This window comes from Bombina bombina, chromosome 4, assembly GCF_027579735.1.
Source record: "Bombina bombina isolate aBomBom1 chromosome 4, aBomBom1.pri, whole genome shotgun sequence".
Taxonomy (NCBI): Eukaryota; Metazoa; Chordata; class Amphibia; order Anura; family Bombinatoridae; genus Bombina; species Bombina bombina.
The window spans coordinates 635,189,579-635,333,757 of record NC_069502.1 but is presented as its reverse complement, the minus strand read 5'-3'; the positions used below and the strand labels follow the sequence as shown (position 1 = coordinate 635,333,757).

The 144,179-nt window shown below is 38.7% G+C and overlaps 1 protein-coding gene across 1 annotated transcript; it reads left to right on the top strand.

The window, feature by feature from the left end:
* Positions 1-67,907: 67,907 nt before the first annotated feature.
* ABRACL (ABRA C-terminal like) lies at positions 67,908-128,667 on the top strand. The gene is made up of 3 exons (XM_053710661.1): positions 67,908-68,060; positions 116,269-116,339; positions 128,198-128,667. The coding sequence occupies exons 2-3, from the start codon at positions 116,279-116,281 to the stop codon at positions 128,380-128,382; spliced, it is 246 nt and encodes an 81-aa protein (XP_053566636.1). The 5' UTR covers positions 67,908-68,060; positions 116,269-116,278; the 3' UTR covers positions 128,383-128,667.
* The last annotated feature ends 15,512 nt before the right edge of the window (positions 128,668-144,179 follow it).

Sequence of the window (144,179 nt, the reverse complement as noted above, 5' to 3'; positions counted from 1 at the left end):
TGTAGAGTTTTCAGTAAATGGACACTTTCGCCATCACAATACTTTTAGCTCAAGAAAGCACGTTATGTGCCTACATCAGGCTAAAGTATATTGTGTGACCATAGTGTCACTTAAAGAACACATTTTCTCCATCACTGACATGTACACAGAACTATTATATGAAACGCATACGTGTATACTTTGCATATTAAAACCCCTCATATCACAAATCACAATGTGCACATGCATGTTATAGAGTTTGACATGAGAATGAGTATAGGCCCTAGCATGTATCAATGTACATTGTATGCCCACATGGACATATATATGATTGTACTAATCACTCTCATCATTTGACTCCTCCACAGAACCTCCAGTCACCAGGGTGCAAACGGGCATGCATCCACCACAACCACCTGTACAGAGAATGCCTCCACCTCAACCACCGGTACAGAGAATGCCTCCACCTCAACCACCGGTATAGAGAAAACATCAAGAGTATGCTCCCAGGCATGAGCTGGGTTGGACTGCCTCTGTTGAGGACCCAGATGTCATGCCACCAGCATTGCAAGACGATCCCTGGCAGAATCCCTGGCCGGAGGACTATTCCTTTGGCTTTGAGGGGGAGCCAAGTCAGCCCCGAAGGGTAGATGTCTTTACCCCCCCACACCAATATCAGGCCAGTCAGGGCTTTTACCAACAGGCTGAGTGGTCGCACACCAGTCGGCAATGGGACTACCAGTCCACACGGAGAGCTCCACCATCTGAGGAGGAGCATATAGCTGTTGTAGTTCCTCATGCAGCACCTGCTGTCCTAGTTCCCCAAGAAGCACCAGCTGTCCTAGTTCCCCAAGAAGCACCAGCTGTCCTAGTTCCCCAAGAAGCACCAGCTGTCCTAGTTCAAGAGGAAGCAGAAGCTGAGGATGTTCCAGATCCAACAGCAGCTAGAGGTGAACCTGCACCTAGAATCCCTGCTGGTCAAGAGCCTGTAGATCCTTTGTATTCTGAGATGGGCGATGAATACATTTCCATCCATAGGAAACTCCTAGCAAGCTGTGAGAGAAGACAGAGAGATCAACGCAGGTTTTTCAGGAGTTAACAGACCTTACTCCAGTGTTCAATTGAGCTGCAACGGGACATGGCAGCATCTTTAAATGGTATAGTACAAAAACCAATCTCAGATGATGAGGGTTATATCGGATATGCAGATGCAGACTGACAACAGACGGCGAGAACAAAACCAACTGTTGGGTGTGTTGGTGGAGCATTTCACACACCAGCAGGACATTGCCTCCAGCCTCTCATCTGTGGCCAGCACTCCAGATGAATCATTGGAATCCGCACAACCCAGAAGAACCACTCCAGGCACCTCAGAACCCTCATCCAAGAAGGCCAAAAAAAAAAAAATATTCTTATAGTTGACCATAAATCTTGTCCTCTGTTATTAACCATATAATTGTCATCCACATCCATGTGAGGTGTGTTTTAGTACAGTAATATTGTTAAAACATATAATAATACCTGTGTTGAAATGGCCAAAAGAGGTATTATTATCATGTTTATGACATATTCATGTTCTATAAACCACATCACATAGTTGTGTATGAAGGGTACATATAGTAATATTCACTTATAAAATGTAAATCAAGGTTTCTCACATCCAATATAAATTGACACATGGGTATATCTAACTAATAATGTATTTACAGAAGGTGTGAACATAAGGTATAAACATCCATTATCATCATTCTTAATGATAGTCAATAAATCATAGTGAACTAAACATGAATTAAACAAATGAGAAATATACAGTAATTAGGGTGGTTAAGGGAAGGGGGTTGGGATGTAGTAGTTTCACTTACATGCAGTGGAAATCCGCAGTATGTAATTCTGCAAGACATGATATATACACATGCAATGGTTGGTGAGGTACTGTCAAATATCATAATACATGTGAATGTTATGGTTTACTGTACTTATGAACAAGTAACTTACAGGTGAAGTATTCCCGGGTGACATAATCCCTCACTTCATTCCCCCTCAGTGTCCCCCTGTCCACATACTCAGGTACAGGAACCAGCTGCTGCTGCTGCTCTGGGTCAATGTCCCCCAACAAACGTGTGTCCACAGCAATGTTGTGTAGAATACAACAAGCATTGACAATGGAACATACTTTGTTGGGGTTTTACTGTAGGTTTTACTGTAGAGCTCTGCCTGTAAAAAGACACCTGAACCTGGTTTTTAATAGGCCAAAGATCCTTTCGATTACATTCCTTGTGGGCCTCCTGGTACCTGAGTTGTGGCTCTGTAAGGGGGTGCACCAAGGGGGTTAATAGCCATGGTCTGCAGCCGTACCCTGCGTCACCTGTCATGTAACATATGTATTCTGATTACTACAGGTACATCATGTGCTTAAAGGGACATAACATGGATTTCATTTAAAAGATATATTTAACCAAAACATTAAATTTGTGCATTGTAAGCAATCTACTTTTATGCCAGGATTAGTCTAGACCAAAAATCTATTTTAAAGGACCAGTCAACACAGTAGATTTTCATAATCAACAAATGCAAGATAACAAGACAATGCAATAGCACTTAGTCTAAAATTCTAATTTTTTTTTTTTTATGACAATTTAAAAAGTTATGTATTTTTCAACTCCCCCTGTACCATATGACAGCCATCAGCCATTCACAAATGCATACACACTTATTCTTGCACATGCTCAGTAGGGGCTGGTGACTCAAAAAGTTAAAATATAAAAAGACTGTGCACATTTTGTTAATGGAAATAAATTGGAGAGTTGATTAAAATTAAAAGTCCTATCTGAATAATGAAAGTGTAATTTATACTAGACTGTCCGTTTAAAAAGAACCTGCAATTTTCAGCAACTTTATAATTTACTTCTATTATGTCATTTGCTCCATTCTCTTGATAACATTTGCTGACAAGCATATTAGGAAAGTGTAATTTATACAAGACTGTCCCTTTAAAAAGAACCTGCAATTTTCAGCAACTTTATAATTTACTTCTATTATGTCATTTGCTCCACTCGCTTGATAACATTTGCTGACAAGCAGATTAGATATGCTCATTAGCTGCTGATTGGTGGCTGCACATAGAAGCCTCATATGATTGGCTCATCTATGTGCATTGCTATTTTTTCAACAAAGGATATGTAAAGAATAAATCAAATGAGATAATAGAAGTGAATTGTAATGTTGTTTAACATTGTATTCTCTATCTTAAAGATGAGATAATTAATTTGTGTTCAGTGTCCCTTTAGTAGAAATATACAGACAGAATGAAGGTACTCACCAAGCAGCCATCCTCCCGAGAGTGTTCCATTTTCAAACAGCTGGAATAAGGAGGTCTGGCGCAGGATGTAGGAATCATGTGCACTCCCTGGAAAGCCTGCATACACATGTGTGAATTTCAGAGTGGTATTGCAGACCATCTGGCAATTCAATGAGTAAAACCCTTTCCTGTTAATATAGAGGAGTGGCTCCTCATGTGGGGCCACGATACGCACATGTGTGCAATCAATTACCCCCATGACATTGGGAATTCCCCCCAGTCGATAGAAGCCTTGTTTAAGACGGTTCCATTCCTGGGGGGTACGGGGGAAATGAATGTATCGTTGTGTCTGGTTATCTAGAGCAGTCAAAACCTTCCCTAGAATCCTGGACAAGGTAGACTGCGCTAGGCCGGACACAAGCCCCTCTGTTGACTGGTATGAGCCGGTTACCAGGAAGTGTACAACACACAACAGCTTCTGCATACCAGTCAGAGCTCGGTTCCGATTCGCTTGAGGGTCAATATCATCCTTCAAGACCTCATATAGGTTAATGAGGCTTGCAGATGTCAAGCGATAATTTTCCTTGACCTCCACTTCTGTCATCCCAAACAGGGTGACCCTAACCCTGTGTATCCTTGGTGCTCTTCCCCTCTGCTGATGCCTTCGTCTTATAGGCCCTGCTGGCCTATGGCCAGCTGCAGCAACAGCAGCATGGGGAGCAACAGGGACAACAGCAGGAGGAGCAGGGAGGGCAGGAGCAGGGACAGCTACAGCATCATGACCAGGGACCTCAGCAGCAGGAATACTATCCAAAAAAGGGGCTTGTAGGGGTTCCAGCACCCCTTGTGCCCCAGAACGCTGTCTCACTCTGAATGAAATATATTGAAAGGGAAACAACATGGTGGCTAATGAGGGTGTGCATTGGCAGGTGTTTTAAGGCTGCAGGTGAGAGGTTGAGCTGTTTGTGATTGGTTTGACACACTTGCAGGGGCAGGAATAATAAATGGTTTTAAGAGGTTAACTATTTGTGATCAAGCTGATGGTATGTATATTGTTAAGCATCCATTTGTAAGGCCTTCAGAGAGTTACGTTGGTTTATAAGTCAGTGCAAGGGTTCCTGTGGCTGAAATTTGTGGTGAGATGAGAATGGAGTAGATTTTCTGAAATCTGCACGCATAAGTCCTTACGCCATATATTGGATACCAAACTGCGCGTGTTTTGTATGTCAGTCTATGGGCCAAAAAACAACGGGTGAAGGCAGAAATATACGCGCGTAACTTCTAAGTTACGCCGTATATAGGATACCAAACCCACGCAAATATTGGCATCGCCGGCTTTTGCGGGCAACGATTTATATTGGATCGAGGCCCTAATATATAACTTGTAGGTAAGTAGCTCTGCAGCTGTTATAAAATATACAACTAGAAGTAATAGGTAAGTAGTTTTGCGGTTGTTATCTAATATATAACTTGTAGCAGGGGCGAAACTACAGGGGGTGATTTATAAAAAACGTTAACCTACCACTGCCTGCACTGATATCATGTGAGTGTGACATGACTACAGGGGTTAGTGTTTCTGTTTTACCCATTGGTGTTTATGTTGTGTGTATGTGTGTATGTATGTATGTGACATTGGGGGGTAGTTATCAACGTGTCTACTTTTCCTGCCTTCGCCGGCCCAATACGCCCGCCTAAGCTCGCCTCACATCGCCGCCGCGGACCTGCAAAAATTCGCCTAAGTTATCAAAAAAGCTGTCAAAAAGCTGCGCACCAAGTACGGGGCGATGAGCAGTGGACTGTGAGAGTTATCACTCATCCGATCTCGCTGCTCTTCGGCTTTTTCACAGCTTTCTTGCTAGCCTGTCACTAAGCACCCACACTAAACTACACTGTTCTACCCCCTATACCGGAGCCCCCCGCAACTAAATAAAGTTACTAACCCTAGCGCTGCGGAATCTGTTGGCGCTCTACAAATAACCGATGATAATAATAATAATAATAACCCCTAAACCGCCACTCCTAGGCCCCGCCACAACTCTTATAAATGTATTAACCCTTAAACCGCCGCTCCCGGAGCCCACCGCCACCTACATTATACCTATAAACCCCTATCCTGCCCCCCCTATACCGTCGCCCTCTATAATAAAGTTATTAACCCCTATCCTGCTGATCCCGCACCTCGCCGCAACAAAATAAATAGTTTAACCCCTAAACCGCCGCAACCTATATTAAATTTATTAACCCCTATCCTGCCCCCCACTACACCGTCGCCACTGTAATAAAATTATTAACCCCTAAACCTAAGTCTAACACTAACCCTAACACCCCCCTAACTTAAATATTAATTAAATAAATCTAAATAATATTTCTATTATGAACTAAATTAATCCTATTTAAAACTAAATACTTACCTTTAAAATAAACCCTAATATAGCTACAATATAAATAATAATTATATTGTAGCTATCTTAGGATTTATTTTTATTTTACAGGCAAATTTCAATTTATTTTAACTAGGTACAATAGCTATTAAATAGTTATTAACTATTTAATAGCTTACCTAGCTAAAATAAAGAGAAATTAACCTGTAAAATAAAAACTAACCTAAGTTACAATTAAACCTAACACTACACTATCATTAAATTAATTAAATAAATTACCTACAAATAACTACAATTAAATATAATTACATAAACTAACTAAAGTACAAAAAATAAAAAAAGCTAAGTTACAAAAAATAAAAAAAATAAGTTACAAACATTTTAAAAATATTACAACAATTTTAAGCTACTTACACCAAATCTAAGCCCCCTAATAAAATAACAAACCCCCCCAAAATAAAAAAAATGCCCTACCCTATTCTAAATTAAAAAAGTTCAAAGCTCTTTTACCTTAACAGCCCTTAAAAGGGCATTTTGTGGGGCATGCCCCAAAGAATTCAGCTCTTTTGCCTGTAAAAGAAAAATACAACCCCCCAACATTAAAACCCACCACCCACATACCCCTAATCTAACCCAAACCCCCCTTAAAATAACCTAACACTAATCCCCTGAAGATCATCCTACCTTGAGTCGTCTTCACTCAGCCGAGCAGCGATGGAACCGAAGAGGAGACCCGGAGCGGCAGAAGTTATCTTCCAAGCGGCGCTGAAGAAATCTTCCATCCGATGAAGTGATCCTCCAAGCGGCGCTGAAGAAGTCTTCCATCCGGGCGATGTCATCTTCCAAGAGGCGCTGAAGAAGTCTTCTATCCGGGCGATGTCATCTTCCAAGCGGGGTCTTCAATCTTCATCGCGCCGACGCGGAACATTCTTCTTTACCGACGGACTACCGACGAATGAAGGCTCCTTTAAGGGACGTCATCCAAGATGGCGTCCCTTCAATTCCGATTGGCTGATAGGATTCTATCAGCCAATCGGAATTAAGGTAGGAAAAATCTGATTGGCTGATTGAATCAGCCAATCAGATTCAAGTTCAATCCGATTGGCTGATCCAATCAGCCAATCAGATTGAGCTCGCATTCTATTGGCTGTTCCGATCAGCCAATAGAATGCGAGCTCAATTATTTTAAGGGGGGTTTGGGTTAGATTAGGGGTATGTGGGTGGTGGGTTTTAATGTTGGGAGGGGGTTGTATTTTTCTTTTACAGGCAAAAGAGCTGAATTCTTTGGGGCATGCCCCACAAAATGCCCTTTTAAGGGCTGGTAAGGTAAAAGAGCTTTGAACTTTTTTAATTTAGAATAGGGTAGGGCATTTTTTTATTTTTGGGGGGTTTGTTATTTTATTAGGGGGCTTAGATTAGGTGTAAGTAGCTTAAAATTGTTGTAATATTTTTAAAATGTTTGTAACTTATTTTTTTTATTTTTTGTAACTTAGCTTTTTTTATTTTTTGTACTTTAGTTAGTTTATTTAATTGTAGCTATTTGTAGGTAATTTATTTAATTAATTTAATGATAGTGTAGTGTTAGGTTTAATTGTAACTTAGGTTAGGATTTATTTTACAGGTAATTTTGTATTTCTTTTAGCTAGGTAGTTATTAAATAGTTAATAACTATTTAATAACTATTCTAAATAGCTAAAATAAATACAAAGTTACCTGTAAAATAAATATAAATCCTAAGATAGCTACAATGTAATTATTAATTATATTGTAGCTATCTTAGGGTTTATTTTACAGGTAAGTATTTAGTTTTAAATAGGAATAATTTATTAAAGTATAGTGTAGTGTAACTATTTAATAGCTATTGTACCTAGTTCAAATAAATTGAAAGTTGCCTGTAAAATAAAAATAAATCCTAAGGTAGCTACAATATAATTATTATTTATATTGTAGCTATATTAGGGTTTATTTTAAAGGTAAGTATTTAGTTTTAAATAGGATTAATTTAGTTCATAATAGAAATATTATTTAGATTTATTTAATTAATATTTAAGTTAGGGGGGTGTTAGGGTTAGTGTTAGACTTAGGTTTAGGGGTTAATAAATTTATTACAGTGGCGGCGGTGTAGTGGGGGGCAGGATAGAGGTTAATAAATGTATTATAGGTGGCAACGGTGTAGGGGGGCAGATTAGGGGTTAATAAATTTAATATAGGTTGCGGCAGGGTCCGGGAGCAGCGGTTTAGGGGTTAATACATTTATTATAGTTGCGGTGGGCTCCGGGAGCGGCGGTTTAGGGGTTAATACATATATTATAGTTGCAGTGGGCTCCGGGAGCGGCGGTTTAGGGGTTAATACATATATTATAGTTGCGGTGGGCTCCGGGAGCGGCGGTTTAGGGGTTAATACATATATAATAGTTGCGGTGGGCTCCGGGAGCGGCGGTTTAGGGGTTAATATGTATAGAGTAGCTTGCGGTGGGCTCCGGGAGCGGCGGTTTAGGGGGTAATAACTTTATTTAGTTGCGGCGGTGTAGGGGGCACAGATTAGTGGTGTTTAGACTCGGGGTACATGTTAGGGTGTTAGGTGTAGACAGCTCCCATAGGAATCAATGGGATGTCTGGCAGCAGCGAACATGTACTTTCGCTATGGTCAGACTCCCATTGATTCCTATGGGATCCGCCGCCTCCAGGGTGGCGGTTTGAAGACCAGGTACGCTGGGCCGGAAAAGTGCCGAGCGTAACTGCTAGTTTTTTAATAACTAGCAAAAGTAGTCAGATTGTGCCGCACTTGTGTGCGGAACATCTGGAGTGACGTAAGAATTGATCTGTGTCGGACTGAGTCCGGCGGATCGAAGTTTACGTCGCACAATTCTACTTTTGCCGGTATCTAGGGCTTGATAACTAAGGCGAATCAGCCTCGCCACAAATACGCTGCGGAATTCCAGCGTATTTGAGGTTGACGGCTTGATAACTAGGCCCCTGTGTGTGTATTTATGCATGCATGTGTGTGTGTGTATGTTTGTGGAACCAGCAAATTACAGACCTTGTAACTACAGAATGGGGGGGGGGCAGGGGGTAAACAGTGTCACTATACAGTACCACTATATACAGTATGGGGGGGTGGACCATGTCACTGACTACTGTGGTCACTTTATAAAGTACTGGGCGGGTAAGGTCAGGCCAGCTCTCTTACCGGCAGATTACAGACTGTGTCACTAACTTACTATATACAGTACTGGGGGGTTAAATAGTGTCACTATATATATATATATATATATATATACAGTAATAGGGGGTCAGACCATCTCACAGACTGTGGGCACAGGGTACCTCCTTTTGCAGACATGTAATCTGATTCACATTTTTTTTCTGTGTTAAATGTAAAAAAATAAATAAATAAATTATATGTATTAAATTCACATTTTTTTGGAGGGGGGAGGGGCGGTGGGGGGTCCCCTTCTTAGATTCTTGCACCTGGGCCCTGTGGTTTCTAGTTACGCCTCTGACTTGTAGGTAAGTAGCTCTGCAGCTGTTACGGTTGTTATCTAATATATAACTTGTAGGTAAGTAGCTCTGCAGCTGTTAGAAAATATACAACTAGTAGGCAAGTAGTTTTGCGGTGCCGGTTGTTATAAAATATATTGCACTATAAGATATTACCTATTAGTTCTAGTTGATATTTTCTAATAATTATAATAATATAGCTCACTAGAGATAAAATATAAAATGGTAAATATGCAGGTTTACTGCCTAATTTTAGTATCAGCAGCAGCACAGCAGTTAACTGCTTTTTTAAATATAAAAAAATTACATTTTTTGCCCAAAACTTCTAATTGCAATCTGCTAATTAATTAATCTGCTAAAATACTTAAATTTTTAAATAGTAAGCAGCCGTGACAGCCGTCAACGGACTGCTGGCCCAGGCCTGCTGTTCAGGCAGCCTCTCTGTCAGAAAGAATCAGAAATTAATAAAGCAAATTGTTTTACATTTTTTTTTTATTTTTTATTATTCCCAAATTACTCCACTTAAAGCAAATTGTTTTAAAAGAACTCCCTAGTCCAGTAGTCCTACCTAAGTACTCCTAATCTCAGACTGTATCTGTTAATTTAAAGTAGAAAAATAAAAAAAAAATTTACACACTGGGCCCAATTTATCAAAGGTCTTGCGGACTTGATCCGACACTGCGGATCAGGTCCGCAAGACCTCGCTAAATGCAAAGAGCAATACGCTCTCCGCATTTAACATTGCACCAGCAGCTCACAAGAGCTGCTGGTGCATCGCCGCCCCCTGCTGACTCGCGGCCAATCAGCAGGGAGGTGTCAATCAACCCGATCGTATTCGATCGCGTTGATTTCCGGCGATTCCTGTCCGCCTGCTCAGAACAGGCGGACAGGGTTATGGAGCAGCAGTCTTTAGACCGCTGCTTCATAAGTTGTGTTTCTTGCGAGTCTGAAGACTAGCCAGAAACACGGCCCTTCAAGCTCCATACGGAGCTTGATAAATGGGCCTGACTGTCTAGTCTACTGACTGTTCTAGACTCTAACTACTAAGTTCTTGTCTCAACTGTCAACTAATATAAGCTGCCGGCCTGCAGCAAAAAAAATATCTGCCCTGGCTGCCCACAACAAGTTACAACAACAAGTCAGATCTTCCTCCCCGCCCTAGCTCTGATCTGCAGTATAGATTGCTAAGTTGCACTGCAGCAGCAATATATTGAGATTCGAATCGGAATTCAATAAATATATATTTTTTACAACATTAGAACACAGTTGAACAACACAGAGCTCTCTGTAAAGGCTCCTCTCAGCTCAACGGCTATCTCCACAATGAGATTTTCCATTGAGGGGGCGGAGCCTTGTGGGGGCCATCACATGCAGCCTGCAGCATATCACAGAGGATCACAGAGGCTGGGGGAGGAGACAGAGCACAGGCTAAAACCAACTTGCACAGTTCAGCCTGTGCAATTAAGTCTCTATAGGCATGGAGGCTGGGGAGGAGCTATGCCTGCACAGTCAGGGCCGTCTTTAACACAGGGCAAAAGGGGCAGCTGCCCAGGGCCCAGTCTATGTTGAGGGGCCCAAGAGTCCTTTAAAAAAAAATATTTTTTTTTTATGGTTCATACCAGACTGCTGATGTGACATGGGGAACACACACATTCAGTCATAATACTGTCACAGTCAAAAGTACTCTGCTTATATATATATATTTTAAAAACTGTGCCAGACCGTGCCGGTGTCATGTGACATGCCAAGCTATTGCCATATGCTGTTTTAGATGTGCACTGTGCAGCACTGAATGCAAATCCCTAACTCGGCATCCAGCCATTCCCACTGCATCAGAAAAGTCCTACTGGGGTTACCACTGTTACCAGGTAACTGCTCTGGTGGTGGGGATAGTTTCTGGGTAGGGCTGACTGTAGGCGCATGCAGCAGAAAGCTGGAGCGGCAGGCACATGAGGATTTGAGCATCTGTGCAGCTGCATACACTGCTCTCTTCAGTCTTGAGGCTGTATGACACATCTCACACTGTATCCATGCAGCCTTGGGCAGACAGCATCCAGTCTGCTGGTCCCCTTAGTCCTGCTCTTTCTGCTGTGGCCCTAAGATCAACTAACTGAAGTTTGTTAGGGGAACAGTGCTTTGTAAAAATGTGTCAGTGGGAAGAATGTGTGCACACACGCCCCTCCCCATGCAGTATTGTCTAGTGCAGGGTGAGAGGGAACTTGTTCCTAGCAAAGAAGTGATGTGTGCTGCTGTGGCTGATGTATAGTGTCATGCTGATACTTCACACATTAATGTAAGGTTTATTTTTATAGTTTTTGTTTTCTCTCTGTATCAGATTTTACAGCTTCCCATAGCAGTTCTTCTGTTCCAGTCAGTAAACTTATATTTGTCTGCACCTCCATGCTTGCTCCTCAGTCTTTAACTTGCTTTGCTCCTGTTTGCTGCCCTAAATCTCTTTAACCAGCTAACCTCACACCAGAATCACATTCAAAATAATATTAAATGAATCCACAGTGGAAGAATTTAAATATTTATTTACTTATTAATACTGCTTAGGTCCAGTTTCACAAATTGCAATTTATTTCATTTTTTTTAAATGATTAGCCCAGCAGTGGATGATCCACTGCTGGGCTAATAATTTTGAAAACAATTATAAAATAAATTGATTTAGTTGATTTTTGGGATGTTGGGGTGGAGAGCAAAATTGCATGGGGTGGGGGGCAAGAAAATTTTTGCCCAGGGTCCAGTCAATATTAAAGACGGCCCTGTGCACAGTGAATGCATAGAGATCACTGTGCAGGCATAGCACTCTCTTACCGCACATGCGATCGGATCACTCCGAGTGGGGGGTGGCAGACAGTGCACAGGCAGCCCTGATGTCGGAGAGGAGTGGCTACTAGTGAAGCCGCAAGCGTGGTGTGACTGTAACGTCAGCTGTCAGTGACTCAGCCGAGAAAAATACTGTGTGCTCACTCTGTCTGTCATCCACCCGGTCCTAGCTCCTGCTTCCTGCATCCTACTCCTAGGCTAGCTTGTTGCCTTGTTTATTTGTACAGTACAGACACAGCAGTCACAGTATAATTAATATTATAAGTGTCTGAATTAATTTTCTTGGGGATAATATAATAAAATATAAATTTCTTCTACTAGATACGACGAGTCCATGGATTCATCCTTACTTGTGGGATATTATCCTCCTGCTAACAGGAAGTGGCAAAGAGCACCACAGCAGAGCTGTATATATAGCTCCTCCCTTCTCTCCACCCCCAGTCATTCTCTTTGCCTATACTAGTAATAGGAAGAGGTAAAGTGAAAGAGGTGATAAAATGATAGTTTTTATTTTCTTCAAGCAAGACTTTTTTATTTTAAATGGTACCGGTGAGTACTATTTTTCCTCAGGCAGCAGATGGAAGAAGATTTCTGCCGGGAGGTTGATGATCTTAGCAGTTGTCACTAAGATCCAGATGAGTTCCCACAGAATGGCTGAGGAGTACTAGAGAAGCTTCAGTGTGGGGAACGTTTTTCATGCTACAAGCATTGAGGTATGTTCAGTCATTTATTTCTGGAGAGACTGTGATATTTCAGAACAGGCTGACATAGTTCCCATGAGGGAAGGGGTAAGCAGTAATCCTATAAATAAGAAGAGGCATTACTGGAGACCTGTGTATGAATGATTATGGGCTAAATGCAGAAAATGATGGCAGCATTGTTAGACACTGGGGCAGCATATCGTTTTTTTGCACAAACGTTTTTATGTTCACGATTACTGAGCATTGTACTGGAGGGGTTTCACATGGCTTTATTTGTTATTTGGGATGCAAAAACCCACATGGCTAGTTTATTTGTTATTTGGGATGCAAAAAACCCACATGGCTAGTTCCTATACCGCTTCATAGCGTTTTTTTAGGCTGAGAGACGTCGCATATGATGGGCGGGGCCTAATTTTCAAGCCTCAGATGCACAGTTGATCTTCATAAGAAGGCAGCAAACTTCAGCTTCGGTTGGGCCCAAACTGAGACATAGGCTAACGGAGTCATAGTGAGACTTGTCAGACCCCTGAGGGCAGGTAGGCGCCACAGCAGAGCTGTGGCGAGGTGCAGGGGGTTGTTAATCTATTTTTTTATAACGTTTTGGGAATAACGTTTTTCTTATAGAGAGTTAATTTGTCTCTTACTTGTGGTGCAATCTTAGGCTACAATATAAGAAAGATATATGCTAAAATTGTGAGCGTTATAGCATTTTAAAGCAGATTTGGAATAATTGTGTGCTTTTTTACTTCTTAAAGGCGCAGTACCGTTTTTCAAAATTGGTGTTTTTTTCATTAAATAAAGTGTTTTCAAGTCTTTTTGTGGTTATTACTAGCCTGTTCAACATGTCTGACATTGAGGAAAGTCAGTGCTCTATGTGTTTAGAAGCCATTGTGGAACCCCCACTTACATTATGTCCCTCATGTACTGAAAGGGCCTTACATTGCAAAGAACATATTTTAGGTGATAAAAGTATGTCTAAGGATGATTCTCAGTCTGAAGAAAATCAGGTTATGCCATCCAATTCTCCCCAAGTGTCACAACCTTTAACACCCACTCAAGCGACGCCAAGTACTTCTAGTGCGTCTAATTCTTTTACTCTGCAAGATATGGCTGCAGTTATGTCTACTACCCTTACAGAGGTATTCTCTAAACTGCCAGGTTTACAAGGTAAGCACAGTAGGTCCGGTATTAAGGTAAATGCTGAGCCCTCTGATGCTTTATTGGCCATTTCCGATGTACCCTCACAGTGTTCTGAGTTGGGGGTCAGGGAATTGCTGTCTGAGGGAGAGCTTTCAGATTCAGGAAATGTGTTGCCTCAGACAGATTCGGACGTGATGTCCTTTAAATTTAAGCTTGAACACCTCCGCCTGTTACTCCGGGAGGTTTTAGCGACTCTGGATGATTGTGACCCTATTGTAATACCACCAGAGAAATTGTGTAAGATGGATAAATATCTAGAGTTACCTACTAACACTGATGTTTTTCCAGTCCCTAAAAGAATTTCGGACATTGTTACTAAGGAATGGGATAGACCAGGCATTCCCTTCTCTCCCCCTCCTACTTTTAAGAAAATGTTTCCCATATCTGACACAATTCGGGATTCTTGGCAAACGGTCCCTAAGTTGGAGGGAGCTATTTCTACCCTAGCTAAGCGTACAACTATACCTATTGAGGACAGTTGTGCTTTCAAAGATCCTATGGATGAAAAATTAGAAAAAAAATTAGGAAGAAATTGTTTATTCATCAGGGTTTTCTTCTACAACCTATAGCGTGCATTGTTCCAGTTACTACTGCAGCAGCTTTTTGGTTTGAGGCTCTAGAAGAGTCTCTTAAGGTTGAGACCCCATTAGATGATATTTTGGATAGAATTAAGGCTCTCAAGCTAGCTAATTCTTTTATTACCGATGCCGCTTTTCAAATGGCTAAATTAGCAGCGAAAAATGCAGGTTTTGCCATTTTAGCGCGTAGAGCGTTATGGCTTAAATCTTGGTCTGCTGATGTGTCATCAAAATCTAAGCTTTTAGCTATTCCTTTTAAAGGTAAGACCCTATTCGGGCCTGAACTGAAGGAAATCATTTCTGACATTACTGGAGGTAAAGGTCATGCCCTGCCTCAGGATAAGACTGTTACGATGAGGGCTAAACAAAATAATTTTCGTTCCTTTCCAAACTTTCCAAACTTTAAAGGTGGACCCTCTACTTCCTCTTCCGTCACAAAGCAGGAGGGGAATTTTGCGCAATCCAAGTCAGTCTGGAGACCTAACCAGGCCTGGAATAAAGGTAAACAAGCCAAGAAGCCCGCTACTGCTACCAAGACAGCATGAAGGGGCAGCCCCCTATCTGGGACCGGATTTAGTAGGGGGCAGACTTTCTCTCTTCGCTCAGGCTTGGGCAAGGGATGTTCAGGATCCCTGGGCATTAGAAATTGTGACCCAGGGGTATCAGCTGGAATTCAAGGATTTTCTTCCTAGAGGGAGATTTCATCGTTCACGTTTGTCTGTAGACCAGACAAAACGAGAGGCGTTCTTATGCTGTGTAAAAGACCTCTATACCATGGGTGTAATTTGTCCAATTCCAAAACTGGAACAGGGACAGGGGTTTTACTCAAATCTATTTTCTGGTTCCCAAAAAAGAGGGAACCTTCAGACCGATTTTAGATCTCAAATGCCTAAACAAATTTCTCAGAGTCCCATCGTTCAAGATGGAGACTATACGAACAATTTTACCAATGATCCAGGAGGGTCAATATATGACCACCGTGGACCTGAAGGATGCGTATCTTCACATTCCTATCCACAAGGATCATCATCAGTTTCTAAGGTTCGCCTTTCTGGAAGAACACTATCAATTCGTGGCCCTTCCCTTCGGGTTGGCCACAGCTCCCAGAATTTTCACAAAAGTGCTAGGGTCCCTTCTGGCGGTTCTCAGGCCATGGGGCATAGCAGTGGCGCCCTATCTGGACGATTCTTGGGAACTCTGATAGACTCGGTAGACATGAAAATATTTCTGACGGGGGTCAGAAAGTCAAAGATTCTAAATACTTGCCGAGCACTTCAGTCCATTCCTCGGCCATCAGTGGCTCAGTGTATGCAGGCGATTAGATTAATGGAATCGGCAATGGACATCGTTCCGTTTGCTCGCTTTCATCTCAGACCACTGCAGCTGTGCATGCTCAGACAGTGGAATGTGGATTATGTGAATTTATCTCCTCAGATAAATCTGGATCGAGACCAGAGACTCTCTTCTTTGGTGGTTGTCACAGGATCATCTGTCCCAGGGAATGTGCTTCCGCAGGCCAGAATGGGTAATAGTGACGACGGACGCCAGCCTCTTGGGCTGGGGTGCAGTCTGGAATTCCCTGAAGGCTAAGGATGTTTGGACTCAGGAGGAGTGTCTACTACCAATCAATATTCTGGAACTGAGAGCAATATTCAACGCGCTTCAGGCGTGGCCTCAGTTGGCCAAATTCATAAGGTTTCAGTCGGACAATATCACGACTGTAGCATATATCAATCATCAAGGGGGAACAAGTTCTCTAGTGATGATAGAGGTTTCAAAGATAATCCGATGGGCGGAGGCTCACTCTTGCCATCTATCAGCAATCTATATCCCAGGAGTAGAAAACTGGGAAGCGGATTTTCTAAGTTGTCAGACTTTTCATCCGGGGGAGTGGGAACTCCATCCGGAGGTGTTTGCATCATTGATTCGTCAATGGGGCACACCGGAATTGGATCTGATGGCATTTCGTCAGAATGCCAAACTTCCTCGTTACGGCTCCAGGTCATGGGATCCCTAAGCTGTACTGATAGATGCTCTAGCAGTACCTTGGTTGTTCAACCTGGCTTATGTGTTTCCACCATTTCCTCTCCTGCCTCGGGTGATCGCAAGAATCAAACAGGAGAGAGCTTTGGTCATCCTAATAGCGCCTGCATGGCCACGCAGGACTTGGTATGCGGATCTAGTGGACATGTCCTCTCTGCTACTGTGGAAACTTCCGTTGAGACAGGACCTTCTCATTCAAGGTCCGTTCCAACATCCAAATCTAAATTCTCTGCAGTTGACTGCCTGGAGATTGAACGCTTGATCTTATCTAAGCGGGGTTTCTCTGAGTTGGTCATTGATACTTTGATTTAGGCTCGCAAGCCTGTCACTAGAAAGATTTACCATAAGATATGGCGTAAATATCTTTATTGGTGCGAATCCAAGGGCTACTCATAGAGTAGGGTTAGGATTCCTAGGATTTTGTCCTTTCTCCAAGAAGGATTGGAGAAGGGATTATCAGCTAGCTCCTTGAAGGGACAAATTTCTGCTTTGTCAATTCTACTACACAAGCGTCTGGCGGATGTCCCAGATGTTCAGTCTTTTTGTCAGACTTTAATCAGAATCAAGCCTGTATTTAAACCTATTGCTCCGCCGTGGAGTTTGAATTTAGTTCTCAATGTTCTTCAAGGGGTTCCGTTTGAACCTATGCATTCCATATATATTAAGCTTTTATCTTGGAAAGTTTTGTTTTTAGTTGCTATCTCTTCTGCTCGAAGAGTTTCTGAGTTTTCTGCGTTACAATGTGATTCGCCTTATCTTATATTCCATTCTGATAAGGTGGTTTTGCGTACTAAACCTGGATTCCTTCCTAAGGTTGTTTCAAATAAGAATATTAATCAGGAAATTGTTGTTCCTTCTTTGTGTCCTAATCCTTCTTCTAAGAAGGAGCGTCTGTTACATAACTTGGACGTGGTTCAGGCCTTGAAGTCTTACTTACAAGCGACCAAGGATTTCCGTCAAACATCTTCCTTATTTGTTGTTTATTCAGGAAGACGTAGGGGTCAAAAAGCTACGGCTACCTCTCTTTCTTTTTGGCTGAAAAGCATTATCTGCCTGGCATACGAGACTGCTGGACAGCAGCCTCCTGAAAGGGTTATGGCTCATTCTACTAGAGCTATGGCTTCCACATGGGCTTTTAAAAACGATGCTTCTGTTGAACAGATTTGTAAGGCTGCGACTTGGTCCTCCCTTCATACTTTTTCCAAATTTTACAAATTTTATACTTTTGCTTCTTCTGAGGCTATTTTTGGGAGAAAAGTTCTTCAAGCAGTGGTGCCTTCCGTTTAGGCATCTGTCTTGTCCCTCCCGTTCATCCTTGTCCTGTTTCTTTGGTATTGTATCCCACAAGTAAGGATGAATCCGTGGACTTGTCGTATCTAGTAGAAGAAAAGGAAATTTATGCTTACCTGATAAATTGATTTTTTCTACAATACGACGAGTCCACGGCCCTCCCTGTCATTTTAGACGGATTATATTTTTGTTTTCAAAACTTCAGTCACCTCTGCACCTTTTAGCTTTTCTTTTCTCTTCCTATACCTTCGGTCGAATGACTGAGGGTGGAGAGAAGGGAGGAGCTATATATACAGCTGTGGTGCTCTTTGCCACTTCCTGTTAGCAGGAGGATAATATCCCACAAGTAAACAAAGATTATTCAGCACCTCTAGTTGAGACCAAAAAGAACCCAATAATGGAAAGAGCAGTAAGGCTGTTGATATGCGTTTAAAATTTCACCTTTATTAGACTCCATGAGTAAAAAGACAAAAGCACAGTACACAGACCTGACTACCGCTGACGCATTTCCTGCCCTATTGGGCACTTCATCAATATCCCACAAGTAAAGATGAATCCGTGGACTTGTCGTATCGTAGAAGAAATCAATTTATCAGGTAAGCATAAATTTCCTTTTTTTCAGAAAAATATATTTTATTCAACCAATTTTTTTAACAATTTTTTTTTCTTATTTTTTTTTTTTGCTCCTTGCCCCTGGGGGTTCATGTGCGAAAGTGCACAAATCGAGGAGCCTCCACTGATACTGTGTGCATCACAGTGTGAGGCTGTGAGACAGTTTGCATGATAGAGAGAGTGAGACAGAGTATGTGTGAGAGTGTGCAAGAGTGTGTGTGACAGTGTGCAAGAGTGTGTGTAACAGTGTGCAAGAGAGAGTGAGACAGAGTGTGTGTGAGACTGAGTGTAAGCTCACTCGTATCATGTCCGCTCTCACTATAATAAATTGACCCCCTTGAATGTATGTGTGACCGTTTGAGACTGTAAGAGTGTATGTGTGTAAGCGAGTGGTTGGGTGTGTGTGTGACAGTGTGAGACACAGAGTGTGTGCAAGAGAGAGTTTGATGACTGTTTAGATGGCCACACTGCATATAGAAATTAGATCCATCATTTTACTTAGCTTTCTGCTTTCTCTCACAATTATTTACTCTACAGATTTTTTAATACCTCTGTTATAGCTTGTTCCTTCTATCAGCTGTGAGTGAAAGTGACTGCCCATTCTCAGGTGTACTTCCATTGACCTCAGTTAAACTGACAGCTCTGATTTTTGAGTTTTATTAAGTGTTGTTTTCAATAAAATGTTATTATAAAAAGCTTTTCCTATCATTTCCTATGCGTTATATTTCCCCTTTGTTAGTAAATATTAAATATTACAATTAAAAGGGGGCATAGTTGCTGTACATATGCCACTGGGTTAAATTGGCCCTGTATGCTGCCATCCAGATGTCGTCTTGTCCAGGGACGTCCCTGCATTTTCCAGCAGGACAATGCCAAACCACATTCTGCCTGGATTACAAGCGCATGGTTGCGTAAGCAGAGAGTGTGTATGCTAGCTTGGCCTGCATGCAGTTCTCACCTGTTTCCGATTGAGATGTGTAGCACATTATGAAGTGCAAAATAAGGCAACGAAGTCCCCGTACAGTTGCGCAACTGAAGACATGCATAATGGATGAATGGGGGAAAATTTTGCTTGCTAAACTTAACCAACTGGTATCTTCAACATTGCCCAAACACTTAATAAGTATTATTAAATGAAAAGGTGATGTTACCCAGTGGTAAACAGTCGACTGTCCCAACTTTTTTTGAGTGTGTTACAGATTGGAAATGAGTATATATTTTCAAAACTACATTAAATTCACAAAGTAAAAACTTAATTTATACTTACCTGATAAATTCTTTTCTGGCATGGAGAGTCCACAAATTTATTGAATTACTAGTGGGAATTCAACTCCTGGCCACCAGGTGGAGGCAAAGAACACCCCAGCAAAGCTTCAAGTATCCTCCCATTACCCACAATCCCTAGTCATTCAGCCGAGGAATTATGGAAAGAGAAGAAGACACAAAGGGTATATAGGTGCCTGAGGTTTAGAAAAATTACAAAAAGCCGTCTTAAAAATAAAACAAAAAAAATTGCCAGACCCTTCTGCAGAAGAATCGACAGTGCCGAAATCTCACCCTTTAGGGTACTGACTGATAAACCCTTCTCCAGGCCCTCCTGAAGAAAGGATAGAATACGTAGAATTCTCACCTGTTCAATAAAAACACCTAGAGCTGCACCAATGAAGGTATTTATGCCATACCTTATAATAAATCTTGCGAGTAACACTAACCCCCAAAGATCCACTCAGTTTCTGAAGTCCCGCTTAAAGGATCTTCATCTCGGTGGCTCCATTTTCATCCCGGCGGTTCCATCTTTATTCAGGCGGCAAAGTCTTTATCCAGGTGACAGACGGCTCCATCTTCATCCAGGCGGCGCATGCGGGACAATTCTGGGAGAATCCTCTTCATACGTTCGCCGCCGTATACTGAATCTTTAATGCAAGGTACGCGATTCAAAATGTCGTCCCTAGCATTCCTATTGGCTGATTTGATTTTGCAAATTCAAATCAGCCAATAAGGATGAGAGCTTCTGAAATCCTATTGGCTGTTCAAATCAGCCAATAGGATGAGAGCTACTGAAATTCTATTAGATATTCGAATCCGCCAATAGAATTTCAGTAGCTCTTTTCCTATTGGCTGTTTTGAACAGCCAATAGGATTTCAGTAGATCTCATCCTATTGGCTGATTTGAATTAGCAAAATCAAATCAGCCAATAGGAATGCAAGGGATGCCATTTTGAATTGTGTACCTTGCATTGAAGATTCAGTATACGGCAGCGACCATATGAAGAGGATGCTCCACCCCGGATGTCTTCAGGATGGACCCGCTCCTTGCCGCCTGGATGAAGATGGAGCCGCCGGGATGAAGATCCTTCAAGCGGGACTTCAGAAACTGAGTGGATCTTCGGGGGTTAGTGTTAGGATTTTTTAAACTTTTTTGGGTGTTTTTTTTTTTTTAGTTTAGGCATTTCATAAAAGAGCTAAATGCCCTTTTAAGGGCAATGCAAAAGAGCTAAATGCCCTTTTACGGGCAATGCCCATCCAAATGCCCTTTAAGGGCAATGGGTAGCTTAGTTTTTATTAGATAGGTTTTTTTTATTTTGGGGGGTTGTAATGTTAGTGGGTCTTTGTATTTTTTTTCAGGTAAAAGAGTTGTTAATTTAGGGCAATGCCCTACAAAAGGCCCTTTTGTGTAATGTATTTTTTCATTTTGGGTGGGTTTTTAATTAATCAATCTCTTTAAAAGGGACAATGTAGACCCAATACTTATTCTTTAATACTTATTGTTACAATCCAGACAAGCATCTTGTAACGAGTTCCACATCTATAAGCTTGTAAGAAGTACATGACATTTTTAAATAATCGTTGTTTGTTTGCAGCTGAAAATGGCTGCCAAACTCCGCCCACAGCTTTCTTCTTGTACAGTTAGCTGTAAACTTGTATGCAAGTTTAGCAGTGAATGTTAACTATTTCAAATTGCTCATGCACAAATCAGCATGTGAGAGTAGGAAACATATTTAAGAGTTGATCGTGATTGGAGAAATTTAACATACTAAAATATACATGCAATATGTGGGAAGAGCTTGACAGCCATTTTCAGCTCCTAACAAATGATTTATGTAGCTAAAGAACAAGCTACTGAGCCATTGTTCATTCCTGGTTGAGTGCTTCTCCCTCTGTGTATCCAAGCAAATGTCATTAACCAATAAATCAGTCAAGCACATGAGGACACCAGAAGACTACTCTAAAACACAGATCCAAGGGTCAGTATTCAGATAATAAGTCAGGAACAGATGACACAACAATGGGGCAGGAAAGAAGGTCCAGAAAACAGACCAAGGTAAGACCAGAAAAGGGAGGTTCATTCTGAAAAGTTTCTCTGTACTGACTGAGAAAAAATGAATTTATACAGTTTACATGTCTATTTGTTCCGTTTGGTTTGAAAGTTAAATTAGCTGGTTTATAGATTAAAGGGACAGTCAACATCAGATTTGTTGTTGTTTAAAAAGATAGATAATCCCTTTATTACCCATTCCCCAGTTTTGCATAATCAACAAAGTTATAATAATACACTTTTTACCTCTGTGATTACCTTGTATATAAGCCTCTGCAAACTGCCCCCTTATTTCAGTTCTTTTGACAGACTTGCATTTTAGCCAATCAGTGCTTAATCCTAGGTAACTTCACGTGCGTGAGGTCAATGTTATCTATATGACACACATGAACTAACACCCTCTAGTGGTGAAAAACTGTCAAAATGTATTCACATAAGAGGCAGCCTTTAAGGTCTAAGAAATTAGAATATGAGCCTACCTAGGTTTAGTTTTCAACTAAGAATACCAAGAGAACAAAGCAAAATTGGTGATAAGTCATTTGGACACCTCCTCACTCCCACAAACTAAAATCTCATTGAAAGACTTACCCTGTTAAAAGACAATAAGACTGTGAAACATGTAACCATAAATGAGTTGTCTTTATCAGTAGATTTCATTAGAAATGTTTAGATTTCCAAGGACATACAGCTGAGGCATTAATCAAGCAATAATGACATTTCTTGACCAGACTTTCTAACAACTATATTCCAAAGGAAATACACCATGGGGAACGCTGGACTTGAACTTTGGAAACCCCAAAACGAGCTATGTTCATGAACATATTTGAATAAAGAAAAGGCGGGAGCCACAGCCATGTATTATGTTTAATCAATTATTTGAATATATTGCAACACTGTCATATTTTGATCTCGTATTACCATTTAACATATGTATGTTATATCTTAACCATCAATAAAGAAAATTTAAAACAAAAAAAACAACAACAAAAAAACAAAACACCATTATAGTCTAAAGGGATTTTTGGAATGAAATAATTTGTTATATTTTTCTTCAGGGTTGTGATCGACCCCATAATTGTAAAAATAAATCTTCCTAAGGCAATAATTACATGCCCTATTTGAATCATAAAAGTTTATTTTGGACTTGACTGCCCCTTTAAGAAGAGACATACACTATATGATTTAATATACTAGCTGCCAGAAAGTTCTTTAAACTGATACACCCCGAGGTGGGGCTAGTTTAAAAGTCTCTAGTAGCCGCCAAGCCCTCACTCTAATATTGACCCTCTTTATTGTTATTATTATTACTATTTTTTAAAAAAAAAAAAAATATATTGCAAAACTGTTTTATTATCCATAACCAAACATCTTATATACAATTTTCAAGTTGTCTGTTGTCTCTTTAAGTGTTTGTAGCCATCTACTTTCATTACTTATTTTGCCTACTTCTTTTTTTTTTTCTTTTCTTCAAAAGCTTTATTAAACATTCCAGATAAGTTACAAAGAAGTAATATGTAACAAAAAGGGAAGAAAAAAAACATCATCAGATCCCAGAGTATATATAACATAGAAGTTGAGGATAAAGTCGATCAGGTACTGTGCATACAAGTCGACTTTTTTTTTTTAGGAGAAAGCAATAAGGTTAAAGACATTTAAACATAGTGCAAAAAGAGGACGAGTCAGTCCTCAAAGTTTCTTAAATTAGTGGTTCGTGAGAAAGAGGGGCTGAAGGGGAGAGGAGGAGGGAAAGGATCACGGCCTGCGTTGAGTCCTGGAATTAGGGCTCACCAACCTCAAGCTCCACTAAACTCAGTCAGTAGTCGTAACATTAGGTCTCCAGTCTGTGTCGTGGACGTCTTTCCAGTCGGCCCACACAAAGTTCAAAGAGATCTGAATTGTCAAGTTTGTAAAATATATCCTTTTCCATCGTATAGATATAGGCCATCATGTTACAAATTTTAGTCCAGCTGGGGGGGCCCTCCTTTTTTCATGTGCAGGCTATGGCGTTTTTAATAGTCGTGAGCAGGTATATGCATATGTATGAGTGGTGCTTCGGTAAGGTATGTACACCTATGTGTAATAGGGCCGTGGATGGCGTTTTGGGGAAGGGTATTCCGAAACTGGAAAGGGTCTGGAAGCCTATGTTCCATAAAGACTGGATCTTAGGGCACTCCCACCAAATATGCATTGTAGTGCCCTTCTGACCACAATTCCTCCAGCAGCAGGGAGATGCGCCCGGGAACATCCTTGCTAACCTCGTGGGGACGTAGTACCAGTGGGATAGGAGTTTGTAAAAGGTTTCTTATAGTGTAATGCAGTGGACAGCTTTCTGGGTAAGTTCTAAGGTATGTTCCCAGGTATGAGGGGGTACTGAGGTGTCCAGAAGGGACTCCCAGCACTGCAGGTGGGCCGGGGTTTCAGAGGGTGAGGAGTCCGCAAGCAACAAATAGTGCAGGGATAGTGGTCTACAAAGTAGGTTGCCCTGAGCCCACACGGATTCCCAGGGGGTCAGCGGACGAGCCAAGCCCGGTTTAAATCCCCATCTTAAGAGGAAGCTTCTAATTCTATGGAATTCGAAAGGTAAATATGGGTGGGTTGGAGGTCCGGGGGCGAGCTGAGTGAGAGTTTTGAAGGAGCCCTGGGGGGAAGAGGACCACAGGTCCGAGACCTGAGTGACTCTAAGTTGAGCCCACTTAAGTGGATGGGTATCCTGTAATCCTGAAAGGAGGCCAGCCATGGAAGTTATAGGAGAGGGGTGCGGGGCTATATGGGGGTTATGCTGCAGCTTATCCCACATGTCTAAGCATTTGTTAACCACAGGATTAATCAAATTTTATTCTCTTCGGCAGTGCGGTGGGGTCCATATTAGATCACGAAGATGGACATTATGGGTCAGGGAAGCCTGCTCGATTGATCTCCATTTGGACTGGGAAAGTTTGACTCCCCACTGCGCAATATGGGTGAGCATCGCCCCATCATAATAGCGAAGTACAGAGGGGGGCGAAATATTACTATTATTTTAATTTATTTATAAAGTGCCAACATATTACAGAGAGTTAAAACATTAAAATGATAGGTCAAAAATTAAATGTGCATGGTGCATTTCAATTTTAAATAAAAGTATATATGTATACTGCTGAAAAACAGTAATAACTTTTATTAGAAGCATTTTTTCTAATAGACGAATATTGCAAAAATGCAGACTTAACGCAATTGCAGAGTACCATTAACAAAAAACATTTATATACATCTTAAAGGGTAGAGTCACTGTTAGCTGTCCTAGGTTTAGGGTTCAACTAAGAATACCAAGAGAACAAAGCAAAATTGGTGATAAAAGTAAATTGGAAAGTTGTTCAAAATTACATGCCCTATTTGAATTATGATTTTTTTTTTTTTTTGGACTTGACTAGGATTAAAGGGACACTGATCACAAAAAATGTCTTTCGTGATTCAGGTAGCGCATGCAATCATGCAATTTTAAGCAACTTTCTACTTTACTCCTATTATCAAATCTTCTTCATTCTCTTGGTATATTTATTTGAAAAGCAAGAATGTAAGTTTAGATGCCAGACCATTTTTGGTGAACAACCTTGGTTGTTCTTGCTGATTGGTGGATAAATTCACCCACCAATAAACAAGTGTTGTCCAGGGTACTGAACCAAAAATTGTCTGGCTCCTTAGATTAGTTGCCTTCTTTTTTTAAAAAAAGATAGCAAGAGAACAAAGAAAAATTGATTATAGGAGTAAATTTGCATGCTCTATCTGAATCATGAAATAAATAATTTGGGATCAGTGTCCCTTTAATCCTAGTCAAGTGCAAAAAAAGAAAACTTTCATGATTCAAATAGGGTAATGTAATTTTTAATAACTTTCCAATTTACTTTTAGCACCAATTTTGCTTTGTTCTCTTGGTATTCTTAGTTGAAAGCTAAAGCTAGGAGGTTTGTATGCTAATTTCTTAGAATTTAAAGGCTGCCTCTAATCTGAATGCATTTTAACAGTTTTTCACCATTAGAGGGCGTTAGTTCATGTGTTTCACATAGATAACATTGAGCTCACACACCTGAAGTTACCTAGGAGTGAACACTGATAAAAAGCAAGTCTGTCAAAAGAACTGAAATAAGGGGGCAGTTTGCAGAGGCTTAGATACAAGGTAATTACAGAGGTAAAAGGTGTATTATTATAACTGTGCTGGTTATGCAAAACTGGGGAATGGGTAATAAAGGGATTATCTATCTTTTTAAACAACACTAATTCTGGTGTATATATCTTCTAATTCATTTTGAGCATTACATGTTAAATAGGCTGACCATATTGCCGCTTGAAGAAGGAACACATATGAAAAATACATATGTGAGGGTTCTTATACAAAACCATTTCTTTAAACAGCCCTGACATATGTATTTTTCATGTGTCCCTTTTTAAAGCAGCAATATGGTCAGCCTAATGTTAAAGTAATAGTCTAGTCAAAATTAAACTCATGATTCAGATAAAGCATGCCATTTTAAGCAACTTTCTAATTTACTCCTATTAAATTTTCTTCGTTATCTTGTTATATTTATTTGAAAAAGCAATAATGTAAGCATAGGAGCCGGCCCAATTTTGTTTCAGCACCTAGGTAGCACTTTCTGATTGGTGTCTAAATGAAGCCACCAATAAGCAAGCTGTACCCAGGTGCTGAACCAAAAATGGGCCGGCTTCTAAGCTTACATTCAAATAAAGATAGCAAGAGAATGAAGAAAAAATTATAATAGGAGTAAATTAGAAAGTTGCTTAAAATTGCATGGTCTGAATCATGAAAGTTTAATCATAAAAGTTGCTTTTGCTTTATTTCACCTTTGATGTATATTAATTCAGCAGAGGTTTATATAGAAGATATTTACAACTATATATATATATATATATAAATACACAAGTAATATGAAAACATCTCAGCAGTTGTGTTCCACAACAATAATTTAAAGCTACAGAGTGACAGAATAAACAAGCACAATAATGGAGCCAGCTGAAATGGCTTCTCATATAATAGATATGTCTCAAATAATTGATTTTCTCTCTCAGGGTTTTTAGGACTTACAAAATGAAAACCAAAATTTAAAAGCTGTTATAGCAAAGCAAACTACTAGTACACTGGTATCACATGACACTCCTGAGCCAATCGTCAGTCCTCCTGAAAAATTTTTTTGGTGATAGATACCTTTAAAGGGAATTTAAAAATACATGCTATTTAATTTTAACTTTTAAACCCAAGACTTATAATTCTGACAAAATTAAAGTATATACTGTTTTTTCCTATCTCCGTGGAGAACCTAGAATTTGGGCTAATACATTTCTATAGACTTAAAGGGACTCTGAACCAACATTTTTTCCTTCGTGATTCAGATAGCGCATTAAATTTTAAGCAACTTTCTAATTTACTCCTATTATCAAATTTTCTTCATTCTCTTGGTATCTTTATTTGAAATGCAAGAATGTAAGTCTAGATGCTGGCCCATTTTTGGGGAACAACCTGGGTTGTTCTTGCTGATTGGTGGATAAATTCATCCACCAATAAAAAAAAGTGCTGTCCAGAGGTCTGAACAAAAAACAAAACGCTTAGATGCATTCTTTTTCAATTAAAGATAGCAAGAGAACGAAGAAAAATTGATAATAGGAGTAAATTAGAAAGCTGCTTAAAATCACATGCTCTATCTGAATCACAAAAGAAAACATTTGGGTTCAGTGTTTCTTTAAATAAAAAGAGAGAAGCGCTCAACCTGAGAACGAACAATAGCATAATAGCTTGTTCTATCGCTAGTTACCCCCCAAGAAGCGGACTCTTTTTGCTCAACATGTGACTTTCACAGAAAACTTTCCTGTAGCATATCAGTCTGATCCTGACTTAACAGTACAGTCCAGCCCCGAAATACCAGGCAATCCCTCTCTGAACGAGAAAAATGGCAAAACCCCAGAAATATGTTTCGGCCTTGTGTGGGCCTCGTCAGTGAGGTACAGCCAATTACCTCTAGGCACACTGAGCAATGGCTCCACGTCTGGATTCCCGCATCATACTATTGTTCGTTTCCAGGTTGAGCGCTTCTCTCTTTTTATTTCTAGAGACTGAAGATCCCATAATAAATTCTCTTGATCAATTATTTTCCAATATGTCTTCTGTTTATGCTGACACTAACACCCAGCTAACACCTGATACTCCTTAATGCAGTTTCTGCAAAGGGAAAATACCTGTTGAAGACTTTATAGTAGAGTTTAAAAGGTGGTCATTAGAATAAGATCAGTCTCAGAAATCAATTTTGCCTAGGATTATCTGAAGCTCTAAAAGATGAGCTATCGTTTCGAGTTACCTGCTACACTGGAACTATTAATGAAGCTTAGTATTTCTATAGAGAGAAGATTAAGGGAAAGAAGAGCAAAGTGTGCCCCCCCCCCGAAAATCCTTTCAAGAAATTACTAAGTAGCGATTCTGTTCCCATTCTGTTCTACCACCCACTCTGAACCTATGGAAATATGGTTCATTAGGGGACCTTTAAGTCAACAAGAGAAAAATAGAGGAACTTTAAACTTATGTTTATATTGCGCTGGTAAAGATCATGCTGTGAAAAATTGCCCTTCCTTAATGAAACCTGCTTCTGGTAAGTTATATACCTCAACTGATTGTTTATCTCTTCAAATTCAATCATCTTCTTATTGCATTTTATCTCTAACTCTACAGTGGGACCAAGTTCACTTACAAGCTGATGCCATTATAGACTCTGGTGCTTGTGGTAACTTCATTGACTCCTCTTTGGTCCTAAAGAATAAAATACCTTGTATAGCAAAACGTGCTGTAAGAGTCATAGATGGAACCCCTATTATTTCCAATTGTCTTGGGTATTCCATGGTTGCAATGACATTCACCTACTGTCGGTATATATCAGGTTTAAAATATCATTTATAATTATAGCAGCAGTAATCTTCAGTAAAATGTTACTGGAGAACTTAGCAGTTGCCAACCAATAAAATGTATATACGTAACAATATAGTTATTAAAATCAATATTATTATACACGCTTATTACAATACCACAAATGGTTCTATATAATTCCAATTAAACCACCAAAAATTGTGTATTGTTAATGCAATAGCCAATTTATATGCTAATTAATCTGAGCGGAAATAACCTCTTATTTAGCCACAATAAAAAAAAATTAAAATATATCACAATAGCTACAAATAACTTAACACCATAGAAATGTAACTACAATAACCAATTTATATGAAATTTCACAATAGTAAAACAGACTTATAAATATAAAGTACAAATTCTTTTCTAGCAAATAAAATTATTTAGCGTTAATGTGATTAGTTTTAAACTACACAGGACTATGAATATAAACTTAAAATACTGGATATGCTCTTTAAATTACCAGCTTCAATTAAACTCTAGCTTTAGAATACCTTTGTTAAAATCTATTAAATATAAAATATAGATCAACCGTATACATCACCAGACTGGTTACAGTATGAGAATTCAGCTTTCAGAGTTTCTTGTGGGTCATATAAGAAGTATTTAGTCCACTATTGCAAGGATACATGCCTAAAATCGTTATCTTTCTTCTGCTAAGAAAGTGTCCAAAAAGTTGAAGATACTTGGCACAAACTTGTGTGTTTCTCTCTCAGTCAAAAAGGTATGCTTCTTTGAGTCTGTCCCTTTGTCTAAGGTGTGGGTGTTTTATCAAAGATATAACCCCTCCTCCTTTTCTTTAACCATTCCCACAAGAATTTGATAGGCCCTTACCGAAGCTTGTCTCCCATTGGCCCTCGGAGCTGAACATATCATTGGCCCTGGAAACATATGGTAATTTGATACTATAATTCCCTTTGGTTGTAATTCTTGCATATACCATCAGAGGGCAGCAGACAACAAGAAATGCATTTTCATTTTCAATACTGCCAATAATCTAATATCTAACCTTTAAAATGTTTATTTAATACACTTTAATTTATATGTTTAATATATATGGGATTATTTTATATTATTTACCCTGAGTATTGTCATACTAAACATGATATATTTCACTTATAATATTTTAAAAGATGCATTTTAAAGTCACATTTTCTATGAAAGGATTTAAAAGGATTATAATACCTTCAGCATGGACCCAATTACTTTCACAGTTATCAATTTAATATCACTTACATACCTTGTGAATAGCAGTGAGATGTAATTTCATATAGCTATATTTACATTGGATTATCATCCCATAGTAATATAAATATTGCATATCTGTATATCTCTTGCTGAGTGTATAAAAACATATGGTATAATTTACATATGTACTTATTAGATGTCTGAAAAATATAAGAATATGTTATCCATTTTGAAACAATTTGGTTTTTAAATTGAACATATAGTTACTTATTCAATACAGCAGACATTTATCCAATATAGTATAAGTTTCAGATCAATATATTTATATATATATATATATATATATATACACACACACATACATATGTTGTCAATAATATCTGGTATGGAGAATATTAATTTATATGAAGATTAAGCCACAACATTTCCACATGTCTGTAAGTAACTTTCTTTGTTCCCATATGTTAGCTGTAACATGAGTCCAGGCGCCTATGTGTATTCAACTCAGCATAGGGTAATTAACTCTTGCATATAATTGTGCTTCAAAGGATTAGCTCTAGACCGAGCAACTGTATTTCCTGCATGGCGTCATCATCTATCTGGATTTTTATTAGGGCAATTATTTAAGTCATAGATTTTTATCTGAGCCAAAGTATGGAACACAGACTCTTTGTAAATTGGGAAAAATATTTGCAATGCGCCCTTGACAAACGAGAAAGGGGGTTGTGTTACAAACAGCTTCACAAAAAAATGAATTATTTGGTGTGTATATATATATATATATATATATATATATATATTATTTAATAACACTCACAGATATCTTGACGCTACCATTTCTTGGAGAGATATGCATCTAGAATTTAAATCCAACTACCGTTCTAACACGTGTTTTCAACACAACATACTATTACAGCTCAGTACTCCTGTTATTCCACTTCTGTATGATGAATTCCATGATGACTTTAGCAAAAAAGAAGCAGAGACTTTACCTCCACCCAGACCCTATGATTGTCTAATTGATCTTTTACCTGGAGCCACAGTATCATTTGGATATATTTACCCACTGTCTGAACCAGAACTACTCCATCTTAAGAACTACATTGAAGAGAATCCCAAAAAGGCTTCATCAGACCCTCTGTTTTTTGTACGGAATAAAGACAACTCACTGCGTCCTATAATTGACTACCGCCAATTGAATAAAATGACTATAAAAAATAAAATAAAAATCGCTATCCTCTTCCTTTAATACCCGAATTAGTGGACAGGTTACAAAAGGCTCCTATATTCACAAAATTGGATCTCAGAGGTGCATATAACCTTGTGCGCATAAAGTAAGGTGATGAATGGAAGACTGCTTTCCGTACTAGATATGGTTTATACGAATATTTGGTTATGCCTTTAGGCCTGTGTAATGCGCCAGCTACTTTTCAGTTTTTTATCAATTATATTTTTTGAGATTTATTGGATGTATGCGTGGTCATATACTTAGATGATATTTTGATCTACTTCTCTTACATTCAAGAACATCACAAACATGTACGTTGGGTTCTTTCAAGACTTTGCACACATTTATATGCAAAATTTGAAAACTTTATCTTTGAGACTCACAATATAATTTTTTGAGGTTATCACATAACACCTGGTGGTATTCAGATGGAAAAATTTAAATTATTCTTAACTGGCCTGTACCTCAGAATAAGAAAGCCTTACAAACTTCTAGGCTTTGCAAACTTCTATAGGAAATTTATTAAAAATTATTCAGCAATTGTAAAACCACTCACTACTCTCACTGGAATAAATCCAAAAACTAGCTTTAAACCATCTAAAAGAGAAATTCACTAAGAAACCCATCCTCCAAATGCCTGAAACATCTTTGCAATATATTCTGGAGGCTGATGTCTCAGACTTCGCCCTTGGAGCAGTTCTTTCCCAAAGAAAATCATTGAATGATCCCATACATCCTGTCGCTTACCATTCCAGGGTACTTACTTCAGCCGAGACTCACTACCCAGTTAGTGAAAAGGAACTTTTAGCTATAAAAGTGGCTTTTGAAACAAAGACATTTATTGGAATCAACGTCACTACCTATTATTATTTATTCTGATCAGCGAAATTTGGAATATTTAAAAATAATAAAACTTTATCTGCCAGACAAGTACGTTGGAGAATATATTTTGAAAGATTCAATTATACTATCATCTACCGACCCGGATCAAGGAATGGTAAAGCCGATTCTCTTTCAAGGATGTTCTCTTCACCTGCACCACAAGCTCCCAATACCATAATATCTCCTGAGCATCTAATTGGTATTCTTGACAACTTCAGCTCTAAAATAAAGTTCTCTACTAGATGATGTTTCAATGCCTCATCATCTGTTGTATACAGAGAATAATGGACTATTATATAAAAAAGAGAAATTATACATTCCCACTTCTTTACGTACCTTTGTATGAAAACATGTTCATGACACTCCCCTGATTGGGCACCTAGATATACAGAAGACCCTAGAACTACTACAACAATATGTTTGGTGGCCTAAGATGCAACAATCTACCATAGATTTTGTCATCACTTCTACCACTTGTGCTTGCTGCAAATCAGAGAGAAACCCTCCCTATGGATTACTCAAATCATTACCTCTTCCTGAAAAACCTTGGCAATTCCTTTCTATGGATTTTTTTAATTGAACTGCCTCCTTCACAGAAACATGATACCATCTTGTCGGTTGTCGATCAACTAACCAAGATGGCTCACTTAATCCCTTCAAAGGGGACTCCATCTGCTCCAAACACAGGTGAGTTGTTTATAAACAACATTGTCAGACTACATGGCCTACCTACAAGTCTCATAACTGATAGAGGAGAACAATTTACTTCCAACTTCTGGAAAGAATTGTGCAAAACTCTGTTGAAATGAAAATTCAGAAGTGCTTATCACCCAAAAACCAATGGTTTATCAGAAAGAACAAACCAGTGGTTGGAGCAATACTTTCGCTGATTTGCGACCCATCTACAGGATAACTGGCTAAACCTTTTACTACTCACATAATTCGCCTTCAACAACATCATCAGTTCAACAACCAATAGAACCCCATTCTATGCTAACTATGAATTTCATCCAACTTTCCAATTTCTTGCTCCCTCATCCTCTAACTGTCCAGCTGTTACTGATACATTGACTACTATTAAAGATGGCTTAAATATTCTATGCTCTAATATCAAATCGAACATATACATGTGATGATATTACTATTGTTTTAATCTACTCTTATTATGTAAGATTTATGGGTGAGTAAATATGTTGTTCTATCACCTACTATCTTGTGTGTGTGTGTATATATATATATATATAGTGTGTTAGTACCTTTTAAGTTTAATATATTGAAGTGGTTTTGTATAGGCTCTGCAACTGGTTTCTAACTACTATAAAACATTGTAAAGTATTTTCGATTAAGTACAAAATATCGTATAAACATATAACATTATAATGTGTTCCAAGATGAAAGTATTTCCCAATATATTTCCTTACTACAGATAAAGTGAAAGCAAATTTTGCAGCGTTACAACACATCATTGTATTGTATATTAACATATTGAGATCGCTATATTTTTTATTTATTTTTTTTAATTTGACATTTTTTAACATCTAAATTTCATACCATGATCATGCATGCTCTGCCAATCCTCAACTTCCTATCTTTGTGTGTGTTTATGTATAGAGAGGTCCCACCATCTCTATACGTAGCCCAAATGCGCGTTCACAAGCACCGAGCGCATTGCGCATGCGCGAATCGTCGATCGTTCCATCAATGCGCGTGCGATTATCTGATCACCCGTTCTTCAACACGCATGTTGCGAGTTGGAAACATAGTACTGAATGACTAACAATAATGTATTCATTCAGTACTATGCTATTTGCGAATCAGAGATAGTAATGCGATGTGCTTCTGTGTTGCGGAGCCACAGTCTCAACAGATGATGTTCTCGGCTCAGTTACTAAAAAAAAGGTATGCGCATGCGCGAATCGGGAACACGCATCCAACATGATGACGCCTAAAAAATATTTGCTGCATGTGCAATTCAATACATTGACGGATGACGCCGCTTCACGGCCACCAATCGGCCAGAAAGTCAATTGGTAGATAAAAAAAACTTGATCAGGATGTAAAATTACATTACAAAAACGGGTTGAATTGTAAGTCGAAAAAAATATACTTTAATTGCGGCGAAAAATGTATTTACATATAACTTAATGAAAGTTTTATTAAATTTTAAATAAACTATGTAACTGAGGATAGCAAAGCAGCTAACTTTACATTCACTTTAAGTATAGATATAACATTACAGGGAAAAGCAATACCTGCCCTTTCTCTTAAAAATAACTATTCATACATGAGGATTAAAAGATTTGGGACTTTGCTCTTTTCAAAGATGGAGGATGGAACTCTTAATCACAGAGGACAATTTACCCATTCACAGAGGGATGACATCGACACCCAGGACCAATAAGAAGATCACTCACCCTACATTAACTCCAGGAAATCAGACGCACAGCATCCCACTCTCCTTTGAAAAAGCCTTACGCTTACAGCGAAACGTACATCAGGAACGCAAGCTGAACACCAATATACGCTCTCAGGAGCAAAGTCGCCAGGACAGGTATCGAGAGATTATCACATACCCAGGGGAGGCTAGCATAGCCTTTAAGGCACGCTATTCCACCAAAGCAAGGGATACGATATCTCTCCCACTTATAAGCTTTGTTAGTGGACAGATACCCGAGTGACTATATACACTAGCAGACATTCGGTGGCTTTTATACATTTAATGTGTTTTAATACATATCTTTTTTACTTGAAGCAGCAGTTTGTGGTTGGTATATACTGGAGACCTGACAGTATAAAACCAGGTGTGCGCTTGTGCCTAAAGCCTGGCTGGCTCAAAAAAGTTTGAGTAATGCCTTGGCGGAACCATTATTGTGAAGAAAATTTTTCTTTTTCACCAATTGTATTGCACTATATTTTTTCTTTTTTGTTTTTGAGGCAAGAAATCACTTGTATCATTGGAACCGAGGAGGACACCCACCGATCACATATATTCTTATACACCATATTTTTAGATATTACATTATTTTTGTTTATTATTTAATTTATCACTTTTTATTTTTTCACCTTTATTTTCACTAAGTGTTCATTGTACTTTTTATAACTTTTAATATCAAAGCAGCCCAGCTCCAGCAGAAACATTACTATGATTTACTCAAACGTGCTCCACCTAACTACAAGGTTGGAGATCAAGTATGGCTATCCACAAAGAACTTTTAATGGAATACACCCTCAAATAAATTAATTCTCTGTACATTGGACCTTTCAAGATTATAAAGATCATTAATGCTAATGCAGTTAAACTCCAACTGCCACCAACTTATTGTATACATTCTACCTTTCATGCCTCAATGCTTAAGCCAATTAAAGAAAATCCTTTCCCAGATCGTTTATCTCTTCCATCTCCTCCAGAACTTATTGATGGACGGGAACAATTTGAAGTAGCACAAATTCTTGATTCAAGAATTCGCCGTTGTCAACTCCAATACCTTGTCAGATGGAAGGGTTATGAGGAAGACAATGACTCTTGGATTGCTGCTTCAGATATCAATGCTCTTCGTCTGTTAAAGAAGATTCATTTGGCTCATCCTAGTAAGCCCAGAGGGCCTCCTTGAGAGGGGTACTGTCATATATTTTACTCTGCCCCTTTAACATCCACTATTCTTTTGCCCCATTAACCTGGATTCGTCTTACCTTTAGCAAACCACCTCTCCAATCAATAAATAGCAGCTGCACCATTCATCATTGCTTGGTTATTGACTAGCTCTCTGACACACCTTCAGAATGTCTCTGTGACATTTTTGCTTTTAAATCTTGGAAAGGACCTTGACATGGTACCTGTGCTTGTCCCATTTAGCCAGATGCGGTAACTAACCTTTCCATTTTTGCTTTTAAATCTTAGCTGTGAGCTTGCTAGTGAGTGCAGGGTTTTCTCTGTGTGTTGTATTAATTTGTTTTGTAATTTCCCCTATGGTTATTGCACCTAAACCTGTCTGGGGTCAACTGCCTGTGACTCTGGTGACAGCACAGCTTCTTGTGAGTGCCACTGAGCACCCAGGTCTGAGCATGTTGCAGGGTCATGGGATGTGTACCCAGTCCAGTCTAGGAGTGCAGTCCCCTTCCATGTTTTGTATATTACTGGGGTGATTACATAAGCCTGTGCACCCTTCCCTTGTTCCCAGTTTGTTTGGATTTGAGAGCTTGCATTGTGTGGCTGTTTTAGGGTCCCAGGTATTGGAAAGGACCTTGATGTGGTACCTGGGCTTGTCCCATTTGGCCAGATGTGGTAACTAACCTTTCCATTTTTGCTTTTAAATCTTAGCTGTGAGCCTGCTAGTGAGTGCAGGGTTTTCTCTGTGTTGTGTATGTATATATAAATATATATATATATATATATATATATATATATATATATATATATATATATATACACACACTATAGAAACCTCTGTAAACATAAATAGGCAGTTTAGGTATATAGAGTTATTTATATGAGTATATTACTGATAAATGCGGTATTTATCGAGAGAAACCGCAAGTTAAGTCTCTGGTCTGAATCATAAAGAACCAGAGTACTATATGGGTGGGGGGTGGTAAGAGACCAGCCGGTTGACATAGCAAAAATAATCTTATAAGGCCTATTAACAAGGATGAAGAAAAAAAGAAGAGGCGCCACATGGTGTGGTACAAACAAAAAAGGTGTTCCCACAGGAGATAAGAGACCCAGAGCCCTAGGTAGTGGAGACTCACAAACAAGGCGGCACAACTGGAGTGCCAGACAAGGCGGCACGGGACACTCAGATTCGCCCGTATGACTTGCAGCTTCCACTGGAGCGTGCAACGTAAGGTCAGGATACAAACGATAGCCAATCAGAAGACGCCGACCGTCCGACAGCTCGTATCAAACAACTGACGCCAGACGGGCTCGAAGGTGCCGACCCAGCAAGCGGGGAGTAGCCAGAGAGGGGGTGTGTGTGTGGCAGGAGACACTGAGATAGGCACGCTTAGCCCAGATATGGAGATATTAAAAAAAATTATAAGTCAAGAGTAAAGTGAACAAGCTGGTGGATATTAAAAAGTGTATAATTATTATATACACTGATAAATAGCAACACGTTTCTCAGCAGAACATGCTGTTTCATCAGGCTGTATAATTCCACAACAGCTTGCTCCCCATATATATCCTGAACTAACCAATCAGAAACTAACACAATACCACACCTTCTCTTGTGTCAGATTACACGCTGTCAGGTGTACTTATAAGGTAGAATGTCAGTCGGTGAGAGGTAAATAGACAGGAGATATAAATTATATAAAAAATAGACATATAAAACAATTAAATAGGAGACATACCAACATTTGATATTACATAAAAATGTATAAATGTATATATATGTATAATATAAAAGTATAACAAGATATAAAATATATATAATCACATTTAAAGGACTAATGCCGACATTTGATATAAACTTGGTTAAAAGCACAGTCATAATATTACCATCTGAGTCTCTAACTCATAATAGAGATAACACAATCAAATATGCTAGTAGATTGTGTGATTACTGATATAAAACCAAATATTATAAAAAAGGTTTTGGCACATAGACAATAAACCAATTCAGATAAGTAGCTACAGATAAAAACATATATGTGAATATATAGGGTAGTAGATAGTGATTCTAAATACTGTATTATTAAATGATATATATATATTAACTATTAGCAGGGATAACTTGCCGCCACTAGGGAAGCCAGAATATAGATATTGGTAAGTGTATATTATTGATTTGAGATAATCTAAAACGATATAACTAAATTCACCCTTATAGCGAAATCACTGGATTATTTCGGAGGGATAGAGATGTTTAAGACAAATCTATATAACTCTATAATATACTTAAGTAAATGTAAATGGAGGTATAACTAATACTACATAAGACTAAGAGGCAATCTATACGTGACAATGTCACAGAAGACGATCCATCACCATAATAGATATCCAGTTGATATTGGCTACTTGGCTATAACAGTATATTATGTCAGTATATTTATAAGAATCTTAGTAGTGCTATCCAAATAATAAATCAGTTTATGGCAGGGTTACAAACACAATATAAAAAAAAAATAGAAACCCTAATTAACCATGCATCTACTAGACCATACAATTAATATAAATACCTGAATTCTTTTATTTAGTTAATATCCATGAACATATTGAACTATATTTGCAATAAAAGGAAACTAAATAATATTATAGGCGCTTGAAAACTATTTAAATATGCTATGCAAAATTCCTACACGCTTATCTTAAGAAACCAGCCTTATATACAAGTCTTTTAACATCCAAGCAATACAATTCTAAACAGTGTTTATAAAACAATAGGATAATATATATATTCTGCTATTTAACTGCAATTTATCCTAATACAAAATTAACTGACAATATCAGAACTTGCATAGATGAGTTACTTGGTCAATCAGACGCAGATTTAAACAATATATATATAGGCTGTGAAATGCTAACTTTAAAAAAAAAAAAAAAAACACACTGCTTCTTTAAATCTATTAAATACAAATTAACTATGCATATAACTTATCTTACAAAAAAAAAAAAACTTGTATACATCACCCAAATAAACAGCAATCCAGTTCCCAATTTTCGCAACGGATCCAATTTCACACCTCATATAAAATAAGTGTAATTGCAATGGAATAGGAGAAATATGGCCCACTTTGTTTTTGTAGTTTGACTGTGTCCCACGCAAAACAGTTTCAGTCAGTTACCAAAACTTTTCAGACCAGTGTGTCCCCTTCCTTCTGCATCAACTTATTAGTCTAATCATAGGTGTGAAATATGGGTGGCCCTTCGAAACCTTGTCCCTCTATTGGATAATCTGAATATCCCATTTCCAACAGCCAAAAAGCTTTCTGGCTGTAGTTCTCTCATGGCAACACTGGGTGGCATCATTACAAACATACATAGCAACATTTGAATCAACTTAAATCAGTATTTCTATCAAATGGTTATTCATTTTATCATAATTTATTGCAACAACTATTCACAATATTTGTTTTGGATAAGTTATATCTTAATGAATTTTCTGATTATTCTGATACCAAATATGTTATATTATTAACATTTTATTATATTAAGGCAATTTAATACTGTTAATTATTAGCTTAAAATGCATTACAATTTTATCGGTATCCTGGCATTTATATGTGAATAATAGCTTATTTTTAATTCAGTATTGTACTGTATTCCAAGTGAATCCTGTCTATGTAGATCTGAAATAAAAATAAATGTTAATAATCACTTCTCTTCAGGTCCATAAACATCTATTCATGTTCTTAAACACACAGAGGCTAAGTAAGATCTTTTATGTTTTCAAAACATATATATATATATATATATATATATATATATATATATATATATATATATATATATATATATATATATATATATATATATATACACTTCAAATAAGGGATTACCAAAATGGTCATTCAATCTATACTAATTCTGAATTTATTTCCTATATAAATATCCCCTGCAGCAATCATCCACCTAATACAATGTGCTTAATTTTAATATATATATATCATGAATCATTCCAAACATACATGGAAAACTGGCATTGTTCCCCTTGCAAAATGCATCCAACTCTATCTGTGTCACCTTCCCCCTAGCTGTGTATTTGCAACACATCTTACTTTGAAATCACAAAACTTAGGTGAGAAATTCCAGAGGGGTCCTTGAACACATTCTTTTCTCTCACCAAATGTTTTGGGAGTTATAAAACTCTGCATATATAGTCAAATGAGTAGGAAAAAAAAATGTTTGTGTGTTTTACACCATAGGAGGTGGTACTTCAAAAGCTATGCTGATTTTCAATCCTAATAAACGTGTATTCATCCAGCTAACCCATCTGGTAAGGGGGTTGGGACCCCCTGTGGTGTTAAACAACTCATGTTCAATTAATCCTGAGGTCTCATCTAACATATACAGTGTATAAAATATACATATATATATACATATATATGTACACATATGTAATATTCATCATAATATTCATATACTCTGACATAAATCCCCCTTCCAACTTCAAATAGATGTAGGACACATGTATTTGAATTGGCTTAAAGTCAGTGGTATTTGATGAGGATCAACCGTATACCTCATAGACAGTCTCTTATGAAGAAAGTTTGTTATTTTGAGCTTTCATGTTTATCAGTTAGGCATCTTTAAATTACAGTATGTCTTTAGTGCATTTGGGGATATGACACTTCATTCTCCCTCTATGACTTGTAGTTGGGATCTGGGATGACATGCCCGCAATTGATTGATATGTACCCATTTATCTATGAAACTTTCATTTTTGGGGATCCGTATTTTATAGGCCACTGGAGATATTTTGTCAGTAATGACGAAAGGACCTTTCCATGAGGGAAGAAATTTCTTCTCCCTAACCTGATCTCTTCCAAAGTTATAAAGATAAACTTTATCATTTATTTCATATTCCTTTTTGGATGTTTTGAGATCATAATAGGTTTTAGTGGCAGTTGCGGCTCTTTCTAAATTCCTTTGAGCAAATGCAAAGGCATATTGCAGGTGTTTTCTTAAGTTCTCCACATATTGATGTGTATTAGCAGCGTTTATCAAGTTTTGGTCTGATGTACGGTATAGCAGATGCTGAGGTAGAACCATTCTTCTACCAGTCATCAGTTCAAAAGGTGACATCTTGGTAGCACTACTTGGAGTTGCTCTTAATGCCATTAAGACAAGAGGTAGTTTTACATCCTAGTCTTTACCTGTTTCACTCACAAACTTTTTGAGGATTTTAACAATGGACTGGTTGTAACGCTCTACACCACCACTTGAGGCAGCTCTATAAGCAATATGGAGCTTTCTTTTAACCCCTAGTATTTTCCACATTTTTGTCATCACTTCGCTAGTGAAGTGGGTCCCCCGATCTGACTCGATTCTTTGGGGCAGACCAAATCTGGAAAATACATGGTTGATGAGCAATGCTGCATATGTTTCCGCACTATTGTTAGGTGCACTAATGCACTCTACCCATTTAGTGAACAGGCATGTCACGGTTAACATGTATTTGTTACCTCTTGATGACCTTGTTACCGGACCAATAAAATCAATTTGTATATCTGACCATGGCATTACCATCCCCCTTTTCTGCAATGGCGCTCTATGCGTTGGTGCAGTGGGTTGGAACTGTGGGCAGATTAAACACCCTTGACAGTAGGTTTGAACATCTTTCAACATGTGTGGCCAAAAAGCATAATCACGCAATATTTCATACGTGAGTTTGGCACCGCGATGACCAGATGTGGGAGCATCATGGGCATGTTGAAGCATTAGACCTCTGAACTTGGTGGGTACTACCCACTGCTGGATGCCAGTTTTGGAGGTTCTAATTAACAAACCATCCTGTAACTTGAATTGTGATCTAGATTTTATTAAGATTCTCAGATCTTCTTTGCCAATACAATCATCTTTTGAGATGGGGTTGCTTTCAGGATCTTCTATGTGTTTATAGAAGATGCCTACAATGGGGTCTTCTTTTTGACTAGTGATCAGGTCCTCACTAGGAGAATCCTGACTCCATTGTACCAAGTTAGGCTCACTCTGTTGTTTTGCCTGGTTTCTGGTAATGGCTTCTACCTGAATTGCACCCATTAAATGGTCAATATTAAGGAGTTCTCCAGTTATGGCTCCTTGTTTGGCTAATGAATCCGCAAGGTCATTGCCTTCCTTATCAGGACCTAAAACTCTGGAATGACCCTTGGTCTTTTTCCAGTGTATGGTTAAATCATTGGATACTACCAGATTATCAATCTCGCAGAACAACTTGCCATGCTTGACTGGTTTGTTATTGCTTTTCTGCATGCCATTTCTTTTCCAAGTTGGCAGGTATTCAACAAAACTGTCACGCACGTAATTTGAGTCAGTTATGATCACAAATTCATGAATACCATGTTCAATAGCCATTCCAATGGTTTTGAAAACAGCAGTTAGTTCAGCAACTTGACTGGATCTTGGTCCAATGTTGAAACCTATAGATATATTTGGGAATCCATTTGCCCCCGTTATACCAATGCCAGCGACTAATCTGCGCTCATTATCAATAGTGGCATGGTAAGAACAACCATCAACATATACCCAAGATAATGTTTGACAATGGTCCTCATTGTACATTTTATATGGGGAAAGCAATTGTTCTTCCAGAAAATCATCTTCTGATAATTCTTCCCCAGGATCTCTAGCAGTACAGTCGTGGAGCTCAGCAAGCCCTTGTGCGACTGGATTCTTTTTATTCTGCTTGTAGCGAATTTCTAAGGGCCAGCCTTGTAAGGAAAGAGTCCACGCTGTTATGCGGCTATTAGACAAATTCCCATCTCTTATTCTCTCACTTTGCAAATATAGCAAAGGCTGGTGGGCCGTTTCCACAATAATTTTCTCGCCCTGTATATAGCTGCGGAAATTTTGTAGAGCCCATACAGTAGATAAGAGGGCTTTTTCGCAATCGCTAAATTTTATTTCTACTGGGGATAGATTTTTGCTCGCATAAGCAATGGCTTTGTTCAAATTATCATGCTTTTGGTATAACACAGCACTCATGCTTATATCTGTGTAACCTGTCTCTAAGAAGAAAGGTTTGCCACCTTCAGGGTACGCTAAGCAAGGTGCTTGAGTGAGTTTTCTCTTCAGCTCTCTGATGGCTGTCTCTTGAGACTCACTCCAGTGCCATTTCACATCTTTCTTCAGAAGAAGCAGTAGTGGTTTAGCTAATTCCGCATAATTATCAATGAATTTGCGAGAATAATTTGTCATACCCAGGAATGATCTCAATTCCTTTAAGTTAGTTGGGTTTTTAGAATTCACTATCGCTTCCACCTTTTTCTTCTGGGGATTTAATCCGTCAGAGGTAACTTCATGTCCCAAGAAGTTTACACGAGTGCGGCACCATTGAGCTTTTTGTAGGGATAATTTGACACCTGCCCTTTTAAGTTGGCTGAGGACATGTTTAAGCTCTGCGATGTGTTTTTCAAAGTCTGTGCTTTTGATTAAAACATCATCAACATAAGATAAGGTCCCCCTTTCCAGTGCATCAGGCATAGCCTTATGCATGAATACAGCAAATTCATGTCCAGAATTTATGTATCCAAATGGAAGTCTCTGGAATGCATACTGAACCTTTTGGAAGGAGAATGCTAGCTTATATTGGTCCTCTTCATGTACCTTTATGGTCCAATATCCCTGTGCTCAATCAATGGCAGTGAATATTTTGGATCCCTGCATTTGTGCTAGGCACTGGTCAATGTATGGTACAGGCCAGCCAGACATGTATACTCGTTTGTTTAGCTGTCTTAAGTCAGCACACAAACGCCATTGTCCATTGGGTTTAAGGGCACCTAGAATAGGGTTATTATAAGAGCTGTGCACCTGTCTGATAATACCTCTTTCTTCCAAATTCCTTATGATCTCTGCAAGAGAATCATATGAGGCTAAGGGAAGTCTGTATTGTTTGACAAATACAGGTGGCGCATCGGGATCTGTTTGTATTCTTGCAATGTGCAAGTCTGTAGTACCACAGTCATAAGAATCCTTAGCGAAAATATCCTTGTATTCCATTAGGAGTTCTCGCAGCTGTTGGCGTTCGTCATCGCTGGAACAGCCATTAGCTAAGGATATTTGCTCTTCGACTATTTGCTGAAATCCTGGAAAGATTTCAGGCTGTCCTATTTCATAGGCTTCTTCCAACCTAGAGGTGAGATCCCCTTGATTATAATTTACATTGCTCCCATGACTCTGGGTATTGGGGTAATCTTGCTGTTTGATTGGCTGATCAAACACTAGAGAGGCTTCTTCAATTTTACAGATGCCTTCCTCTGAGCTGAAGGGATAAATAGATTGAACATTAAATAGACCCTCTGGCATAGATGCAAAGGATTGTTCTATTAATTGTTCTTCAGTTAGGTATCCTTCAGGTATTAGCCCAATTACATTATTCTGGAATCCAAAAGTGTAATAACTTGATTCCAGTGCATATCCTATGGTAGTTCCCTTGGATAAGGTTATATCCTGTGGGGTCATGTTATGCACAATAATATGTATTGGAATAGTTCCAATATTCACCATAGGAGTGTAGGTTACTGTGACACCCAGATTTTGTATTCTATGGGAGAGGCAAATCAGTGTTTCAGAAGTTTTTAATTTCTGACCTCTCTTTACCTGTAAGGGTAACAGAAATTTATCAGCCCCAGCAGGAATTATAACATCGCTAGATACCTGCATATTCACAGCATATGGCAATTGCTGGTTTGATTTCAGGGCTGCATTTTCATCCTGAAATACTTCAGGGTCCCCCTTTAACCTGCTCCAGAGGCAAGAATTAATCAAATCTATTTGTATGGCACATCTATGTAAGATATCATTGCCAATGTATATTTGATTATGGGGAGTATTTAAAACTAAAAACAGGTGCTTCACTGACTTATTACCGATAGAGATAGATAATAAGCACTTAGCTGTGATGTTATAGCTTTCAGACCTGTCATCCAGGCCGTTGACACTGTGGTCTTGGGGAGAAAGATATTTAATCACTTTAGGTTCAGCTATTTGCGCTAATAAACCTTCGCTTATATAGCTAGCTTCCTGTTTTAAGTTTATTTTAGCATACTTGGTTTTACCAAGGTCATGCACTTGTATAGGGATAAATAGATCCTCTTTAACTCTCTCAATCCCTGTGAGGTATTGAGCGTGGCCTCCCCCCTTAGGGATTTTATGATCCCCCTTGTGGAGTGATATGGTTAATACATCGCCATCTAGGGAAATATTCGCTATCTTTCCAGGCGAAATTTTAAAAGTATTACCATCAGAGCCACTAAAAGGAGTCTGATCATCTATTTGTAGAATAGTGATTTCAGGTACAGAGTGATTTCTGAAATGAATCTCCACAGCATCTGGTTTCTCTTCCACCACGTGACAGCTATGTCGGGCGTGAGATATACCAGATTTTTCATAATTGATAGGCCGTTTAACTTGTGACCAAATTACATTATTTATGCAATCAATTATGGTGCTTAATCGTTTCAGGAGATCACTACCAATAATTAAACGATCAGTAGGCAGATCCACTATAATGACAGGGTGTCTTATGACCCTGTTCCCCAATTTAAATTTTAACCATGCAGTACCGTAAACTTTTAGGGAGTCACCCCCAACACCTATTAGAGAACCGTCAAATTCTTTTATTTTAGGTTTGTGGGGTGTTAGCTCATTTAGCTGTGTGTAGTACCTGTGGGATAAGATAGTTGCCTGTGACCCAGTGTCAATTAATCCCCTGATAGGGTTGGAGACTGAATCTTGCAGCTCAACTAGTACATAATATCTTCCTGCAGTTTCTATCATTTCACACATCAAATTTGCATTCTTGTACATCTGTGGGCTTCGCCACGTTTTACCTGGATCCGCTGTGTCATTCGATGTAGAGGAAATTTCATACCTACCTGTTTCCCCTATGACAAGGTCAGCTGGGTTCTTGTGTACTGCATCTGTGGAAATAATGTTAAGAGAACACTGCAGAGGAAAAGTTTGGTTAATTTTTCCCGGCTGATGTCGCTCATTGTCACAGCTAATTTGTCCGTTTCCGGTCTGTGGGGAGATAACATGATTAGTATCATTGATATTTATTACTACATTTTGTATATCTCTCCCCTCCCCTTCAGGTGATACTGCAGTATTTATGACTGTGCCTGTGGTCCACTGCTGACCACTGGCTGTACCCCTAAAAAAGTATTGTTCGGTTGCTGAGCCGTAGATTTTTGACTCATATTAGCGATTTGTTCGCTCAACCGATTTAATTGGGTAAACAGCATATCTACCTGATTGTACAAGTTACCTCTACCCCTGGGCCTATCTCTTGGTGCCCCATTGTACTGATTCCTGGACCATTGGGTTCCCTCAGAATCAGGGCCGCTATTTCTATTCTGGCGTGGTTGCCCCTGGGGTTCAGCTTGTTCAACATTAGTACTTTGGGGAGCATTATATACCTGGGGTGTCTGGTTATCCTGAGAATATCTTCGCCTCCTATTGTATCTACCCTTGCGCGGATACCAATTATTTGGTGAGTATTCTCTTTGTGAGTAATTATTCACCTGATTATGTCCCCCACTTTGGTTATAGTCTCCCTGCGCCTCAACCTGTGTAGGGGGAGGGGCAGAATTAAACCTCTGTGGAAATGGCCTGTTTTGACTGGCCACCTCTGCATAAGTCCTCTTGTTAGACTCCAAATTGAGGGGGCTAGGTGACACCCTAGTTTCTGCCACAATTTTGGGTTTTGACTCCTTTTTAACCCCCTGCTCACTGGACTGCTGAATAGAGTATAACTTCATACTCTCTTTGATCAGCCATTCCAATGAGCAGTCCTCATCAAAATCTCTAGCTAAGTTGATTTTGATGGGTGTAGGCAATGCTTCAAAAAATAAATTTACAAATTCTGAGCCATCAAATCTGGGATTATCTTCAGCCATACTGTACGCATTTTTCAATACAGAAAGGAATTCGACTGGACTCTGATTTGCACGACACTTTAAACCATATACCGCTATTTTCGCGGCAGTTTTAGTGCGATATTGCCCGAATTCTTTTCTGCATTGTTATTTTACCCCATTCCAGGAATGAATATTCATATCCTTTAGTGAAACAAAGAATTTGTGATGCTTACTGTCAAATACCCAAGGCAGAAATTCAATTTTCAATTTCTCACTTGTAACATTCATTATAGCTAACGCATTTTCAAAAGCCTGTAAATGATCAATTACAGATGTTGTTCCCTTATTGGAGAATATAGGTACTGCGCGTTGTACGAAGGTGATTATTTTATGGGAATCATAGACTTTATCAGACTTATTTTGGGATTCTCTGTTAGAGTTTCCCTCCCCCGCATCAGCTGCGCTACAGCTGTCCTCTGGATTTACATCCTGAGGGGATTGTCTATTTGGGAAATCTACTTCTGACCCGTTAGGGGTCATTTGTCTATGTTGTTCTATATATTTTCGTACCTCGTCCCTAACACGTTCGCTAAAGGAGTTAGCATTATCTGTATTATTCTCATTGCTAATATAGGGGTTTTCATTATGGCGATATGACCTTTTTACATCGCTTAATTCTCTCTGGCTTTGCGCAAGCTGTTTATTTAAATCTTGTATCTGCGCGATTAAGTCTGTATTATGCTTATCTAAGGCGGCTAGGTTTTGGGCAAATTCATCCATTTTATTTTTAGCTATTTTTAAACCCTCTTCGCGTCTGCGCGAGGAACGAATACTATTTTCTAGCTCCTGTATTTGCAATCGTTTGTCTGTGACACAAAACGACATTTCGTCAATTATGCATATAAAAAGGGGCCAAGATTTTAGTATTAGTTCTTCTCGCTTTTTGGGATCTTTGCATTGATTAATCATTAATAATTCCTGGAAGAATTCATTCTCCTCATTCCACATATTATTATTAACGGTAATATTTTTAGCCCTAGTTTCAAGCATATCCACAAAATCATTTAATTCACCAGCAATATTTAACTTCCCTTTAATGTAACTTAAGATATCTTTCTTAAGGACCTGACCTTTAGTAATGGGTATTGTAATGGGACCAATTTCATTGCTATGTATAGAATTAAGTGAGTCACTTCTGGCTACAGACATTATTATATTGGTTTAGTACTTAGTTAAACTAAAACGCTAATACAATTTTTGCCAATAAAAAGAGAGAAGGAAAAATTTTATATTTCAAAAAAATATTATTAATTTTGAAATATGAAAAATTAATATTCCGAAATATGAAAAATTAATATTTTTGATTAATTTTGAAATATGAAAAATTAATATTTTTATTAATTTTTCAAAATTAATCTTTAATAATATTTCAATATATTAATGTCAATCTCGAAATATGAAAATTAATATTTCAACCCTTCAAAAAAAATTATATCTTCAAAATATTAATATCGAAATATGAATTTTTTTTTTTATTTTTTTTTAACTTTTATAATAATTTCTATTTACTTACAAATATATTATATCAATTATGATGGATATTATTAAATCTCATGCAAAGTGCCTCCAATTATTATGTCAGTATATTTATAAGAATCTTAGTAGTGCTATCCAAATAATAAATCAGTTTATGGCAGGGTTACAAACACAATATAAAAAAAAAATAGAAACCCTAATTAACCATGCATCTACTAGACCATACAATTAATATAAATACCTGAATTCTTTTATTTAGTTAATATCCATGAACATATTGAACTATATTTGCAATAAAAGGAAACTAAATAATATTATAGGCGCTTGAAAACTAATTAAATATGCTATGCAAAATTCCTACACGCTTATCTTAAGAAACCAGCCTTATATACAAGTCTTTTAACATCCAAGCAATACAATTCTAAACAGTGTTTATAAAACAATAGGATAATATATATATTCTGCTATTTAACTGCAATTTATCCTAATACAAAATTAACTGACAATATCAGAACTTGCATAGATGAGTTACTTGGTCAATCAGACGCAGATTTAAACAATATATATATAGGCTGTGAAATGCTAACTTTAAAAAAAAAAAAAAAACACACTGCTTCTTTAAATCTATTAAATACAAATTAACTATGCATATAACTTATCTTACAAAAAAAAAAAACTTGTATACATCACCCAAATAAACAGCAATCCAGTTCCCAATTTTCGCAACGGATCCAATTTCACACCTCATATAAAATAAGTGTAATTGCAATGGAATAGGAGAAATATGGCCCACTTTGTTTTTGTAGTTTGACTGTGTCCCACGCAAAACAGTTTCAGTCAGTTACCAAAACTTTTCAGACCAGTGTGTCCCCTTCCTTCTGCATCAACTTATTAGTCTAATCATAGGTGTGAAATATGGGTGGCCCTTCGAAACCTTGTCCCTCTATTGGATAATCTGAATATCCCATTTCCAACAGCCAAAAAGCTTTCTGGCTGTAGTTCTCTCATGGCAACACTGGGTGGCATCATTACAAACATACATAGCAACATTTGAATCAACTTAAATCAGTATTTCTATCAAATGGTTATTCATTTTATCATAATTTATTGCAACAACTATTCACAATATTTGTTTTGGATAAGTTATATCTTAATGAATTCTCTGATTATTCTGATACCAAATATGTTATATTATTAACATTTTATTATATTAAGGCAATTTAATACTGTTAATTATTAGCTTAAAATGCATTACAATTTTATCGGTATCCTGGCATTTATATGTGAATAATAGCTTATTTTTAATTCAGTATTGTACTGTATTCCAAGTGAATCCTGTCTATGTAGATCTGAAATAAAAATAAATGTTAATAATCACTTCTCTTCAGGTCCATAAACATCTATTCATGTTCTTAAACACACAGAGGCTAAGTAAGATCTTTTATGTTTTCAAAACATATATATATATATATATATATATATATATATATATATATATATATATATATATATATATATATATATATATATATATATATATATATATATACTTCAAATAAGGGATTACCAAAATGGTCATTCAATCTATACTAATTCTGAATTTATTTCCTATATAAATATCCCCTGCAGCAATCATCCACCTAATACAATGTGCTTAATTTTAATATATATATATCATGAATCATTCCAAACATACATGGAAAATTGGCATTGTTCCCCTTGCAAAATGCATCCAACTCTATCTGTGTCACCTTCCCCCTAGCTGTGTATTTGCAACACATCTTACTTTGAAATCACAAAACTTAGGTGAGAAATTCCAGAGGGGTCCTTGAACACATTCTTTTCTCTCACCAAATGTTTTGGGAGTTATAAAACTCTGCATATATAGTCAAATGAGTAGGAAAAAAAAATGTTTGTGTGTTTTACACCATAGGAGGTGGTACTTCAAAAGCTATGCTGATTTTCAATCCTAATAAACGTGTATTCATCCAGCTAACCCATCTGGTAAGGGGGTTGGGACCCCCTGTGGTGTTAAACAACTCATGTTCAATTAATCCTGAGGTCTCATCTAACATATACAGTGTATAAAATATACATATATATATATACATATACATATATATGTACACATATGTAATATTCATCATAATATTCATATACTCTGACAATATAGTAAATACACGCCAAATCAGAGTCATAATGGTATCAGGAGAAGGCTATAGTTATTGGTCAGGAACTGATGCAATATTAATGGCCTATGGTTTGGTTAGAAATCAATTGGCATATATAATCAACCAAAAAGATCTGATAAGATACAATAAAATTAGTAGGTAATAGGATATAGCTAAACAGTCTAAATCTAACAGATATCCAAATGAGGAACTTTAAATAAAAGCTGCTAGATCTATGTTAAGATTAAGCCCAGTGGGGTGCAGGCTCTTGAGAACATGAATCCAATAGGTCTCCCTCTGTCTCAACCTAAAAAAATGATTATAGAGATGAGAGGGAGGAATATACTCTGTTGGAGTAATGGAATAGCCGTTGTTATTACCTTACCAGGATGTTTAAGATTGCAGTGTCTTGGGACACTGTGATTTTTGAGATTGTTCTTGATGTTACGTTGATGTTCAGACCATCTAATGCTTAATCGTCTACAGGTGCGCCCCATATATTGTATCCCACATATACAAGTGAGGAGGTAAACAACATATTTGGAAAAACATGATATGTGGCCTATGATAGAATAATGTCTGCCAGTCACATTGGATTTGAAAGACTTGTTCGTATGAGAGATCTTAATACATAGTTTACATTTCCTGTTATAACATTTATAGCTACCTGAAGAGCTTGCTAATGACTTCCTATTCATATTACAGGAAATAACATTCCTTTTGTTTTTTTACAATCTTACTAGGAGTTTTTAAATTTTATTTTATTTATTTTTTAATTTTTTTAATTTTTATTCTTTAAAGGGATTATTACCCTACAAATAAGGGGTTAAATGTCTTTAAACATACACTTTCCCAAATATAGAGATATATATCTTGGAATATAACTCTCTTTCTTTATAGTTGAATTTCACTAATAAGCAATACTCCTGAATACCCTATTTCATCTATATTTATATCTCACTCTTATATCTTTGACATTTTAAATAAAAAATAAAAAAAAAAATATATCTTTGACATGTTAAATTAAAAAAAAAAAAAAAACTCACATGCTAAAGTATTTGTCAAAAAAATCGATTAACAACAACTTTAAAATCACTCACACTATCCCAAATACATTTTAACCTTTATATTTGAACTTTTAGGCGTATATGTATTAAAATTGTCTGTTTGTTATTTAGCAAAATATTAACTTTTGATTTTATATTGTGTTTTAGGCAAATATAAACTAGATTGTTAGTTTGTTATTTAGCTATGTATTAACTTTTCATCATACTAACAAAGATACACTCAAATGATAGTTTCAATACCCCACAATACAATGCCTGATATAAAATGTTGTCAGTATCCAAAATGGAGTATCTAACTTCAATTCCATTCCAGCTGAAGTCAATTTGAAATATGACCATATAATCCCTTTATATAGAGCAAAGTTTGGTTTGATATCATATGTCTTGATAAAGCCCTACAGTGGCGAAACGCGTTGACCAGGACTAATCCTAACTTTGCTCTGAACTACTGATTGCATCACAGTCAGCTTTTACTACTGATTTTGGAATCCAAATTTTCAGCTGTTTGCTAAACAGCCTCACTACCACGAACTGAGCATCCAGCTCTCCAAGTATTGTTCAGGAATTGCTGTATGAACAATCACACCACTACTAGTGGTATACACCTTTGATCTGAAGACCACCATTCACAGAGTGCTACATTTGAACATACAGTTGTTACACTGTCGCCTGTTGCTTCCATTACCAAGGACTGTGAAATAGAACGCCTAGAAGGTATATTCACAATTGCATCCATTTGAATGAGGTTCATATTTCTGTGAAGGTAAATCTTTAATCTTTGCACCACTGGGAGCTAGCTGATATACACTTCAAATAGATCGCTGCTTGGAAGCAGGAAACAAATATCATCTCAGTTGAAGGTATACCATCTTTGTCTTTTTGTTAAAAGCTTAACACAACGCTGTTTAAAGGAAACACTGCATAAATAAGGCAAATCTTCCATCTCTGCACCACTGGGAGCTAGCTGATATACGCTACAAACAGATCGCTGTTTGGAAGCAGAGAAGAAATATCACCCTAGCTGAAGGTATACCATCTCTTTTTTTTTCTTTAAAAGCTTAACGCAACATTGCTTAAAGGAAACACTGCATCAATAAGGTATCTTATTAACTATATTTACACTGTACCCAAAAATGTTCTTTCATGATTCAGATTGAGCATGAAATTTTAAGCAACTTTCTAATTTACTCCTATTATCAAATTTTCTTCATTCTCTTGGTATCTTTATTTGAAATGCAAGAATGTAAGTTTAGATTTTGGCCTATTTTTGGTGAACAACCTGGGTTGTCCTTGCTGATTGGTGGATAAATTCATCCACCAATAAAAAAGTGCTGTCCAGAGTACTGAAACCAAAAAAAAGCTTAGATGCCTTCTTTTTCAAATAATGATAGCAAGAGAACGAATAAAAATTGATAATAGGAGTAAATTAGAAAGTTGCTTAAAATTGCATGCTCTTTCTGAATTACAAAAGAAAAAATGTGGGTTCACTGTCCCTTTAATAAATCAGTTCCCCACATTATTTGGAAACCGCTGGGACTCATATCCTATTTTTCTGTTGTTAAAAAACATTTTTGAGATAAGAGTCTTAAAGTATTAAAGGAGCGCAGATCATGGCCCACTTTCCCTGATAATAGGCATTTTAGCTACATTGTTTTAATTGAAGGGAGACGTCCCTTATGTATGTTTGTGAAAATATGTGTTTTTAAATATATGCTATTTTTATCTGATCACACTTGAGTGTTATATACTAATTTTCTTTTTGCCAGCATACACATATTTGCTTTTATATATCACAGATTTGTATCTACCTAATATATATGCTATTTGGATAAACATTTTCTATTTGACCGCACTAGTGTGCTCTACATTTTTTAATTTTTTAATTTTCTTTACTGCCAGCAAACACATATTTGCTTTCGTATATAATCACAGATTTACATCTACCATATATTACAAATAACTCACTGAATATATAAGAAACTTTTTGACCTAAACTTTTTGACCTATGCTTTTTAGCGTTGTCACTCGCTAACATTTTGCATTTAATTAAAGTTCCTCATTTGGATATCTTTTAGATTTCGACTGTTTAGCTATATCCTATTACCTACTAATTTTATCGTATCTTATCAGATCTTTTTGGTTGATTATATATGCCAATTGATTTCTAACCAAACCATAGGCAATTAATATTGCATCAGTTCCTGACCAATAACTATAGCCTTCTCCTGATACCATTATGACTCTGATTTGGCGTGTATTTACTATATATACTGTTATAGCCAAGTATCCAATATCAACTGACACAAGAGAAGGTGTGGTATTGTGTTAGTTTCTGATTGGTTAGTTCAGGATATATATGTGGAGCAAGCTGTTGTGGAATTATACAGCCTGATGAAACAGCATGTTCTGCTGAGAAACGTGTTGCTATTTATCAGTGTATTTAATAAATATACACTTTTTGATTACTTTACTCTTGACTTATAAGAGTTTTTAATATCTCCATATCTGGGCTAAGCGTGCCTATCTCAGTGTCTTCTGCCACACACACACACCCCTCTCTGGCTACTCCCCGCTTCCTGGGTCGGCACCTTCGAGCCCGTCTGGCGTCAGCTGTTTGGTACGAGCTGTCGGACGGTCGGCGTCTTCTGATTGGCTATCGTTGGTATCCTGACCTTACGCTGCACGCTCCAGTGGAAGCTGCGAGTCATACGGGCGACTCTGAGTGTCCCGTGCCGCCTTGTCTGGCACTCCGGTTGTGCCGCCTTGTTTGTGAGTCTCCACTACCTAGGGCTCTGGGTCTCTTATCTCCTGTGGGAACACCTTTTTTGTTTGTACCACACCATGTGGCGCCTCTTCTTTTTTTCTTCATTTTAGATTGACATTGTTGGATCCCTTCCATACAAGAGTGCGGCCGTTTCCTGTCTCCTTACGTCACCTTTTTGCACGAGCGCACCTCCTGGGACTTTCTGGCGTCCTTTTTCACCTATTAAAAAGGATGGAACTAGTGGGATTAATATAATATGTCTGGTTAGACACTGATATGTAGAGGGTTGTGATTAAACATGAGTTGTTATCTATTTTTTTAAACAATAACAATTTTAGTGTAGACTGTCCCTTTAAACCACTGGTAACTATTTACAGACGTTCTATTAAAGGCATTACTTGCTGACTGTTTGCAATCATATCCTACAATTGCTATATTGTCATACAACCTTTGCAACCTTGTGCTGTGCAGCTGCTATAACAATTAGTAATCACCTGTCTCCTAGCAAGCTCTGTGTTTCTCCATCCTGCAATATTACTGTTCTCCACTTGGGACATTAATCCTACTCTGTCAATACTTAGGGGTCAATTTTTTTTTGTGCGGGCGGACATGATATGATGTAGCGTATCATGTCCGCCACACATCAATAAATGCAGACAGCATACTTTGTCTGCATTTATCATTGCACCAGCAGTTCTTGTGAACTGCTGGTGCAATTATGCCCCCTGCAGATTTGCGGCCGCAAGCAGGGGGTGTCAATCAACAGGATCGTATTCAATCGGGTTGATTTCTGTCAGTTGCCTCAGAGCAGGTGGACAAGGTTATGGAGCAGCGATCTTTAGACCGCTGTTTCATAACTTATAACACGGGGCATCAAGCTCCATAGGAAGCTTGATAAATTGACCCCATAAAGTGAAAGTCAATTCTAGCATTTTTGAAATGCTAGGATTGACCTTTGAAACAAATAAAGGTAACTTTCATTCCTGAAGTATAAGATACTTTATGTAGAAAGCGCCTTTATTTGTTTCAACCGATCGCCGTTCTGAGCTGCTAAGGAAGCCCAAGGCAGATTGCTGTTTTGCTTGAGAGGTGAAGTTTTCACCTCTTAGCCAATAGCTGTGCAGTAAATCCGGCTTGGTGCCCTTGGAAACGTCACCTCTTAGCAAAACATTTTTTGCCATGGGCTTCGTTAGCAGCTAAGAACAGCGATCGGTTGAAACAAATAAAGGAGCTTTATACATGAAGTATCACATTTCATGAATTAAAGTCCCCTTTATTTGTTTCAATAGTCAATTCAAGCGTTTCAAAAACCCTAGGATTGACTTTCACCTTTCCTGTTTGGTGTATATATATTCTAATTCATTTAGTGCATTACATGTTAAGTTCTTCTTGCTTTATTTCACCTTTGATGTATATTAATTCATCAGAGGTTTATATAGAAGGCACTGACAACTATATATTCCTTTCTCTAAACCTCTGCTTACAAAACCCATATATATATATATACATAAGTTATATGAAAACAATCTCAGCAGTTGTGTTCCACAACTCTAATTTAAATCTAGAGAGTGACAGCAGTGATTTAAACCTTGGATTACCCATAACACATTTACAGCAATGATTTAACCTCTCCATCAGCTTCTTGGGTTAGATCCAATGCCCTGTCACCCAAGCTACGTTCCTGCTTGACGCAGAAATGTGTACAGGAAATTGAAGGGAAGGAAATGAGACAGAAATGACAAGTGTCCTTTACAAACATGGAATGAGTCTTTCCAAGATCTCCAAAAACATGGTAGAATATACACGGCATTTTAAACATGTGTAGTGTCACCTCTTTCTGGCGACTCCTATATTGGAAAGGACCATTTTTGTAATGGAAAGACTTTGGTCAGAGTGTGCATTGGAATGAAGATTAAAGACAGCACTGAACAACAGGTAACTACAACCACTGCTTACATAAATTGCTATTTAATTGCAAAAAAATAGTAATGCCCCAAAATATCTAAAAGGGTAAATTAACTTATCCATGACTCTACAACCACAAAGTAGAATCACTTCTCTGTTGTTGTGTGTTACAGGCTGCCAAGGGGAGTAGGGTTTAAAGTTATAACTCCATATGGTGTTGGCACAAAAGGATTATATCAATGGTGGCGAACCTTTCTGAGAGTTTGTTCCCAAACTGGTGAAAATCTAAAAAATGAGCTTAAAATGACATTTGTACCTTTTTCTTTTTTTTAAATGTAAAGGAACATTAACCCCTTAATGACCGCAGCACTTTTCCATTTTCTGTCCGTTTGGGACCAAGGCTATTTTTACATTTTTGTGGTGTTTGTGTTTAGCTGTAATTTTCCTCTTGCTCATTTATTGTACCCACACATATTATATACCGTTTTTCTCGCCATTAAATGGACTTTCCAAAGATACCATTATTTTCATCATATCTTATAATTTATTATAATTTTTTTTATAAAATATGAGAAAAAAATAGAAAAAAAACACTTTTTCTAACTTTGACCCCCAAAATCTGTTACACATCTACAATCACCAAAAAACACCCATGCTAAATATTTTCTAAATTTTGTCCTGAGTTTAGAAATACCCAATGTTTACATGTTCTTTGCTTTTTTTTGCAAGTTATAGGGCCATAAATACAAGTAGCACTTTGCTATTTCCAAACCATTTTATTCAAGACTAGCGCTAGTTACATTGGGACACTGATATCTTTCAGGAATCCCTGAATATCCCTTGACATGTATATATATTTTTTTAGAAGACATCCCAAAGTATTGATCTAGGCCAATTTTGGTATATTTCATGCCACCATTTCACCGCCAAATGCGATCAAATACAAAAAATCGTTCACTTTTTCACAAACTTTCGGTTTCTCACTGAAATTATTTACAAACAGCTTGTGCAATTATGGCATAAATGGTTGTAAATTTTTCTCTGGGATCCCCTTTGTTCAGAAATAGCAGACATATATGGCTTTGGCATTGCTTTTTGGTAATTAGAAGGCCGCTAAATGCCGCTGCGCACCACACGTGTATTATGCCCAGTAGTGCAGGGGTTAATTAGGGAGCTTGTAGGGAGCTTGTAGGGTTAATTTTAGCTTTAGTGTAGTGTAGCAGACAACCCAAAGTATTGATCAAGGCCCATTTTGGTATATTGCATGCCACCATTTTACCGCTAAATGCGATCAAATTAAAAAAAACGTTGAATTTTTCACAATTTTAGGTTTCTCACTGAAATTATTTACAAATAGCTTGTGCAATTATGGCACAAATGGTTGTAAATTCTTCTCTGGGATCCCCTTTGTTCAGAAATAGCAGACATATATGACTTTGGCGTTGCTTTCTGGTAATTAGAAGGCCGCTAAATGCTGCTGCGCATCACACGTGTATTATGGCTAGCAGTGAAGGGGTTAATTAGGTAGTTTGTAGGGAGCTTGCAGGGTTAATTTTAGCTTTAGTGTAGAGATCAGCCTCCCACCTGACACATCAGACCCCCTGATCCCTCCCAAACAGCTCCCTTCCCTCCCCCACCCCACAATTGTCTCCGCCATCTTAAGTACTGGCAGAAAGTCTGCCAGTACTAAAATAAAAGGTTTTTTTATTTTTATTTTTATTTTTTTTAAGCATATTTACATATGCTGGGGGTATAGCATCCCCCCTTAGCCCCCAACCTCCCTGATCCCCCCAAACAGCTCTCTAATCCTCCCCATCTGCCTTATTGGGGGCCATCTTGGGTACTGGCAGCTGTCTGCCAGTACCCATTTTGCAAAATAAAAAGTTTTTTTTTTGTTTTTATTTTTAGTTTCTGTAGTGTAGCTTCCCCCCCCCACAGACCAACCCCCACCACCTGCCTGATCTTTTTACTGCCAACTTTATTTCCCCTTTTTAGTAAATTTTAATGCTACTTTTTCTGTAGTGCAGCGGTTCCCACCCGCTCCCTCCCGTGCACGCGCCCGCCCCCACCTCCCGTGCACGCGCGCGCGCCCGTGCGCGCCACCCGGGCATTCCCGCCCCCGATCCCGCCCCCCTCAGCATCATCCGGGGCCATCGATGGCCGCCACCCGCCTCCCACACCGGCTCCTATCCACCCACAAACGTAGCCGTTAATGTCCGGTGCAGAGAGGGCCACAGAGTGGCTCTCTCTGCATCGGATGGCTACAAATGGTTATTGCAGGATGCCTCGATATCGAGGCATCACTGCAATAACCGGAAAGCAGCTGGAAGCGAGCAGGATCGCTTCCAGCTGCTTTCCACACCGAGGACGTGCAGGGTACGTCCTCAGGCATTAACTGCCTTTTTTTTGAGGACGTACCCTGCACGTCCTCGGTCGTTAAGGGGTTAAAGAAATAGTAAAATTAGTTTTTCTTTTAAATCTGTGATATGTATCAACAATTAAATGCTAAATTGCTGGAAAAACAGCATAAATTACATAAGAAAATAATAATTTATTAAAGTGATGGTAAACTCCGCTATTGCTAAGTTCCATAATTGTATTCGTTATTACTAAATATATAAAAACGCATTACCCATTTTAAAAGTTTATATGTAATATTAGCAAAATTTAGCTTTTTATTCAATCCGTTGTTGCACTGCCTTGCTCCGCCCCTCTCATTTACTGTCTGTAATAAACTCCAGTCTTACCTATTCTCCACCCTCTTTACATGTCCGACAATTTGCGCGCTCCCGACTCTGTGATTTAAAACGCATGTGCATTGGAGAAAATTACGTATTCCAAGTAAACATTGAGTCACGAGATTCAATGTTTACTTGTGTTAGTCTGAAGTAAAATTTAAAATTAAATGCAGCTACATACTTACTTGCACTGTTCCAAATAAACAATGAATCGTTTGACAATATTACACGATTCAATGTTTACTTTGGAGTGCCGTGTGTAAAATTAGAGCCAAAGTGCATGCGCTGAATAAACATGAACGCGCAAATTCATCATCGCTTTTTGACGCTCCTGATTGGTTGACCGTATGCTGCGAGGAATGCAATACTGGCTTACTGATTGGTTAAATATTATAAACAATCAATGTGACGTCACAGGGGGAAGGATAAAGATGGCATTAGACGGAGCTATTAGACTAAGATTTGTAAGTGTTTTTACATAGATACGATTACATGAGTTTGAGTGTGTAAATTGAATGTAATGCAACAATAGCAAAATTAAATTCAATATATACAGAGTTTACCATCCCTTTAAGCATTACAACTACAGCTATTGAAACCAATCAGTATAATGTAGTTGAGAGGCAGAGTGGCAACACCATAGATTCTCCACTCCTGGGCTTTATCACCATTCTATATTTCTATATTTCTATATTTCCACTTTGAAGTGGAGTAAATCAAACATCTCTCTGGAAGTGTGATGACCCAGAATAAAAAAATAAATAAATTGAGAGGGAGAGATGGAGACTCAGGGAGCTACACTACAGAAAACAGGAGGGGTGGGTGGTCTCTAAGTATCGCAGGAGGGGGGACCACTACATTACAGAAAATTGAAGGAAAAATTTTTTTACAAACAAACTGTGTTTTATAGGTACTGACAGACAGCTGCCAGTACCTAAGATGGTGGGCACTAGTTAAAGGGGGAGGGGTCAGGGAGGTTGGTGGCTAAGCGGAATCCTATATTACAGAATTTATATATATATAAATATATATATATATATAAAATTAATAATAAAAAGGCCTTAAATTTTCACTTTGGCAGACTGTCTGCCAGTACCTAAAATGGGGATGATCAGTGGGTGGTGAGGGCAATTTCTACACTAAAGATAAAATTAATCTTAAAAGATACCCAATTAACCCCTCACTGTCGGGTATAATAGAAGTGTGGTGTGCAGGTGCAATTAGCAGCCTTCTAATTAACCAAAAGCAATTGCAAAGCCAAATATATCTGCAGTACGTCACTAGGGGGGTGCAGGGGGTACGGGCCACACCTTCCAGGGGGTGACACCACCAGAATTTTTTTTTTTTTTAACATTTTATTGAAATTCAAACAAATACAATGTAGAGATGCATAGATTTTTTTATTAGAGGGGCCAGCATTTGTGTACATTAGTGGGACTGGGGAAGTTGTAGACACTTCATTTTTTTTGCCCCTTGAGCCAGCGCTGCAATTTCCACAAATAGTTTTCCCGGCTGCTTTTGCTTGTTTGTACTTTGCTCCTCCCCTGCCCAATTTCACTATGAATGTTATGGGCGTGTCGTGGGGCTTGCGAAGTTGCGCTGCTAGCCTAAACCTGCCTATCTGTGCTCACTGCTCAGTGACGTGTGGAGCAGTGGAGTCACTCACTGCTATGCTGTCTCTCTAAACGGGAACCGGGAAATCATGAGGGGGATGCCTGGCACCTGACCGCATGACTGTCTAACACTGTCTCTAAAGTGAAGGAGCCATGTATGATGCCCGCCAGACCGGTACGGTTACGGTACACTAAGTGCACACTGAAGAGGTAGGAGGGGAGGGCGGGCGTCTGGGGTATGCAGAGTGCAGAGGTGATTGGCCATAAGAAGGGGTAGGCACGCGGCCCAGGGCTGTGCACTGACAGACTTGGAACAGAGTCAGAGAGCAGAATTTTCATAGTTTGCGTGCCTAAATGTTTTCTTTAGTGATTTATTTTTAGAGTGCTCTGTTAATCTTTCATTTGATGCTTTGCTGAGCCAGGGGGCAGCTCTAGACATGAACTTTATAATTAATGCAGTGCAGTTTACAGTTAAGACACCATAACTTACCGCACGGGGTGACACCAACCCTAGTGAAGCCACTGTATGTTTGCTATTTCTGAACAAAGAGGATCCAAGAGAAGCTTTTATAACCATTTGTGCCATGATTGCACAAGCAGTATGTAAATCATTTCAGTAAGAAAACCAAAGTTTTTAAAAAAAGTTAACATTTATTTATTCGCATTTGGCGGTGAAATGGTGGCATGAAACATACCAAAATGGGTCAGTACCTTGGGTTGTCTACTTAAATATATATATATATTTCTTTCATGTAATTGGCAAGAGTCCATGAGCTAGTGACGTATGGGATATACAATCCTACCAGGAGGGGCAAAGTTTCCCAAACTTCAAAATGCCTATAAATACACCCCCCACCACGCCCACAATTCAGTTTTACAAACTTTGCCTCCTATGGAGGTGGTGAAGTAAGTTTGTGCTAGATTTCTACGTTGATATGCGCTTCTCAGCTTTTTTGAAGCCCGGTTTCCTCTCAGAGTGCAGTGAATGACAGAGGGATGTGAAGGGAGTATTACCTATTGAATACAATGGTCATCCTAACGGGGATCTATTTCATAGGTTCTCTGTTATTGGTCGTAGAGATTCATCTCCTACCTCCCTTTTCAGATCGACGATATACTCTTATATACCATTACCTCTGCTGATTCTCGTTTCAGTACTGGTTTGGCTATCTACTTTATGTAGATGAGTGTCTTGGTAAGTATGTTTCCTTTATTTAAGACACTCTCAGCTATGGTTTGGCACTTTATATTTAAAGTTCTAAATATATGTTTGTACTTATATTTGCCATGATTCAGGTTTATCAGTATATTTCCTTTTTGCAGACTGTCAGCTTCATATTTGGGAAATGCATAAAAAAAAAAAAAAAAAAAAAAAGATTTTTTTTCTTACCTGAAATTTTCAAATTGACTCGCTTTTCTAAATTGCAGGCTATTAGGCTTGCGGGAGAGCAAAATGCTATAATTTATTGCGTCATTCTTGGCGCGAGACTTTTTTGGCACGAGAATTACGTTTGTTGACGTAATGTCGTCATTTCCGGCGTCTTAGTTGGCGTCAAGTTTTTTCACGTAGTTGCGTCATCTATTTTGCTCGTGTTGCAGACGTTCTTGGCGCCAAAAAATATTTTGTCAGTTGGGCGTCATACTTGGCGCCAAACTTTTTGACATTATTTAAATCTTCATTTCTTTTTGCTTCTGGTTTCCAGGGGCTTATTTTGTTGCATTTCTTTCCCATTCCTGAAACTGTAATATAAGGAAATTGATCATTTTGCTTTATATGTTATTTTTTCTCTTACATATTGCAAGATGTCTCAAACTGACCCTGTCTCAGAATCTACTACTGGAATCCTGCTGCCTGATGTCGGTTCTACCAAAGCTAAGTGCATTTGTTGTAAACTTGTGGTAACTGTTCCTCCGGCTGTAGTTTGTGATAGTTGTCATGACAAACTTTTACATGCAGACAATATTTCCATTAGTAGTAGTCCATTACATGTTGCTGGTCCTTCAACATCTAATGCTCAGGATATTCCTGTTAATGTGAGAGAATTTGTTTCTAATTCCATTCAGAAAGCTTTGTCTGTCATACCACCTTCTAATAAACGTAAAAGGTCTTTTAAAACTTCTCATAAAGTTGATGAATTTTTAAATGACCGACAACATTCTGATTTATCTATCTCTGATGAGGATCTATCTGGTTCAGAAGATTCTGCCTCAGATATTGACACTGACAAATCTTCATATTTTTTTAAAATGGAGTATATTTGTTTCTTATTAAAGGAGGTGTTGATTGCATTAGATATGGAGGAGACTAGTCCTCTTGATATTAAAACTAATAAACGTTTAAATTCGGTTTTTAAACCTCATTTAGTTATTCCTGAGGTTTTTCCCGTTCCTGATGCTATTTCAGATGTGATTTCTAGGGAATGGAATAGACTGGGTACTTATTTTACTCCTTCTTCAAGGTTTAAGAAACTGTATCCTTTGCCGACTGATAGATTGGAGTTTTGGGAAAAGATCCCCAAAGTTGATGGGGCCATTTCTACTCTTGCTAAACGTACTACTATTCCTACGACAGATAGTACTAGTTTTAAAGATCCTTTATATAGGAAACTTGAATCTTATCTAAGGAAGGCTTATTTATGTTCAGGTCATCTTCTTAGGCCTGCTATTTCTTTGGCTGATGTTGCAGCTGCTTCAAATTTTTGGTTGGAAACCTTAGCGCAACAAGTACCAGATCATAATGTGTATAGCATTGTTAAGTTAATTCAACATCCTAATAATTTCATTTGTGATGCCATTTTTGATATCATTAGAATTGATGTTAGATATATGTCTTTAGCTATTTTAGCTAGAAGAGTTTTATGGCTTAAATCTTGGAATGCTGATAGGACTTCTAAATCAACGTTGCTTTCTCTCTCTTTCCAAGGTAATAAATTATTTGGTTCTCAGTTGGATTCGATTATTTCAACTGTCAATGGGGGGAAGGGAGCTTTTTTGCCTCAGGATAAAAAATCTAAGGGTAAATTTAAGGCTGCTAACCATTTTAGTTCCTTTCGACAAAATAAGGAACAGAAACCTGATCCTTTCCCTAAAGGAACAGTTTCCAATTGGAAGCCTTCTTCAGTTTGGAATAAATCCAAGTAATTTAAAAGATCAAAATCAGCCCCCAAGTCCGCATGAAGGTGCGGCCCTCATTCCAGCCCAGCTGGTAGGGGGCAGACTAAGATTTTTCAAGGATATTTGGATCAATTCAGTCCAAAATCATTTGATTCAGAACATTGTCTCTCAAGGGTACAGAATAGGTTTCAAAGTAAGACTGCCTGTGAGAAATGTCTTTCTCTCATGCATTCCAGTGAACCCAGAGAAAGCTCAGGCTTTCCTGAAGTGTGTTTCAGACCTGGAGTTGTCTGGGGTAATTGTGCCAGTTCCTTTTCAGGAACGAGGTCTGGGGTTTTACTCAAATCTGTTCATTGTCCCAAAGAAGGAGAATTCTTTCAGACCAGTTCTGGATCTAAAAATTTTGAATCGTTATGTAAGAATACCAACATTCAAGATGGTGACTATAAGGACTATTCTGCCTTTTGTTCAGCAAGGGCATTATATGTCCACAATAGACTTACAGGATGCATATCTTCATATTCCGATTCATCCAGATCACTATCAGTTCCTGAGATTCTCTTTTCTAGACAAGCATTACCAATTTGTTGCTCTTCCTTTTGGCCTAGCAACAGCTCCAAGGATCTTTTCAAAGGTTCTTGGTGCCCTACTCTCTGTAATCAGAGAGCGGGGTATTGCAGTGTTTCCTTATTTGGACGATATCTTGGTACTTGCTCAGTCTTTACGTTCTGCAGAATCTCACACGAATCAACTAGTGTTGTTTCTTCAAAGACATGGTTGGAGGATCAATTTACCAAAGAGTTCTTTGATTCCTCAGACAAGGGTAACCTTTTTAGGATTCCAAATAGATTCAGTATCCATGACTTTGTCTCTAACGGACAAGAGACGTCTGAAATTGGTTGCAGCTTGTCGCAACCTTCAGTTTCAGTCATTCCCTTCAGTAGCTATGTGCATGGAGGTTTTAGGTCTCATGACTGCAGCATCGGACGTGATCCCCTTTGCTCGTTTTCATATGAGACCTCTTCAGCTTTGTATGCTGAACCAATGGTGCAGGGATTATACAAAGATATCACATTTAATATCCTTAAATCCCAATGTTCGACTATCTCTGACTTGGTGGTTAGATCACCATTGTTTAGTTCAAGGGGCCTCTTTTGTTCATCCAACCTGGACTGTGATCACAACAGATGCGAGTCTTTCAGGTTGGGGAGCTGTCTGGGGATCTCTGACAGCGCAGGGGGTTTGGAAATCTCAAGAGGCGTGGTTTACCAATCAATATTTTGGAACTCCGTGCGATTCTCAGAGCTCTTCAAATGTGGCCTCTACTGAAGAGAGAACCGTTTATTTGTTTTCAGACAGACAATGTCACAACCGTGGCGTATGTCAATCATCAAGGTGGGACTCACAGTCCTCAAGTTATGAAAGAAGTATCTCGGATACTTGCTTGGGCGGAATCCAGCTCCTGTCTAATTTCTGCGGTCCATATTCCAGGTATATACAATTGGGAAGCGGATTATCTCAGTCGTCAGGCTTTACATCCGGGAGAGTGGTCTCTTCACCCAGATGTGTTTTTTCAGATTGTTCAGATGTGGGGGCTTCCAGAAATAGATCTGATGGCTTCTCATCTAAACAGGAAACTTCCCAGGTATCTGTCCAGGTCCAGGGATCCTCAGGCGGACGCAGTGGATGCGTTGACACTTCCTTGAAATTATCAACCTGCTTATATTTTTCCGCCTCTAGTTCTTCTTCCAAGAGTGATTTCCAAGATCATAATGGAACGTTCGTTTGCACTGCTGGTGGCTCCAGCATGGCCACACAGGTTTTGGTATGCAGATCTTATTTGGATGTCCAGTTGCCAACCTTGGCCACTTCCGTTAAGGCCAGACCTTCTATCTTAAGGCCCGTTTTTCCATCAGGATCTCAAATTATTAAATTTGAAGGTATGGAAATTGAACGCTTAGTTCTTAGTCATAGAGGTTTCTCTGACTCAGTGATTAATACTATGTTGCAGGCTCGTAAATCTGTGTCTACAAAGATTTATTATCGAGTTTGGAAGACTTACATTTCATGGCGCTCTTCTCATAAATTCTCTTGGCATTCCTCTAGAATTCCTAGAATTTTACAGTTTCTTCAGGATGGTTTATATAAGGGTTTGTCTGCAAGTTCCTTGAAAGGACAAATCTCTGCTCTTTCTGTTCTGTTCCACAGAAGAATTGCTATTCTTCCTGATATTCATTGTTTTGTTCAGGCTTTGGTTCGTATCAGGCCTGTCATTAAATCAATCTCTCCTCCTTGGAGTCTTAATTTGGTTTTGAAGGCTTTACAGGCTCCTCCGTTTGAGCCTATGCATTCTCTGGACATTAAATTACTTTCTTGGAAAGTATTGTTCCTTTTGGCCATCTCTTCTGCTAGAAGAGTTTCTGAATTATCTGCTCTTTCTTGTGAGTCTCCTTTTCTGATTTTTCATCAGGATAAGGCGGTTTTGCGGACTTCGTTTAAATTTTTATCTAAAGTTGTGAACTCCAACAACATTAGTAGAGAAATTGTTGTCCCCTCTTTGTGTCCTAATCCTAAGAATTCTCTGGAGAGATCTTTACATTCTTTGGATGTGGTAAGAGCTTTGAAATATTATGTTGAAGCTAATAAAGATTTCAGGAAGACTCCTAGTCTATTCGTTATCTTTTCTAGTTCTAGGAAAGGTCAGAAGGCTTCTGCCATTTCTTTGGCATCTTGGTTAAAGCTTTTGATTCATCATGCTTATTTGGAGTCGGGTTAATCCCCGCCTCAGAGGATTACGGCTCATTCTACTAGGTCAGTTTCCACTTCCTGGGCTTTTAAGAATGAAGCTTCTGTTGATCAGATTTGCAAAGCAGCAACTTGGTCTTCTTTGCATACTTTTACTAAATTCTACCATTTTGATGTTTTCTCTTCTTCAGAAGCAGTTTTTGGTAGAAAAGTACTTCAGGCAGCTGTTTCAGTTTGATTCTTCTGCTTATAATTTCAGGGTTTTTTTCATTATAAAGATTAAAACTTTTGATTTGGGTTGTGGATTAATTTTTCAGCGGAATTGGCTGTCTTTATTTTTATCCCTCCCTCTCTAGTGACTCTTGCGTGGAGTTCCACATCTTGGGTATTTGCTATCCCATACGTCACTAGCTCATGGACTCTTGCCAATTACATGAAAGAAAACATAATTTATGTAAGAATTTACCTGATAACTTATTTTTTTAATAGTGGCAAGAGTCCATGAGACCCACCCTTTTTATGGTGGTTATGATTTTTTTGTATAAAGCACAATTATTCCTTGTTGATGTTTTCGCTCCTTTCTTATCACCCCACTTCTTGGCTATTCGTTAAACTGAATTGTAGGTGTGGTGGGGGGTGTATTTATAGGCATTTTGAGGTTTGGGAAACTTTGCCCCTCCTGGTAGGATTGTATATCCCATACGTCACTAGCTCATGGACTCTTGCCAATATGAAAGAAATTAATTTATCATGTAAATTCTTACATACATTATGTTATTTGTTTATTTTTTGAGAGGTAAATTAAAAAAAACAAGACACTATTACTGTTTAAATTGAGTGATAGCAAAACTGCTAAAAAAAAATCTGGTAGTGCGGTAGTGAAGAGGAAGAGAATATATGAAGGGAATATATATATATATATATATATATATATATATATATATATATATATATATATATATATATATATATATATATATATATATATATATATATATATATATATATATATTAGTATTATTTTATTTGTACACTCTATCTGAATCTTGAAAGACACAGTTTTGCTTCATCATGTCCCTTTAAATAACATATCTATGCTATTTGACTAGCAAGTAAAAGCTCTATATTGACAGCCACCGCGGGAAAATTGCGTTCACTTGGGTTGCTGGCACCCATTTGGTAAACACATTTCGGGTGAAATATACATGATGGTGGACAGGGGAGAAACCAAGGAAATATTTGGGAAATACTGTTCGAGTGGGTAAAGGGGTCTTTGAAAGTACTCATGGGATAAAGCCCTGCTTCATACTACGGTAAGTTGGCAACAGTGATCTAACCCTATCTAGGTAACCACTGCTGCCTTTGATACTAGAACAATACTGCTAGGGGCGCTCTTATAGCTGTGCACGCTGCAGGATGCACACACCCAGTTAGCTACAAAGGCAATGAACTAGGTTGGAAGTCCCGACAGTTCACAGTGGCGGAAGCGTAAATTGAATGAATTTGTTTAATCTAGATGTGCATCATAAACCACTCGTTACACCAACACGCCATTTTCAAGAAAAAAAACACCTATCAATACAGCAGTATTCCGTAACACAGCATACACTGCAAATGACCATATATATACAGTCTGAAACCGAGAAACTCAATACCTAATTTCCCTTACATTTTCTTACACCATTTCCCCGTTGCAAGCTTGTGATATATATCCCTCCCATTCAACACAATGCTTTTATTTAATAGGCTTCTGCACATTCTTGTGGGCGGTCCTTTTACATATATTTAACTCCATCCTACACAAAGAATCATTTTCTCTCTTCCTGGTTTTGATCCTTTCTACAATCGATCTTGTGCTGGGTAGCGCCTCTCTTGTCCTCCAGCTGCTGAGCATACTACCACACTGAGGAGACAAAGTTAATAGGTGAGTTTATATAAGCGGGAGTTAAAATCTTAGCAATACATTAAACAGCATAAATGCGTGGGTTTGTATAAATTGCAGTACTACGGGAAATGCAAGCACACGCGTGTCACGAGAAAAGTGTCATGCAGATTTATGCTTATTATAATGTATTGATTAGGCAACAGAAAAGTGTCGCTCAAGGGAATCATTCGGTCTCCAGTTACGCCCCGTGAAACTGTACTTCTACAATCTTCTGAAACTTGATTAGCAGCACTTTTAGAAAAATTGCTCAATTAACAAATAACGTGTAACCTGCCTATATATGGGTATTGACTATCCAGGGATGGGCACTTTTGGATTTTTTTTTGAGCAAGGGTCGAGGGTCTTTAATAGATACACAAGATGTACAAATTTAATGAGCTCTGACACTTAGACTTTTTTTGCTACTGCATGATTATTATTTTTTTTTTTAAATTGAATTAAAATAATGCTATTACAAATGTCTAGGCTGTGTAATATAAGAAATAAAATGTAAACTTCCTTCCTGATGATTATGCGCTCATTTCATAATTAAATTCTGTGTGTGTATGTATATACATACACACACACACACACACACACACATTTTTAAGATGAAACAGTCTAACTTTCTGTCTCAAAGAAAGTTTGTATTTTTAAAATTAAAGGGATATTCCAGCCAAAATTGGAAACCACATGGGTGCATTTCTGTATTGAACAAAAGCTATTTAGTATTATACATGTATTAGCAAAAATGCTTCTAATAAAAGCTATAGCTGTTTCAAAAGTGTATTTAAGTATGAACCGTGCACCAGCATTTTAAACCCAGCCGTTGCTCAGAGAGCCTAAAGTGCTTGTACCATCTGGTAATGACTTCATTTGTTAATTGCGTACATGATACAAGCCCCACTGATTATCTGAGCAGCTGCAGTATTTAAAATGTGGGTGCAGTGACAATATCTAGCTATGCTTCACGTGCAGAGAAAAATACTAACACTAAAACAGTGATAACTTTTACTAGAAGCATTTTTGCCAATACAGGTGGCCCTCGTTTTACAACGGTTCAATTTACACCGTTTCAGAATAACAACCTTTTTTTCCAGTCATGTGACTGCTATTGAGAAGCAGTGCATTTATTAAAATAGCCAGTAGGTGGAGCTGTCCGCTTGTGTTGCAGCAAAGCCAAGCAAGCCGAAATTAATCAGTTTAACCAGACCTGAGCTATCGAGCAGATTTCAAAGGAACAAGATCTTCCTGTCTATAAATCAGTCCAGATTGGAATGCATAGAAAGAACTGTTTGCAGAAAAATGCAAGTGAAGTCTGTGTTGTGTGATTATTTTATTAGGTTTATAATGCTGTATAGCAAATGGTTTTTGTTAATTTAACTTAGTTTAATTATATTTTCTGTGTTGTGATTATTTTATTAGGGTTATAATGCTGTTTAGCATTTAAAGTCTTCATTTTCAAAGCTTTAAAAATAATGTATTAGGTGCTACTTATGACAATTTTGAGAGGGGCCTGGAACCTATCTCCCTCACTTCCCATTGACTTACATTATAAACTGGGTTTCAATTTACAACGGTTTTGATTTACGACCATTCCTTCTGGAACCTAACCCCGGCGTAAACTGAGGGCTACTTGTACATGTATATTGCAAATATGTTTCTATTCAAAGATGTAACTGGAATGTCCCTTTTTAATTTTCCATCCAATAAAATGCATTACTACTTACTGCAATACTTTTTTTGTTTTGGCATGGTTTGTAATCACCTTTTGAGATTCATACCTCTGATATATTTAGGCATATATACAGCTACTGTATATATGTAAATGTGGGCTTTGCTGCCTTTTATTAATACATCTGTTACTGTATATCAACAAGTTATATTCAAATATTTCAGTATGGAGGCAAGGCAGATGTTTAAAAAGACATTCAAAACAGATGTTAGCAAACTCATAACCAAGATTTGTCCCGAGGCATAAGAATCAATGAATATTACATGTTTTTTGTAAATGTTTTTAATCTTATACATGTGTGGATATTTGTGATGGTGAACTTAAAATGTTTTAAAATCAGGTCCTGAATCTAAGCAATATTTTACAGGGACTTTAACTGATCACTACTAATAAGAATGCACTGTAACTTAATTTTTCAGTTACCGTGTGTCTTCATAAGAAGTGATCAATTAAAGTCTCTGCAAAATATCACTCCGATTCAGTTATATATATATATATATATATATATATATATATACAGTATATGTGCAGAATTATTAGGCAAGTTGTATTTTTGAGGATTAATTTTATTATTGAACAACAACCATGTTCTCAATGAACCCAAAAAACTCATTAATATCAAAGCTGAATAGTTTTGGAAGTAGTTTTTAGTTTGTTTTTAGTTATAGCTATTTTAGGGGGATATCTGTGTGTGCAGGTGACTATTACTGTGCATAATTATTAGGCAACTTAACAAAAAACAAATATATACCCATTTCAATTATTTATTTTTACCAGTGAAACCAATATAACATCTCAACATTCACAAATATACATTTCTGACATTCAAAAAACAAACAAAAACAAATCAGTGACCAATATAGCCACCTTTCTTTGCAAGAACACTCAAAAGCCTGCCATCCATGGATTCTGTCAGTGTTTTGATCTGTTCACCATCAACATTGCGTGCAGCAGCAACCACAGCCTCCCAGACACTGTTCAGAGAGGTGTACTGTTTTCCCTCCTTGTAAATCTCACATTTGATGATGGACCACAGGTTCTCAATGGGGTTTAGATCAGGTGAACAAGGAGGCCATGTCATTAGATTTTCTTTTATACCCTTTATTGCCAGCCACGCTGTGGAGTACTTGGATGCGTGTGATGGAGCATTGTCCTGCATGAAAATCATGTTTTTCTTGAAGGATGCAGACTTCTTCCTGTACCACTGCTTGAAGGTGTCTTCCAGAAACTGGCAGTAGGACTGGGAGTTGAGCTTGACTCCATCCTCAACCCGAAAAGGCCCCACAAGCTCATTTTTGATGATACCAGCCCAAACCAGTACTCCACCTCCACCTTGCTGGCGTCTGAGTCGGACTGGAGCTCTCTGCCCTTTACCAATCCAGCCACGGGCCCATCAAGACTTACTCTCATTTCATCAGTCCATAAAACCTTAGAAAAATCAGTCTTGAGATATTTCTTGGCCCAGTCTTGACGTTTCAGCTTGTGTGTCTTGTTCAGTGGTGGTCGTCTTTCAGCCTTTCTTACCTTGGCCATGTCTCTGAGTATTGCACACCTTGTGCTTTTGGGCACTCCAGTGATGTTGCAGCTCTGAAATATGGCCAAACTGGTGGCATCTTGGCAGCTGCACGCTTGACTTTTCTCAGTTCATGGGCAGTTATTTTGCGCCTTGGTTTTTCCACACGCTTCTTGCGACCCTGTTGACTATTTTGAATGAAACGCTTGATTGTTCGATGATCACGCTTCAGAAGCTTTGCAATTTTAAGAGTGATGCATCCCTCTGCAAGATATCTCACTATTTTTGACTTTTCTGAGCCTGTCAAGTCCTTCTTTTGAGCCATTTTGCCAAAGGAAAGGAAGTTGCCTAATAATTATGCACACCTGATATAGGGTGTTGATGTCATTAGACCACACCCTTTCTCATTACAGAGATGCACATCACCTAATATGCTTAATTGGTAGTAGGCTTTCGAGCCTATACAGCTTGGAGTAAGACAACATGCATAAAGAGGATGATGTGGTCAAAATTCTCATTTGCCTAATAATTCTGCACTCCCTGTGTGTGTGTATGTGTGTATATATATATATATATATTAGCCATAGGTGTGGCCCTCCCAGCTGTGATTATTCCTTTCACTATATGTATTTTTGCTACAATTAGGGTCCCCTATACTTTTGGCTGTGTGCCTTACTGTAAAATATAGTTTCCTGAGTTGCATTGGTTCATAACAAAGTAAACATTTTATGGTTAATGTCAAAATTTTCTTAACAGTTTCTTCAGGGGACATAGTTTCAAATCTAGTTATCTGTTTGATGTATCACTTTCAGGCATAAATACATGTTTGCAGTTTATATAATACTCTGTAAAACTTGCAGATTTTTTTCATTAAAATGTCATGCTACTTGTTCTAAAACTATCAAACTGACAATGAAAAAGAAGCTATTTTGATTAAATAAATTCAAGAACAAGATGCTCTGCTGGAAAGGGACAGTGACAATCTGAGATATATCGTGCAGTGAGGTCAGAGGCTGGTGAGGCACTAGATATGATACGATGGAGAAACACATGTACAGAGGGCGGAAAGTACCCCCAACAGGGCAGGTTTAAATGATAGCTGAACCAGTGCACAGGTGACGTGATAGGTGAGAGCAAGGTAGTAACCACTGAGTTATTGATCAGCTGATTACTTCACCTGTGCACTGATTCGGCTATTATGAAAACCTGGCCTGTTGGGTGTACTTGAGGACCATTGTTGAGAAACACTGCACTAAAGCACCAGCTCATCGGAAATGTATTGATTACCTGGAGAATAAAGCACACATACTCTGCTCACTGACACCCACACACACTCACATACACACTCACACAATTCTGTGGCACAGTGCCAGTTACTAAGCAATTAGAATGATACACAATGTCTTCTCTACTCACTACTGTATTGTAAAAATAGAGATAATTTACCATACAAATTTTACACAAAGGACAAGTTATCAATACTGCCAACACAGCTGCTACAATATGGTGCTCAAGAAACGCACGTGCACATCCCACTTATGTATGCTCTTCAACAAAGGATACCAAAAGAATGACGTACATAATAATAAAAGTAAACTAGAAAGTTTATTTATTTTTTTTGTGTGCAATTTCTGTAATTTTGACTTTTATGTTCCTTTCAAAAACGAATTTGATTTGCTGACATGGGGCCAGTAACAGTTGATGCTAATTCTCAAAATATAAATAACTAGAAAAGTCTATTAAATAACATGCTCTACCTCAATCATGAAAGTTTAATTTTAAATGTCTCCCTTTGACTATGTGTTTAACCAGTTACTTTACAGTGGCATTATTTCTAAAAACATTTAACTGCAATAATTACATATTTTTTTAAATGACTCCTCTCCTTTTCATTAATATAAACTTGCATTGTGTTTTTAATATGTGCTGCTTTTATACAACAGCTTTCAATTGATTTGTGAATTACAAGTTAACAGCAGTCTTTAAATAAATGGAGACACAGAGAAAAATAAAAATAGATACTGCATCCTCTGACTGAACAGACATAACATATATGAAGGTTGTACCTAATTAAATCAAATAACCATGAAAAAGGGAGGCTTAGCAATATTCAATGTCAAAAACTTTAATTTAAATAATGTGGACTCTGCACACTTAACTTCAAACTCTGGGTTTTAAATTATGGATTTAAATTTGAATTGACCCTTTGACTTCCTGTCATTATTGGGTTATGCTCACTGTCCCCCCCCCCTGTTAATGAGCTGTGTCTAAACACAATTTGTGAATCACAAGAGATGTAGAATACTACTTTACTCTTCTGCTTGGTGTCATCTGTTCTTAGGTTACCTAAGCTTCCAGTTGTGTTACATGACCCTGCTCACTGCATCCTCCTGATTAATCTATATATCCTTCACTTGCTAGGAGGCATCAAGAGGGGTGCCTCCTATTGGTCCCAATTTTTGCTGCTAATATATTGACAGAACACAGGTGGAGCTGCAGCACAGCTTTTCCTTTGACCCATGTACTGCAATGGAGAGAAGTGTTCCTGTACCTGCCTCTCCATACCATTACATGGTGGGGAAAATATTGTTTTTGGACTTTTTTTGTTGTGTTAATTAAAATTTAATTAAGCTTTGGCCACATATGGCAGGGTAGGCACTGCCTCCCCTGCCTCTTATGAGTGCTCTATCTATCTATCTTCACTCTCTGGTCTTTTCCAAAAGAAAAAAGGCTTTAATCCATTTTAACAGGCAATCAGTCAAAAGACATCCCAAATGTTTTGATACCTGCTGGTATCTTTTTCAATGGGTCTAAACAACTAGTTCTATAATGGATCACATGGGCAGGAGCCGGTTAGAGGCGCACACTAGACAGGATATACGTATCGTATGAGGCTTCAAGAAGGGTGCTTAATCAATAACAAATTCCCGGAACGACTCAATCTCTTGCTGAAAACAATGTGTTTATTCTGGAAATACACTTGTTTTTTTATCCTGGATAAACACGTTGTTTTCAGCAAGAGATTAAGCCATCCTGGGAATTTGTTATTGATTGAGCATTATTGGGCTCTCCCTTGCCAGTAGTAGTGTGACCCCCCTTGTCCTGAAGAGGGATACATGACAGAGGGATGCTGTACCGCCGCAAGATAGCCTGCTCTGATTGCCAAGCTGATCCAATCGTGTTACCTGTATTCTGTCCCTATTACTTAGCAGATAAGTGTGTCTATCGCTCTATTTAATGCAGCTACCGCAGCTCCTGCTGTTTTAATAACTTGTGGGAATATTTAATGCAGCTACCGCAGCTCCTGCTGTTTTAATAACTTGTGGGAATATTCTCTTCCCCAACAGGAAATGGCAAAGAGCACAGCAAAAACTGTCCATATAGTCCCTCCTAGGCTCCGCCCACCCCAGTCATTCTCTTTGCCGCTGAACAAGCAGCATCTCCACGGAGATGGTGAAGAGTATGTGGTGTTTAGTTGTAGTTTTTTATTCCACTATCAAGAGTTTGTTATTTTAAAATAGTGCTGGTATGTATTATTTACTCTGAAACAGAAAAAGATGAAGAGTTCTGTTTGTGAGAGGAGTATGATTTTAGCAGCAGTAACTAAAATCGTTTGCTGTTTCCACATAGGACTGTTGAGATGAGAACTTCAGTTGGGGCAAACAGTTGGCAGACTTTTCTGCTTAAGGTATGACTAGCCATATTTCTAACAAGACTGTGTAATGCTGGAAGGCTGTCATTTCCCCTCATGGGGACCGGTAAGCCATTTTCTTAGTCTCAAACAGAATAAAGGGATTAATATGGGCTATAAAACTGGTAGACACTTTTATGGGCTAGATCGATTGCTTTATTTGGGCATTTTATACAGCTTGATGTTGAAATTCACACTTTATAAACTTTGGGGAACGTTTTTTTTTACGTCAGGGACTGGTTTAGACACCTTCCCAGTCAGGAAGGGCCTTCTCTGTAGTAGGCAGAGCCTCATTTTCGCGCCATTACTGCGCAGTTACTTTTGAGAGCAGGACATGCAGCTGCATGTGTGTGGGTCTGAAAGTAGTTGAAAAGGTTCCTAGAAGGCTTCATTTGGTATCGTATACCCCCCTGGGTTTGGTAAAGTCGCAGCAAAGTCGCATTTTAAGGGTTAAAGGTCTGAAATTTGTGGTGCAATGCTTTGAATGCTTTAAGACACTGCGGTGAAAATTTGGTTAAATTTGAACAATTCCTTCATAGTTTTTCACATATTCAGTAATAAAGTGTGCCCTGTTTAAAATTTAAAGAGACGGTAACGGTTTTGTTTTAAAACGGTTTTTGTACTTTATTGACAAGTTTAAGCCTGTTTAACATGTCTGTGCCTTCAGATAAACTATGTTCTGTATGTATGGAAGCCAATGTGTCTCCCCCTTCAAAATTGTGATAATTGTGTCATAGCGTCCAAACAAAGTAAGGACAGTACTGCCACAGATAGTAAAGTTGCCCAAGATGATTCATCAGATGAAGGGAGTAGACATAGTTCTACATCATCTCCTTCTGTGTCTACACCAGTTTTGCCCACGCAGGAGACCCCTAGTACTTCTAGCGTGCCAATGCTTGTTACTATACAACAATTGACGGCAGTAATGGATAACTCCATAGCAAATATTTTATCCAAAATGCCTGCATTTCAGAGAGAGTGCGATTGCTCTGTTTTAAACACTGTAGAGCAGGAGGGCGCTGATGATAATTGCTCTGTCATACCCTCACACCAATCTGAAGTGGCCATGAGGGAGGTTTTGTCAGATGAGAAATTCTACCTGAATCAGAAATTTCCCCAACAGGCAGAACCTGATGTTGTGACATTTAAATTTAAATTAGAGCATCTCCGCGCACTGCTTAAGGAGGTGCTATCTACTCTGGATGATTGTGACAACCTGGTCATTCCAGAAAAATTGTGCAAGATGGACAAGTTCCTAGAGGTTCCGGTGCACCCCGACGCTTTTCCTATACCCAAGCGGGTGGCGGACATAGTGAATAAGGAGTGGGAGAAGCCCGGCATACCTTTTTGTCCCCCCTCCTATATTTAAGAAATTTCCTATGGTCGACCCCAGAAAGGACTTATGGCAGACAGTCCCTAAGGTCGAGGGGGCAGTTTCTACACTAGCCAAGCGCACTACTATTCCTATTGAGGATAATTGTGCTTTCAAAGATCCTATGGATAAAAAATTGGAGGGTTTGCTTAAAAAGATTTTTGTACAGCAAGGTTACCTCCTGCAACCTATTTCGGGCATTATTCCTGTCACTACAGCAGCGTGGTTCTGGTTCGAGGAACTAGAAAAGTCGCTTGGTAGAGAGACTCCGTATGAGGAGGTTATGGACAGAATTCACGCACTTAAGTTAGCTAATTCCTTTATTTTAGATGCCGCTTTGCAGTTAGCTAGATTAGCGGCAAAAAATTCAGGGTTTGCAATTGTGGCGCGCAGAGCGCTCTGGCTAAAGTCTTGGTCAGCGGATGTATCTTCCAAGACAAAATTGCTTAATATCCCTTTCAAGGGTAAAACCCTTTTTGGGCCAGAATTGAAAGAGATTATCTCAGACATCACTGGGGGTAAGGGCCACGCCCTCCCACAAAATAGGCCTTTCAAGGCCAAGAATAAGTCTAATTTTCGTTCCTTTCGCAATTTCAGGAACGGACCGGCCTCCAACTCTGCAGCCTCTAGACAATAGGGTAATGTTTCACAAACCAAACCAGCTTGGAAACCGATGCAAGTCTGGAACAAGGGTAAGCAGGCCAAGAAGCCTGCTGCTGCTACCAAAACAGCATGAAGGAGTAGCCCCCGATCCGGGACCGGATCTAGTAGGGGGCAGACTCTCTCTCTTCGCTCAGGCTTGGGCAAGAGATGTTCAGGTTCCCTGGGCACTAGAAATAGTTTCTCAGGGTTATCTTCTGGAATTCAAGGAACTACCCCCAAGGGGAAGGTTCCACATGTCTCACTTATCTTCAAACCAAATAAAGAGACAGGCATTCTTACATTGTGTAGAAGACCTGTTAAAAATGGGAGTGATAACCCAGTTCCAACCGTGGAACAAGGAATGGGGTTTTACTCAAATCTGTTTGTAGTTCCGAAAAAAGAGGGAACTTTCAGACCAATTCTGGATTTAAAGATCCTAAACAAATTTCTCAGAGTGCCATCGTTCAAAATGGAAACTATTTGAACGATTTTACCTACAATCCAGGAGGGTCAATTTATGACTACCGTGGATCTAAAGGATGCGTATCTACATATTCCTATCCACAAAGATCATCATCAGTTCCTAAGGTTCGCCTTTCTGGACAAACATTACCAGTTTGTGGCTCTCCCATTCGGGCTAGCCACTGCTCCAAGGATTTTCACAAAGGTACTCGGGTCCCTTCTAGCGGTTCTAAGACCAAGGGGCATTGCAGTGGCACCTTACTTGGACGACATTCTGATACAAGCGTCGTCTCTTTCAAAGGCAAAGGCTCACACAGACATCGTTCTGGCCTTTCTCAGATCTCACGGAAGGGAAGTGAACATAGAAAAGAGTTCCCTGTCTCCGTCGACAAGAGTTCCTTTCTTGGGGACAATAATAGATTCTTTAGAAATGACGATTTTCCTGACAGATGTCAGAAAGTCAAAACTTCTAAACGCTTGTCAAGTTCTTCACTCTGTTCCACGACCTTCCATAGCTCAGTGCATGGAAGTAGTAGGGTTGATGGTTGCAGCAATGGACATAGTTCCTTTTGCGCGAATTCATCTAAGACCATTACAACTGTGCATGCTGAAACAGTGGAATGGGGACTATACAGACTTGTCTCCAGTGATTCAAGTAGATCAGAAGACCAGAGACTCACTCCGTTGGTGGCTAACCCAGGATCACCTGTCCCAGGGAATGAGCTTCCGCAGACCAGAGTAGGTCATCGTCACGACCGACTCCAGTCTAGTGGGCTGGGGCGCGGTCTGGGACTCCTTGAAAGCTCAGGGGCTATGGTCTCGGGAAGAGTCTCTTCTCCCGATAAACATTCTGGAACTGAGAGCGATATTCAATACTCTCAGGGCTTGGCCTCAACTAGCAAAGGCCAGATTCATAAGATTCCAATCAGACAACATGACTGTTGCTTACATCAACCATCAGGGGGGAACAAGGAGTTCCCTGGCGATGAGAGAAGTGACCAAAATCATAAAATGGGCGGAGGATCACTCCTGCCACCTATCTGCGATCCACATCCCAGGAGTGGAAAACTGGGAGGCGGATTATCTGAGTCGTCAGACATTCCATCCGGGGGAGTGGGAACTCCACCCGGAGATATTTGCCCAGTTGACTCAATTATGGGGCATTCCAGACATGGATCTGATGGCATCTCGTCAGAACTTCAAGGTTCCTTGCTACGGGTCCAGATCCAGGGATCCCAAGGCGACTCTAGTGGATGCATTAGTAGCGCCTTGGACCTTCAACCTAGCTTATGTGTTTCCACCATTACCTCTCATTCCCAGGCTTGTAGCCAGGATCAAGCAGGAGAGGGCCTCGGTGATCTTGATAGCTCCTGCGTGGCCACGCAGGATTTGGTATGCAGACCTGGTGAATATATCATCGGCTCCACCATGGAAGCTACCTTTGAGACAGGATCTTCTAGTACAAGGTCCATTCGAACATCCAAATCTAGTTTCCCTTCAGCTGACGGCTTGGAAATTGAACGCTTGATTTTATCTAAGCGTGGGTTTTCGGATTCTGTAATAGATACTCTGGTACAAGCCAGAAAACCTGTAACTAGAAAAATTTACCATAAAATATGGAAAAGATATATCTGTTGGTGTGAATCCAAGGGATTCTCATGGAGTAAGATCAAAATTCCTAGGATCCTTTCCTTTCTCCAAGAAGGTTTGGATAAGGGATTATCAGCGAGTTCTCTAAAGGGACAGATTTCTGCTTTATCTGTCTTACTACACAAACGACTGGCAGCTGTGCCTGATGTTCAAGCTTTTGTTCAGGCTTTGGTCAGGATCAAGCCTGTTTACAGACCTTTGACTCCTCCCTGGAGTCTGAATTTAGTTCTTTCAGTTCTTCAAGGGGTTCCGTTTGAACCTCTACATTCCATAGATATCAAGATGTTATCTTGGAAAGTTCTGTTTTTGGTTGCTATTTCTTCTGCTAGAAGAGTTTCTGAGTTATCTGCTTTGCAGTGTAATCCGCCCTATCTGGTGTTCCATTCAGATAAGGTTGTTTTGCGTACTAAACCTGGTTTCCTTCCAAAGGTTGTTTCCAACAAGAATATTAACCAGGAAATAGTTGTGCCTTCTTTGTGTCCGAATCCAGTTTCAAAGAAGGAACGTTTGTTACACAATTTAGATGTAGTTCGTGCTTTAAAGTTCTATTTAGAAGCAACAAAGGATTTCAGACAAACGTCTTCTCTGTTTGTCGTTTATTCTGGCAAGAGGAGAGGTCAAAAAGCTACTGCTACCTGTCTTTCCTTTTGGCTGAAAAGCATCATCCGATTGGCTTACGAGACTGCCGGACGGCAGCCTCCTGAACGCATCACAGCTCACTCTAGGGCTGTGGCTTCCACATGGGCCTTCAAGAACGAGGCTTCTGTTGATCAGATATGTAAGGCAGCGACTTGGTCTTCCCTGCACACTTTTGCCAAATTCTACAAATTTGATACTTTTGCTTCTTCGGAGGCTATTTTTGGGAGACAGGTTTTGCAAGCCGTGGTGCCTTCTGTTTAGGTAACCTGATTGGCTCCCTCCCTTCATCCGTGTCCTAAAGCTTTGGTATTGGTTCCCACAAGTTATGGATGACGCCGTGGACCGGACACACCAATGTTGGAGAAAACAGAATTTATGCTACCTGATAAATTACTTTCTCCAACGGTGTGTCTGGTCCACGGCCCGCCCTGGTTTTTTAATCAGGTTTGATGAATTTCTTTCTTTAACTACAGTCACCACGGCACCTTATGGTTTCTCCTGTTTTTTCTCCTGTCCGTCGGTCGAATGACGGGTGGGCGGAGCCTAGGGGGGACTATATGGACAGTTTTTGCTGTGCTCTTTGCCATTTCCTGTTGGGGAAGAGAATATTCCCACAAGTTATGGATGACGCCGTGGACCGGACACACCGTTGGAGAAAGTAATTTATCAGGTAAGCATAAATTCTGTTTTTTTACATATCTGGGTCTGGACTATGATAACATATTAACATCTTGTTTGTTGCAGTTATTTTTCAATGATCAAACTTTACCCAACACTTTTTTTTTTTTTTTCCTTATTTGGAGGAGCTATTTTAAATTTAGGATGTAGATTGCAGGACTTGCCACTGTCATTGATACCAAAATCTCCATTGTTTGGCATCAGCAGAAAATTTAAAATAACAAACTTCAAATTAGTGAGACATGTGGCAAGGTTAGGCTTGTTCAGTTTCTATGACTGAACAATCACAAATTTCAGAGTTAATTAAATTGCAAAATTGAGCACTTTATATTACAATCTCAAAGTGTTTCATGTCCCTTTTTTATAGGGATATGAAACCGAACCCCTTTAGTAACAAAACAAATATGTTAAATAAAAAGAAACCTAAAAAGAAACATATAGCAAAAAAATGCAAACGACTTGCTTGTTTTCTTGCTAAATGAGCACTTAGCTGCTGCCTACAGCTAGATAACAGAGCTACCTTTACAGACCTTAAAGGGCCAGAATAGTCAAACAATTACATGCTCCAATGCATTCTGTTGTGCGACTAACGGGACCAGTAGTTCACCGCGGGTACAGAGCAGCATCTTCTACTGTAGGTGTAATCCCCTTTGCGGAGGTTAAACACAGTAGAAGAGGGTCGATAGTCTTTAAATTACATACTCTAATGGATTAGAAAGAAGCAAAAAGTATGTAAGGCAGCGCTAGAAGCACGGATTAGAGCATGTAATTTTAAGACTATATATTGTGGCTCTTTAAATTGTACGGTCACAAGATTTTTACAGCAAAAGTCCTTTACTGAGCATGGCAATAAACTGACTATAGCTATAGCAGATGTCTCCTAGCAACACGTCAAAGGAAGCTGCTCCTTTGCCTTTCTGTAGAGACCACAGCCTCCTAGGGTTGTGACAGGATTTAATAGACTTCACAAATGAGCCCCAACCATTTAATCTCCTGCTTGCCTTAGTGATTTCTCACAACTGGAGGCCAGGTAAGTACTAAGGGGTTATGCACCCCCCTAGACACCCAGGGATCATTGATTTGTAATAAAACATTTGAGTTTAGAAGTGTGAAGCATCATGCTATAGGACAACCCCTCAACATTTGCTCCCCCCCAATAAAGGGATACTAAACAAAATACTACACAATGATGTAAAGCAAATATCCTGAGGATAAAAGCCCCCCCCCCTCCCCATTATTTAAGTTGCTTAAAGGCCATTCAATACATTATCCCTGCCTAATTAGCATGTGTAATAATATAAAAAATGACTTCAATTTGCAGGCCAGCTGTACCATCTAACAGCCATCAGCCAATCAGAATCGTATACACTGTGAACTCTTGCAATTCCCTAGTAATAGCTGGTGCCTTATATTTAATGCACCTCCCCCTAGTCATGGGTGCTGCCATTATGGAACATAGGTTAGACAGCAGGTATCTGAAGGAGAGTTGCTGCATTTGTGCAAACACATCTGCACTGGAATGTAGGGACAGATACATTTCACTATAGCAGCACCCATGACTAAAGGGAGGTGGCAAATAACCTACATATTATGCTTATAAAATGTATTTAGTGTTTAATATGCCTTTAATGTTTGCATATAAAGACACTGCACACTTTTGATAATGGAAGTAGTTTGGAAAGTCTCTTAGAGCATGCAGTTTTATCTGAATTGTGAGTTTTTAATTTTGACTTTAGTGTCTTTTAAAATAAATAATTGTTATGTTTTAATTAAGTTGTAAGCCCCCTTAAAGGGACATAAAACACCAAATTTTTCTTTCATGGTTTAGATGGTACATAACATTTAAAAAAAAAAAAAAAAAAAAATTCAATTTACTTCTATTAAATTTTTTTTCCCTATATCTTTTGCTGAAGAAACTGCATTGCACTACTGGCAGTTAGCTGAATAAATCTAGTTAGCCAATCACAAGAGACAAATTTGTGCAGACACCAATAAGCAGCTAGCTCCCACTAGTAAAGGATATGTGTGTATTTTTTTTTTTATATAACAAGGGATACCAAAACAAAGAAGCACTTTAGAAAGTAAAACTAACTTTTAAAAGTATCTTTTTATCCTACTAAATTGCTCAACCATTTGACATTTATAGTACAATCTCCGGGCCAGATTACACGTTTCACAATAATGATAATCTGGGTTGCAACACACAATATCACTGGGCCACGCTAACATTAGCATGCAACTTGATATTACAAGTACATAGAAAAACTGATTTACTAGAGAAGGGTTAGCGTGACTGATATCGCTCTAGCACAACCTATACTTTCAATGGATATCGTGACAGAGCTAAATAGTGCTAATATTACAATTTGAAGATTATAGGTTGCGCTTGATCGGAAGCCAAAACTGCACTTTAATATTTAGTGCGACTTGAGACCTGAAGTGTAAGGGTTAAAAATAAAGTTGGTCAAACCTCATTAAAATATTACACTCACATATATACACTTTTTTATTTTTTATTAATAAAAAGGCCTCCAGTATGTGTAATACACGCATATTTTACATTCTTATGTTTTTCACCTAGAAAATAATGTGTGTGTGTGTGAATATATGTCTGCACACCCCAGTTAAAATGTCAGGTTTCTGTGATTGTAGAAAAATGAGACAAAGATAAATCATTTCAGAACTTTTACCACCTTTTAATGTGACCGATAAACTGTACAATTCAATTGAAAAACAAACTGAAATCTTTTAGGTGGAGGAAAGAAAACAAAAAAAACTAAAATAATATGGTTGCATAAGTGTGCACTCCCTTATAACTGGGGATGTAGCTGTGTTCAGAATTAAGCAATCACATTTAAAATCATGTTAAATAGGAGTCAGCATATACACCTTCCATCATTTAAAGTGCCTCTGATTAACCCCACATAAAGTTCAAGTGATGGTAAACTCTCCCCTTTTTAAAATCAGATCTGGAATGTAAGCGCTATTTTAGATGGAGTTTTATTCATCATGTTCAATGAAGATGCGCTATAACTTAGTTATTAATATAGATATGAAATTCAAATACCCCACGTTACACCACCCACTTCCAAAGTCAATTTCCTGTCAGCTAAATGATTGAATTACTCTCCAATCAATGCTCTAGCTACAACAAAAGTGCCATATGGGGAGAGCGCTGATTGGACAACAATTCAATCTGTTAGCTCACAGAAAATTTTACTTTTGAAGTGGGCGGAGGAGCATGCAGTATTTGAATTTCATATCTATATTAAAAAGCATGTTATACTGCATCTTCTTTACAGCTAATGAATTAAACTCTATCTAAAATAGCGCTTACATTCCAGATCTGATTTTAAAAAGGGGAAAGTTTACCATCACTTTCAGCTGCTCTAGTAGGTCTTTCCTGAAATTTTCTTAGTCGCATCCCACAGCAAAAGCCATGGTCCACAGAGAGCTTCCAAAGCATCAGAGGGATCTCATTGTTAAAAGGTATCAGTCAGGAGAAGGGTACAAAATAATTTCCAAGGCATTAGATATACCATGGAACACAGTGAAGACCGTCATCATCAAATGGAGAAAATATGGTGCAACAGTGACATTACCAAGAACTGGATGTCCCTCCAAAATTGATGAAAAGACGAGAAAAAAACTGGTCTGGGAGGCTGCCAAGAGGCCTACAGCAACATTAAAGGAGCTGCAGGAATATCTGGCAAGTACTGGCTGTGTGGTACATGTGACAAAAATCTCACGTATTCTTTATATGTCTGGGCTATGGGGTAGAGTGGCAAGACGGAAGCCTTTTCTTACGAAGAAAAACATCCAAGCCAGGCTACATTTTGCAAAAACACATCTGAAGTCTCCCAAAAGCATGTGGGAAAAGGTGTTATTGTCTGATGAAACCAAGGTGGAACTTTTTGGCCATAATTCCAAAATATGTTTGGTGCAAAAACAACACTGCACATCAGCAAAAGAACACCATACCCACAGTGAAGCATGGTGGTGGCAGCATCATGCTTTGGGCTGCTGTTTTTTCTTCAGCTGGAACTGGGGCCTTAGTTAAGCTAGAGGGAATTATGAACAGTTCCAAATACCAGTCAATGTTGGCACAAAACCTTCAGGCTTCTGCTAGAAAGCTGAACATGAAGAGGAACTTCATCTTTCAGCATGACAACGACCCAAAGCATACATCCAAATCAACAAAGGAATGGCTTCACCAGAAGAAGATTAAAGTTTTGGAATGGCCCAGTCAGAGCCCAGACCTGAATCCGATTGAAAATCTGTGGGGTGATCTGAAGAGGGCTGTGCACAGGAGATGCCCTCGCAATCTGACAGATTTGGAGTGTTTTTGCAAAGAAGAGTGGGCAAATCTTGCCAAGTCAAAATGTGTCATGCTGATAGACTCATACCCAAAAAGACTGAGTGTTGTAATAAAATCAAAAGGTGTTTCAACAAAGTATTAGATTAAGGGTGTGCACACTTATGCAACCATATTTTATTTTTATATTTTTTTTTCTTCCCTCTACCTAAAACATTTCAGTTTGTTTCTCAATTGAGTTGTAGAGTTTATAGGTCACATTAAAGGTGGAAAAAGTTCTGAAATGATATATATATATATATATATATATATATATATATATATATATATATATATATATATATATATATTAGAGCTGCAACAACTAATCGTAATAATCGATTATGAAAATAGTTGTCAACGAATCTTATAATCGATTAGTTGGTCTGTACACAACATCAGCTGCTTCACTCCAATGAACTCCTGCATATGGTATTGTGTTTTATGGTTATGTCCTTAGCCTAAAGGACGTCTACTTTTCACTTTTTCAGGACAGTATATAAGTTTACAACTACCCCTGGCTTATGTGCAACCCAGATATAATAGTCATCATTTGGATTGTTTATTTTAAATCTGTTGATTTGGAACTATGCTTTTCATGATATAGTGCCAAGCTTGTTGTTTACACCTTGCCCCTAGATTGATGGGAGTTATTTAAATTGATGTGCACTATTATCTGGTTTCACAATTATTAGCGTATTGCTTGCTATTGCTGATTATATGTACTGTATAAATAAATGTGTAAGGCTTTGTCCTGTTATTGATATACAATCCTTAGCGCTTTTTGATTTTTGTTTTTGTTTTTTTTAATATTTTTAATAAATTGTGATATGTACCAGATAAGCCAAATTCCTTTGGTAAACGCTTCTGTCAGAGATATATGTGCACTCACCCAGCGTGCTGCGCTGTCTTCACTGCTATCTCAGCAGCACCGCTCTGTGTTACCTCTTCAGCGCTCCCCACGGGAGCTAAAGCCAGGAAGGAAGGTTCCGGTTCAACAGGTGCAAACGGACAGTACAGGGAAATTTCACCGGATTCCCTGAGAAAACAACAAGGTAAAGAGTAGCCAGAATCCTTGCACTCAAATGGATCGGTCAGGGTGAAATGCCAAAAAACGAACCGGCACGAATAAGCAATAAAAAGCTTCTTTTATTTGTTTGATAGCACATAAAAAGGCATACACGCCAACACAAGGTACAGGTCACACCTTGTGTTGGCGTGTATGCCTTTTTATGTGCTATCAAATAAATAAAAGAAGCTTTTTATTGCTTATTGGTGCCGGTTCGTTTTTTTGCGTTTCACCCTGACCGATCCATTTGAGTGCAAGGATTCTGGCTACTCTTTGATATGTACCAGATTCAACCTTTATAAGTATATATTCGTTATTTTTAGAGCGGACTAGATATTTCCCCTAACCTTATAGCTGGTTATTTACCATTGAATATAGATATTAAAGATATTTTTATGTTAGAATGAAGTCAAGGGTTACTTTATTGAGAGGCCCCTTGCCAAGGTAGAAAACACTTAGCATTGGTGAAGAGCTAACAAAGATAAATATCCCACTTTGGTGAAATTGGCAAAACCCTTCTTATACACCTCAACAGCCTTTTCTCTGCTGCAGGAAATATAGCTGCAAACAGAGAACCAGCCTTAGCCAGAAGCATGTGGACATGTTGAGATGTTTGCATTTCAATGCAAAGTTTCTGAAAGAGTAAATAACAGAATGTTATTAACCGTGATAGTCTAACTCTTTCTATTTCTTCCTCTTTTCAAACAGTTTGTGGTTTTGATTAATTATAAAACTGTGCTCTGCTGCATAAAAATTGAAGAAACAGTTGTGTTAATGTAAAGTTTTAGTCTGAAGTTTATATTTGTAACACTCATTATGTGGATTTTATTTAAAACATAGAAAACTATTATTGATTCTCTTTTTATCCGATTAGTCGATTAATCGAAAAAATAATCGGCCGATTAATAGACTATGAAAATAATCGTTAGTTGCAGGCCGCAAGCGAATATGGGTGATGGAGTTTTTTTTTTTAAAGTTTTTGCACTACATCTTCTCTCTGAGAAGTTTAACGCGGTCAGATTTATGTTTGCGCAAAAACTTTACTTTCAACCTTTAATACGATAGCAAACTGACACACACAAAAAGCCTCCAACTAGTGAAGTTAATGCGGGATCGCTGATTTACGCTCCACTCCTAAACTAGCCCTTAGTGGTGCAAAGACCTATATTGTCTTTAAACAATTTGTAGATGAAACTAGTTGACTGTATGTTGTGACAGTATGGCAGAGAATAAACCTAATGAGACAGATAGGACTCTTTGGAGACACGGGCATGTCTGTTGATGACAGGAACCTTTAACATTGTTAAAAATAAATTATTGAATCATAGGCTAATATCAGATTTATTTATTTTTCTGTCCCAAAGAAAGTACATTTTGCACATATTAATTTGGCTTCAATATTAAGGTAAATAATATATTACACTATAAATAAAATCTTATCTACCACCCAGCTAATGAGTGTTAGTTGGGCATATGCCACGTGGAAAGTACAAGCTGTGAGTAACACACACGAGTGATTTGTCAGTCTGTCATAACCCTTATGTTGTTAATGTGGCCCTGCTGTCAAGTATGTTGTTGGTGCTTTTTGTACTAGAGCTCATGCGGAGCATGTAATCCTGACTCATTTAAACATTTTGGATTCATATTGAAGTTCAATTTTTTTTATTTTAATCTCCCTTTAAAAACCTAAAATTAACATCCATATTTAAAGGGACATGAAACCCAAAGTTTTTCATGATTCAGTGTGTGTGCAATTTTAAACAACTTTCCAATTGTCTTCTATTAAATTTTAGTTTTGTTCTTTGTATCCTCTGTTGAAAAGAATACCTAAGTACTCTCATGAGCTGTTGATTGGTGGCTGCACATATAGGCCTCGTGTTGTTGGTTCACTCATGTGCATTGCTGCTTCACAAAGGATACAAAAAGAATGTAACAAATGAGATAACAGAAGTAAATTGGAAAGTTGTTTACAAATGTATGGATTTCAATGTATTGGTATAATTTCTTAAACGTTATATCTAAGTAGGTTTAGGAGCAGCAATATACTTCTGGGTGCTATCTGGTGATTGGTGGCTATGTACAAATAACTATTGTCATTGGCCTAACAAATGTGTTCAGCTAGATCCAACTGCATTACTGCTCAAATTTGCTTTGTTCTTTTAGTATTCCTTGTTGAAAGCTAAAACTAAGTAGGCTCAAACTTATTTCTAAGCCATTGAAGGCCGCCTCTTATCTTAGTGCATTTTGTCACTTTTTCATAGTTAGACAGTGCTAGTTAATGTGTGCCATATAAATGTTGTGCTCACTCCCGTGGAGTTATTTATGATTCAGTGCTAATTGGCTAACAAAGAGATAAAGGGGCAGTCTGCCAAGTCTTAGATACAAGGTAATCAATGAAGTAAAAAGTGTATTAATATAACAAGTGTTGGTTATGCAAAACTGGGGAATCGGCAATAAAGGGATTGTCTTTTTAAACAATACAAAATTTTAAGTAGATTCTCGCTGTAATTTTAAATTTAATCTCTCAAAGTATTAGCTTTTTATGTATACAGACACATGAGATGTGGGCATTTGCGTTCCCTGTAAGCTCAGAACATTTTGAATGGGTTACCTTTTTTTAAATTGAGCAAAAAGAAAGCAATATTATATACAGAAAGAAATTTAAAGTTAGCAATTTCCTGTAAATGTTATACACTGCAGCTGGTATAAAAATTAATTTTACAGTACACTGTCCCTTTAACTCCCGCAAAGGGTTTACAGAGTATTTTGCCATTGCACTATTGCTGCTATGTAACAAACATTACAGCATTTTCTTTATGCACTTTTATTTTCCTATAAAAATGTCAGCTAAAACCATTTTTAGAGGAGGTTACCAAAATAATTGCAGTGCTTAAAGGGAGTTACATTAAAAATAAATGATCTGCAGTATATGAATAAAGCAGCTTGCTGTTGTGTTTTTTTTTTTTTTTTTTTTTTTTTTCCTCCCGCCTTTGACAAAGCTTCTTATCGAAACACGTTGGGGGGGAGTGAGAATCAGGGGATGATTCTCTTTTTAACTTGCTTGTCTACAGATGCTGAATTAACCTTTATTTACTTAGAGAACTGGTGCTTCAGCCACTTTGACTTCACAGCAGGCAGTGTCATAGACACTAGCGCTATACCGCTTAAGATTACATCATATTATATATATAATATATATATATATATATATATATATATATATATATATTCTTAGAAAATTGGTGTTTTAGCTACATATCCCATGATAATGGTGGCTTAGCAACATTTATGTAATGAGTGGGGCAGTGTATGCAGATTTAACCTTTACCACTTAGAGAACTGGTGCTACAGCTACCTTAACTTTATAGCGGGCAGTGTCAGACACTAGCGCAATACCGCTTAGATTTGATCATAATATATCAATATATAGTATTATATTGGTGCATAATATCCCTTGATATTGGTAGTTTAGCATCATGTGTATATAATGAATGGGTAGTGTTTCAGACACCAGCAATACCACTTATGATTGTGTTGACCACCTACTTGTACATAGTATCTTAAGTTATCTGTGTTTTTAGTCTCATTTATCTAATCAGTGGGCAGTGTATTAGACACTTGCAAAACCACTGAAGATCAGATTGATTTATATTTTCAACAAGTATCTTGGAACACTAACAACGTAAGTGGGCAGCTTCTTAAGTATCATAGGTGTCTATGCTTTTCTATGAGTCTATGGGGAATTGGACAATACCGTTTATATGAAATTGCCTAAGGGCGATGTCCCAGAGACATCGCTTTAATATTTTGGGAATCATATCTCCTCCTTATTACCTATTACACTCAGAAAGCAAGGACACCAATAATCAACAGAAACATACTGTTTCATTGCATCTGACACTTTAGTACAACTCTCGGCTATATACTGAGAACATCCCCTGAGTAACCTATTACCTTAGTATATCTTTGGGCTAGTGATATATTTTACTATATTTTAGCCGTTGTATTTTGAGGCCTCTGCCATTACTATCGTTAAGAAAAACCTGCTTTATTATACCCGGCTCACTGGGGATTCTCTAATACCTCCATTGAGAATGTCATCTATTTCAGATTGATATTGACATTCTCATAAACGGAATAAAATATACTGCATATGTTAGATTAGTGGTTTTTATATGGGTAATTAATTTTTTTTTTATATATGTATTTATTAAAAGTTAATTTTTAAACACCCTTCTTGTTCTTTTTCATATACATAAGGATTATCTCCTAATGTTCATGATTATGAGTGTCTGAGTGCTAGTATGTACACGCATTCTGTAGTGTGATTTACACATTACTACTTCTTTGTCTAGTATTTATTGTGTACAGCACCTCTTCTCTTCCCCCCCCCCCCCCTTTAGAATACTATATTAATTTGAGCATTTAAATATACTCTTTAGGATTTATCTAAGATAGGGGACTACTCTTGGGAGTGCCGTTATTCATATTTCTTGTAGTAATAGTTCTGTGTGTGTTAGGGTTTTTTTTTTTATTTTATTTATTTTTTTTTTATTTAAAAAGTGCATTTGCTTGGCAGGCATATTAATGAACTTTACTATATGCACTAGAATTAGTACCAGGGTTGTGTAAGGTTATAGTTATCCATAATTCAAGATAAAAATATTAGAAGAAATACTGAAATGTTTTATGTCCCTATAACTGGCAAAAGGAACAACAGTTTCCATAGACTAAAGTGGAGATGTTTGTTTTGTTGCTAAAGGAACATTATACGTAGAGTGTGTGTATATAAAATTAGTGTGTAATTTTTATTATGTAAATTCATTACAGTATGTTAGGGACATTAGTGCTACAAGGGGTTAGCGTACAGCACATGAGCTGCAATACTTTGATGTTAGTTGGGTGTTTTTAACCAATGGCAGGGGATAAACAAAGTGTGTGGTTTTTTTTTATAGCTAGAATATAGCTTAGCCCTTTGTATATATTATCCTTGCACTGTGGAACATAACTGCATTTAGTAAATGTAAAGCCCGGTCACAAGGAGTTGGTGCAAATCCTCTCAATCTTAAGGAGACTGAGATCATTCTTTATCTTTTCTTGTACCAGCTACACTGCCATAAAGTGCTGCTTGCTTTGTAGCAATCTTCAGGAAGGAGTGGGTGTTGGTAACTGCTATTGCTGGCCTTTTTTTAACACTTCCCTAAAGACTGTTGTCTCAGAGTGCTTTTGAAATCATGTGTAAGACTGAGACCATAAACTAAACGGACATGAGTTGAGAACCTTACAAAAATCTATATCTGAATCGTGAAAGAAAATTTGGATTTCATGTCCCTTTTTAAATATACAAAATGTTTATTCAACCAAGATTAGGACATGCATATACTGCTAATGCACTTTTGAGTTTTGACAAATCCTGGAAGCCAAGGTAATTACAGAGGTAAAACATTTATTAAATATAACAGTGTTGGTTATGCAAATCTGTGGAATGGTAAATTAAGGGATTATCTATCCTTTTTTTTTTTTTTTTAAACAATAACATTTTTGGTGTTTGCTATCCCCTTAATCTTTTTTTCATTTTACTTCAATTATCAAATATACTAAACTAGTCCTAAAGCCCGTGTACATGGGCCATTTTTTTTTTGCAGTACAGCGGTCCCACCCCTTGCTCTCTTTTTCGGCTCTCTTTTTCGGCTCTCTTTTTCGGCTCTCTTTTTCGGCTCTCTTTTTCGGCTCTCTTTTTCGGCTCTCTTTTTCGGCTCTCTTTTTCGGCTCTCTTTTTCGGCTCTCTTTTTCGGCTCTCTTTTTCGGCTCTCTTTTTCGGCTCTCTTTTTCGGCTCTCTTTTTCGGCTCTCTTTTTCGGCTCTCTTTTTCGGCTCTCTTTTTCGGCTCTCTTTTTCGGCTCTCTTTTTCGGCTCTCTTTTTCGGCTCTCTTTTTCGGCTCTCTTTTTCGGCTCTCTTTTTCGGCTCTCTTTTTCGGCTCTCTTTTTCGGCTCTCTTTTTCGGCTCTCTTTTTCGGCTCTCTTTTTCGGCTCTCTTTTTCGGCTCTCTTTTTCGGCTCTCTTTTTCGGCTCTCTTTCTTTCTTTCTTTCTCTCTTTCTTTCTTTCTCTCTTTCTTTCTTTCTCTCTTTCTTTCTTTCTTTCTTTCTCTCTTTCTTTCTTTCTTTCTTTCTTTTTTTCTCTCTTTCTTTTTTTCTTTTTTCTTTCTTTCTTTTTCTTTTTCTTTTTTTTTTTTTTTTTTTTTCTTTCTTTTTTCTTTTTTTTTTTTTTCTTTCTTTTTCTTTCTTTTTTTTTTTCTTTCTTTTTCTTTCTTTTTCTTTTTTTTCTTTTTCCTTCTTTCTTTTTCCAACATAGGTGTGTCCGGTCCACGGCGTCATCCTTACTTGTGGGATATTCTCTTCCCCAACAGGAAATGGCAAAGAGCCCAGCAAAGCTGGTCACATGATCCCTCCTAGGCTCCGCCTACCCCAGTCATTCTCTTTGCCGTTGCACAGGCAACATCTCCACGGAGATGGCTAAGAGTTTTTTGGTGTTTAAATGTAGTTTTATTCTTCAATCAAGTGTTTGTTATTTTAAAATAGTGATGGTATGTACTATTTACTCTGAAACAGAAAAGAGATGAAGATTTCTGTTTGTAAGAGGAAGATGATTTTAGCAAACGTTACTAAAATCGATTGCTGTTTCCACACAGGACTGTTGAGATGAAGTAACTTCAGTTGGGGGAAACAGTTGGCAGACGTTTCTGCTTGAGGTATGACTGGCCACATTTCTAACAAGACTTTGTAATGCTGGAAGGCTGTCATTTTCCCTATGGGGACCGGTAAGCCATTTTCTTAGTTTAAGTAAAAGAATAAAGGGCTTCATAAGGGCTTAAAAAACTGGTAGACATTTTTCTGGGCTAAAACGATTACTTTACTAAGCATATTTGGCAGATTATAACTCTTAATAGTTATTATAATCTTGGGGATTGTTTTAAAAAAAACGGCAGGCACTGTATTGGACACCTTTTTCAATGGGGGCCTTTTCTAGTCATAGGCAGAGCCTCATTTTCGCGCCACTAATGCGCAGTTGTTTTTGGAGAGCAAGGCATGCAGATGCATGTGTGAGGAGCTAAGAACCACTGAAAAAGCTTATAGAAGGCGTCATTTGGTATCGTATTCCCCTCTGGGCTTGGTTGGGTCTCAGCAAAGCAGATACCTGGGACTGTATAGGGGTTAAATGTAAAAACGGCTCCGGTTCCGTTATTTTAAGGGTTAAAGCTTTCAAATTTGGTGTGCAATACTTTTAAGGCTTTAAGACACTGTGGTAAAATTTTGGTGAATTTTGAACAATTCCTTCATACTTTTTCACATATTCAGTAATAAAGTGTGTTCAGTTTAAAATTTAAAGTGACAGTAACGGTTTTATTTTAAAACGTTTTTTGTTCTTTGTTGACAAGTTTAAGCCTGTTTAACATGTCTGTACCATCAGATAAGCGATGTTCTATATGTATGAAAGCCAAGGTTTCTCCCCATTTAAATATATGTGATGATTGTGACATAGTGTCCAAACAAAGTAGAGACAATGATGCCACAGATAATGATATTGCCCAACATGATTCCTCAAATGAGGGGAGTAAGCATGGTACTGCATCATCCCCTTCTGTGTCTACACCAGTTTTGCCCACACAAGAGGCCCCTAGTACATCTAGTGCGCCAATACTTATTACCATGCAACAATTAACGGCTGTAATGGATAATTCTATTGCAAACATTTTATCCAAAATGCCTACTTATCAGAGAAAGCGCGATTGCTCTGTTTTAAACACTGAAGAGCAAGAGGACGCTGATGATAACTGTTCTGACATACCCTCACACCAATCTGAAGGGGCCAGGAGGGAGGTTTTGTCTGAGGGAGAAATTTCAGATTCAGGAAAAATTTCTCAACAAGCTGAACCTGATGTTGTAACATTTAAATTTAAATTAGAACATCTCTGCGCACTGCTTAAGGAGGTATTATCTACTCTGGATGATTGTGACAATTTGGTCATTCCAGAGAAATTATGTAAGATGGACAAGTTCCTTGAGGTTCCGGTGCCCCCCGATGCTTTTCCTATACCCAAGCGGGTGGCGGACATAGTAAATAAGGAGTGGGAAAGGCCCGGCATACCTTTTTGTTCCTCCCCCTATATTTAAGAAATTATTTCCTATAGTCGACCCCAGAAAGGACTTATGGCAGACAGTCCCCAAGGTCGAGGGGGCGGTTTCTACTCTAAACAAACGCACTACTATTCCTATCGAAGATAGTTGTGCTTTCAAAGATCCTATGGATAAAAAATTAGAGGGTTTGCTTAAAAAGATGTTTGTTCAGCAAGGTTACCTTCTACAACCAATTTCATGCATTGTTCCTGTCACTACAGCAGCGTGTTTCTGGTTCGAAGAACTAGAAAAGTCGCTCAATAAAGAATCTTCGTATGAGGAGGTTATGGACAGAGTTCAAGCACTTAAATTGGCTAACTCTTTTATTTTAGATGCCGCTTTGCAATTAGCTAGATTAGCGGCGAAAAATTCAGGGTTTGCTATCGTGGCGCGCAGAGCGCTTTGGCTAAAGTCTTGGTCAGCGGATGTGTCTTCCAAGACAAAATTGCTTAACATCCCTTTCAAGGGTAAAACACTGTTTGGTCCTGATTTGAAAGAGATTATTTCAGACATCACCGGGGGAAAGGGCCACGCCCTTCCTCAGGATAGGTCTTTTAAGGCTAAAAATAAGCCAAATTTTCGTCCCTTTCGCAGAAACGGACCAGCCTCTAATTCTACATCCTCTAAGCAAGAGGGTAATACTTCTCAACCCAAACCAGCCTGGAGACCGATGCAAGGCTGGAACAAGGGTAAGCAGGCCAAGAAGCCTGCCACTGCTACCAAAACAGCATGAAGGGATGGCCCCCGATCCGGGACCGGATCTGGTGGGGGGCAGACTTTCTCTCTTTGCTCAGGCTTGGGCAAGAGATGTTCAGGATCCTTGGGCACTAGAAATAGTTTCTCAGGGTTATCTCCTGGAATTCAAGGAACTACCCCCAAGGGGAAGGTTCCAGAGGTCTCAATTATCTTCAAACCAAATAAAAAGACAGGCATTCTTACATTGTGTAGAAGACCTGTTAAAGATGGGAGTAATTCATCCAGTTCCTATAGGAGAACAAGGGATGGGGTTTTACTCCAACCTGTTCATAGTTCCCAAAAAAGAGGGAACATTCAGACCAATTTTAGATCTCAAGATCCTAAACAAATTTCTCAGGGTTCCATCGTTCAAAATGGAAACCATTCGAACGATCCTTCCTACCATCCAGGAAGGTCAATTTATGACCACGGTGGATTTAAAGGATGCGTACCTACATATTCCTATCCACAAGGAACATCATCAGTTCCTAAGGTTCGCTTTTCTGGACAAGCATTACCAGTTTGTGGCACTTCCATTCGGATTAGCCACTGCTCCGAGAATTTTCACAAAGGTACTAGGGTCCCTTCTAGCGGTTCTAAGACCAAGGGGCATTGCTGTAGTACCTTACTTGGACGACATCCTGATTCAAGCGTCGTCTCTGTCAAAAGCAAAGGCTCATACGGACATCGTCCTAGCCTTTCTCAGATCTCACGGATGGAAAGTGAACATAGAAAAAAGTTCTCTGTCCCCGTCAACAAGAGTGGCAAAAATATTGCGATATAGTGGGCCAAGAATATCAAGTGTCAACATTTCTACCGATTGTTGGGTGCGTAGATTTTTCACCGGGGCTAAATAATAGGATCTTTCATGAATGGCACGGCATGGGATTGAAATACTTCTCACAAATAATATTGGGACCAGAGGGATCAACACGAACCTTCGAGAGTTTGGCGATAGAATATAATTTACCCGCTAAACATTTTTACACATATCTTCAGATAAGACACTATATAGATATTCATATTAAGAGATATGGCGCGGACTGGAGCCAGCCAGTGACCGAGCCAGGCTTAAAGCTATATCAAGCAGGAAAACGGTCCATAGCTATATGGTATCAGAATATAATACAGAGATTAGGAATTAGACAAATAAATTTGAATACGGAAACATTTTTCAGATATTTCCCTTCCATACAAAGTGAGAATATAGTGGATAGTATTAAAAGGGCGGAGGAAGCCACGGAGAGAATTAGTTGGCGGGAGTCGCATGCAAAATTGATAAATAATTTTTATTTGATGCCAGAGAGAATCAGTGGCTGGGATAGAACAACTCAAATAGGCTGCTATAAATGTAATCACGTAAAAGCAGATCTGATGCATTGCTTATGGAGCTGTCCGAAAGTACAGCAATTCTGGCGAAAAATTCAGTTCTGGCTCAACAAATATTTAACGGTTAAAATAAACTTGGAAGCAATACAGATATTTTTTCTGTATCAGACGGAAAATATAGGAGATAAAAAATCTTACAAATTTGGCCATCCTGGTAACACGCAGTCTCATATTCCAGAAATGGAAACATAGGGAGATGCCGAACATGAAGGAGTTTATACACAACATGAAATTTCAAATGATAGTGGAAAGACAGGATCTAAAAAGTAGGGAGAAATACTATAAAAGATATTTCTGCAAATGGGAAAAATATATTGTAGACTGGCCAAGGGAGTTACAGTTGCAGTTTCTGGAACCGTTACAGAGTTCAGTTCCTTTTCTAAATCTAGTAGTGGCAGGAATCCTGCCGGCACATTGGGTGATGAGATAAGGTAACACATCCAGACTGGATATGAATAGAAGTAGAACTTTTTTTTTTTTTTTTTTTTTTTTTTTTTTTTTGTAGTGGTTGGTGTTCCCCCCCAGCCACCGACACTCCCGCACACAGCAGTAAAAAAGAAAAAGGAAAGATAGAAAGGTAGAGAAAAACGGCAAAAAAAAGAAAAAAAAAAGCGGTTCTCAGATAAAGAGGAGAGGTTATGCGGATATCTACGAAGAATAGATATAGAAGATGCTGAGAAAGTAGTCTTAATAGACCAGATAGAAGATATGAGGGACTTGAGAGAATCAGGGGGAACCCGTAGGATGCTAGGCATGAGAGACCTCAGATAGAGGGCATCATTTTAGAATGATCATCAATCCTAGGGTTAAGAGTAAAGATGAACAAGGGCAAGTGTATTTATTGGAGGCAGAGAATAAGACTGTATTGATGTTCCTAATGTGTTATCATTTTGTTGGTTTCCGTTTTGTAGTTTTTCGTTCTCTTTTTTTTCTCAAAACTGTTGCCGGGTGGATGTAAAGAATCTTTCCAGAACGTTGAATTAGCTAAAAACGGGGACAGCATAAATTTTGGAATTTAACATGTGGTAATTTAAGATGACAATGAATGGAAATGTCATAATGTGGAGCTGCGTCTCCAAAGTTATTTTTTATTGAAAATTATATCTGATAATACATATTTAAAAAAAAAAAAAAAAAAAAAAAGAGTTCCCTTCTTGGGAACAATAATAGATTCCTTAGAAATGAGGATTTTTCTGACAGAGGTCAGAAAATCAAAACTTCTAAGCTCTTGTCAAGTACTTCATTCTGTTCTTCGTCCTTCCATAGCGCAGTGCATGGAAGTAATAGGATTGATGGTTGCAGCAATGGACATAGTTCCTTTTGCACGAATTCATCTAAGACCATTACAACTGTGCATGCTCAGACAGTGGAATGGGGATTATACAGACTTGTCTCCGACGATTCAAGTAGATCAAAGGACCAGAGATTCACTCCGTTGGTGGCTGATCCTGGACAACCTGTCACAGGGAATGAGCTTCCGCAGACCAGAGTGGGTCATTGTCACGACCGACGCCAGTCTGGTGGGCTGGGGCGCGGTCTGGGAACCCCTGAAAGCTCAGGGTCTATGGTCTCGGGAAGAATCTCTTCTCCCGATAAACATTCTGGAACTGAGAGCGATATTCAATGCTCTCAAAGCTTGGCCTCATCTAGCAAAGGCCAAATTCATAAGGTTTCAATCAGACAACATGACGACTGTTACATATATCAACCATCAGGGGGGAACAAGGAGTTCTCTGGCGATGGAGGAAGTGACCAAGATAATTCAATGGGCGGAGGATCACTCCTGCCACTTGTCTGCAATCCACATCCCAGGAGTGGAAAATTGGGAAGCGGATTTTCTGAGTCGTCAGACATTCCATCCGGGGGAGTGGGAACTCCATCCGGAAATCTTTGCCCAAATAACTCAATTATGGGGCATTCCAGACATGGATCTGATGGCCTCTCGTCAGAACTTCAAGGTTCCTTGTTACGGGTCCAGATCCAGGGATCCCAAGGCGACTCTAGTGGATGCACTAGTAGCACCTTGGACCTTCAACCTAGCTTATGTATTCCCACCGTTTCCTCTCATTCCCAGGCTGGTAGCCAGGATCAATCAGGAGAGAGCTTCGGTGATCTTGATAGCTCCTGCGTGGCCACGCAGGACTTGGTATGCAGACCTGGTGAATATGTCATCGGCTCCACCATGGAAGCTACCTTTGAGACAGGACCTTCTTGTTCAAGGTCCATTCGAACATCCGAATCTGGTTTCCCTCCAACTGACTGCTTGGAGATTGAACGCTTGATTTTATCAAAGCGTGGGTTTTCAGATTCTGTAATAGATACTCTTATTCAGGCTAGAAAGCCTGTAACTAGAAAAATTTACCATAAAATATGGAAAAAATATATCTGTTGGTGTGAATCTAAAGGATTCCCATGGAACAAGATAAAGATTCCTAAGATTCTATCCTTTCTACAAGAAGGTTTGGAGAAAGGATTATCTGCAAGTTCTCTGAAGGGACAGATCTCTTCTTTTATCTGTTTTACTTCACAAAAGGCTGGCAGCTGTGCCAGACGTTCAAGCGTTTGTTCAGGCTCTGGTTAGAATCAAGCCTGTTTACAGACCTTTGACTCCTCCTTGGAGTCTTAATCTAGTTCTTTCAGTTCTTCAAGGGGTTCCGTTTGAACCCTTACATTCCGTAAATATTAAGTTATTATCTTGGAAAGTTTTGTTTTTGGTTGCAATTTCTTCTGCTAGAAGAGTTTCTGAGTTATCTGCTCTGCAGTGTTCTCCGCCCTATCTGGTGTTCCATGCAGATAAGGTGGTTTTGCGTACTAAGCCTGGTTTTCTTCCGAAAGTTGTTTCTAACAAAAATATTAACCAGGAGATAGTTGTACCTTCTTTGTGTCCGAATCCAGTTTCAAAGAAGGAACGTTTGTTACACAATTTGGACGTAGTCCGTGCTCTAAAATTCTATTTAGAGGCTACTAAAGATTTCAGACAAACATCTTCCTTGTTTGTTGTTTATTCTGGTAAAAGGAGAGGTCAAAAAGCAACTTCTACCTCTCTTTCTTTTTGGCTTAAAAGCATTATCCGATTGGCTTATGAGACTGCCGGACGGCAGCCTCCTGAAAGAATCACAGCTCACTTGACTAGGGCTGTGGCTTCCACATGGGCCTTCAAGAACGAGGCTTCTGTTGACCAGATATGTAAGGCAGCGACTTGGTCTTCACTGCACACTTTTGCCAAATTTTACAAATTTGATACTTTTGCTTCTTCGGAGGCTATTTTTGGGAGACAGGTTTTGCAAACCGTGGTGCCTTCCATTTAGGTGATCTGATTTGCTCCCTCCCTTCATCTGTGTCCTAAAGCTTTGGTATTGGTTCCCACAAGTAAGGATGACGCCGTGGACCGGACACTTTCTTTTTCTCTTTTTCTCTCTCTCTTTCTTTCTTTCTCTCGTGTGTTTGTCCTCGCTTCGGACAAACGCACTTGGCCTTTTATTATATAGGATTATCTTGGTATTCTTTGTCTTTGTTGAGAATCATACCTAGGTAGACTCAAGATTAGCAATGCACTTGTCATTAGTGGTTACACATGCCTCTAGTCATTGGCTCACCAGATATGTTCAACTAGCTCCCAGTAGGAGTTGAACACAGTTATATGCAAGCAATAATAAAATGACGATTATGTGTGCAAATGATGTCCCTTTAATATATTGATGGGTCCTAAATTTAAAATTGATCAACCCCTGTTTTTGTTCTCTTTATTATGTGGAACTAAGATGGTGTCCGATCTCAGTCAAGTGACTATGGTGTTCATGAAACCACCTGCCAGGTGTCACTAATGTGTCTAAACAATGGAGCCTAAAGGGACATAAACCCTAAGGACTAGATTACAATTGGAGAGCAAAATATTAGTTCTATTGAGTGCTAACAAGTTAAATCCATAATGCTCCTATTCTTGCTCTCATATTACAAGTTAAAAGTAAAACCTTTTTCGCTCAAGCAAAAGCCTCAGATGCGCAAACATCAGTAGGTCAGAAAGCGTAGCCATGCTATCTCTCTCCCTTCTACATACATACCCATAGACTTCTATGTATGTAATCCTTATGCACCATGCACTCAATTCAGTTCAATTATAATCGCCTGGGTGCATCCTTAAAACAAACATTTGAACAAATTGATCCCAATAGAAGGCACTCACAGGACTTAAATAGTATCAAAGTCAACATTTTGGCTTAAAAGAAGAGCCTTTATCAAGACTGTGTACTAGTTATCTGTCCTTAAAAAATATAAATAAATAAATATATATATATATATATATATATATATATATATATATATATATATATATATATATATATATATATATATATATTTCTCTTTTTTTCTTTTTCTTTCTCTTTCTTTTTCGGGGAGATAAAAGGTGAGTTTAAAATCCTCCACTATGCACAAAATATAGAAAAAATAACTTGTGTAGTTCTTTACAAATCTAGACAGGCCCAGAGGCTTGTTTTCTCACAGAAAACCTCTGAATTATACTGTTTCCAATGCAGCAAAGGCTTCTGTGTAAGATATGCAAATTAAGTACACAATGACACACCTTTTTACTTCAGTCTGCTTTTCAGCAGGTTCCCTTTACGCCAAAGTATCGCTGTTCACACAGCTTATAAACTTAGCTAGGGTTAGTGCAGTGATTCATAACCATCCCAGGACAGACTTTCGTGGTATTCTGCCCGGAATCAACTTCACCCAGCAGTGATTCTAACCTCCCAGCTGATGAGTGGCAAAAACCACGAAACAGTCTGTCCTGGGATGGTTATGAATCACTGCACTAACCCTAGCTAAGTTTATCAGCTGTGTGAACAGCGATACTTTGGCATAAAGGGAACCTGCTGAAAAGCAGACTAAAGTAAAAAGGTGTGTCATTGTGTACTTAATTTGCATATCTTACCCAGAATCCTTTGTTGCATTGGAAACGGTGTAATTCAGAGGTTTTCTGTGGGAAAACAAGCTTCTGGGCCTGTCTAGATTGGTAAAGAACTACACAATGAGTTATTTTATATCTATCTCCCTCAGTTTACGCTGGGGTTAGGTTCCAGAAGGAATGGTTGTAAATCGAAACCGTTGTAAATTGAAACCCAGTTTATAATGTAAGTCAATGGGAAGTGAGGGAGATAGGTTCCAGGCCCCTCTCAAAATTGTCATAAGTAACACCTAATACATTATTTTTAAAGCTTTGAAATGAAGACTTTAAATGCTAAACAGCATTATAAACCTAATAAAATAATCACACAACACAGACTTCACTTGCATTTTTCTGCAAACAGTTCTTTCTATGAATTCCAATCTGGACTGATTTTATAGACACGCAGATCTTGTTCCTTTGAAATCTGCTCGATAGCTCAGGTCTGGTTAAACTGATTAATTTCAGTATTCTTGGCTTTGCTGCAACACAAGCGGACAGCTCCACCTACTGGCTATTTTAATAAATGCACTGCTTCTCAATGCTTTTCAATAGCAGTCACATGACTGGAAAAAAAGGTTGTTATACTGAAATGGTGTAAATTGAACCGTTGTAAACCGAGGGCCACCTGTGTGTGTGCGTGTATATGTATGTATGTATATATATATATATATATATATATATATATATATATATATATATATACACACACACAAAACGCGGAAGAGAACTGCACTCTCATACCGGACTGGGTACACATCCCATGACCCTGTAGCATGCTCAGCCCTGGGTGCTCACGGGCACTCGCAGGAAGCTGTGCTGTCCCCAGAGTCGCAGGCAGTTAACCCCAGACAGGTCTGGGTGCAAGAACCATAGGGAAATTACAAAAATTAATACAACACACAGAGTCCAGCACTCACTTACAAGCTCTCAGCTAAGATTTAAAAAGCAAAAATGGAAAGGTTAGTCACTGCATCTGGCCAAATGGGACAAGCCTAGGTACCACATTAAGGTCCTTTCTGGGGACAGCACAGCTTCCTTTGAGTGCCCATGAGCACCCAGGGCTGAGCATGTTACAGGGTCATGGGATGTGTACCCGATCTGGTATGAGAGTGCAGTTCTCTTCCGTGTTTTGTATATGTCTAGGGTGATTACATAAGCCTGTGCACCCTTCCCTTGTTCCCAGTTTGTTTGGATTTGAGAGCTTGCATTGTGTGGCTGTTTTAGGGTCCCAGGTATTGGAAAGGACCTTGACGTGGTACCTGGGCTTGTCCCATTTGGCTAAATGCGGTAACTAACCTTTCCATTTTTGCTTTTAAATCTTAGCTGAGAGCTTGTAAGTGAGTGCTGGACTTTCTCTGTGTATTTATTATATATATATATATATATATATATATATATATCTATATTCCCAATTCGTTTCTAACACATTTGCTTCATTCTTTTAGTATCCCTTATTGAAGGAGCAGTAATGCACTGCTGGGAGCTAGCTGAACACATTAGGTGAGCAAATGACAAGAAGCATATGTATGCAGCCACCAATTACCAGCTAGTTCCCAGCAGTGCATTACTGCTCCTTCAATAAGGGATTCTAAAAGTATGAAGCAAATTAGGAAATTAAAGTAAATTGGAAAGCTGTTTGAAATTGCATACCTTATCTGAATCTTTAAAGATTCATTTGGACTTTACTGTTCCATTAAAACAATATGAAATACTCCATAACATCAGTCCCTTTTCACATGATCGTGTTTTTAAAACTAGTTTACATCCCTTTTCTATGTATTGTTTTGGTGTCCCAATAAAAGCCCTGTTGGCTTGAATTGTTGCACTGTAAGTCTAAATCTGTTTGGAATCAAGAAGAATTCTTGTGATCGCTTCCTTTAAGACATTTATGTCTAAGAACTAATTGTGAGTATGCTTTATACCGCATGTATTGAAATAACCACTCCTTTTTAAGAGGGGCATTTTATTAGAAATTTAGGTAGACTGATGAGCAAATAAAACCTATTCTTTTTATAATGTATATTGATATATTTTTACCCCAAAAAATCAGATACACATTCATAAATACATAGAAGAATATGTTCTATTTATTCATAAATAAATCGATCTATGTGAAGAACATTGAAAAGTGAAATATTATTATTATTATTATTATTATTATTATTATTTATTTTGTAGAGTGCCAACAGATTCTGCAGCGCTATAAACAAAGGCGGAGTACAACAAAGCAATTGTATGGATCAAATGGGTAGAGGGCCCTGCCAAGAGTTGCACTGTTGTAGTCCGCTCTTAAGAAGGTGATCTACAAACAGCTGGACTCTTAGGCTTACATGCTAAGGGGGTTCAGGGGATAGTGATGGAGGAGAGGAACTGGTATAAAAGGTTAGCATAGGTTGTATGCATCCCTGAACAGTAGAGTCTTTAGGGAGCGCTTGAAGCTTTCAAAACTAGGCAAAAGTCTTGTGGAGCGAGGCAGAGAGTTCCACAAGATAGGAGCCAGTCTGGAGAAGTCCTGTAAACGGGAGTGTGATGAGGTAACGAGAGGAGGATGGTAGGAGGTCATGAGCAGAGTGAAGGGGACGGGAGGGAAAGTCTGGAGACAAGGTTTGAGATATTGGGGGGGAGCAGTGCAGTTTAGGGCTTTGTATGTCAGAGTGAGAATTTTGTATTTAATCCTAGTGGCAAGAGGAAGCCAGTGAAGGGATTTGCAGAGAGGTGCAGCAGATGAAGAGCGACGTGTAAGGAGGATGAGCCTGGCAGAGACATTCATTATGGATTGTAAAGGAGCTAGGCGGCAGCTGGGGAGACAAGAGAGGACAGAGTTGCAGTAATCGAGGCAGGAAAGGATGAGAGAGTGGATTAAACTCTTAGTTGTGTCTTATGTAAGGAAGTGTCTAATTTTAGAGATGTTTTTAAGGTGGAAGCGGCAGGCTTTAGCCAAGGACTGAATGTGAGGAGTGAAAGAAAGATCTGAGTCAAATGTGACCCCGAGACATCGGGCATGCGGGGTAGGGGTAATAATGGAGTTGTCGAGAGAGATTAGGGGTGGAGATTTTGGAAGAAGGGGGGAAAATAACGAGCTCGGTTTTGGAGAGATTTATCTTGAGGTAGTGACATCCAGGAAGAGATGTGAGAGACAGTTAGTGACACAGGTTAGCAAGGAAGGGGATAGGTTTGCTCCAGAGAAGTAGATTTGGGTGTCGTCCGCATACAAATGATATTGGAAACCGTGGGACTTTATTAGGGAACCTAGTGATGACATGTAGATTGAGAAGGGGACAGAGCCTTGGGGTACTCTGACAGGAAGTGGTGACGGGGCAGAGGAGGCCCCAGAGAAGGCTACACTAAAGGTACGGTTTGACAGGTAGGAAGAGAGCCACAAGAGGGCTGTGTCACAGATGCCGAAGGATTCAAGGGTTTGGAGCAAAAGAGGGTGGTCAACAGTGTCAAAAGCTGTGGACAGATCAAGGAGGATAAGCAGAGACAAGTGGCCTTTGGGATAGATGTGCATATACTAGTTTTTCAAGAAGCTTTGAGCCAAGAGGGAGGAGGGAAATAGGGTGGTAGTTAGATGGGGAGGTAGGATCAAGGGAAGGTTTTTTTTTTTTTTAGGATAGGTGTGACTAGTGCATGTTTCAGAGATGAGGGAAATATACCGGTGCTGAGGGAGAGGTTGAAAATGTGTGTTGGTATAGGGGTAAGGGTAGCAGAGAGGGTGGGAAGTAGCTATGAGGGGATGGGGACAGGTAGTGAGGTGAGAGCGCAGTATAAGTGCCGAAACTTCTTCCTCCGTAACGGGACAATGAGCTAAGTTTAAAGTTATGTTGGTTGTGGTTGATTTAGAGCATTTAAGGGGTTGAGAGAATGGAATTATGTTGAGAGCTGGTTTAGTTTCTGATGGAGTCGATTTTGTAAATGAAGTAGCTGGCAAAGTCTTGAGCTGACAGAAGTTGTTTTAGGAGGTGAGGGAGGGAGGAGAAGAGTATTGAAAGTGGAGAACAGATGATTTGGGTTTGAAGAATGCTTAGAGATAAGAGTAGAGAAGTAGTGTTGCTTATGGAGATTAAGGGCAGAATAGTAGGAGTTCAAGAGGAATTTGTAATGAAGAAAATCAGCTGTTCTCAGAGATTTTCTCCAGCGCCGCTCAGCAGTACGGGAATGTCTGCATAGGTACTGTGTCAGGAGTATGCCAGGGCTGAGGATGAGTATGTGATTTCGGAGCTATGGTAAGAGGGGCCAGATTGTCAAGGACGGATGTAAGGGTGGAATTATAGTGGCAGGAGAAGGATGAGAGGAGAGGTTCTAGGGAATTAGCAAGCTGTTGCTGATCTAATGACATAATGCTTCTGTGAAGTTTGGTGTGAGGAGTAGGAGGGAGAGTTGTAGGGAGGGATGATATGTTGCAAGTAATGAGATGGTGGCCAGAAAGAGGGAGGTTATGAAGTTTGACAGAGTGCATCAATAGCCAAAGAGCAGGTCAAGGGAGTGACCGTCTGTGAGTGGGAGAATGTCCATTGTGACAAACCGAAAGAGGAAGTGAGATGCAGAAGTTGTTTTGCAGATGGGGCTGTCAAGAGGGATGTTGAAGTCGCCAAGAATGAGGGCAGGGGTGTCTGAAGAAAGGAAATAAGATAGCCAGGCAGCTAAGTGATCTAGAAATTGAGTTGAGCCAGGGGGTCGATTATAAGACTGCAACACGTATAGAGAGAATAAGCGAATCATGTGGTTTTCGAATGAGGGAAATGTGAGGGACGAGATGGGTTGTATATGTTGAAAGGTGCAACGAGAGGAAAGTAAAATACCTACACCACCTCCTTGTCTATTACCAGACTTAGGAATGTGGCTGAAGTGGAGACCCCCATGTGACAGAGCAGCAGTGGATGCTGTGTCTACGGGAGAGAGGTTTCTGTTAGGGCCAGAAGGTTGAGGGAGCAAGAGATAAAGAGTTCATGTATAGCAGTGAGCTTGTTGCAAACAGAGCGAGAGTTCCATAGTGCACAAGTGAAAGGGGTAGTGGCTTTTGATGCAAAAGGAATGTGAGTAAGGTTGGCTGAGTTTTGTTTTCTGAGTTTATGGGACAGTACACATGTATGTGCACGGCTAGGCAGTTGTTGGGGACCAGGATTAGGGGAGATGTCACCAGCAGTGAAAGCAAGAGGGAGAGTAACATGAGATACAGATTTGCAGTAATGAGACTGTTTTTGAGATGAGGTGCAGGGGGGGGGGAGAGAGAGTGTGTTTAGGAATAGGTAAAGTTCATGAGTACAAAAATAAGGTGTGTCAGTATATTTATGAAAATCTTGGTGCTATCCAAATAATATATCAGTTTATGGCAGGGTTATAAACACAATCTTATAATAATTTTCCTTAAAAATAGAAACCCTAATCGACCATACAATTAATATAAATATCTGAATTCTTTTATTTAGTTAATATGCATGAACATTTTGAAATATATTTGCAATAAAAGAAAATTAAATAATATTATATGCGTTTGAAAACTATTTAAATATGCTATGCAAAATTCATACACGCTTATATTAAAAACCAGCCTTATTTACAAATCTTTTAACATTCAAGCAATACAATTTTAAACTGTACTCTTAAGCAATAGGATAATATATATATTCTGCTATTTAACTGCAATTTATCCTAATACAAAATTAACTGACAATATCAGAACTTGCATAGATGAGTTACTTAGCCAATCAGATACAGATTTAAACAATATATATAGGCTGTGAAATGCTAACTTGAAAAACACACTGCTTCTTTAAATCTATTAAATACAAATTGACTATGCATATAACTTATCTTACAAAACCCAGAAAACTGTATCTTTAAACTGCAGTGACTTTAAAATATCACATGTAATTAGCAGCCCTTTTCTTATACTCTATATATACGTTACCAAAATGATATCCAGCTTCAAGATTTTTCACACCTCATATAAAATAAGTGTAATTGCAATGGAATAGGAGAAGTATTGCCCACTTTGTTTTTATAGTTTGACTATGTTCCACGCAAACAGCTTTAGTCGGTTACAAAACTCAGCAGCCAGCGTCCTCCACCTTTTCCTGCATAGCACTATATAGTGTAATCATTGGTGTGAAATATGGGTGGCCCTTCGAAACCTTGTCCCTCTATTGGATAATCTCAATATCCCATTTCCAACAGCCAAAAAGCTTTCTGGCTGTAGTTCTCTCATGGCAACACCGGGTGGCATCACAAACAGACACAGCAACATTTGAAACAACTTAAATCAGTATTTCTATGAAATGGTTATTCATTTTATCATAATTTACTGCAACAACTATTCACAATATTTGTTTTGGATAAGTTATATCTTAATGAATTTTCTGATAATTTTGATATGAAACATCACATATATCTAACATTATATTAAAATAATTTATATTTCATTTAGCCTAACAGAAAATTTATATCTTCTAGTCATATCACATCAAAGTAACTTCCATATCTTCATCTCACTATATTTTAAAAGATGTATTTAAAACTTTATAAACATTTATTGCACATTTATATGATATGACTTATTTCATTTCATGCAGGCATTCCATCTCTTTCTAAGTGCATAGATTGATGCTCATGACCAATGGTTGTCTGCAATAAAAAAGGAAATAATTATTAGAAATGATCCAAGCATTCATATGTCTATGGTCCATCTGAAATAAGATTAAGTATTATTAATCATTTACTTTTAGGTCCACAAATATTTATTTATATTCTTAAAAACACAGAGGCTAAGTAAGATCTTTTATGTTTTCAAAACATATATATCATTTCTATGTATATCTGAATTTATTTCCTATATATTTTATTTGAAATCTAACTACAGTTGCTTTGAAATCATAATGTAAGCCATGTGTCTTCTCTATGTTATTCTAACCCCAGACACAATGTCTGTCACGTGTATTCTGGTGTTATCAGCCACACAGCCTGAGTCACTCAAACAAATCTGTGCTAATTATCAGTCCTTTGAAGAATGTTTGCATCTCTCACATCTTTTCAGACGGATCGGCATTTCCCTTGGAGGAAACCCATATATGGGCCTGTATCCTGTTCTCTTTCAAAATTACTTCCCCCAACATTCCTCTAAGTGACTGTATTAAATTGGGCAGGCCAAATGTTCCATTGTCTCCCCCCCCCCCCCCTGTGTGTTTAGCATAATTGACATAATGAGTGTGGGAGATCTCTTAGAAATAATCCTTTGTTTTACAGACCATGTGCACATCCACAGATTTATTAAATAAAGATAAATATACTTCTATATATTATTTAATAATATTTCAAATACCTTGACAGGTGAGTTTAAGAGAGATGGGCTAATGAACAGTGCAGGTGGAGAGGGAGAAGGAGTAATTGAATAATGTATTTTGTTATAGAGACCAGAGGCAGCAAAAAGGAATGTGAATATATTGAGCATTTTTACCAAAGTGGGAACCAATTAATCACATAAGACACAGTATTACAGTAGTAGTTGCATAAGGAAACAATGAGGTACATAATATTACGGAAGTACTTGCCTTGTGTCATCTCCCTTGCCCAATCCTTGTTGAATTCTTGTATAATTATATTGTTAATGTCTCACTTATAAAATGTTCACTTTGAAAATGTGAACATATGTTGTGGTAGCAATGCACATCCCAAGCTGATGTTAAAATATATAGGCAGGGAAGTCAGTTGTGTCCACTAAATTACTTGATTGATAAATTGGAGACAAATGAAGGGCCAATTTGAAAGTTAGATTCTGGTCTGGTCAGGGTGAGTTAAGTAAACAATAACATTTGGAGGAGGCTAACTATGGCATAAGACAGCTATACATTTTAGAATAATAGCAAGTATTGATAAGGATTGAACATCACATGGCAATTAACAAAACATTATAACTAAGACATTGGATAACGGTACAACAAATGTAGGACTAAATTAACAACCTAAAATCATTTGCTCTATATAAATATTCACGCACCATAAGAGTTACAAGAGAGGAAAAAACACGAGTGCAGTGAATACTATATATGCATTTATATAGATAATGAATTAATTTATATTCAAATATTAACCCTGGGTACAAATGTTTGACATTGATAAATACAGGTCCTTTTATCAATGAGACTGACCAGACCTCCGGCTGTTCAGAGCCTCACTAATCAAGACTTCTACAATGTCTGAAAAAAATTGCAAAAATTGTACCTTTTAGGTGTACAACAGCTTGTCACTGGGGCAGTAACCTCAAAGGTACACCTGCTGTACCCTTTAACATGGTTACATATTGGTACCCTTGCAGATTGTACCTTTCATGACTAGATTGGACCTCAATGCTATGGTAGCATAATATACCTTTTAAAAATGGTGTACATTTGGCCTTTTAAGGGTACTGCCCCAGTGACAAATTCAATCCCTTTGTACCTAATTATGGCAAATTTGTACTTGACACAGCATATTATAAATGCTGGTCCACCGAAATGATTATATAACATTCAATTATGCGCTTACTTAATGTGTACTTGATCAAACAGTATTACATTAGACACCCTGACATTTGATAAATGTATTCAAATAGCAGGTCCTAAGACTGCTACTGGAATTCCTGAATCAACCAGGTAAAACAACCAGTTCCAATAGAAGCTACTCAAAAATGCTTTATTTAACTCTCTACTAGACTCTAACACACTATTTAACGTAGAGTGACACACGCCACATAAATGTATAGAAACAACATAATAAAATATAACTCTAACAAAAGTAAGGGGGGATTCAGGGGAGGGAAACTATAAAACTCACAACTATACATTGAATTGTCACTCTATGCAAATGAGTGTATTTCCGCAGTACACATGAACCTTCTACCAATAGATGGAGCTGTGTCACACATGTCAAGGAACTTTCAACCAATAGATGGCACTACAGTGTCCATGTATGTGACTGAGGAGCGGTTACAATTTTATTATTTTTTTTATTTTTTTCTTCAAAAACTGGTTCTTAAAGGGCTCGTTTATTTTAAAGAATTTAAAATTAAAATATATATATATTTTTTGTAATTTAAGTTAATATATTTGATTTATGTGTAAAGAGTTATCTTGATATAAACATTAAAATGTTTATTGCTTTTATGCTATTTAGAACCAGCAACACAGTGTCATTGAATATATGGGTTGTATTTTTTGTTGCCTTGCCCACCTCTTGCATATTACCCATAACCATTGAACATTAATTATTTTGCTGTACAACATGTATGTTGATTTCATTTTTGGTGACTGCCAGTTATGTGTTCATTGAATAATTAAGGTGCACAAATGTATATGGACTTGCAGGGTTTGGCAGCCTTGAACAACATTCCCTTCAACCTTTTTAGTCACACAAGTGATTGTACCTTTTTGGGGGATTAAATGGTACAGATATGGACCCGTTGACACTCAGTTGGAAACATATTTGTACCTTATTTACCCCTAAATGATACATATCAGTTCCTTGAGGTGTAATTATGATCCATTGAGGGTACAACCACAGCAGTTGTACTCTAAGTGTTCACAAATGGACCCCAACCATACTTTTTTTTTTTTTTTTTTTTTTTCCTGACAGTGTATGTAATACATTTATCCCAAGTGGTAAGGATGTCACATCTTTAGAATCATTATTTACACCTTGTCTCCATGAGATGGGGACCTCAAATGAATTGCCTTCAAAGAAACTTCCTGCATTGGCAATGGGTGATAAAGTTAACTGATAATGGACCTCCTGTAGGGAGCCCTTATGTCTGAACCTAGAAACAAATGTTGGGAAAGGTGGCCATTCACACTTCAGTGCAAATTGGCATACGAGTTCCAATACACAAACCCTAGACTCTGTCAACTTCAAATTCCCTGGGTATTATAGGGGAAAGTTAAAAGTTTTTATATAACATTTTAAAGTCTAAAATAAATATCTGAAAGTTATCTAAAAATTTAATTTGTACCTACAGTATGGTGTAAATAAATGAATCTAAGAGATTTTGTCTCTCTGTTTACATGAGATAGCGCTCTAACAGAGCTCATTTTGCTAATGCACCGTTACAGAGATGTGTGCAGGTTCAATCCTGGCAAGGTCCACTCAGCCTTTCATCCTTCCGAGGTCGGTAAAATGAGTACCATTAAGTTGGGGGATAATAATACCGGTTATCAGTGCTGTGAGACAATTAAGTTCGAGGTCGTGCGCTATACAACTATCCAATATTTTTATATATATATATATATATATATATATATATATGTGTGTGTGTGTATATGTATGTATATATATATATATATATATATATATATATGTGTGTGTATATGTATGTATATATATATATATAATGTGTGTGTATATGTATGTATATATATATATATATATGTGTGTGTGTACCCATGTATGTATATGTGTGTGTGTACCCATGTTTAGTCTCAAAAATACGCACTCTGTTATATTAGATGGGCCATATACTGAACAGATAGTTTATTACTAGGAAATAATAAATATATTGAATATACATTTAAGAAAAATATACTTTTTTTTTTTTTTTTTTTTTGTAGTAGTATTTGCTAATTAAACTACATTCCGTTGCCTTTTGTCCCCCCGGTGTTCAATACAAGAATTGCAACCAAAAGGTATTTTAATTGTCAGGGGATTTAAAATTACCATATGCATTTCCAAGGGCCAATGAGAAATAAGCTCAGACTAAAAGGGCGTACCCAGAGAATTCCATTGGCTGTTTTAGAAATAATGGTGAAATTTGTTCCCTGGCAAAAAGACTATGCAGAAAAGAGGACACAAACACACTTTGGTTGAAAATAGAGAAATACCTCTGTTTTGTGATACCCTGTTTGCAAAAATACCTTTACGTATGACTTTGGAAAACTCTGATTGAAAAAGCTGAACTCTCATATTGGTTACTGGTAATGTATTAACAGTTGTTTTTATATTTTTAATATTTCAAATCAAAGGTATTCTATAGTTAAATTGTAAAAAGGTGTAATTTATAGTCCTAATTTACATTTTAGAGTCCTGTGTAGTCCATAAATAATTTTTAGTGCTAAGTAAATTTATTATTTAGAGGGAAGGATTTTTGTATTTTGAAGTCATAAATTAATTTGAGTTACTGTGATATATTTTAGAAATTGCATTTTATTATTGTGGCTAAGTTGGAACTATTTAAATGCTATATTAGGTGGTATATGTTGAGTTGATAAATTTGTGTAAATCTCTGGTTGATTATTTACAGTATTATAAGACTATTTTTAAGTAATATAGTGAATTGTATTCCTTGGAAATCTAATCAGATTTGTGGGATATTTTGAGTTAAGGTTAATTTATAGAAATAGTGTGTCTAATACTGATGTACCTTTTTTTTTTTTTTTTCTTTTCTTTTTTTTTTTTTTAAATTCTGAGCAAAGGTTAATTTATAAAAATAGTTTGTCCATACATGGGATAATAGACAATATCTATTGAATAGTAATTAATCTAAATGTTTTATAGCCTGCTTGATATAGGATATTGTAACAACTATATATATATATATATATATACTATTTTCTGCATACATATAATAAATGTGTTTATAGAGATTAACTGGTAAGAATTTAGGAATTAATTTTATTTGAGATTAAATATTAATATTTATAATTTTTATTGTCCTAATTTCTAGATATCTCAATAGCATTTTGGAATACACTACAGAGATTATCTAACGTTTCACTGAAGTGTATTGGCAAATTGTTCTGTAATCATTGGAGATATTGCTGACAATTTTATACCGCTATTAATTAATATTCACAATTACAATCCGTAACATGTTGGTGGCAATTGCTGCTGATAAATATACCAACATTACTGGAGGACACTCCTGAGACGTATCAAGAGCACGTGAGTATGGTATTTTAGTTTTTTTTTTTTTCCTTTTTTTTTTTTTTGGTCCATTGGTTTCTGTGGGGCAATAAGTTGACGTGGTTGTGATATTCTAACTTCGTCTTTTTGAGCTCAACGGTTTAACGCTTGTGCAAAAAATTTTCACTTTCAACTTGTAAAACGCACGCTTCCCAAGGCGCACACAAAGGTTACTTCTAGCACAGTTAACGTATGAGCGGGAATGATAAATTGTTCTCCACTTGTAATCTAACCCTTAATAAGCCCTGGGTAGAGCACTGCTAGTTTACGGTGCCTCTGAACTGCCCATGTTCAAATTACAATATCGATTATGTCACTAAGAGGCAGAGAGCGGAGCAGTAGCTGATGAGTGCAGGTTTTTTAGAGCCGAACAGAAACGGACACTGTGTGGTGTCTTGTTGAAAAAAAAAAAAAAAAAGAGCCAGGATTCATGACATTTGAAACTGCAGTGGTAATCTCTGAAATAACTTAAATTTAAGTCTCCTGTCCTGAAATGGGATTGACAATAGATTGCAATGTGATGACACACAAATATACCCAGGAACATTTAAAAACTAACAGGAATGTTCAGTTCCCATTACCATTTCAAAAACATGTAAGAGTGAAGGATACCTAGCCTGCTTATTAGTTAAAGGTTGGTAAATTACCCATAACTATAAAGCAGCAGATGGGCATCTTTACAGTAGTGTGTATTTATTTTTTTCCCCCTGCCAATAGAGGGAGGCTGGAGTGCATTTTGCAGAATTCAGAAGCCTGACTCTGCTGCACATTGCACAGCAATTTTCTGTAATTTTTTTTTTTTTTTTGTAAAGTGCTGGAGTTAGTTTATAAAAGGCTTTTCAAATGGTATGCTCCTGGACTGTCAAACTTGCAAATTTTGATATCAAAATGAGACCTTTTATGTATGTAGATAAATTGCAGTGCAGTTATTCATTGTGGATATATACTATAAAAAATGTATTGAGAAAATACTTTAATGTGTTTTTAAAAATAAAAATAAAAAAATAATGCAACTGTAATCCGCATTATAACAATTTCTCTTGTAAGGTGTATCCAGTCCACAGGTTCATCCATTACTTGTGGGATATTCTCTTTACCAACAGGAAGTTGCAAGAGGACACCCACAGCAGAGCTGTCCATATAGCGCCTCCCCTAACTGCCACCCCCAGTCATTCTCTTGCAACTCTCGACAAGAAAGGAAGTATCAAGAGATATGTGGTGACTTAGTGTAGTTTTACCTTCAATCAACAGTTTGTTATTTTTAAACGGTACCGGCGTTGTACTGTTTTTCTCTCAGGCAGAAATTAGAAGAATAATTCTGCCTGGAGATTTGATGATCTTAGCGGTTTGTAACGAAGGTCCATTGCTGTTCTCAAACATAACTGATGAATATGGGAAAACTTCAGTTGGGGGAACGGCCTGCAGATTACCTGCTTTGAGGTATGTTTAGTATTTTTATTTCTAGAGAGATGAATAAGTTCTAGAAAATGCTGACAGAGCCTTGTGTATTTGAGGTAAGCCTGATGCAGTGATTTAACAGCGACTGGGATCATGCTTACATAACAGGGTAATACTCATGTTAATATTCATATTGCTTAGTGACAAAACGTTTACATGATTTCATAAATAGGACGTTTTTTCTCTGAGGGAGAAGTCTTTATTTGGGGCCTAGTTTCCACATGACTAGTCAGATACTCCTAGGAGTATTTTCTTAAGGCCCCTCTGATAGTACATGGTGGGAGGGGCCTATTTTACAGACTGAGACATCCAGCTTCCGTAGAAGAGTCCTCTGGCATCTGAGAACCATTTCAAAGGGGTTATTTCTGCACAAAATTGTATTTAAGGGCATGGTGCTCAATTGATTTTTAACGTTTTTTAACGTTTTTCAATCCGGTTTGGGGCCTAAGGGGTTAATCATCCATTTGCTAGTGGGTGCAATGCTGCTTTAGTCCCTTATTCACACTGTAAAAATTTCAAAGATTTTACTGTATTTTTTTCACTGTTTTGCCGTTTAAGTGCTAGTTTTTTTTCTCTTAAAGGCACAGTATCGTTTTTGTTTAATTGCTTTTTCACCTTTATTAAAGTGTTTTCCAAGCTTGCTTGTCTCATTACTAGTCTGGTAAACATGTCTGACATAGAGGAAACTCCTTGTTCAATATGTTTGGAAGCCATTGTGGAACCCCCTCTAAGAATGTGTACCAAATGTACTGAAATTTCTATAAACTATAAATACCATATTATGGCGCTTAAAGATTTATCTCCAGAGGATTCTCTGACTGAAAAGAGGGAGATTATGCCATCTAACTCTCCCCATGTGTCAGAACCTATAACTCCCGCTCAAGTGACGCCAAGTACATCTAGCGTGTCTAATTATTTTACCTTACAGGACATGGCGGCAGTTATGAATGCTACCCTCACAGAGGTATTCTCCAAACTGCCAGGGCTACAAGCTTTGGTATTGTTATCCCACAAGTAATGGATGAACCCGTGGACTGGATACACCTTACAAGAGAAAACAAAATGTATGCTTACCTGATAAATTTCTTTCTCTTGTGGTGTATCCAGTCCACGGCCTGCCCTGTCACTTTAAGGCAGGTGTTGTTTATTTTTAAACTACAGTCACCACTGCACCCTATAGTTTCTGCTTTTTCTTGCTTGTCTTCGGTCGAATGAATGGGGGTGGCAGTTAGGGGAGGAGCTATATAGACAGCTCTGCTGTGGGTGTCCTCTTCTTCCTGTTGGGAAGGAGAATATCCCACAAGTAATGGATGAACCCGTGGACTGGATACACCACAAGAGAGAAATTTATCAGGTAAGCATAAATTTTGTTTTTATGTTATGCATTGCTACAAAATTATGCACTTTATACTAATACTATGACAGTTACTATCCTTGTGGTCTGCAGACTCAAGCCTGGATTGGCTCCTACAAATAAGGCAAACAGTGGGTAGAGGGTTTTTTTTTATTTTATTTTTTTTTATTGAAAAACAGTTACAGTAAAAAGGATGTTGATTTTGTTTTTGAAACACTTTAGATTTGGCTAATTTATTTTATAGCAATGTAATTACAAGACCACAGTAATCCCTCTCTTACTGTTAAACACCTATTTCTAATAGGTTATACACTATTAAAATGTATCTGAGATTTGCATTGTAGACCTTATTAAATTGAAAGATCATACTACATCATTAAATAGTTTTTCTTAGTTTTTTTTTTTTTTTTTTCTCCTTAGATTAAGCACAATGAATGTTGAACATGAAGTTAAGCTTCTTGTAGAAGAAATACGTCGTCTTGGTTCAAAAGGTAATTGTATAAAAGTATGTACTGTTCATAGCTTATTGCATTTAACCCTTACAGACTGGGCACGACTATGCAACAATTGTCCACTTCAACCCTAACCATGGCCTGACCTTTTAACAATACAAAGTGAGGTGAATTCCTAGCATTTTTATGAACAGAACTATGTTAAATAATATAACAGAGAAGCAGTACATCATTTTAGTGTATATGTGTGTGTGGATATATAAATTATTATTTGTTTATTTATTTTTTATTGTCCCTTTTCGGTACCATATGAAATCTTAATTTAATTTGTATACATACACAGCACACAGATTTTCAGTTCAAATATTTGGCAGTTATAGTTGCCCCTTTTTGGTGCAAATATACACACCATAAATTTAACAAAATGACAAATTATAATTGTAAGTTTTTAATGGTTTGTTCTCATTAATTTGTTAATTTCATGTCTATACCAAAAAAAAATAATTTGTAACTATTTTAACTGACCCCTTGTTTGTGCTGTGTATGGATCGGATTTAAATTAAGATAAAAAAAAAAAAAAAAAAAAAAAAAAAAGCACTGTACCATTTATCTGATCTTAAAAAATCCTAGAAACTCTCCTTCTCACTACTTTTTTGCTGCTCTGTAACAAGTACCATGAGCCTTTTCTTTCATATGGTGGTGAGCATTCACAAGCCATTACTCCTGGGGTTCAACTCCTGGCCACTAGGAGGAGGCAAAGATATTAAACACACTAAGAGAGAGGCTTTTTTTTTTTTTTTATTTTATTTTTTATATCTCTTTATTGGTTGCCGAAAAGAGTACAATATGCAAAAATCACTCTTGTTGTCATATATAGCCAATAACAAAATCAAACAACTTAGTTATACAAAAAAACCATAAAGCAGCATATGACAATATTTCATCGGCATTTTTATAATTAACTCCTCGCAGCACCTGGCTGGGGGGAGCCTGGGAAGAAATAAAAATAAATACAGAAAATGGGGGAGGCAAAAAAAAAAAAAGGGGTGTACTCACTAACCCTCAATCCCCGGGACCACTAGCCTTGTATCTCAGAAGCGTTTGTTATCCATGTATGCGGGAACAATTCTAATATGACCATCTCAGCAAAACTAGAAGACAGAAAGGGCGATAAAATCTCTTTTTGTATAGGTAAAGGGTAGGACTTAATAATAGCATACCATCCAAGTAAAAAATTTGATTCTTTTTTCTGAAGAATCCTGAAGATGGTAGGATTCAAAAATAATTTGTCCTTGAATAGCCTGTATAACCTCTGAGAAGGGAGGCCCTCTCTTCGCTTTCCAGCTTTTTAATATACTCTGTCTTACCGCTATTATTATAGTATTTAGTGAATGTACCCAATAACGATCTTGATCACTTGAGGTCTTAAATAATAAGATGATATCCTGGAATGTAAGGGGAAAGATAGATAGATCGTGAATAGTGTTAAACCAATATGTAATTTTCAACCATAACTGATTTATCTTAGGACAAGACCAAAACATGTGAAATAGATCAGCTTTCCGATATGAACATCTTGGGCAACCTGGGGACATAGTTTCATAGAATCTGGCAAGTTTAGCTGGATATAGATAAAAATTATTTATGAGCTTCATATGCGATTCCTTCCAGCTTGATGGAATTTTACACTTATCCAGAGTACTAAAACTCTGCCTAACTCTGTCCTGATCTATATCTGGAATTGACGGGATCCAAAAATTACAGATCTTATCTAAGAAACCTTGAGTTTGTTTTGACAGCATAATATCATATATTAGTGAAATCAATGTTACACCCGAAACAAATCTTTGTAATAGAGTCCTGACATCGGACCACGCAATAGACAAGGGGAACATCCATTTTGGTGCAGCGACAAAATGCCGAATTTGAAAAACTGCAACTTAATCTGATCTGGGTAAATTATATAGTGAAAACAAGGTTTCCCCTGGTAGTACTGAATCATCTAGATCTAATAATTGACAAACCAAACTTAGGCCTTTCTCTGCCCATAACTTAAAATATCTTTGATTGATGCCCGGGGAAAATAGCGGGTTGCCCTGAATAGGGAGAAATTCTGAAAAAGTAAAATCTAACCCTAATATTCTACAGAATTTATGCCACGCAAGGACTATATTCTTGAATGTTATAAGTGAAAAAACATTAGAGGGTAACTGTCGAGGCTTGCAATGTAGTATAGCTGTTAACGCGAAAGGATATATCAAGAAAGACTCTTCTTCAAAAGTAGAGTATACATTTGTTCTAGCCAGCCAGTCAATTGCAACTTTTATTAATGAGGCGATATTATACAAGCTGATATCTGGAAATGATAGCCCACCGGCCCCAGGTTTCTGCATTAATCTAGATAATGCAATGCGTGTTTTTTTGTTCTGCCATATAAATTTCGAAAAATAACAGCGCAATTTTCTTAAGTCACTGTTAGATAAAAGTAAAGGCAAATTTTGTAATGGATAGAGCAGGCGTGGAAAAATAATAGTTTTGACCAAATTAACCCTTGCCGTTAAAGATAGTGGGAAGGAGGTCCATAATTGCAGATCTAATTTGATTTTTTAAATAAAGGGATATAATTGTCAGAATACCAGTATTAGGATTTTTATGCAACACAAGTCCCAAATATTTAATAGTCTCCACCTCCTTGAAAGCATTAATAGGGAACCTGGAGGGTGATTTCCCCATGACCATTAGTTCACTTTTTCACCATTGACCCTATAACCTGAGAATGAGCTGAACTCTTCCAGCAACTGGATCAAAATTGGAATAGATTGCTGCAAATTCTCTAGAAAGACTAAAATATCATCCGCATATAATAAAATATTTAGGCGATGCGAACCTAATAGAATCCCTGTTAAACAATTTCTTACACATATCGCAAGCGGCTCTAATGCTATAATAAACAAGGGCAATAGTGGGCAACCTTGCCGTGTACCATGCTGGAGTGTTATCTTAGGGGAAGCGGTCCCATTAACCAAAATATATGATATAGGATTCGAATATATTCTATGGATAAATTGCGCAAAATTCCCTTTAATCTCAAATTTTCCAAGCGAAATAAATGCTCCCAGACTATTGAGTCAAACGCTTTAACCGCATCCAATGTAAGAACAATGTAAGAACATCATATCATCAGAAATTGGATTCTTACTCATAATTCCAGGCGTAATCTAGAAAAGTTGTTAATTTACGTATATTCTTACACGGATTTCTATTGGTCATGAACCCCGTCTGATCTGGGTGAATGAGTTTCTGTAAACAGAATGAGAATCTGTTAGCTAAAATAATGGTTAGAATCTTATAATCAGAATTTTAAGACCGAAACCGGTCCGTATGATGCTGGATCCTCTGCATTTTTGCATTTTTTCAAAATAAGGGAGATATTGGCCATTGTAAAATAAGATGAAATTGGTTTATCTACTATGTAATACTTTATTAAAAAGCTTCTCTAGTACTGGTAGTAAATCTTCCTTCAAATATTTATAAAACTCTGATGGAAATCCATCTGGACCGGGCGCTTTATTAGGTTTCAATTTATCAATAGCGTTGGCAATTTCTTCTCTAGTTATGGGTTCATTTAACATAGTCAAATCTTCAACTTGAATCTTTGGAGTCACAATTTCTGACCAAAATGTGTCTTGGTTATAAGAGTTAATCTTAACCGTGGAATATAAATTTTGGTAATAAGTAGCAAAGACTTTACAAATTTTCGAGGTAACAAAATATCTAGTCTCATTGTCTTTGATGACAGATATAAGGTTTTTTTTCTTCCTACATTTAGTAAGGCTAGCTAGATATTTAGCCGAGCACCCATGGAATCCCTTATAATACCGATTTTATTCTGATTTCATCAGCTTGAGATTTTTGTTTTAAATAGAGATCTCGTTCTTTTCTAATGGCAATGTAATTATCCCAATTTTGTTGTGAAGGAGCGTTCTGTACCTGTGTATACGCATTCTTTACTCTCTCTTTGCCAATAAAACTTCCCTAGCTTTGATCTTTTTCCCTCTTATATTCAAGAAAGCCATAATCGCTCCCCTAAGCACCACTTTAGATGCCTCCCAGAAAATTTAAATTTTATTTCTATATTCCGCATTATTCAGTCCATACTCTTGCCATTTTGATTGTAGCCACGATCGAAACCTGGGGTCAGAACATAGAAAACGAGGAAAGCAAAATACAGAATTTTGTAGTTTACCCTTGTTCACAAGAAAAAAAGTTAATGAAATTATTGTGTGGTCCGATATCAGGATCTCTCTAATCTCTGCCTTTGATTGCCATATAGAAAGAGATTCAGAGACCAAAAACAGGTCAATCCTGGAAAACGTCCTGCGGGCTCTAGATTCACATGTGTATTTTAGCCTGTCAGGATTTTGGATTCGCCAAATATCTGTCATTTTTAATTTATGGCAGAATTTCTGAAAATATTTTGCACTATGCATGTTACTAGCTACATTTTTATGTGAGAACCGATCCAATGATATATCTAATGTCATATTAAAGTCTCCACATATAACTAGATTTTGGCTTATAAATGGAAATACCTTATTTTGAATTTTTTCCCAAAATTCTATTGAAAGTCTATTTGGTGCATAAATATTACAAATTACAAATTTTATGTTTTTAACCAATATTTGGAGTAGGATGAATCTAGCTTCACTATCAAAATCCATCTTAATTATCTTACAGTCCACATATTTTTTTATTGGAGCCTTTGGTGGAAATTACTTCCCCGACCCAGTTGGTCCTCAGCTTAGCTGCTTCTATCTCATTAAGATGCGTTTCCTGAAGAAAAACTAGGTCTGGTTGCAACTTAGCTAAAGTTTTAATAATCAATTTGCGTTTCACTGGGGACAAAATCCCCCCCCCCCCACATTCCAGGACAGCATCCTAATTCCCTCTGACATTACTTTTTAACATCTAAAATCCATTGTTTGTCTCCGGGAAAAGAGAGAGCGAGAAAGGGGAGGGGAAAAAAAACAACCACTAAACGGAAATACCAAGCAGGGCAACAACCGGTCCAAAAATATACTACAATTTCTCTTACATGGTGTATCCAGTCCACGGATTCATCCTTGTGGGATATTCTCAATCCCTACAGGAAGTGGCAAAGAGAGCACACAGCAGAGCTGTCCATATAGCTCCGCCCCCCAGTCATTCTCTTTGCCGCTCTAACAAGTAGCATCTCCACGGGAGGGTAAAGTGAATGGTTTTTATTTCTTCAATCAAAAGTTTGTTATTTTAAAATAGTGCCGGTTTGTACTATTTACTCTGTGGCAGAAAGTGATGAAGATTTCTGCTGAGAGGAAAATTATTTTAGCATGTTGTAACTAAAATCCAATGCTGTTCCCACACAGGACTGTTGAGCATCAGAAAACTTCAGTTGGGGGGAACAGTTTGCAGGCTTAACTGCTTTGAGGTATGTTTCAGTCATTTTTTTTCTAGTCAAGACTTAGTAATGCTAGAAGACTGACAAGAATCCCCATGTGGGAAAGGTAAGCCATATTCTGAGACTTAGTATAGAAGGAATGCTTATTTGAAAGGGCTCAAACACTGGTGGACACTGTTAAGGGGCAATCGATTATTTTTTTTACAAAAATCTGATATTTATACAAGTTTATATTACATTTGAAACACCTTTTTGGGGTCTATTCCGCATGGCATCTATTTAGACACCTATTTTGGCTTGGCCCCACATCCCCAGAGTGAAGAGGGAGGGGGCCTGAAATTTGCGCCTCAGTTGCGCAGTTGATTTTACAGACAGCTTCATGCAGCTCCATGTGAAGAGTCCAGAGATTACTTGAGGACTTCAGAGAGACTTATTTTCGATTAAAACTAATCCCCAAGGAAGGTAGGGCCACAGCAAAGGCTGTGGCATGGTGCTATAGTTTTGCTAACCGGTTGCCAGCTTTAATTTGCTCCGGTTTGGGCAGTAAGGGGTTAATTGACTTGAAATTTACTGTGCAATCATTTCAAAGCATTAGGATCATATGGTGAATTTCATAAAGATTGGATGATTTTTGGAGATTTAGTAAAAAAAGTGTGCTCTTTTTATTACTTAAAGGCACAGTAACGTTTTTTTCAAAAATTGTATTTTACTGTATTTGAGTGCTGTCTAAGTCTGTTTAACATGTCTGAGCCTACAGATAGACCTTGTTCTATGTGTTTAATAGCCATGTCGGTACCCCCTTTACATTTGTGTTTAAAGTGTGCTAAGGTATCTAAACATTTTAAAGACCATGCAGTGACACTTAAAAATGTAGCCCAAGATGATTCTTTAACGGAAGGTAACGAGGATAGTCCTCCTTCCTCTCCCCATGTGTCGACACCAGTTACGCCCGCACAAGCGATGCCTAGTACCTCTAGCGCATTGGGCCCTATTACATTACAACAATTAGCAGCAGTCATGGATAATTCCCTTGTGGCATTTCTATCCAAACTGCCAGTTTTTCCTAAAAAGCGTGATAGCTCAGTTTTAAGAACAGAGGATGAGCAATCAGAAGTTTTGGATGATTTATCTGTTGTACCCTCACAACACTCTGAAGTGGCAGTGAGGGATGTACTGTCTGAGGGAGAAATTTCTGACACAGGAAAGGTTTCTCAGCGGGCAGAATCAGATTCCTTAGCGTTTAAATTTAAGCTGGAACACCTCCGCGTACTGCTTAAGGAGGTTTTAGCTACGCTGGATGATTGTGACCCCATGGTGGTCCCAGAAAAGTTTCTAGAAGTCCCTGTATACACTGATGCAACGAAGTCATGGATAGAATTCATGCTCTAAAGCTGGCTAATTCTTTTATCACAGATGCCGCTTTACAATTAGCTAAGTTAGCGGCAAAAAAATCTGATTTTGCCATTATGGCGAGAAGAGCGCTTTGGCTCAAATCGTGGTCGGCTGACGTGTCATCCAAAACAAAACTATTAAATATTCCTTTCAAGGGAAAGACCCTATTCGGCCCAGAGTTGAAAGAAATTATTTCGGATATCACTGGGGGAAAGGGCAATGCCCTTCCACAAGATAGACCGTTTAAGGCCAAAAACAAGGCTAATTTTCGCTCCTTTCGCAACTTCAGGAGCGGACCTGCTTCAACCTCTGCAACTGCAAAGCAAGAGGGTAACGCTTCCCAGCCCAAAGCAACCTGGAAGCCTTTGCAGGGCTGGAACAAGGGTAAACAGGCCAAGAAGCCTGCGGCTGTTACCAAGACAGCATGAAGGGGTAGCCCCCGATCCGGGACTGGATCTGGTAGGGGGCAGACTTTCTCTCTTTGCTCAGGCTTGGGCAAGAGATGTTCCAGATCCCTGGGCATTAGAAATTGTTGCTCAGGGGTATCTTCTAGAATTCAAGGACTCTCCTCCAAGGGGAAGGTTCCACATTTTTCGTTTGTCTTCAGACCAGACAAAGAAACAGGCGTTCTTATTCTGTGTAGAAGATCTTCTAAAGATGGGAGTGATACACCCAGTTCCAATTGCAGAACAAGGACTGGGATTTTACTCAAACCTGTTTGTAGTTCCCAAAAAGGAAGGAACTTTCAGGCCAATCCTGGATCTAAAAATTCTAAACAAATTCCTCAGAGTTCCGTCTTTCAAAATGGAAACCATTCGGACAATCTTACCGATGATCCAGGAAGGTCAATATATGACTACCGTGGATCTAAAGGATGCGTACCTACATATTCATATCCACAAAGATCACCATCAGTTCCTAAGGTTCGCCTTTCTGGACACGCATTACCAGTTCGTGGCCCTTCCTTTCGGGTTGGTCACCGCTCCCAGAATTTTCACAAAGGTGCTAGGGTCCCTTCTAGCGGTACTAAGACCGCGGGGCATTGCAGTAGCACCTTACCTAGACGACATATTAATACAGGCGTCGTCTTTTCACAGAGCCAAGGCTCATACGTTTTGCCTGAATTCATCTCAGACCACTACAACTGTGCATGCTCAAACAGTGGAATGGGGATTATGCAGATTTGTCTCCTCAAATACAAATGGACCAGAAAACCAGAGACTCTCTTCTCTGGTGGTTGTCTCAGGATCACCTGTCTCAGGGAATGTGCTTCCGCAGACCGGAGTGGATCATTGTCACGACCGATGCCAGTCTGGTAGGCTGGGTTGCGGTCTGGGACTCCCTGAAAGCTCAGGGCCTATGGTCTCGGGAAGAATCTCTTCTCCCAATAAACATTTTGGAACTGAGAGCGATATTCAATACGCTCCAGGCATGGCCTCAACTAGCGGAGGCCAAATTCATCAGATTTCAGTCGGACAACATCACGACTGTGGCGTACATCAATCATCAGGGAGGAACAAAGAGTTCCCTAGCGATGAAGGAAGTAACCAAGATCATCAAATGGGCGGAGGATCACTCCTGCCACCTATCTGCAATTTACATCCCAGGAGTAGACAACTGGGAGGCGGATTTTCTGAGTCGTCAGACTTTTCACCCGGGGGAGTGGGAACTCCACCCAAAGGTTTTTGCTCAGCTGACCCAGCTATGGGGCATTGCAGAATTGGATCTGATGGCGTCCCGTCAGAACACCAAACTTCCCCTTTACGGATCCAGGTCCAGGGATCCCAAGGCGGCATTGATAGATGCTCTAGTAGCGCCTTGGTCCTTCAGTCTAGCTTATGTCTTTCCACCGTTTCCTCTTCTCCCTCGGCTAGTAGCCAGAATCAAACAGGAGAAGGCTTCGGTAATTCTGATAGCGCCTGCGTGGCCACGCAGGACTTGGTATGCAGACCTAGTGGACATGTCATCGGTTCCACCATGGAAACTGCCATTGAGGCAGGATCTTCTAATACAGGGTCCATTCAAGCATCCAAATCTAGTTTCTCTGCAACTGACTGCTTGGAGATTGAACGCTTAATTCTAGCTAAGCGTGGGTTCTCTGAATCAGTGTTAGATACTCTGATCCAGGCCAGAAAGCCTGTCACCAGGAAAATTTACCATAAGATATGGCGGAAATCTCTTTGTTGGTGTGAATCCAAGGGTTACTCGTGGAGTAAGATTAGGATTCCAAGGATATTGTCTTTTCTCCAAGAAGGATTGGAGAAAGGATTGTCAGCTAGTTCCTTAAAGGGACAGATATCTGCTCTGTCTATCCTGTTACACAAGCGTCTGGCAGCAGTACCAGACGTTCAGGCATTTGCACAGGCTCTAGTTAGAATCAAGCCTGTCTATAAACCTGTGGCTCCTCCATGGAGTCTAAATTTAGTTCTTTCAGTTCTTCAAGGGGTTCCGTTTGAACCTTTACATTCCATAGATATTAAGTTATTATCTTGGAAAGTTTTGTTTTTGGTAGCTATTTCTTCTGCTCGAAGAGTTTCAGAATTGTCTGCTTTGCAGTGTAATTCACCCTATCTGGTGTTCCATGCAGATAAGGTTGTTTTGCGTACCAAACCTGGTTTCCTTCCCAAAGTGGTTTCTAATAAGAATATTAACCAGGAAATCATTGTTCCTTCTCTGTGCCCTAATCCAGTTTCTAAGAAGGAACGACTGTTACACAATCTTGATGTGGTTCGTGCTTTAAAATTCTATTTAAATGCAACTAAAGATTTCAGACAAACATCATCCTTGTTTGTTGTCTATTCTGGTAAGAGGAGAGGTCAGAAAGAGACTGCTACCTCTCTTTCCTTCTGGCTGAAAAGCATCATCCGATTGGCTTATGAGACTGCTGGACAGCAGCCTCCTGAACGAATTACAGCTCATTCCACCAGAGCTGTGGCTTCCACATGGGCTTTCAAGAATGAGGCTTCTGTTGAACAGATTTGTAAGGCAGCGACTTGTTCTAAACTGCATACATTTGCCAAATTTTACAAATTCGATACTTTTGCTTCTTCTGAGGCTATTTTTGGGAGAGAGGTTTTGCAAGCAGTGGTGCCTTCCGTTTAGGTTACCTGACTTGTTCCCTCCCTTCATCCGTGTCCTAAAGCTTTGGTATTGGTATCCAACAAGTAAGGATGAATCCGTGGACTGGATACACCATGTAAGAGAAAACAGAATTTATGCTTACGTGATAAATTACTTTCTCTTACGGTGTATCCAGTCCACGGCCCGCCCTGGCAATTAAGTCCGGTTCAAATTTATTTTTGTAAAACTATAGTCACCTACACCCTATGGTTTCTCCTTTTTCTCCTAACAGTCGGTCGAATGACGGGGGGCGGAGCCTGAGGGGCAGCTATATGGACAGCTCTGCTGTGTGCTCTCTTTGCCACTTCCTGTAGGGAATGAGAATATCCCACAAGTAAGGATGAATCCGTGGACTGGATACACCGTAAGAGAAAGTAATTTATCAGGTAAGCATAAATTCTGTTTTTCCCTCTAAGGAATCTGTCCTCCCTCTGTCTACTGTACAAGGTAGTTTAACAGATTTAGCTCTAGGATTTAAAGGTGTTCTTTTTTTTTTTTTTTTTTTTTTTTTTGCACTCAACAATTATTTAAGTTTTAGCAGCCATGACTCCTCCAAGTAAGCACATAGTTTTTTGCCTGACTCTCCTTCCTTCTTTTATATTCAATTAGCAGAAGTTTGAGTTTGCACCTCATTTACCCTGCTTTAGCATTTCCTATCTTTTGAGAGTAATTATAAGCTCTTGATGTGTTTGGTATCTTTTGTCTCCTAGTTACCAGGAGTTGAATCCCAGGAGTAATGGCTAGTGGACTCTCACCACCATTTTTTTTTTTTTTTGCCCTCCTCTATGGTCAGCATGAATCATGAGTGAAAGTTAAAAACCAGCTGAGTTAAATCGGTGTCACCATCTAGTCAGAGCAATTTTCACCAAACTCATCCATTTCTCCTCCCATAATGTGGAGGACAAACTAGTCATTTTGATATTTATTTTTAGTAAGTATAAGGGAAATGTTTCCAATATTTTGCAATATAAGCCCTGGTTGCCGTAAAAAGTGTGTCGCTATTAACCCCTTTGCTACCAAGAAAAACTTGCTGAAAGTACTAAAGAATATTTAGCATTTTTGCTATCACTAAGTTTAAACAGTTTTTTTATTTACCCATGAAAATATATTAGTGTGTGTGTATATAATATTAATATTATTATTATATATATATATATATATATATATATATATATATATATATTTATTTTTTAAATCGCTGACATTGCCATTTTTTTCTGAGATTAGAAGGTCGCTAGTTGCAGCTCTAAAATTCCCAGCAGCAAAAGGGTTAATCATGTAGCTTGCAAGGTTAACTTTAGCTGTAGTTTAGAGATGTCCCTCTCCCCTACTTACATTTTTCTCTGTAGTGTAGAGAACCCCTCCTCACTGGGCCGATCACCTACCTGACTCTTAAGGCTGTGACACACTGCAAGCGATGCGTCGCGAGTCGAAGCAGCTGCTTCGCTCCGCGTCGCTTCTGAAGATCAAATATTTAATCTTTGAGCGCTCAGCTACGCGACCTGACGCAGCAGAGTGCTCAGAGATGAAAAGGCAAGACACACTGAGCGCGCACAGCTGCATCTACACGCTGCGCGTCGCTCCGCTTGCAGTGTGTCACAGCCTTTACCCTCCTACTTGGCACCAACAATCAATGTTACAGAGTGTGATTCAGACAGTGTCACTTTCTGTAACCACTGGTGATCTGGCTTCATATAAAATACTTTGCTTTATAGCCTGGAGGTTTAGATCCAAAGATTTTCAACAAATGGAAAGGGCCCCCCTTTCACAGCACAAAAGCATATATTATCCTGCTGTGTAGATTTTGTGTTCTCTGTCCAGTTAATTTTGCAAAAAAATTTTGGGCAATTGATAAATTAATGTAAAGTTAATTCAACCTTTATTGTGAGGTGTGCGTTTATTTAAAAAAAAAAAAATGCAATTAATTAATGATTTCTTGTTTGTACAGATGCTGACGGAAAGCTGAGTGTAAAGTTTGGTGTGTTGTTTTCTGATGACAAGTGTGCCAACCTCTTTGAAGCCTTGGTTGGCACACTGAAAGCTGCCAAGAAAAGGAAGATTGTAACTTATCAGGGGGAACTACTTCTCCAAGGTGTCCATGACAATGTTGACATCATACTGCTACAGGATTAATTCTCTGTGGACTTTGTGAACATTACCTCTATACTCTGATAGCTTCTTTACAGCCTGAGAGATTGAGATCTCTATAGGAGTATTATTTTTAGGTGAAACATAAAGCATTCTGTACTATTTTTGTAAAGAAATGGGATACTGCAATAGTTTTGTTGTTTTTCTTCTTATTTTTGAACACTTTTGTTTGTAACCTAAAAGAAATAACATTCCAATAAAAATTTGATCTATAGAAAAAAGTAAAATATCTGTATCCTTTCTAAATAAAAAAAAAATCCTTTTTAAAAACTATTTTTATGTTATTGTGTAAAAAGCCAAAACAACTTCTAAACACTGCACGCCATTTGTAATCCAGTCTTAAATGTGTGTTTAAGCAGTATCGCTGTATCGCACTAACATTGGTGCGCATCTTGATTTTAAAAGTCCATGGTAGTAAATCAAATTTACAAGAGAAGGGTAAGTTTGGCTATAGCTATATAGCAATGGTGTGTGTAAATACCTGGGTTCGGCTTCTGCCCATATAGGTATCCATAAGCTGGCACACTCGGTATATCTTTCCAAAAACCTTTATAGAAGCAAACGATAAAACACCTTATACTGTAACGTTTCGGTTCTGAAACAATGGTTATCTAGTCAATCTCACTGAAAGAGAATGTTCTATAGCTATTAAAGGAATATCAAACTGTTCTCCTTTGATTTATAATATATGTGTTTTTACCAAAGTAACTCTAAAAAGAAACAGTGCAAAAAAAAACGTTATCTTGCAAAATGAGCAGTTAGAAATGTGTCGGTTTATCCCCCCCCCCCCCCCCCCCAGATCTGACATCTTGGAACTTGGGTTACATTCTGACCTGAACATGTGCAAATATGGCTACCTTTTAGACACCAATCAGCAAGAGCTACCCAGGTGCTGAACTAAAAATGGGCCAGCTCCTAATCTTGCATTTTCAAATAAAGATACCAAGAGAACAAATAAAAATAGATAATAGGAATAAATTAGAAAGTTGTTTAAAATTGCACTTTCTATCCAAATCATGATAAAGTTAAAATTTTGACTAGACTATCACTTTTAAAAAAGGCATTTAATATATTTTATAAGGACAAAACTTAGTTTTATTTTTGTCAGTATTTTACAGTTTATATTCTGGAAGATTGTGGGGGTTTTTTTTGTTGTTTTTTTCAGTTAATTGAAGCAAAACATGCTTTTTAAAAACTGTGTCTGAACTCTTTAGACAGAGAGACGTAAAAATCAAAATTTAAACTTAATGGTTTAGACAGAGCATACAAAAAACATAACAATTTGCTTCTATTACTGAATTTGCTTTGTATCTTTTTTTTTAATTTTTTTTTTTTATGAAGAATAAACCTAGGTAAGCTCATAGGCGCTCAGAAGTATACATGCGTCTTTAGCTCTCTATGGCATTAGTGTTTGTAACAATTAGATATGTGCATTTGAATCCTTCATGAGGATCCATATGCAAAATTAGGCGACCGCTCATTCTGGCACTGGTAAATCTTTTAGCCCTGAGTTTCTAATATTTGATTTGTGTTGCCCAATGCGGTCCCTAGCTGGGTGGTCTCGCCTATATATAAAAGCCCACGTGGGCACTTAAGGGCATACACCACATAGGACGAATTACAAGTATAGAAACCCCATATTTTAAATTTACAACCAGTGTAGGGGTGGGAAATGTCTCCTCCTTTAATGACGCTATTGCAGTGAGAGCATTCAAGACTGGGGAATGTACCTTTCTTTGGTTTACCAAAGAATAGAAATACAGTTTGTATCAGAATTAACTGCTTTAGTAATTCTCCCGCAGGTGTAACCCTTGCAGTAGGCTGCTCTGGGCATTTGAATAAACTCTTTCTCCAACATTGGTGTGTCCGGTCCACGGCGTCATCCTTACTTGTGGGATATTCTCTTCCCCAACAGGAAATGGCAAAGAGTCCCAGCAAAGCTGGTCACATGATCCCTCCTAGGCTCCGCCCACCCCAGTCATTCTCTTTGCCGTTGCACAGGCAACATCTCCACGGAGATGGTTAAGAGTTTTTTGGTGTTTAAATGTAATTTTTATTCTTCTATCAAGTGTTTGTTATTTTAAAATAGTGCTGGTATGTACTATTTACTCTGAAACAGAAAAAGGATGAAGATTTCTGTTTGTAAGAGGAAGATGATTTTAGCAGAAGTTACTAAAATCGATTGCTGTTTCCACACAGGACTGTTGAGATGAAGTAACTTCAGTTGGGGGAAACAGTTAGCAGACTTTTCTGCTTAAGGTATGACTAGCCATATTTCTAACAAGACCATGTAATGCTGGAAGGCTGTCATTTCCCCTCATGGGGACCGGTAAGCCATTTTCTTAGTTAAACATAAAAGAATAAAGGGCTTCAAAAGGGCTTAAAAAACTGGTAGACATTTTTCTGGGCTAAAACGATTGCTTTACTAGGCATATTATGCAGATTCTAACTATTAATGGTTATTATAATCTTGGGGATTGTTTAGAAAAACGGCAGGCACTGTGTTGGACACCTTTTTCAGATGGGGCCTTTTCTAGTTATAGACAGAGCCTCATTTTCGCGCCACTAATGCGCAGTTGTTTTTGGAGAGCAAGGCATGCAGATGCATGTGTGAGGAGCTAAGAATCACTGAAAAAGCTTATAGAAGGCATCATTTGGTATCGTATTCCCCTCTGGGCTTGGTTGGGTCTCAGCAAAGCATATAGCTGGGACTGTATAGGGGTTAAATGTAAAAACGGCTCCGGTTCCGTTATTTTAAGGGTTAAAGCTTAAAAATTAAGAAATTTGGTGTGCAATACTTTTAATGCTTTAAGACACTGTGGTGAAATTTTGGTGAATTTTGAACAATTCCTTCATACTTTTTCACATATTCAGTAATAAAGTGTTTTCAGTTTGAAATTTAAAGTGACAGTAACGGTTTTATTTTAAAACGTTTTTTGTGCTTTGTTGACAAGTTTAAGCCTGTTTAACATGTCTGTACCATCAAATAAGCTATGTTCTATATGTATGAAAGCCAATGTGTCTCCCCATTTAAATTTGTGATAATTGTGCCATAGCGTCCAAACAAAGTAAGGGCATTAATGCCACAGATAATGATTTTGCCCAAGATGATTCCTCAAATGAGGGGAGTAAACATGATACTACATCATCCCCTTCTGTGTCTACACCAGTTTTGCCCACACAGGAGGCCCCTAGTACATCTAGTGCGCCAATACTTATTACCATGCAACAATTAACTGCTGTAATGGATAACTCTATAGCAAATCTTTTATCCAAAATGCCTACTTATCAGAGAAAGCGCGATTGCTCTGTTTTAAACACTGAAGAGCAAGAGGACGCTGATGATAACTGTTCTGTCATACCCTCACACCAATCTGAAGGGGCCATGAGGGAGGTTTTGTCTGAGGGAGAAATTTCAGATTCAGGAAAGATTTCTCATAAAGCTGAACCTGATGTTGTGACATTTAAATTTAAATTAGAACATCTCCGCGCACTGCTTAAGGAGGTATTATCTACTCTGGATGATTGTGACAATTTGGTCATTCCAGAGAAGTTATGTAAGATGGACAAGTTCCTAGAGGTTCCGGTGCCCCCCGACGCTTTTCCTATACCCAAGCGGGTGGCGGACATAGTAAATAAAGAGTGGGAAAGGCCCGGCATACCTTTTGTCCCCACCCCTATATTTAAGAAATTATTTCCTATAGTCGACCCCAGAAAGGACTTATGGCAGACAGTCCCCAAGGTCGAGGGGGCGGTTTCTACTCTAAACAAACGCACTACTATTCCTATCGAAGATAGTTGTGCTTTCAAAGATCCTATGGATAAAAAATTAGAGGGTTTGCTTAAAAAGATTTTTGTTCAGCAAGGTTACCTTCTACAACCAATTTCATGCATTGTTCCTGTCACTACGGCAGCGTGTTTCTGGTTCGAGGAACTAGAAAAGTCGCTCAATAAAGAATCTTCGTATGAGGAGGTTATGGACAGAGTTCAAGCACTTAAATTGGCTAACTCTTATTTTAGATGCCGCTTTGCAATTAGCTAGATTAGCGGCGAAAAATTCAGGGCTATCGTGGCGCGCAGAGCGCTTTGGCTAAAGTCTTGGTCAGCGGATGTGTCTTCCAAGACAAAATTGCTTAAAATTCCTTTCAAGGGTAAAACATTATTTGGACCTGATTTGAAAGAGATTATTTCAGACATCACTGGGGGAAAGGGCCACGCCCTCCCACAGGATAGGTCTTTTAAGGCTAAAAATAAGCCTAATTTTCGTCCCTTTCGCAGAAACGGACCAGCCTCTAATTCTACATCCTCTAAGCAAGAGGGTAATACTTCACAACCCAAACCAGCCTGGAGACCAATGCAAGGCTGGAACAAGGGTAAGCAGGCCAAGAAGCCTACCACTGCTACCAAAACAGCATGAAGGGATGGCCCCCGATCCGGGACCGGATCTGGTGGGGGGCAGACTTTCTCTCTTTGCTCAGGATAGTTTCTCAAGGTTATCTCCTGGAATTCAAAGAACTACCCCCAAGGGGAAGTTTCCACAGGTCTCAATTATCTTCAAACCAAATAAAAAGACAGGCATTCTTACATTGTGTAGAAGACCTGTTAAAGATGGGAGTGATTCATCCAGTTCCGATAAGAGAACAAGGGATGGGTTTTTATTCCAACCTGTTCATAGTTCCCAAAAAAGAGGGAACATTCAGACCAATTTTGGATCTCAAGATCCTAAACAAATTTCTCAAGGTTCCATCGTTCAAAATGGAAACTATTCGAACGATCCTACCCACTATCCAGGAAAATCAATTTATGACTACCGTGGATTTAAAGGATGCGTACCTACATATTCCTATCCACAAGGAACATCATCAGTTCCTAAGGTTCGCTTTTCTGGACAAGCATTACCAGTTTCTCCAACATAGGTGTGTCCGGTCCACGGCGTCATCCTTACTTGTGGGATATTCTCTTCCCCAACAGGAAATGGCAAAGAGCCCAGCAAAGCTGGTCACATGATCCCTCCTAGGCTCCGCCTACCCCAGTCATTCTCTTTGCCGTTGTACAGGCAACATCTCCACGGAGATGGCTTAGAGTTTTTTAGTGTTTAACTGTAGTTTTTATTATTCAATCAAGAGTTTGTTATTTTAAAATAGTGCTGGTATGTACTATTTACTCAGAAACAGAAAAGAGATGAAGATTTCTGTTTGTATGAGGAAAATGATTTTAGCAACCGTCACTAAAATCCATGGCTGTTCCACACAGGACTGTTGAGAGCAATTAACTTCAGTTGGGGGAACAGTGAGCAGTGTCTTGCTGCTTGAGGTATGACACATTCTAACAAGACGATGTAATGCTGGAAGCTGTCATTTTCCCTATGGGATCCGGTAAGCCATGTTTATTAAGATCGTAAATAAGGGCTTCACAAGGGCTTATTAAGACTGTAGACTTTTTCTGGGCTAAATCGATTCATTATTAACACATATTTAGCCTTGAGGAATCATTTTATCTGGGTATTTTGATATAATAATATCGGCAGGCACTGTTTTAGACACCTTATTCTTTAGGGGCTTTCCCAAATCATAGGCAGAGCCTCATTTTCGCGCCGGTGTTGCGCACTTGTTTTTGAGAGGCATGACATGCAGTCGCATGTGAGAGGAGCTCTGATACTTAGAAAAGACTTTCTGAAGGCGTCATTTGGTATCGTATTCCCCTTTGGGCTTGGTTGGGTCTCAGCAAAGCAGATACCAGGGACTGTAAAGGGGTTAAAGTTAAAAACGGCTCCGGTTCCGTTATTTTAAGGGTTAAAGCTTCCAAATTTGGTGTGCAATACTTTTAAGGCTTTAAGACACTGTGGTGAAAATTTGGTGAATTTTGAACAATTCCTTCATGTTTTTTCGCAATTGCAGTAATAAAGTGTGTTCAGTTTAAAATTTAAAGTGACAGTAACGGTTTTATTTTAAAACTTTTTTTGTGCTTTGTTATCAAGTTTATGCCTGTTTAACATGTCTGAACTACCAGATAGACTGTGTTCTGAATGTGGGGAAGCCAGAATTCCTATTCATTGAAATAAATGTGATTTATGTGACAATGACAATGATGCCCAAGATGATTCCTCAAGTGAGGGGAGTAAGCATGGTACTGCATCATTCCCTCCTTCGTCTACACGAGTCTTGCCCACTCAGGAGGCCCCTAGTACATCTAGCGCGCCAATACTCCTTACTATGCAACAATTAACGGCTGTAATGGATAATTCTGTCAAAAACATTTTAGCCAAAATGAACACTTACCAGCGTAAGCGTGACTGCTCTGTTTTAGACAATACTGAAGAGCATGACGACGCTGATAATAATGGTTCTGAAGGGCCCCTAACCCAGTCTGATGGGGCCAGGGAGGTTTTGTCTGAGGGAGAAATTACTGATTCAGGGAACATTTCTCAACAAGCTGAACCTGATGTGATTACGTTTAAATTTAAGTTGGAACATCTCCGCATTCTGCTTAAGGAGGTATTATCCACTCTGGATGATTGTGACAAGTTGGTCATCCCAGAGAAACTATGTAAAATGGACAAGTTCCTAGAGGTCCCGGGGCTCCCAGAAGCTTTTCCTATACCCAAGCGGGTGGCGGACATTGTTAATAAAGAATGGGAAAGGCCCGGTATTCCTTTCGTCCCTCCCCCCATATTTAAAAAATTGTTTCCTATGGTCGACCCCAGAAAGGACTTATGGCAGACAGTCCCCAAGGTCGAGGGAGCGGTTTCCACTTTAAACAAACTCACCACTATACCCATAGAGGATAGTTGTGCTTTCAAAGATCCTATGGATAAAAAATTAGAAGGTTTACTTAAAAAGATGTTTGTTCAGCAGGGTTACCTTCTACAACCAATTTCATGCATTGTCCCTGTAGCTACAGCCGCATGTTTCTGGTTCGATGAGCTGATAAAGGCGGTCGATAGTGATTCTCCTCCTTATGAGGAGATTATGGACAGAATCAATGCTCTCAAATTGGCTAATTCTTTCACCCTAGACGCCACTTTGCAATTGGCTAGGTTAGCGGCTAAGAATTCAGGGTTTGCTATTGTGGCGCGCAGAGCGCTTTGGTTGAAATCTTGGTCAGCTGATGCGTCTTCCAAGAACAAGCTACTTAACATTCCTTTCAAGGGGAAAACGCTGTTTGGCCCTGACTTGAAAGAGATTATCTCTGATATCACTGGGGGTAAGGGCCACGCCCTTCCTCAGGATCGGCCTTTCAAGGCAAAAAATAAACCTAATTTTCGTCCCTTTCGTAGAAACGGACCAGCCCAAAGTGCTACGTCCTCTAAGCAAGAGGGTAATTCTTCTCAAGCCAAGCCAGCTTGGAGACCAATGCAAGGCTGGAACAAGGGAAAGCAGGCCAAGAAACCTGCCACTGCTACCAAGACAGCATGAAATGTTGGCCCCCGATCCGGGACCGGATCTGGTGGGGGGCAGACTCTCTCTCTTCGCTCAGGCTTGGGCAAGAGATGTTCTGGATCCTTGGGCGCTAGATATAGTCTCCCAAGGTTATCTTCTGGAATTCAAGGGGCTTCCCCCAAGGGGGAGGTTCCACAGGTCTCAGTTGTCTTCAGACCACATAAAAAGACAGGCATTCTTACATTGTGTAGAAGACCTGTTAAAAATGGGAGTGATTCATCCTGTTCCATTAAGAGAACAAGGGATGGGGTTCTACTCCAATCTGTTCATAGTTCCCAAAAAAGAGGGAACGTTCAGACCAATCTTAGATCTCAAGATCTTAAACAAGTTTCTCAAGGTTCCATCGTTCAAGATGGAAACCATTCGAACTATTCTTCCTTCCATCCAGGAAGGTCAATTCATGACCACAGTGGATTTAAAGGATGCGTATCTACATATTCCTATCCACAAGGAACATCATCGGTTCCTAAGGTTCGCATTCCTGGACAAGCATTACCAGTTCGTGGCGCTTCCTTTCGGATTAGCCACTGCTCCAAGGATTTTCACAAAGGTACTAGGGTCCCTTCTAGCTGTGCTAAGACCAAGGGGCATTGCTGTAGTACCTTACTTGGACGACATTCTGATTCAAGCGTCGTCCCTTCCTCAAGCAAAGGCTCACACAGGAAAACAAAACTTCTAGACTCTTGTCGGATACTTCATTCCGTTCCTCTTCCTTCCATAGCGCAGTGCATGGAAGTGATCGGTTTGATGGTAGCGGCAATGGACATAGTTCCTTTTGCGCGCATTCATCTAAGACCATTACAACTGTGCATGCTCAGTCAGTGGAATGGGGACTATACAGACTTGTCTCCGAAGATACAAGTAAATCAGAGGACCAGAGACTCACTCCGTTGGTGGCTGTCCCTGGACAACCTGTCACAAGGGATGACATTCCGCAGACCAGAGTGGGTCATTGTCGCGACCGACGCCAGTCTGATGGGCTGGGGCGCGGTCTGGGGATCCCTGAAAGCTCAGGGTCTTTGGTCTCGGGAAGAATCTCTTCTACCGATAAATATTCTGGAACTGAGAGCGATATTCAATGCTCTCAAGGCTTGGCCTCAGCTAGCGAGGGCCAAGTTCATACGGTTTCAATCAGACAACATGACAACTGTTGCGTACTTCAACCATCAGGGGGGAACAAGGAGTTCCCTGGCGATGGAAGAAGTGACCAAAATCATTCTATGGGCGGAGTCTCACTCCTGCCACCTGTCTGCTATCCACATCCCAGGAGTGGAAAATTGGGAAGCGGATTTTCTGAGTCGTCAGACTTTGCATCCGGGGGAGTGGGAACTCCATCCGGAAATCTTTGCCCAAGTCACTCAGCTGTGGGGCATTCCAGACATGGATCTGATGGCCTCTCGTCAGAACTTCAAAGTTCCTTGCTACGGGTCCAGATCCAGGGATCCCAAGGCGGCTCTAGTGGATGCACTAGTAGCACCTTGGACCTTCAAACTAGCTTATGTGTTCCCGCCGTTTCCTCTCATCCCCAGGCTGGTAGCCAGGATCAACCAGGAGAGGGCGTCGGTGATCTTGATAGCTCCTGCGTGGCCACGCAGGACTTGGTATGCAGATCTGGTGAATATGTCATCGGCTCCACCTTGGAAGCTACCTTTGAGACGAGACCTTCTTGTTCAGGGTCCGTTCGAACATCCGAATCTGGTTTCACTCCAGCTGACTGCTTGGAGATTGAACGCTTGATCTTATCAAAGCGAGGGTTCTCAGATTCTGTTATCGATACTCTTATTCAGGCCAGAAAGCCTGTAACTAGAAAGATTTACCACAAAATTTGGAAAAAATATATCTGTTGGTGTGAATCTAAAGGATTCCCTTGGGACAAGGTTAAGATTCCTAAGATTCTATCCTTCCTTCAAGAAGGATTGGAAAAAGGATTATCTGCAAGTTCCCTGAAGGGACAGATTTCTGCCTTGTCTGTGTTACTTCACAAAAAGCTGGCAGCTGTGCCAGATGTTCAAGCCTTTGTTCAGGCTCTGGTTAGAATTAAGCCTGTTTACAAACCTTTGACTCCTCCTTGGAGTCTCAACTTAGTTCTTTCAGTTCTTCAGGGGGTTCCGTTTGAACCCTTGCATTCCGTTGATATTAAGTTATTATCTTGGAAAGTTTTGTTTTTAGTTGCAATTTCTTCTGCTAGAAGAGTTTCGGAAATTATCTGCTCTGCAGTGTTCTCCTCCTTATCTGGTGTTCCATGCAGATAAGGTGGTTTTACATACTAAACCTGGTTTTCTTCCAAAAGTTGTTTCTAACAAAAACATTAACCAGGAGATTATCGTACCTTCTCTGTGTCCGAAACCAGTTTCAAAGAAGGAACGTTTGTTGCACAATTTGGATGTTGTTCGCGCTCTAAAATTCTATTTAGATGCTACAAAGGATTTTAGACAAACATCTTCCTTGTTTGTTGTTTATTCAGGTAAAAGGAGAGGTCAAAAAGCAACTTCTACCTCTCTCTCTTTTTGGATTAAAAGCATCATCAGATTGGCTTACGAGACTGCCGGACGGCAGCCTCCCGAAAGAATCACAGCTCATTCCACTAGGGCTGTGGCTTCCACATGGGCCTTCAAGAACGAGGCTTCTGTTGATCAGATATGTAGGGCAGCGACTTGGTCTTCACTGCACACTTTTACCAAATTTTACAAGTTTGATACTTTTGCTTCTTCTGAGGCTATTTTTGGGAGAAAGGTTTTGCAAGCCGTGGTGCCTTCCATTTAGGTGACCTGATTTGCTCCCTCCCTTCATCCGTGTCCTAAAGCTTTGGTATTGGTTCCCACAAGTAAGGATGACGCCGTGGACCGGACACACCTATGTTGGAGAAAACAGAATTTATGTTTACCTGATAAATTACTTTCTCCAACGGTGTGTCCGGTCCACGGCCCGCCCTGGTTTTTTAATCAGGTCTGATAATTTATTTTCTTTAACTACAGTCACCACGGTATCATATGGTTTCTCCTATGCAAATATTCCTCCTTAACGTCGGTCGAATGACTGGGGTAGGCGGAGCCTAGGAGGGATCATGTGACCAGCTTTGCTGGGCTCTTTGCCATTTCCTGTTGGGGAAGAGAATATCCCACAAGTAAGGATGACGCCGTGGACCGGACACACCGTTGGAGAAAGTAATTTATCAGGTAAACATAAATTCTGTTTTGTGGCACTTCCATTCGGATTAGACACTGCTCCAAGGATTTTCACAAAGGTACTAGGGTCCCTTCTAGCGGTTCTAAGACCAAGGGGCATTGCAGTAGTACCTTACTTAGACGACATCCTGATTCAAGCGTCGTCTCTGTCAAAAGCAAAGGCTCATACGGACATCGTCCTAGCCTTTCTCAGATCTCACGGATGGAAGGTGAACAAAGAAAAAAGTTCTCTGTCCCCGTCAACAAGAGTTCCCTTCTTGGGAACAATAATAGATTCCTTAGAAATGAGGATTTTTCTGACAGAGGTCAGAAAATCAAAAATTCTAAGCTCTTGTCAAGTACTTCATTCTGTTCTTCGTCCTTCCATAGCACAGTGCATGGAAGTAATAGGATTGATGGTTGCAGCAATGGACATAGTTCCTTTTGCACGAATTCATCTAAGACCATTACAACTGTGCATGCTCAGACAGTGGAATGGGGATTATACAGACTTGTCTCCGACGATTCAAGTAGATCAAAAGACCAGAGATTCACTCCGTTGGTGGCTGACCCTGGACAATCTGTCACAGGGAATGAGCTTCCGCAGACCAGAGTGGGTCATTGTCACGACAGACGCCAGCCTGGTGGCCTGGGGCGCGATCTGGGAACCCCTGAAAGCTCAGGGTCTATGGTCTCGGGAAGAATCTCTTCTCCCGATAAACATTCTGGAACTGAGAGCGATATTCAATGCTCTCAAAGCTTGGCCTCAACTAGCAAAGGCCAAATTCATAAGGTTTCAATCAGACAACATGACGACTGTTGCATATATCAATCATCAGGGGGGAACAAGGAGTTCCCTGGCGATGAAAGAAGTGACCAAAATAATTCAATGGGCGGAGGATCACTCCTGCCACTTGTCTGCGATCCACATCCCAGGAGTGGAAAATTGGGAAGCGGATTTTCTGAGTCGTCAGACATTCCATCCGGGGGAGTGGGAACTCCATCCGGAAATCCTTGCCCAAATAACTCAATTATGGGGCATTCCAGACATGGATCTGATGGCGTCTCGTCAGAACTTCAAGGTTCCTTGCTACGGGTCCAGATCCAGGGATCCCAAGGCGACTCTAGTAGATGCACTAGTAGCACCTTGGACCTTCAACCTAGCTTATGTATTCCCACCGTTTCCTCTCATTCCCAGGCTGGTAGCCAGGATCAATCAGGAGAGGGCTTCGGTGATCTTGATAGCTCCTGCGTGGCCACGCAGGACTTGGTATGCAGACCTGGTGAATATGTCATCGGCTCCACCATGGAAGCTACCTTTGAGACAGGACCTTCTTGTTCAAGGTCCATTCGAACATCCGAATCTGGTTTCCCTCCAGCTGACGGCTTGGAGATTGAACGCTTGATTTTATCAAAGCGTGGGTTTTCAGATTCTGTAATAGATACTCTGATTCAGGCTAGAAAGCCTGTAACTAGAAAAATTTACCATAAAATATGGAAAAAATATATCTGTTGGTGTGAATCCAAAGGATTGCCATGGAACAAGATAAAGATTCCTAAGATTCTATCCTTTCTACAAGAAGGTTTGGAGAAAGGATTATCTGCAAGTTCTCTAAAGGGACAGATTTCTGCTTTATCTGTCTTACTACACAAACGACTGGCAGCTATGCCAGATGTTCAAGCATTTGTTCAGGCTCTGGTTAGGATCAAGCCTGTTTACAGACCTTTGACTCCTCCCTGGAGTTTAAATCTAGTTCTTTCAGTTCTTCAAGGGGTTCCGTTTGAACCCTTACATTCCGTAGATATTAAGTTACTATCTTGGAAAGTTTTGTTTTTGGTTGCAATCTCTTCTGCTAGAAGAGTTTCAGAGTTATCTGCTCTGCAGTGTTCTCCTCCTTATCTGGTGTTCCATGCAGATAAGGTGGTTTTGCGTACTAAGCCTGGTTTTCTTCCTAAAGTTGTTTCTAACAAAAATATTAACCAGGAGATAGTTGTACCTTCTTTGTGTCCGAATCCAGTTTCAAAGAAGGAGCGTTTATTACACAATTTGGACGTTGTCCGTGCTCTAAAATTCTATTTAGAGGCTACTAAAGATTTCAGACAAACATCATCCTTGTTTGTTGTTTATTCTGGTAAAAGGAGAGGTCAAAAAGCGACTTCTACCTCTCTTTCCTTTTGGCTTAAAAGCATTATCCGTTTGGCTTATGAGACTGCCGGACGGCAGCCTCCTGAACGAATCACAGCTCACTCCACTAGGACTGTGGCTTCCACATGGGCCTTCAAGAACGAGGCTTCTGCTGACCAGATATGTAAGGCAGCGACTTGGTCTTCACTGCACACTTTTGCCAAATTTTACAAATTTGATACTTTTGCTTCTTCGGAGGCTATTTTTGGGAGAAAGGTTTTGCAAGCTGTGGTGCCTTCCGTTTAGGTGACCTGATTTGCTCCCTCCCTTCATCCGTGTCCTAAAGCTTTGGTATTTGTTCCCACAAGTAAGGATGACGCCGTGGACCGGATACACCAATGTTGGAGAAAACAGAATTTATGCTTACCTGATAAATTACTTTCTCCAACGGTGTGTCCGGTCCACGGCCCGCCCTGGTTTTTTAATCAGGTCTGATGAATTTTCTCTAACTACAGTCACCACGGTATCATATGATTTCTCCTATATATATTTCCTCCTGTCCGTCGGTCGAATGACTGGGGTGGGCGGAGCCTAGGAGGGATCATGTGACCAGCTTTGCTGGGACTCTTTGCCATTTCCTGTTGGGGAAGAGAATATCCCACAAGTAAGGATGACGCCGTGGACCGGACACACCGTTGGAGAAAGTAATTTATCAGGTAAGCATAAATTCTGTTTTAATGTGAGGACAAGATTCTCTTAGGATATGCCAATAAAGTAACAAGGTATCTTGAAACAACAAAGTATTGTATGTGCTGACAAAAGTAAGTATCATCCTGCTGTCTAGATTGTGTGTGTGTGTGGTTAGTTTTTCTTTTTTTTACGGAAATTAGATCTCACAAATTCTAATTCAGAATTTTAAATAGCTGCATTTTTCAAATTTAGACTGAGTTTCATCTAGCCTACATTCTTTCTTAGTAGGATCAGATACAATCCTGTCCACCCTAATGAATTGGGATTTGGGCACAGACTTAAATCTAGCAGGTGGATGAAAGCTTTTCGTATGTAATAATGCATTTCTGTTGGTGGTCTTAACAAATAGATCAGTTTTAAGTTGACCATTTTCCTTATAAACCATGGTGTCTACATCTAAACAAAATAACCGACAGATTTAATTTTTAAACTGTATAAAAAGGCACTGATCTTTCAATATCAATCCTTAATTCTGTAAGACGCTCAGGGGGGTCCTGCCATATTATAAACAAATTGTCTATGTACCGATACCATGCTAAACAGTATCGTTTAAAGTAGGGGTTATTGTACACAACAGTTTCCTCAATAAACTACCTTTCTAATGTAGTCCCTAAATATGATTGTACTGAATTTCATGACCTCAGGGTTTCTCTTTGGGAAAACCTATAACCAGTGTTAATTTCTCTTGTTAAGTGTGTTCAGTCCACGGGTCATCCATTACTTATGGGATATATTCTCCTTCCCAACAGGAAGTTGCAAGAGGATCACCCAAGCAGAGCTGCTATATAGCTCCTCCCCTCACATGTCATATCCAGTCATTCTCTTGCAACCCTCAACAATGAAGGAGGTCGCGAGAGGAGCTGGAGTTTTTACTTAACTATTAACTATTATCTATTCTTCAATCAAAAGTTTGTTATTTTAAATGACACCGGAGTGTGCTGTTTTTCTATCTCAGGCAGTATTTGGAAGAAGAAACTGCCTGCGTTTTTTATCTATGATCTTAGCAGGCGTAACTAAGATCCACTGGCTGTTCTCGACATTCTGAGGAGTGGGGTAACTTCAGACTGGGAATAGCATGCGGGGTCCTCCGCAAATGAGGTATGTGCGGTACTTTATTTTCTGGGAATGGAATTGACTAAGAAAATACTGCTGTTACCGTATGATGTAAGTACAGCCTTAAATGCAGTAGTAGCAACTGGTATCAGGCTGATAAATGTATGCGCAGTCGAGTTATATTCTAGGGACTAGAATTTGACTGAGAAAATATTGTTAACACTGAAATAATACTTAAGCCTTCTCTGCAGTGGTAGCGACTGGTAGCAGGCTTAGTGATAGCTTTGCATGACATTGAAAAATTTTGTTTTTTAATAAAACGTTTACTGGCATGTTATTCGTTTTTTTTGTGAGGTACTTTGGTGATAAATCGCTTTGGGCATGATTTTTCCACATGGCTAGCATATTTTTCTGCATGGAAACCGTTATATCAGGGCTCCCACTGTTGTGATTGGAGTGGGAGGGCCCTTGTTTTAGCGCCTTATTGCGCAGTTAAAATTATTGCACAGTCTTTCTGCTTCTTCCTCCTTGATCCAGGACGTCTCTAGAGAGCTCAGGGGTCTGCAAATTTCATTTGTGAGGGAGGTAATCAGTCACAGCAGATCTGTGACAGTGTGCTGACTGTGATTAAAAGCGTTAAATCTTAATTGATATCTGTTTTATCCGTTTTGGGTATCGAGGGGTTAATCATCCTTTTGCTAATGGGTGCAATCCTCTGCTAATAGTACACTTCTTGTTAAGAATTGTTTAATTATATCTGTATTTTTGAAGCTCTGCAGCGTTTTTTATATTGCTTGTAAAACTTATTGAAAGTGATTTCCAAGCTTGTTATTTTCATTGCTAAGTCTGTTTTAACATGTCTGATTCAGAGGAAACTGTTTGTTCATCATGTTCAAAAGCCAATGTGGAGCCCAATAGAACGATGTGTACCAATTGTATTGATATTGCTTTGAATAAAAGTCTATCTGTACCGATAAAGAAGCTTTCACCAGACAACGAGGGGGAAGTTATGCCGCCTAACTCTCCTCACGTTTCAGTACCTGCGTCTCCCGCTCGGGAGATGCGTAGGATTGAGACACCTAGTACATCTAGGCCCTTACAAATCACTTTACATGATATGGCTAATGTTATGAAAGAAGTATTATATAATATGCCCGAATTAAGGGGCAAACGCGATAGCTCTGGGTTAAGGACAGAGCGCGCTGATGACACGAGAGCCATGTCTGATACTGCGTCACAACTTGCAGAACA

Coding starts and splice junctions, on each gene's coding strand:
- ABRACL (XM_053710661.1), top strand. CDS start 116,279: ATGAATGTTGAACATGAAGTTAAGCTTCTTGTAGAAGAAATACGTCGT. Junction 116,340..128,197: donor ACGTCGTCTTGGTTCAAAAG/GTAATTGTATAA, acceptor TTGTTTGTACAG/ATGCTGACGGAAAGCTGAGT.